This window comes from Anolis sagrei, chromosome 2, assembly GCF_037176765.1.
Source record: "Anolis sagrei isolate rAnoSag1 chromosome 2, rAnoSag1.mat, whole genome shotgun sequence".
Lineage (NCBI taxonomy): Eukaryota > Metazoa > Chordata > Lepidosauria > Squamata > Dactyloidae > Anolis > Anolis sagrei.
The window spans coordinates 277,990,072-278,134,250 of record NC_090022.1 but is presented as its reverse complement, the minus strand read 5'-3'; the positions used below and the strand labels follow the sequence as shown (position 1 = coordinate 278,134,250).

The following is a 144,179-nucleotide window of genomic DNA, read 5'->3' as shown; positions in this document are numbered from 1 at the left end:
TATTTTATTTATTTCGGGTACTTTTACCCTGCCCTTCTCAACCCCCGAGGGGGAACTCAGGGTGGCTTACAAAAAGGCACAATTCGATGCCTATACAAATTACACATAATGTACAAAACCATAGTTAAAACAATTATCACAGTTAAAACAATCAAAACAATCAGTATATAACACATCATATAAAACTATTCTCATGCTCAGCATTTCGTCTTTCAGAGAGTACTGTGGACTCAAACACTGGAGGATCTAGACCAAACTTGGCGCGAATACTCCATATACTCAAACATGAACACAGATGGAGTGTGGGGGAAATAGACCTTGACATTTGGGAGTTGTAGTTACTGGGATTTATAGTTCACCTACAATCAAAGAGCATTTTGAACCCCACCAATTATCAAATTGGACCAAACTTCCCAAACAGAACCCCCATGACCAACATGGGGTCTTTGGCAACCCTCTGATACCCCCTCGTGCCCCCCCCCCCAGAAATGCTAATTTAAGGCCATTCAGTCCAACACCCTTCACCAGGGCAAGAAAACGTAATCAAAGCCTTCCTGACAAAGAGCCATCCAGCCACAGCTATAGGTAGATAGATATGATTCACATACACACACAGATGTAGTATCATAGATTTGAAAGGGACCCCTAAAGAAGGACAATTATATGTTGCATGTTCCAGAGTAGGCAAACCAGACACTCTCCACATCAACACTGACAAAGAAACAACAAGACATGCTGTTTACTCACAAGCATAAAGAAATTACATATATTAGAAACCAACACTTTCTCATTACTTTATTCTCCAATCACTAGACTGGGCCACAGCAACATGTGACAGGGGATGGCTAGTTTTATATAAGAGGCACATTTTATTTCACCGTTGTGTATAATGAGACTTGAACACTCATAGTTTTTGGTATCCATGGGGATGTAAGTCCTAGAACCATATTCCAATGGATACTAAGGGCCCACTCTATTGCTTGGCATTCACTGAATCTAACTGAATAATTATGAAGAAATTCATACATCTAAATATAAAATAAATTTAATTATTTAGGTTTTCTCCATACTCACATATGGATTTCATGCATGTTAAATTCGCGATCTTCCAAGATGCACAACATATTTATTTATTTATTTATGTACCGTATTTCTATCCTATCCTATCCTATCTCTCCCCCTTGGCACAATTCGATGCCACATCAAACACAAACATAATGGTTATAAATACATTAAACATTAAATCATTAAGCATAAAACAATCACATATAAAATACAATTAAAACAATTTAAAACAGCTATAAAAAACAACCTCGTAGTCCGTAATCAGAGTCCATGAGCCATTCCAGTTACAGTCACATTGATTCCCAGCTGTCTATTGCATTGTTCCTAGTCTCTGAATGCCTGGTTCCAAAGCCAAGATTTTGCTTGTTTTCTACATGCCAAGGAGGCTGACTTCACATCACTAGGAAGGGAGTTCCACAGTTGAGGGGCCTCTACTGAGAAGGTCCTGTCTCTTGTCCCCACCAGTCTCACCTGCGAAGGAGGTGGGACTCAGAACAGGGCCTCCCTAGAAGATCTTAATGTCTGTCCTGGTTCATAGGGGAAAATCTAGTCAGACAAAGCTGGGCTGGAACCCTTCAGGGCTTTATAGGCTAAAGCCAGCACTTTGAATTGTGCTCAGACGCAAATTAGCAGCCAGTGGAGCTGATATAACAGGAGGGTTGTGTGCTCCCTGTATACCGCTCCAGTTAGCAATCTGGCTGCTGCCCATTGGACTACTTGAAGCTTTCGAACAGTCTTCAAAGGCAACCCCACATAGAGTGTGTTACAGTAGTCTATACGAGATGTAACAAGAGTGTGGACTGCACACTGATTTTCCATAAATCTACTTCCACTCCTGACTTTGACTAAATGTATCCTTTTTACTACTATCTAGCATTTCTCTCTAACGTAAAATAAAATAAACATAAATAAAATACAAAACAACAAAAAATTACATCACAACAAAATACATAAAGTAACAAGATAAAATAAAAAGTGCAAAATAACATAATAAAAGTTGAACACAGTGGGTGGGCCGAATGCACAAAATAAAACGATAAAACCCTGGAGGGGATAGGAGTAGAAAAAGTGTATTTGTAAGGGAAAAACCCAAGAAGGAGGAACATTGGGATTAGGCCTCCATTAAGGACAGGGGAAAGTGCATCATGAAGATGGCACTGTAGATGGAACAGACAGAAATGGGTTATATGGTCACTCTCCAAAGGCACATCAGAAGAGCCAAGTTTTTAGATCTTTCTTAAAGGCTACTAGGGTGGGGGCTTGCATAATCTCACCAGGTAGCGAGTTCCAAAGCCTGGGGGCCACAGTGGAAAAGGCTCTCTCCCTCATTTCCACAAATCGATGGCATTGTATGCTGTAGAACCCTAATACTGTCTGCTCCAAATGGCAACCATGGCTCTTCAGGATCTCAAGCAAATAAGGGTCTTTTTCATTGCTGAACATCTTGATTAGAGATGTTAAGAACTGGACCTGAGGCCTTCTGCAATGATGCTGCTCTACCACCGAACTATCAAACAACAGGGAGCATTTATTTCTATCATGGCCTGAATGAGGACTTTCTTTGGCCAACTGGCAGTTCAATCATGGTGTTTGATGAGTAATGTCAAATGGGTTTCTTATAGTTTTATTCCAAAAATTGTTTTTACTAATGCAAAATGTGACTGTGAAATTAACCCAGTTGAAAAACCCAGCTTTCTAGAATTTTTGGTACAAAACATCCCAGATCTAGCCCACAAAACATCCTGGATTCAGCCTGTAAGCATCATAAGCCCCAGAGAAAGTTTCAGATGGGGATATTGCAGTGGGAGGGCAACTCAGGGTTCTTGCCACCTCTAAATATAGTTCAAGGAGTGGGTTTTGGGGCACAGTGTCCAGATTAAAGGATAATGTTGGCAGAAGATCAAATATCTAGCTTTGCTCTGTGCCCCCATTTTGATTGAAGTAGAACTGAATATGTTGTTTCTGTTTGCCTATTAAAGTCTTGAAATCTGGCAGATTGATCTGGCAGGAGTGGCAGTGCCATTATAAATCTGTTCTGAAATTTTAATCTAAACTTTCAAGGAGCTTTCCAAGATACTTATCCTATTTTGTGGATAGAATTCAGTACTTTGGACAGCTCTCTTAAAGTTGATAAGGAAATATGGGGCTGGTTCATTGTTCCACTAGTATGAAAGCCACTTGTCCTCATTGTCTGATATCCTAACAGATGTTTTGTCTACATGTGTTTTCTTAACATGAGTCTGCAAATTTGAAGCACTTTCTCTCAAGAAGTTCACGGACGTTTTTTTAAAGAAGAAACAAAAAGTGATGTGGTATGTGAAAGCATCAAGGACTCTTGGCTTAAGCGTTATGCATGTTCCAATGTATACACAGAAGGAATGGCAGGACTCCCCCTTTCCATCCCCAACCAATCCAATCCATTCCAATCCAATGTTCTGTTTCTATATAGTCAATGTTACTAAATGTGCTCAAGCGGTTGCTATTTTATAATTGCAGCCAGTGTGGCAAAAAACCAGCAACAGTCATTTTTTTCATAGGTCTAGTTCAGGAAACGGAGAGAGAATGGGGTTCTACAGATGAAATAAATTAAGCAGAGAAGAATGTACCAAAGATCTATAATCTTTGTGGACAGATGAGAATGTTCACGTTGACTCCTGATTAAAAATGAACATTTGCTACACAGTGTCCCTCTGAAATGTAGGAGGATGCTGGGTTCCAAAACTGGATGAATTCTAGACCTCCACAAGATGTCATTTAGTACAGAACACTGACTTTCGAACTGCTTCAAGATAAGCCTTATTAGTAGCAAGATGTGCAGCAAATGCTAAGTAGCGGGGAATCCATTCCTGAGTGAAAGAATCTCACATATAGTTATGTGAAACCATTGGTTAACATTTGTCACAAATTTTAATCCTCCACAGTGTTTGTCAGAATAACATTTCATTGCTGAATCTACATAATATAATGTTGACTGCAATATACATTTGAAAGTTGCATATTTGGCACAACCAAATACAGTGATGACATCTGTCCTTGTGCTTTGTTACTCTGCTGCTGAATATGCATGCCCAGTGTGGAATACATCTCACTATGTTAAAACAGTGGATATGGCTCTTAATTGGACATTCTGCATCATTACAGGATGCCTGTGCCGGACGCTGCTGAAGAAAGTATACTATTTAGCCAGTATTGCACCAGCTGATATTTATTTATTTATTTATTTATTTACTTACAGTATTTATATTCTGTAAGTAATATACCCTGAGTCACCATGCAGGGGACTCAGGGCGGATTACAGTGCACATATACATGGCAAACATTCAGTGCCATAGACACACAACATATATAGATAAACATAGAGGCAATTTAAGCTTAATGAGGATATGTTCAAACTCTGGCCACCGGGGGAGCTGTCGCTTCATGGTCCTCTTGTGGCACTGAGTACTTGATGGAGTACTTCCTCATTCTTTCACCTGCTACTGGAGATTTTTATGACATCGTAAATTAGTGAAATTAGTGTGTTACTGTTAATGTTTGCTGTTTATTTTCTGTTATATGAGTTTTGTTTTATTGTTATGTATTACTGTTGTTATTGTTTTTTACTGATGTACTGTGGGCTCGGCCTCATGTAAGCCACACTGAGTCCCTTGGGAAATGGTAGCGGGGTATAAATAAAGTTTATTATTATTATTATTATTATTATTATTATTATTAATTAGCCTCCATGCATAAGTGGTACCCAAATTTCCTACTTCACAGCTGCAACTGTCTTTTGAGCTGCAAAGGTCGACAGCAAGTTAGACAAATGGTCAGGAGCTTACTTCGACCTGGGCTGACTTCGAATTCATGATCTTTTGGTCAGTGTGATTTAATGCAGCTGACTCCTAGTCAACTGCACCACAACCTAATCCTATCTTTTGGGAAATAGCAGCCAATAATGAAAAGACCAGTGCACTGACATCTCCAGCCCATTCTCTGTTTGGATATTAGCCAGCAAGCCAATGCCTTAAATCAAGAAATAGCTTCCTAAGATCCACAGAAAGACTTGCAGGAACACCTCAGCAAGGGAGAGTCCAAAACTGGCAGGTTAAAACTCGGTGGCTGAAACTCGGTGGCCTAAAACTCAGTGGCTGATACCGAATGAGAAACTCCCCCCTAGGCATGCAGAAGACTGGGTGACTTGGAAGGCACTGAATAGACCACGCTCTGGTACCACGAGATGCAGAGCTAACCTTAAGAAATGGGGCTACAAAGTGGAGTCCACGACATGCAAGTGTGGAGAAGAGCAAACCACAGACCACTTACTACAATGCAGCCTGAGCCTTGCCATATGTTCAATGGAGGGCCTTCTAACAGCCACACCAGAGGCACATGAAGTGGCCAGCTACTGGTCAAAGGAAATTTAAAACAATGCCAAGCTTTTAATTTTGTTTATAGTTTTTAAATGTATTACAACTGTATTCTCAATTTGCTTCTGACACAATAAATAAATAATCTGAAAGTTTTTTAATTGTCTGTCTTTATGTCACTTGTTATGTACATTTTCAAAACAAAGACAAGTTATCCAGGACATCAAAAGGATGCCTTGTGTATGATTTTTTAAAAAATGTACATGGCAAGTGACATTAAAACAGACAATTAACTGTCTTTTGGGTATAAAATGACTTTAAAAAAATTAATTTCTTTGTCAGCAACTTTGGTGACTTTGGTGACTTTTTTAAAACTTGAAATGCATACTGAAATATGTAAAATATGTATGTCAGCATAACATGCATACCTGTTTTATTATAAAAGGTGTATAAAGCACATATAAAATGCCCATGTAGCATGGTTTTAAACAACATTCCCCATGGCTTAATGCAGAACATGCTGTAAAACATCTCACTTATGTTGGGAATATTTTATTGTCCTCACTCCCCATTGCTAGATGTTCTCAACATGGAAACATTCAGTGCAATGATGCCACAAGATGGAGCCATATTCAGTGTGAGTCCCGATGAAGCCTGCTGAAAAGAAAAGGAAATACAGAAGTGGTGGCTAGGAAGTCTCATTCATTTCAGGGGATCTATTGGTTATAACCATATGTCTTTGAAGAATCAGTCATCTATTTTAGAAAATCATTGAATCAACACACAATGAAGGGAATGCACTAACCCTGATCTTTGCAGTCTTTCATTCTGTACTACATCTAGAACAACGACTTCTCTACATGTGGGCATACTCTATCCACATGATCAAACTTTAACTATTTGTTAAAGTTTGATCATGTGTTGTGCATCTACACTGTAGAATTAATGCGGCTGAACACTAGTTGAACTGTCATGGCTCAATGCTGCAGAATCATAGGGATTGTAGTTATTATTATTATTATTATTATTATTATTATTATTATTACTTTATTTGTACCCCGCTAGCATCTCCCGCAGGACTCGATGCGGCTTACACAGGCCGAAGTCCCAAAACACAATACAACAAAACACAGTATAACAAAACAATACCTAAAGCAAATTAAAAACAGTTAAGCAGCAAAACAACAGCAATAACAATACGTCAAGACACTTTAAAACTGGGCCGGCCAGAGTAGTGGGTACAAGATTTAAAGTGCTGAAATGGAAGGAGGAATGTAGGATTATAAAGTAAGTGCAGTGTGCGGTGTGCAGTGATCTTAGTTCTACTAAAGTGCTTCTAGGACTTGGTATTGGGGTTCCTAATCTGAGAAAGCACATCGAAACAGCCAGGTTTTCAAATTCTTTCTGAAGACTGCCAATGTAGGGGCCTGTCTAAGATCTTTTGGGAGGGCGTTCCAAAGTTGGGGGGTGAAGCATTAGCACTTTTTGGCATTGAAGGCTACAGATCTTGGTTCCAACCACACTATAGGTTGAAATTAAGTTGACACCACTTTAACTGCTCTGGGTCAGTGCTATGGAATTATGCAAGCCTTATAACCAAGGTGAAAGAAGAAATTACAAAAGCTGGATTGCAGTTAAACATAAAAAACCAAGATTATGGCAACCAGATTGACTGATAACTGGCAAATAGAGGGAGAAAATGCAGAGGCAGTGACAGATTTTGTATTTCTAGGTGCAAAAAAAAAATACCAATCACGATAAAATAGTGAAGAGTAGAGACATCACACTGGCAATGAAGGTCCACACAGTTAAAGCAGTGGTATTCCCCATAGTAACCTATGGATGTGAGAGATGGACCATAAAGAAGAGCGAAGGAAGATAGCTGCGCGAAGGAAGATAGATGCTTTTGAACTGTGGTGCTGAAGGAAAATTCTGAGAGTGCCTTGGACTGCAAGAAGATCCAACCAGTCCATACTTCAGGAAATAATGCCTGACTGCTCACTGGAGGGAAGGATATTAGAAGCAAAGATGAAGTACTTTGGCTACATAATGAGAAGACAGGAAAGCTTGAAGAAGACAATGATGCTAAAAATGGAAGGAAGAGGGGCCGACCAAGAACAAGATGGATGGGGGAAACAGTCAAAGCCTGAATGATTAAATGGGCGGAAAATCTGAGAAAAACAATAACCCTTTCAGAATAGGAATCAATTTGGAACAAAAAATTAAAATACACATATGCCATGGATCTGAAGGAGAATTGGCTAATGATGTCCACCACATGTTCCATATGTGGTGGACATGCAAAGAAGCAAATAATAATAATAATATGGGAGAAGATATATGCAGCATGCCAACATATTTTTAAGATTAAATTTCCCATGAAACCAGAATTTTATCTATTAGGCATAACTGATTTGGATTTACCACTAGATTCTAATGAAGACATTTTGTTTACATATTTGACTACAGCTGCCAGAATTAGCTATGCAAAACACTGGAAGCAAAAAAGAAATACCAGATATAGATGAATGGTTACAGAAAGTGAGAGATCAAAGATATGGACAAATTAACCTTTTTATTAGAAAAATTCAGGAAATCCGATTAAGTACACAAACTGGTCCAAGATAGAAGAATATGAAAAAATGGGAAATTAAAAGAAATATCCAAAGACATTACTTTTTAATGAAGAAACAAGGAGAGCCAATTTATCTCATTTAAATGTTATGAACGTTCATCCTCAATATAGAACATTTATGTAGAGACAAAGGTAAAGCTGCAAACGGCTAGATGGAAGTCACCAGACATTTTTAATTTTTTTATATAATTTTTGCATAAACTTTTTTTCTCTCATTTTATTTCTCTATAGGTTTCCTACTATCCTATCATTTTATTGTTCTCCCATTTTACTTGTACAAGAAAAATACCCCCCTTCCCTCTTTTTTTTTGTTTTTTTGTTTTTTTTTTTGCTCACCCCTTGGTTTTCCTTTTACCCTTAATAAAATATATATACAAAAAAGAGCAAGATGGATGGATGGTATCCTTGAAGTGACTGGCTTGACCTTGAAGGAGCTGTGGGTGGCAACGGACGTGGGCTGGTTCATGAGGTCACAAAGAGTCGAAAGCGACTGAACAGAAAAACAACAACAATGAGTTTCACAAGGTCTTCAGAGTTATCTGTTGAAGTGTGCTGGTGCTTCACCAACCTAAACTCCTAGGATCTCACAGCACTGAGCCATGGCAGTCAAGTGGTGCCAAACTGCATTAATTCTGCAATGAAGATGCACCCATGGAGAATGTCTTATTATAGTGCAAAGTGGATATACACTACACCTTTATAGCATGATACTTTGCCTTTAACCGTTATGACAACAGACTACACAATTCTGGGACTTACAGCTTGCGTGTGTGCATGTTTGGAATTCTCAGAAAGAAAGCTCTAGTTTTTCATCAAACTACAAATCTCAGAATCTCATAGAATGTTGCCAAAGCACTTCAAGTAGAAACATTGCTATAATTGTGGAGTATGAAAGGCAAAATCTCTGCAGTGGACATTTAATATTCTTCATATAAAGTCTTCTTGGTCCTGTTTGCTTAGATATGCTGTCCTGGGGCCTTTCAAAAACAGGAATAAAGAATCTAATATTATGTGGTACTGGAACTGCATTCAGATTGACCCTTTGCAAAAACCTGTATGGCTTTTGGAGCACCTGAGCTAATGGTACTGCAGCCTCATCACACTAGAGCATGGGTCAACTTTAAATCCAGTTTCTGCCATTGCAGAATTCTGGAGTTTGTAGTTTAGTGAGACTCAAGACCTGCCTGGGCTGAGCAGTTTAAAAGCCCCTCCCATACACTACAAGCCCCAGAATTTTGCAGGAGGCAGAAACTGGATTTCAAGTGGACCCATGCTCTAGCGTAATGGTCACAACAAAGAGCAGGCCCGTAGCCAGGATTTCGATTCGGGGGGGGGGGGGCTGAGTTTTTTTCAGGGGGAGGGGTTCGGGAGGGCTGAGTTTTGGGGGGGGGGCTGAGTGAAAGAGGGTCTACCCTAGCAAACATTTTGTATTGTTACCCCAATACCCCCGTGCATATGGGATATATTGAATATGGTGATCAGATCATGATATGAATAAACATAACAGTTTAAATAATGCACCAGTAAGACCTTTTCACGAACCACCATGAGAATTTGGGGGGGGGCTGAAGCCCCTCAAGCCCCCCCCCCTGGCTCCATACCTGACAAAGAGGGTAGGTACTTCATGCTATTGGCATTGTCTAGTATCAGTGGGACCAGGAGTGCGAACTGAAGTTTCATTTACTTGTATCAGACAAAGTATAACCACTTTAGGCATTTCCTTAGTCCTCCAGCTCAACTCTTATGCTCAGCATCTGGGAAAACATACTGTAATGTCAGGTTGGAGGACTTATGAACTGCCTAGAGAGGATATATTCTGTCAGATGAAGGCAAATGAAACTATGAGAACCAGTCTTGTGGAAAAGGGAGTCATGCTGAGAGGCCACCTTTGTAGGCATCACTAGGTCCTCCAGCATGACTCTATAGTTTTTGTTCAATAGAATTTGCTAACTGTGGTAAGTCTGGGAACATATCCCTCAGCGATATGGAGGCCATGCTGTAATTGCTTATTTATCTCTTCTTCTGCTATAAAAACGTTTAAAACACATTTACAATACTGAGTATCTCCCTTATATGAAGTGATAACATTGTTAATTAAACCCATTTGAATTCTAGGTTGTAACATTACACAATGTTGGAAAGTCAAAGGGGAGTGCATTTTTTGGCCAAGCACTATATACTATTATGGATGCATCATATTGTAATGAAATAACTTGCATGATTCCATTTGATGCCAGAAAGCACTTAGAGCAATCAGCGATTTTTCAAACTGCAATAGAAAAGTACATCAAATTGCATAATATGGAATGCTTAAAAATCAATAGCAATGGCAATGGCAGTAAACATGAATACTTCCAGATAATAACCCCACCTAACTGAAGCCCCATCTATACTTCCTTATAATAGAGTTTGAAACTAAATTATGAGTATGTGGTCACTGTAGACTCATATAATGCACTGTAGATGGGGCCAGACACAAGAAAGCTTTTAACAAGAAGGATAACCTTGTCTGTCAGTGGAAATGTATCAACAAGGTAGCTGGTGAATCGTCATCAGAAAACAGATCTTGGAAAATTACTTTTTAAAACAAATGAATGTAATAGTTATCTGTCACTATATGAGTCTGCACTGACCATATAATTCAGTTTCAAAATGCATTATATGGCAGTGTAGGATAGAGGTCTGGGGTTTTACTTACTTAACAGAAAATTTGATACTAGAAGCAGGAAACCACGAGAATATGGATAGATTCTTACACTAGAAAATGAAGATAAGTTCAACATGCTTCAGCACAGCTTTTCTTCAAAACTGCATGCACAAGTAAAACAATCTGGTAAGAAATGTCTTGTGAAAGTAAATGTAAGTATGGCTCAAAGTTATACAATCCTGGAAAATGGATTTTGATGAAGCACCAGCACTCTTTTGCAGAAAAGGCTAAGGCCTGTTTAAACCACAACTCTCATGATTCCATGGCATTGAGACATGGCAGTCCATGTGGGGTCAAGCTGAATTAATTCTACAGTAAAGATGCACCCAGAGAGGCAGCTGCCTCTCCACATTTCTCTCTTTTGCAGTTCCTGTACGCACAATAAGAGATTCTGGAGGCAGCGGCTATTTTACCTTGTCTGTATAGGCAGGGACATATGACCACATGAGATCATAGCACCATAGAATAATAGAGTTGGAAGAGACTACATGGGCCAACCAGCCCAACCTCCCTCTCATGCAGAAAAAGCAAAATCAAAGCACTCCCAGCAGATGGCCACTTAGCCTCTGTTTAAAAGTGAAGAAGAAAGGGACTTCCACCACACTCCAAGGCAGAGAGTTCCACTGCTGGACAGCTCTTACAGTCAGGAAGTTCTTCCTAATGTTCAGGTGGAAACTCCTTTTCTTCACTTTGAACCCATTGCTTCTAGGCATAGTTTCAAGGGCAGCAGAAAACAAGTCTGTTCTCTCTCTTCCTTAGACATCCTTTCACATATTTATACATGGCTATCATGACTCCTCTCAACCTTCTCTTCTGCAGGGTAAATATACCCAGTTTTTTAAAGACACTCCTCATAGGGCATGTGAACATCCTGCGGCTCCTCCATGATGACATGATGGCAACAGTCTTGGACAGCAATGGCTCCCAAAGTGACCCATTTAAGGTGGAATCGGGTGTCAAACAGGGATGTGTTATTGCCCCAACTTTATTCTCCATCTTCATCGCCATGATACTTCACCTTGTTGATGGGAAGCTTCCCACCGGAGTGGAAATCATCTATCGGACAGACGGCAAGCTATTTAACCTCAGCAGACTGAAAGCCAAAACCAAGGTCACAACAACATCTGTTATAGAACTCCAGTATGCTGATGACAATGTCGTCTGTGCGCATTCAGAAGAAGATCTACAAGCCACTCTCAACACCTTTGCAGAAGCATACACAAAGCTTGGCCTGTCACTGAACATCGAGAAAACCAAAGTGCTGTTCCAGCAGTCACCAGCCATCCCCTCTCCAATGCCAGAGATACAGCTTAATGGTGTAACATTAGAAAATGTCGACCATTTCCGCTACCTTGGCAGCCACCTCTCCACCAAAGTCAACATCGACGCCGAAATACAACACCGCCTGAGCTCTGCAAGTGCAGCATTTTCCCGAATGAAGCAGAGAGTGTTTGAGGACCGGGACATCCGTAGGGATACTAAGGTGCTTGTCTATAAAGCTATTGTCCTCCCAACCCTGCTATATGCCTGTGAGACATGGACTGTCTACAGACGTCACATGCAGCTCCTGGAACGATTCCATCAGCGCTGCCTCCGGAAAATCCTGCAAATCTCCTGGGAAGACAACCGGACAAACGTCAGCGTGCTGGAGGAAGCAAAGACCACCAGCATTGAAGCGATGGTCCTCCAACATCAACTCCGCTGGACAGGCCACGTTGTCCGGATGCCTGACCACCGTCTCCCAAAGCAGTTGCTCTACTCCGAACTCAAGAAAGGAAAACGGAATGTTGGTGGGCAGGAAAAGAGATTTAAAGATGGGCTCAAAGCCAACCTTAAAAACTCTGGCATAGACACTGAGAACTGGGAGGCCCTGGCCCTTGAGCGCTCCAGCTGGAGGTCAGCTGTGACCAGCAGTGCTGCAGAATTCGAGGAGGCACGAGTGGAGGGTGAAAGAGAGAAACGTGCCAGGAGGAAGGCGCGTCAAGCCAACCCCGACCGGGACCGCCTTCCACCTGGAAACCAATGCCCTCACTGCGGAAGAAGATGCAGAGCAAGAATAGGGCTCCACAGCCACATGCGGACCCACAAGGAAACCCATGATGGAAGACCATCTTACTCGTCCAACGAGGGATCGCCTAAGTAAGTAAGTAAGGTCTCCAGACCTTTGATCATTTTAGTCACTCTCCTCTGGACACCTTCCAGCTCATCAATATCTCTTTTGAATTGTGGTGCCCAGAATTAGACACAGTATTTCAGGTGAGGTCAAACCAAAGCAGAGTACAAAGGCACAATGACCTCCCTTGATTTAGACCAGTGTTTCTCAACCTAGGGGTTGGGATCCCTGGAAGGGTTGTGGGGGGGGGGTGTCAGATGGGGTCACCAAAACCATCAGAAAACACAGTATTTTCTGTTGGTCATGGGGGTTCTGTGTGGGAAGTTTGGCCCAATTCTATTGTTGGTGGGGTTAAGAATGGTCTTTGATTGTAGCTGAACTATAAATCCTAGCAACTACAACTCCCAAACATCAAAGTCTATTTGCCCACAAACTCCACCAGTGTTCACATTTGGCCATATTGAGTAGTTGTGCTAGAACCCATTGGCTTTTTAGCTACTGCATCATACTGTTGGCTCATATTCAACTTGTTGTCCATGAAGACTGCAAGATCTTTCTCACATGGTCCTGTATTTCATTTCATTTTTTTTTGCCTAAGTGTAGTATCTTACATTTGTCCTTGTTGAGTTTCATTTTCTAGTTTTGGCCCAGCTCTCTAATCTGTGAAGTATTCTAATCATTTTGAATTTTGATCCTGTCCTCTGGCATTTTAGCTATCCCTCCAAGTCATTTGCAAACTTGATAAGCATGCCCTCTAAACCTTCATTAAATCATTAATAAAGATGTTGAAGAGTCCTGGACCCAGGATCAAACCGCATGGCACACCACTCGTCACTTCTTTCCAGGATGAAGAGGAATAATTGGTGATCACCCTTTTGGTTCGGTCGCTTAACCAATACAGATCCACCTAACTGTAGTTTTACCTAGCCCACATTTGACTAGTTTGTTTGCAAGAAGGTCATGGAGGACCTTGTTGAAGGCCTTACTGAAATCGAGATATGCTGCATCCACAGCATTCCTTGCATTTACCAAGCTTGTAACTCCATTAAAAAAAGACATAAGATTAGTCTGACATGTCTTGTTTTTGAGAAATCCATATTGACTTTTACGGATCACAGCATTCCTTTGTATTGTCTTGATTTACTGTACGCTGTCTTTTTTGTTGCTGTTCACCGCCCCGAGTCGCCCTCGGGCTGAGAGGGGCGGTCAATAAATGCAATAAATAAATAAATAAATAAATAATAATAATTGCAGACTGCCTCCTGAATGATCTATTCCAGAATCTTCCCTGGTATTGATGTCAGGCTGACTGGACGGTAATTGTCTGGGTCCTCTTTTTTCCCCTTCTTGAAGATAGGGACAACATTTGCCCTCCTCCAGCTGGGACTTTTCTCCAAGAATTCTCAAAGATTATTGCTGGTGATTCTGCTAGAATAAAATCCCATTTTTCCAGTTTATCAGTTGCTGCATTTTTTTTAATGCAGACATGAAGCTCTCTGTTTTTTTTAGCCCTTCTTTGCCAGCCTCCCAATGTTGATGCTGCTGAAACACTCCCAGCTTTGCATACAAGAAGGAAAAGGGTGGCTGAGAGGGCATAAAAAGTCTTTGTGAAAAGGAGTGCCTTTTCCTGTAGAAGTATTGCAAAATTTGACACTATTTAAGTACTGTGGTTAAATGCTAGGGATTCTTGAGAGCCGTAGTTTTACAAGGTCTTTATCCTTCTCTGATACAGAGTACTAATGCCACCAACTCACAATTCCCATAATTCCATGGCATTGGGGAAATGGCAGTTAAAGTGTTGTTAAACTGTACTAAATCTATAGTATAGATGCATACTCCATCAAAATCTTTGTTAACTGAGGTATGCCCATACTCCTTCTGCCTTTCCATCTATTGCTGATCCTGGGATCACCTTCCTTTTCATTTTTTAATGTAAAAACTGCTGATATTTGAACAACGGAAATTTATCTGACAGTGCAAGATTTCCAGTGAAAGGGTGGGATGAGAGGAAACGGAAACACTGCACTTTGTCTGACATTCTAGTAAACTTTAAGTGCTGAGGAAATGTGATGCAATAGCTGCACCATGAAAACATAACTTCAAATGGTTTTGTGGGTGTCAAATATTTATTGGATTACTGTATATACTCGCGTATAAGCCTAGTTTTTCATCCTCTTTTTTAGGCTGAAAAAGCTCACCTTGGCTTATACTTGAGTCAAGATTATTCATTATTTGTTGTCTGTTATTAGTATTATTTTATTACATTTATTATTTTACTCTATGTATTATCAATACTACATTTATTTTTTCTATTTATTATTGTTATTATTACATTTATTGTTTTACTCTATTATTGTTTTTATTACATTTATTATTTTACTCATTTTTTATTATTGGTATTATTACATTTATTATTTTACTCTTATTATTGGTATTATTAATTTTACATTATTTTACTCTATTATTACTGTCATTATTTACATTTTTATTATAGAATCATAGAGTTGGAAGAGACCTCTTGGACCATACAGTCCAACCCCCTGCCAAGAAGCAGGAAAATCACATTCAATGCACCCCTGACAGATGGCCATCCAGCCTCTGTATAAAAGCCTCCAAAGAAGGAGCCTCCACCACACTCTGGGGGAGAGAGTTCCACTGCTGAACAGCTTTCACAGTCATTTTACTTTGTTACATTTATTATTTGACTCTATTATTATTGAAAGAATACATAAGCACATTTACATTGAAGAAGATTAGAATAATGGTTTAATCAGAGTTGGGCAGTCTTATCTTAAATTACAGTTTTATGTAACTATTCAAAAACTTTCAACCTACTGATGCCGCAATTAATGCAATTTTATTAGTATCTATTGTTATTTTGAAATTTACCAGTAGCTGCTGCATTTCTCAACCTCAGCTTATACTCATTTCAATACATTTTCCTAGTTTTTTATGGAAAAATTAGGTATCTTGGCTTATATTTGGGTGGGCTTATACTCAAGTATATATGGTACATTGGTTTTATGCAACATATGGTTTGGAAGCATCCCAGAGAAATCACTTTAAAATATACATTTCTTTAAAAGAGCTAATTTTCTTGGAAACTATTCAATAGAGCTATCACCTACATGGGGGCCCAAGGCACCAACAAAAATATTCTTCTTCATATCTCCAAAGTGTATTATTGTGGTTACAAAGGAAACTTACTTCCAGGAAGGCATAGGATTATGCTCTTAGATTTCCATCACACTTGAAATCTGAGTGCTGATTAAAGTCCACAATGAAGCTAAAGTAGTAAGGGCCACTTTACAGCTTGAGAGGTAAAGGGAGCTTGCATTAAAGTGTTTTAGAAATAGGAAACAACATGGAAGAAACTACAAGTGGATTGTCGTAAGTAAGAACTGAATGTATTTCTGCTTGGAAATTGTGACAATTGTCAACAGTGCATTTTATATGATCTCAGTACTCCAAAACAGTGCATAAAGAAACCTGAAGCATCCATTTCTGTTTGCAAAGTGCAGATAGGTTGATTAGCCAAAGGAAGGAAGCTTTTACATGTTGTTTGCTGTTTTCTCCCAGAAACTCTCCCATGCAATTAGTGCAATTATATTTCCTTATCTGGAAATCCAAAATATTTCAAAATCTAAAATTGTCATCATGGGTGTCTCATTAGCTGCAAGAAACCTGCTGACTGGAAGGTTGGTAGTTCGAAGCCGTGAGTTGGGATGAGCTTCCAACTGTCAGCCCTAGCTCCTGCCTACCTAGCAGTTTGAAAGCATGCAATGCAAGTTGATCAACAGGTATCACCACGGCGGGAAGGTAAAAGGGTTCTGCATGCAGATATACTTACTTAGGCGATCCCTCGTTGGACGAGTAAGATGGTCTTCCATTATGGATTTCCTTGTGGGTCCGTATGTGGCTGTGGAGCCCTATTCTTGCTCTGCATCTTCTTCCGCAGTGAGGGCATTGGTTTCCAGGTGGAAGGTGGTCCCCGTCGGGGTTGGCTTGACGCACCTTCCTCCTGGCACGTTTCACTCTTTCACCCTCCACTCGTGCCTCCTCAAATTCTGCAGCACTGCTGGTCACAGCTGACCTCCAGCTGGAGCGCTCAAGGGCCAGGGCTTCCCAGTTCTCAGTGTCTATGCTGGAGTTTTTAAGGTTGGCTTTGAGCCCATCTTTAAATCTCTTTTCCTGTCCACCAACGTTCCGTTTTCCGTTCTTAAGTTCGGAGTACAGCAACTGCTTTGGGAGACGGTGGTCAGGCATCCGGACAACGTGGCCGGCCCAGCGGAGTTGATGTTGGAGGACCATCGCTTCAATGCTGGTGGTCTTTGCTTCTTCCAGCACACTGACGTTTGTCCGCTTGTCTTCCCAGGAGATTTGCAGGATTTTCCGGAGGCAGCGCTGATGGAAACGTCCCAGGAGCTGCATGTGACGTCTGTAGACAGTCCACGTCTCACAGGCATATAGCAGGGTTGGGAGGACAATAGCTTTATAAACAAGCACCTGGGTATCCCTACAGATGTCCCGGTCCTCAAACACTCTCTGCTTCATTCTGGAAAATGCTGCACTTGCAGAGCTCAGGCGGTGTTGTATTTCGGCGTCGATGTTGACTTTGGTGGAGAGGTGGCTGCCAAGGTAGCGGAAATGATCAACATTTTTTAATGTTACACCATTAAGCTGTATCACTGGCATTGGAGAGGGGTTGGCTGGTGCCTGCTGGAACAGCACCTTGGTTTTCTCAATGTTCAATGACAGGCCGAGCTTCTCGTATGCTTCTGCAAAGGTGTTTAGAGTGGCTTGTAGATCTTCTTCTGAATGCGCACAGACGACATTGTCATCAGCATACTGGAGTTCTATAACAGATGTTGTTGTAACCTTGGTTTTGGCTTTCAGTCTGCTGAGGTTGAATAGCTTGCCATCTGTCCGATAGATGATTTCCACTCCGGTGGGAAGCTTCCCATCAACAAGGTGAAGTATCATAGCGATGAAGATGGATAATAGAGTTGGGGCAATAACACATCCCTGTTTGACACCGGATTCCACTTTAAATGGGTCACTTTGGGAGCCACTGCTGTCCAAGACTGTTGCCATCATGTCATCATGGAGGAGCCGCAGGATGTTCACAAATTTGCTTGGGCACCCGATTTTTTGGAGGATGGTCCAGAGAGCGCTGCGATTCACTGTGTCGAATGCCTTTGCAAGGTCGATGAATGCCATGTACAGAGGTTGGTTTTGTTCCCTGCATTTTTCTTGGAGCTGTCGTGCAGTGAAGATCATGTCCACGGTTCCTCTGGAGGGGCGGAAGCCGTTCTGGGATTCTGGGAGGGTGTCTTCTGAGAGGGGCAGAAGGCGGTTTGCAAGGATTCTTGCGAGGATTTTCCCAGCAGAGGTTAGAAGGGAGATACCTCGATAGTTTCCGCAGTCTGTTCTTTCCCCTTTTTTGAAGAGGGTGATGATGGTGGCATCCTTGAAGTCTGCTGGGATTTTCTCGGTCACCCACACTTTTTCTATGAGCTGGTGGAGTTGGTGTGTCAGCTCAGGTCCTCCCTCTTTAAAGATTTCAGCAGGGATCCCATCTGGTCCACTGGCTTTGTTATTCTTCTGTTGGCTGATGGCATTGCTGACTTCTTCCAAACTGGGCAGTGCTGCAAGCTCATCCCTGGTTTGTTGTTGTGGGATTTGTGAGAGGACCTCTTCGGCCACATTGGAGCTGCGGTTCAGGAGGCTTTGGTAGTGTTCTTTCCAACGTAGTGCAATTGAGTTTTGGTCCTTCAGGAGTTTGGTTCCATCTGATGAGCGTAGAGGCTGTATGCCATGGTTTCTTGGTCCGTAGATGACCTTTGTGGCTTTGAAAAATCCCTGAGCATTATGGGTATCTGCCAGGTGTTGGATTTCTTCGGCCTTCTTTGTCCACCAGGTGTTCTTGAGCTCTCTTGTCCTTCTTTGGACCTCAGCTTTTGCACTGGCATAGATCTTTTTCTTAGCAGCACAGTTGATGTCTCTCTGCCATGCTTGGAAGGCTTTCCTTTTCTTGTCAATTAGCTGTTGGATCTCGATGTCATTTTCATCAAACCAGTCTTGATGTTTCTTGGCTTGGTATCCAATAGTTTCTTCGCAGGCTTGGATGATGGAGGTCTTCAGTTTGTTCCAATGTTCCTCAACATTTTCGGGGTGTACTGTGGGTAGATGGTTCTTGAGTGCTGTTTGGAGATGGGCTCGTCTGGAGGGCTCCTGAAGGGCTTGGGTGTTCATTTTGCGCCTTGTCTTCCTTCCTTGGAGTCTGCGCTTGGGAGCGATCTTGATAGCCATCGAGGATCGAATTAGCCTGTGGTCAGTCCAGCAGTCGTCAGCACCTGTCATGGCTCTTGTGAGGAGCACGTCACGGCGGTCTCTGGCGCGTGTGATTACATAGTCTAAGAGGTGCCAATGCTTTGACCGGGGGTGCTTCCATGATGTCTTGAACTTGTTTTTCTGGCGGAAGAGCGTGTTGGTAATGACAAGGTTGTGCTCCGCACATTTGGTGAGAAGCAGGATGCCATTTGAGTTGCTGTTTCCAACCCCGTCTTTTCCAATGGTCCCTGGCCACAGGTCGAAGTCTCGCCCGACTCTTGCATTAAAGTCCCCCAGGAGGATGATTTTGTCCTCCTTAGGTATCCCCGATAGGACGGTGTCCAGCTGACAGTAGAATTTCTCCTTGATGTCTTCATCAGCATCTAGTGTTGGTGCATAGGCACTTATGATGGTTGCCCGTTGGTTTTTGGCAAGATCGATTCGGAAGGTTGAGAGTCGTTCGTTGATGCCAGTGGGTGCTTCGGGCAGATGTTTCATCAGATCATTTCTGATGGCGAAGCCAACTCCGTGCATTCTTTGGTCTTTTTCGGGCAGTCCCTTCCAGAAGAAGGTGTAGCCTCCTTTTTCTTCCTTCAGCTGTCCCTCTCCTGCTCTCCGGGTCTCCTGAAGGGCTGCTATGTCGATGTTGAAGCGTCCCAGCTCCCTTGCAATGATGGCAGTTCTGCGTTCGGGGCGTTCACTGCCACTGTTGTCCATCAGAGTCCGTACGTTCCACGTACCGAAGTTCATTTTTCTTTTTTGGCCGCAGGGTGGTGACCCCACTGGACGCTGCAGTCCAGTCAGGGATAAGTGAGGCAGACTATGTTTAGGGCACCTTTTCTAGCCCCCTCCCCGTGTGGGGTGAGCAGAGTGGGTCCTAAAAAGGGCTGCTCAGTCGTGGATACAGCTGCCGAACTACTCAACTGCCTCGGACCTTGAGGTAGAACGACTGAGTCCGTACCCACCGCCCATGTGCCAGTCTGTGACTAGGGGTTTCCAGATTTCACAGTCCTGCCCCCGTCGCCACTCGCTGATCGCCATGGGACTTTGGTTGGTTTGTTTTTATTTTCTTTGGAAGACGCCTGTGAGTGGGTTTTTTTAATGTGTGGAGGTCAGTGCACAACTGATCAACACACAGACTTCACAGAGTGAGGTTCCACTGGTGATGTAGTTTAACACAATGACCGTGGCTTCTCAGTCTGTTGCAGCCTTCTTCCGCCTTCGCAGCCGTTGTAACATGTGCCATGTTATCCTCCGCCTGCTCCGCCGTTGAGGTCTTTGGGTCTTCGGACTGTGCTTGGTCTGGAACCTCCCCCGCAGCCACTCCTGGGAGTGCACGACTCCAGTTGTTGTGCCTACAGGTTCATCGGAACGTGCAAGCCCCCTCACCACGACAAGGTGACAGTCCATCGAGGGGGATGCAGATATGCAGACATGCCAGCAACACAGTTGGAGAGGTTTATGGACAAAAGGCTCCTTAGCATGGAAAATGGAATAAAGGCACCTCCCCATGTCCAAAGTTGAGCATTGCTTCCAGACACCGGAGATGGAAAAAGGGGGAGGCATTTACCTCTGTCTGTGTTGTATGCCATAGTTCACTGTTGTGGAAAAAGACATTTAATTTTTGCCTCATATGTATTGTAATCTGTGCAGAGTCCCTCCAGGGAGATAAAGCAGAATATAAATAAAGTGTATTATTATTTTTGTCTGAGATAGTGACACCTTTGCTTTCAGATAGATCAGTGAAGGCAAACTTTGTTTCATGCCCACAATTATTCCAAGTATTCAGTTCTTGTGGGTTTTTTCGGGCTATATGGCCATGTTCTAGAGGCATTTCTCCTGACGTTTCGCCTGCATCTATGGCAAGCATCCTCAGAGGGTGAGGTCTGCTGGAGCTGGGAAAAGAGGGGTTTATATATCTGTAGAATGACCAGGGTGAGACAAAAGGCTTTTGTAAGTGGGCTAGGTGTGAATCTTTTCAATTGACCACCTTGATTAGCATACAATGGGCTGACTGTGCCTGGAGCAAACTCTTCTTGAAAGGTGATTAGATGTCCCTGCCTGTTTTTCTCTCTGCTGTTTTAATTTTAGAATTTTTTAATACTGGTAGCCAGACTTTGTTCATTTTCATGGTTTCTTCCTTTCTGTTGAAATTGTCCACATGTTTGTGGATTTCAATGGCTTCTCTGTGTAGTCTGACATGGTGGTTGTGAGAGTGGTCCAGCATTTTTGTGTTCTCAAATAAAATGCTGTGTCCAAGTTGGTTCATCAGGTGCTCTGCTATGGCTGATTTCTCTGGTTGGAGTAGTCTGCAGTGCCTTTCATGTTCCTGGATTCTTGTTTGGGCGCTGCGTTTGGTGGTCCCTATGTAGACTTGTCCACAGCTGCATGGTACACGGTAGACTCCTGCAGAGGTGAGAGGATCCCTCTTGTCCTTTGCTGAACGTAGCATTTGTTGGATTTTCTTGGTGGGTTTGTAGATTGTTTGTATGTTGTGTTTCCTCATCAGCTTCCCTATGCGGTCAGTGGTTCCCTTGATGTATGGCAGGAACACTTTTCCTCTGGGTGGATCTTCATCTTTACTCTCGTGGCTTGTTCTTGGTCTTGCAGCTCTTCTGATGTCTGAGGTGGAGTATCCATTGGCCTGGAGAGCCCAGTTGAGGTGGTTCAGTTCATCTTGGAGGAGGTGGGGTTCACAGATTCTTTTTGCACGGTCTGCCAAGGCTTTAATGGTGCTTCTTTTTTGACTTGGGTGATGGTTGGAGTTTTTATGTTCCTCGCAGCCAAAAGGACTTTCAAAACACCACAGGCTCACCGGATCTATGACCGCCTGAAGAACTGAGTGATTCCACAAGAACTGAGTGATTCCAGCCATGAAAGCCTTCGACAATACATTCCAAGTATTGTATAACATTACCTTTCGACTATGTGTATAAGGTATACTGTATATGAAACAAAATAGTTCTTTTGTTTAGACTTGGGCCCACCTCCAAGATATCTCATTATGTACATACTGTATATGCAGATAGAGGTATTTTAAGATCCAAAAAATACGAAATCCAAAACACTTCTGGTTTCAAGTATTTTGAATCAGGGATATTCAACCTGTATAAAGTGAAACATTAATTTTGATTTTCGACTTGGGTCTCACCTCCAAGATTCCTCAATATATACATACTGTATATACATATAGTATTCTAAGATCCCCCAAAAAATCAGAATTCCAAAGCACTTTTGGCTTCAAATATTTTGCATAAAGTGTACTCAATGTGTGTGTGTGTGTGTAAAAGAAGTATGGCATACGAAATGTAAATATCTAGACTCAGCTGCCATCTCCAAGATATTTCATGACAAATGTGCAAATATTCCAAAATCTGGAAAAAAAACCCCAAAACATAAAACATTTTTGGTCCCAAGCATTTTGAATAAGGCATACTCAACCTGTATAAAATGATCTTCGGGCTATGTGTATAAGGTATACAGGATATGAATCATGAATTTAAGGTTTCGACCTGGATCCATCTTCAAGGTATCTCATTATGTTCATAATGTATATGCAGATACATAAAAAAGTATTACAAGATTTAAAAAGAATGGTTCAACATGTATAACATTATCTTCAAGCTATGCAAATCATAACAACAATAACAATCATAATCATATTTCACAAGAATTGTCAAAGGCTTTTATGGCTGGAATCACTGGGTTGTTTTGAGTTTCCCCGGCTGTATGGCCAAGTTCCAGAAGCATGTTCTCCAAAGATCCACCCAAGGAAAAGTGCTTTTTCCATACATCAAGGGAACCACTGACCGCATAAGGAAGCTGATGAAGAAACACAACCTACAAACTATCTACAGACCCACTAAGAAAATCCAACAAATGCTACGTTCAGCAAAGGACAAAAGGGATCCTCTCAACTCTGCAGGAGTCTACCATATACATGCAGCTGTGGACAAGTCTACATAGGGACCACCAAACGCAGTGCCAACCAGAACATGAACCAAGGAACAGGAAAGGCACTGCAGACTAATTAAACCTGAGAAGTCAGCCATAGCAGAGCACCTGATGAACCAACCTGGACACAGCATTTTATTTGAGAACACAGAAATGCTGGACCACTCCCACAACCACCATGTCAGACTACACAGAGAAGCCACTGAAATCCACAAGCATGTGGACAATTTCAACAGAAAGGAGGAAACCTATGAAAATGAACAAAATCTGTCTACCAGTATTAAAAAAACAGTAAATGAAGAACACCACTCAAAAACAGGGGAAATCCAGACAAGAAACAATAAAGGCCAGCTAATCCCATCCCAACAAAGGATTCTCCCAGGCAGTAAGAAGCCAGACCTTGAAACTGCTAGGCCATTAAATGCTAATCAAGGTGGCCAATTGAAACATTCACCCCTACCTCAAACGGAATGTCCACCCTGGACATTCCACAGCTATATAAACCCCCTTTTCCTAGTTTGCAACAGACCTCTCACCCTCTGAGGATGCCTGCCATAGATGCAGGTGAAACATCAGGAGAGAATGCTTCTGGAACATGGCCATACAGCCCGGAAAACTCACAACAACCCATATGATTATAATCAACCCTAGGATCATTTCACCTGATGTTGTTTATTTTATTGTTTATGATTTGATTTGTTTGTTATGTTATGCTGGCATTGAATTTTGCCAATTTTTTGTTGTAAACCGTCCCCTCGGGGAGATAAGGTGGTATAGAAATAAAGCTTATTATTATTATTATTATTATTATTATTATATTATCATTTCATACAAGTTGAACCAGAAGTGTTTGGAATTTTTATATCTTTTTTTCTGTCCTCATTGAGACCCATAACTTTGAAAACAATGCAATTTGAACCTACAAAATATAAATATTGATCTGGGAGATAGGGCAGGATAAAAATAAAGTATTATTGTTATTATACAAGTGATAAATTAGGCAAGTTAAAATCCCATAAAGCAAACAGTACAGACTGTTCATATGATGTTCACATGACCATACGGCACCCCATGTCTCTCTCCCCCAACCCCCCTGAAATAAATATAAGGTATCAGGCATACTATATATGGCATAAGAATTCTGTATTTAGTTAGACTTGGGTTCCACCCCCCAAGTTATTTCCTGACCTATGTGAAAATATCTCAAAATCTGGGAAGGAAAAATCCTACCCGTGTATTTTGGACAAAGGAGGGGCTGTTTTTCCTTAGAAAAGTCCTTGGAGGTTTGGGAGCAGAGCCATTTCCCGACAATTGTGGAGTCGGAGGGGAATTCCTCTGCATTCCACAGAAAACTTTTTCTTTGGGAGCAAATCCTGCTTTGCCTTTGGATGCATCTACACTGTAAAACAGGCATGGGCAACTTTGGCCCTCCGGGTGTTCTGGACTTCGACTCCCACAATTCCTAACAGCCTCAGGCCCTTTCCCCTCTCAGCCACTTAAGCTAGGAATTGTGGGAGTTGAAGTCCAAAACACCTGGAGGGCCAAAGCTTGCCCATGCCTGCTGTAGAATGAATGAAGTTTGAGCCCACTTTAACTGTCATGACTCAATGCTATGCAGTCCTGAGGAATGGAGTCCGGTGAGGCAGGAGCCCTTGAGCAAAGAAAGCTAAAGCATTGACAGTAAACGTGGTATCAAACTGCATTCATTCCACCATGTAGATGCAGGCTAGGTACTTCCTGGCTTCCCCAGAACTCCAGCTCAGGTTTCCTCGGCAAACAGGGAGGCCACACACCAAAGCATTGGTGACATATTTCCATGGCACTTAAGCAGATAGAATGAATGCCATTTGACACTACTTGAACTGCTGGGGCTTTGATTTGGCTATGGAATCATGAGAGTTGTAGTTTTAGAAAGTCTCAGACAAAAAGCAGTGGAGCTGTAACAGACTGCAAATCCTGTTGAGCCATGACAGTTCAAGTGGTATCCAACTGACCTAATTCTACCATGTAGATGCATCTCTGGAGTAATGGTGTCACTATCTACCCAGCTGTCACTATTTCACAAGGACCTTGTAAAACAACAAATCCTAGGATTCCATAACAGTGAGCTCTAGCAACCAAAGTGGTGTCAAATTTCATTAACCCAAGACTTTGGAAGCACCAAGGGTTTCTTTCATTACCCATCATCATCATGGTTGTTCATGAACCTTAGGGCAGTGTTTCTCAACCTTCCTCATGCCATGAACCCTTAATACATCCTCATGTTGTGGTGACCCCCCCCCCCCAACCATAAAATTATTTTTGTTGCTACTTCACAACTGTAATTTTGCTACTGTTATTAATCGTAATGTAAATATTTGATATGCAGGATCAAATTCACTGAACCAAAGTTGGCACAAATCCCCAATACGCCCAAATGTGAATGCTGGTTGGGTTGCAGGGCATTGATTTGATCATTTGGGAGTTGCTGGGATTTATAGTTCACATACAATCAAAGAGCATTCTGAACTCCACCAATGATGGAATTGAACCAAACTTGAACACAGAACTCCCATGAGCAACAGCAAATACTGGAAGGATTTGGTGGGCATTGACCTTGAGTTTTGGAGTTGTAGTTCACTTACTTCCAGAGAGCACTGTGACTCAAACAGTGATGGATATGGACCAACCTTGGCACAAATACCTGATACATCCACATTTGAATGGGGTTGGGGGGAGGTGGATTTTGTCATTTGGAAGTTGTAGATGCTGGGATTTATTGTAACCTATAATGAAAGAGCATTCTGAACTCCACTAATGATGGAATTGAACCAATCTTGGCACACAGAACCCCCATGACCAACCGAAAATGTTGGAAGGGTTTGGTGGGCAACACCTTGAGAGATGTTGTTCACCTACCTCCAAAGAGCACTGTGGACTCAAACAATGATGGATATGAACCAAACTTGGCAAAAATACTCAATATGCCCAAATGTGGTAGACTTTGGGGGAAAATAAAACGTGAAATTTGGGAATTGTAGTTGCTGGAATTTATAGTTCAGCTACAATTAAAGAGCACTCTGAACCCCAACAACGAATGAATTGGGTAAAACTTCCCACACAGAACCCCCATGACCAATAGGAAATACTGTGTTTTCTGATGGTCTTTGGTGACTCCTGACACCTCCTCGCGACTCCCCTGAAGGTCCTGACTCCTAGATTGATAAACCCTGCCTTAGGGTTATGAAAATTTGAGCTGTCAGTTTTCTGAGTGCTCTCCTTCTCTGGAAGTGCCTCTACATCAGGCATGGGCCAACTTGGGCCCTCCAGGTATTTTGGACTTCAACTCCCACCATTCCTAACAGCCTCAAGCCCCTTCCTTTTCCTTCTCAGCTGCTTAAGCAGGTGTTAATGTCTAAAACTCCCAGTTCAACTGGTGGAAGTTGAAGTCCAAAGCACCTGGAGGGCCCAAGTTGGGCCATATTTATTTATTGTATCAGGAGTGAATCAGTAGCTGGTCACTTGGAGTGCCTCTGGTGTTGCTATAAGAAGGTCCTCCATTGTGCATGTGGCAGGGCTCGGGGTACATTGTAATAGGTGTTCTGTGGTATGCTCTTCTCCACACTCGCATGTCGTGGACTCCACTTCATGGCCCCATTTCTTAAGATTGGCTCTGCATCTTGTAATGCTAGGCAAAGTCAGTTCAGCGCCTTCCAAGTTGCCCAGTCTTCTGTGTACCCAGGAGGGAGTCCCTCATTTGGTATCAGCTGTGGATTGAGGTGCTGGGTTTTAGCCTGCCACTTTTGGACTCTTGCTTGCTGAGGTATTCCTATGAGTATCTCTGAAGATCTTAGAAAACTATTTATTGATTTAAGGTGTTGGCATGCTGGCTGATATCCAAACGGGGTAGACCCATGCCTGATCTACATTGTAGAATGAAAACAGTTTGGCACCACCTTAGCTGCTTTGTCTCAATGCTCCGGGAGTTATTGTTTGGTGAGGCACCAGAACCCTTTGGCAGAGAAGACTAAACATTGTAGACTTTTTTTTTCCTTAGGTGTTCCCTCGTCTGAGTAGGTTTGTCCTCCAAGATTGGTGTATTGGCAGTGGGTACATAGGTGACTGTGGAGCCCTATTCTTGATATGTATGTTCTCCCGCAGTGAGGGCATTGGTTTCCAGGTGGAAGGCGGTCCTGGTCGGGGTTGGCTTGATGCGCCTTCCTCTTGGCACCAGGTCTGTAGCTGGGGGTGGGGGGTTAGGGGTTCAACCCCCCCCCCCCGAAATTTTTCAGGTAAAAAAAAACCTGGTTTACGCATGCATTTTAACTGGTTAACCAAATCCCCATGCTAAGTCTATGAGATGCAAAAATTAAGAGTCCCTCCAGAATTGCAAGCACTATCTCAAGCAAATATTGACAATTTATTCACACTGTCATTACTTGCAGCAATAGCCGATGTAGCGAAGCAACCAAGTTGGGTGGGGGGTGTTGAATGCTCACATTAAGGAGGCCAGACTTGGTGGAGGTGGTTGACAGGGGTGGAGCTGCAGGATATTGAAGGCTGCTCTGCCCCCTGCTGTGCTCTTTGCTTCAGCATGACCCTAACCCCTCCAAAATTTTCAACCTCCCCCCGGAAATTTTCAACACCCCCCCCCCCCCCAATTTTCAACCCTCCCCGAAATTTTTTTTTCTGGCTACTGCCCTGCTTAGCACATTTCTCTCTTTCGCCCTCCATTCATGCCTCTTCAAATTCTACAGCACTGCTGACCACAGCTGACCTCCAGCTGGAGCGCTCAAGGGCCAGGGCTTCCCAGTTTGCAGACTCCAAGGAAGAAAGACAAGGTGTAAAACACCCAAGCCCTTCAGGAGCCCTCCAAATGAGCTATAGACTAATACTCTCATGATTCCATAGCCTTGAGCCTTGGCAGTTAAAGCAGGGTCAAGCTGAACCGATTATAGCGTGTAGATGGGCCCTGGGTCTCTTCCCTTCCCCGACCGAGGAAAGTGGGAGGAGATCCAATGAGGCCGTGGAGTAAGCCGGAGAGGGCTGAATCTATCTCCCGGTTCAAGCCAGGCTCTCTCTCCTGGCAGCCGGGACTTGTCCCAGGCGCCTCTTTTCTCCCCTCTCCAGAAAAAGAAACCCAGGCTCTTTCAGGAGACAGAGTCCCAGGGAGACGTAAGTACGGATCCAGGTCCAAGGAATGTAGTTTGACGCCACTTTCCCTGCCATGGTTCAAGGCTATGGGATCGTAGCAATTCTGCTTTGGTGAGGTAGCAACACACTTAGGCGGAGAAGGCTTAGAAAACGACACCTCCCAGGAGCTCATCGTCTTCACTCCTGGCAGTGAAAGTGATGTCAAACTGCATTAACCCTACGATGTAGATGCACTCTTCTTTTTACTCTTTGTTTCCTTCGCTTCTCCTCCGCTAGACCTGTGTGTAAACCACTCCAGGTGACACCCTTAAAGGGGTGACACCAAAATGACCACCTCTGCAATGTTTGTGCTCTGTTTCAGCTGAAATGTGTTATTGTTATTCCTGTACAGGCTGTCAACAAGTTAGGGACAAAATAGGTTCTATAGTAGTGTTTCTCAACCTTCCTAATGCTGCGATCCCTTAATACAGTTCCTCATGTTGTGGTGACCCCCAACCATACAATTATTTGCATTGCAACTTCATAACTGCAATTTTGCAACTGTTATGAATCGTCATGTAAATATCTGATGTGCAGGATGTATTTTCATTTACTGGACCAAATTTGGCACAATACCCAATATGCCCAAATTTGAATACTGGTTGGGTTGGGAGGTGGATTGATTTTGTCATTTGGGAGTTGTAGTTGCTGGGATTTGTAGTTCACCTACAATCAAAGGGCATTCTGAACTCCACCAATGATGGAATTGAACCAAACATGGCACACGGAACTCCCATGACCAACAGAAAATACTGGAAGGGTTTGGTGGGCATTGACCTTGAGTTTTGGAGTTGTAGTTCACCTACCTCCAGAGAGCACTGTGGACTCAAACTATGATGGATATGGACCAAACGTGGCACAGATAATCAGATAAACCAAATGTGAACACTGGTGGGGTTTGGGGAAAATAGGCCTTGACATTTTGGAGTTGTAGTTGCTGGGATGTATAGTTCGACAACCAAAGAGCATTCTGAATCTCACCAACAACAGAATTTAGCCAAACTTCCCACACAGAACCCCCATGACCAACATAAAATACTATGTTTTCTGATGGTCTTTTGCAACCCCTCTGACACTCCCTTGCTGCCCACTACTTTTGGAACTCCCTTCCTAAGGAGTTAAAGATTACCTCCTCCCTCCCTGGCTTCAAGAAACAGCTGAATTCAAATGTTTGCTCACTGGCTTATGAGAAGGAGGTGGAGGATTAGTTAGTAATGCTACCATTATACCTCTGATTAATAGCTACCATCTGTATCCGTGCCCTGTTTGCCCCACAGCTCAATAGATATCTTGAGCAATGATCAATCAACGTATTTGCCTCCAAGGAACTGGGAAATGGATGCTTCTGTTCGATGTTTAGTCTTATGTCTCATATAACAGATTGTGTTTCTTATTTAAATTTAGTTATTAAGGCATAATTTGTTTTTATATGTTGGGTTGCCAAATTTCATTAGTATGGATGTATTTTTTGTTGTGTTTGGGCACTGGATATTTGCCTTTTATGTTTGGAATCTTCCCTGAGTCCCTACTGGGAGATAGGGTAGAACATAAATAAAGAGGATTACTATTACTATTACTATTATTATTATTAATCTGAATTTGTATGTAAATTTAAACAGGTACATTTTTAAGTGTAACCCACAGCTTATGGGTACCAAGTGTGGTCCAGATCTGTTACTGGTGGGCTTCAGATGCAGTGAACTACGATTTACACTGTGGTTCTCTGGATGCAGAGTGAACTTCAATTCCCATCCTGTTGAATCAGCCCCCCCCCCCCAACCCCTCCTGTATTTTCTGTTGGTGGTGGTGGAGGAGGGTGTGTGTCTGTGAGCCAAGTGTGGTCCAGATCCGTCATTGGTGGAGTTCAGATGCAGTGAACTATGATTTAACTGTGGTGGGTCAGTTCTACCAAACCCCTCCAGTCCAGCTCCATTGTTGGTGGGGTCCAGAGTACTCTCTTAATGCAGAGTGAACTACAACTCCCACCTTAGTGGGCCATTCTCTGTCAAACCTCTGTCATTGGAGGGGGGAGGTCTGCGTGCAAAGTTTGGTCCAAATCCATCGTCACTGGGGTTCAGAGGGCTCTCTGGAAGTAGGAGACAATAGGAAATTGGCCACAAACATTTTGAATAGCTTGATGTGGGTGGACTACAACTCCCATCATGCCAAGTTAACCCCCCCTCCAAAAAAACCACCTCCAACGTTTTCTGTTGGTCACGGGAGGGGGTGTCTGTGTGCCAGGTGTGGTCCAGATCTGTCATCAGTGGAGTGCAGAGGGCTCCCTGGATGCAGGGTGAACTACAACTCCCACCCTGATGGATCAGTTCCTCCAAACCCTCCAATATGTTTAGTTAATCATGGGGATACTGTGTGCCAAGTGTGGTCCAGATCTGTCATTGGTCAAGGTCACAGTGTTTTCTGAAAGTGGAAGCTAATAAGAAGGAAATCAGCCACAAACATTCAAAATTACAGCTATAAAGATACAAGGATCTGAAGTTAAAATATTCGAGTTTTGGAGGGGAGGGGTGGACAACTGGGAGGCTCAATTGTGCATCCTCCCTGTCAGATTTGCAAACTTCCCAGAGCATCTGGGGAGCAGCTATTAGAACTGACACTGGACAACATAGACATAGGTGTCATGCAAAAAGCAATTTCATACACAAACAATATTGAAGTGTTCCAAAGAGATCTGTCGGTCTCCTCTCACTCCATTTTCCAGGTTTAAGATGGGAAAGCCATAATTTTATGTCCCAAGGCTTATGACTTCAAATTAAAGTTTAAACCTTTGGAGGGGTATGTATTATGTCCACATTTGATAAGATCATTGGTGGGTAACTTTACATTAGGTTGCATTAACTCTTCCCTAAGTTGTTTTCCACCTCAGCCCCAAATTGTGACAGTCCTTATAAGGAAATCATTAATGTCCTTTACCGGAATGGGGATAAGAGCATTTCTGGGGAATGATTCAATTGCGGGAAGAGAAAAAATGTAACTGAAAGGGTTAAATAAACTTTGCAAATAAATCTATACACTCACAGATTCAGTTCCCTAAGATAAATTACACAGTGGATTTGTATCCTGGTTTCCAGAATGATCGCCCACTACACTATGCTGGCAATTCAAGAGGATGCCAGAGTGTAAATTTGATGTTTAATCCCAATTAGAATAGATCCAATGAATCATAGGAACTTTTATAAGGGTTAACTTACCATATACCCATTAAAGTCCTCATTAGTTATAACAAAGTACAAGGTTTAGGTCCAGCTTTCAACATCAGCTGTAGATAGCATTGAACTAAATCAGTGTTTCTCAACCTGAGGGTTAGGACCCCTGAGAGGTGGATCACGAGGGGGGTGTCCGAGGGGTTGCCAAAGACCATCAGGAAACACGGTATTTTCCATTGGTCATGGAGGTTATTTGTGAGAAGTTTGTCCCAATTCTATCATTGGTGGGGTTCAGAATGCTCTTTGATTGTGGGTGAACTATAAATCCCAGTAACTACAATTCCCAAATGTCAAGGTCTATTTCCTCCCAAACTCCATCAGTGTTCACATTTGGGCATACTGAGTATCCATGCCAAGTTTGTTCCAGATTCACCTTTGTTTGAGGCCACAGTGCTCTCTGGATGTAGATGAACTATAAATCCAAAACTCAAGGTCAATGCCCACCAAATCTTTCCAGTATTTTCTATTGGTCATGGGGGTTCTCTGTGCCAAATTTGGTTCAATTCCATAGTTGATGGAGTTGAGAATAACTTAATATATCTATAAATCCCAGAGTTCAGAATGCTCTTTCATTATAGGTTACAATAAATCCCAGCAACTACAACTTCCAAATGACAAAATCAATCCCCACCCCACCCATCCCAACCTAACCAGTATTCCAATTTGGGCGTATTGTGTATTTGTCCCAAATTTCATCCAGTGAATGAAAATACATCCTGCATATCAGATATTTACATTACGATTCAGAACAGTAGCAAAATGACACTTGTGAAGTAGCAACGAAAATAATGTTATGGTTTGGGGTCACCACATCATGAGGAACTGTATTAATGGGTCGTGGCATGAGGAAGGTTGAGAAACACTGAACTAAATGGTCCAATGGTCCAACTGGGTATAAGGCAACTTCCTATGTTATATTCCCTAGGTGAAGGGGAGTGCAAAACAACATTAATGAAAACACTCATTAGTGAAACCTTCCATTTTCTTTCTCTGCATCTGGTTTCCTTCATTGGCACACATCCGACTATTTACTGATTCTTTGACCCCGTTTTCCTGGCATTGGGTCTCCTATCATCATAGCATGAACTATTTGTGAGATCAGCAACAACCAATAAAAACAACATTTTTCCTGGCTGGATTGGAGGATGGTGAAAGGAAAGGAAATAAAACAGAGAAAAGGCAAAAAGCAGGAAATAAAAAAGCTGGCTTTCACAGGGTAACAAAAGAAATAGTAAGGAAGAGCATTTGAGGAAGTTCAGAAGACTGCTGAAAAAAACCACAGAGAATTGGTATGTTGTTCTTTTGTTTAGTTGGAAGTTTTTCTTATAAACAGTTCTCTTTTTTGCTTGTTTTTAAATCTTGGAGAATTCAATTTAATTTGATATAAATTTAGTTGTCATTCTGGAGATTTTCCTTGGGGAAATAGTATATACGCTCTAAAATAAAACGAAAATAATTTATTGTGAACAGTGATGTATCTATTTGTCTGCAGGAGGGATTGGTGCTGATCAGATCAGAGGTTTAGGTGACTGAGGAGGATGTCAACTCTTCTATACAGCTTTTTGAACTGAGGTTAATGAAGAATTACCTGTATCGTTTTCCCCTTTGAAGCTTTGGAGCAGTGTACTTTTAATGAAAATTGCAGTGTTAGAAATTAGCTTTTCTGCACTATTTCCTCCCATATTTCCCAGCCAGGGTGACTAGTAGGTGACACTGTATTGTCTGGTGGGTCCAACAAATTGTATTCCAAAAGTAATTATTTCAGGGATCCTTTGAAAGGAATTATATACTAATTTCACTTATGCTCTTTTCCTGAACAAAGCTGAAATTGCCCTCCAATGTTTTGAATTTTTAAGTGATTAGTAAATTTAATAAGGACCCCCTCTGGTGCAGTGGGTTAAATCGCTGAGCTGTTGAACTTGCTAACTGAAAGGTTGCAGGTTCGAATCAGGGGAGCACGGTGAGCTCCCGCTGTTAGCCCCAGCTTCTGCCAACCTAGCAGTTTGAAAACTTGCAAATGTGAGTAGATCAATTGGTACCACTCCAGTGGGAAGGTAATGGGGCTCTGTGCATTCATGCTGGCCACATGACCTTGGAAATGTCTACGGCCAACGATGGCTCTTCGGCTTAGAAACTGAGATGAGCACCAACCCCCAGAGCCGGACATGACTTAATGTCAGAGGAAAACCTTTACCTTAATCCTAAATTGATTACAGAGTAGCCTGCACTGTATCAGTTTTGGTTCTTGGGCTATCCACAAGCCCAAGAAGCAAAAATACATAATACATGAATATATAAATTTGGTGAATGTATGTATTCACCAAATTTTCTGAAATACCTCTATTTTTCTAATCCTTGCTTTCCAGCCCCCCTTTCTGTTTGTATATCTTTCTCAAAAAGCAGACTAATTTGGAGAAATTCAGCAGTGCACACGTTTCCTAGTATGGCGATAAAAATGACAAGAGAAAATCCATCCACTTTGTTTTGATTTTATCGTGCTTCCATTAAAGCAGGAAGGCATCAAGCCTGTTTGCCTGTAAGAAATGTGAGATTTCAAGGAATGGACTGGATCTCATGGAGAGACAGTTTCCTTGGCACATGGAATTCCCATGCTATGGGTGGTTCTTCTAACCTGAAGCAGAGAAAGGAAGACCGGGGCTCCTGTTGCACTGCCAGATTATTTAATCTCCGATTATTTGATTTGAACTGGATTATATGGCAGTGTAGCCTTGCCTCTGTTTATGTACTGTCTATCTTGTTAATTGTATAATGGCACTGAATGTTTGCCATGTTTGTATTCTGTAATCTCCTCTGAGTCCACTTGGGGAGACAGCACAGAATAATAATAATAATAATAATAATATTTATTTTATTTATTTATTTGGTATGCTTGTATACCGCTAATATCTCAGCCTATGCGGCGACTCATTGCGGTTTACAACATGTTAAAATATACAATGTTAAAATATACAATTCACTTAAGCATATAAAATTAAAATTAAGAATACATACAAAAAAACATACGCAGCATTGGGCCACCAATACAGATCGGGACATCTCATAGTTAAAATCGTCATCCAATTCGTTGTCTTGATTGCTAATCCATGGTCAGATAAAACATCACGACGAAGGTCAATTGAAGACTTGCTCAAACATCCAGGTTTTTAGTTTTTTCCTAAATGCCATTAGCGAAGTGGCTGACCTTAATTCAGTAGGGAGGGCATTCCAAAGCCGGGGGGCCACCACAGAAAAGGCCCTATCTCTCGTTCCCACGAGCCGCACCTGTGAAGCAGGTGGGATAGAGAGAAGGGCTTCTCCTGAAGATCTAAGGGTCCTGGTGGGCTGATAGGCCGAGATACGTTCGGATAGGTATGTAGGGCCAGAACCGTTTAGGGCTTTAAAGGTCAAAACCAGCACTTTGAATTGGGCTCGGTAGCTAATCGGTAGCCAGTGAAGCTGGTACAGCAGAGGAGTTGTGTGCTCCCTGCGCCCAGCCCCTGTTAATACCATGGCTGCCGCCCGTTGGACTAGTTGGAGCTTCCGGGCCGTCTTCAAAGGCAACCCCACGTAGAGAGCGTTGCAGTAATCAAGACGGGATGTAACCAGAGCGTGGACTACCGTGGCCAAGTCAGACTTCCCAAGGTACGGTCGCAGTTGGCGCACGAGTCTTAACTGTGCGAATGCTCCCCTGGTCACCGCCGAAACCTGGGGCTCCAGGTTCAGCGATGAGTCCAGGATCACACCCAAACTGCGAACCTGTGTCTTCAGGGGGAGTGCGACCCCGTCTAACACAGGCTGTAACCCTATACCCTGTTCGGCCTTGCGACTGACCAGGAGCACCTCTGTCTTGTCTGGATTCAATTTCAATTTGTTCGCCCCCATCCAGACCGTCACAGCGGCTAAGCACCGGTTCAGGACTTCGACAGCCTCCTTAGTAGCAGGTGGAAAGGAGTGACAGAGTTGGACATCATCTGCGTACAGATGACACCGCACCCCGAAACTCCGGATGATCTCACCCAGCGGCTTCATGTAGATGTTAAACAACATGGGGGACAGTATTGAACCCTGAGGAACCCCACAAGACAAAGGTTGTGGGGTAGAGCAGGAGTCCCCCAGTGACACCTTCTGAGACCGACCCTCGAGGAATGACCGGAGCCACTGCAGAGCAGTACCTCCGAGACCCATTCCCGCGAGGCGTCCCAGAAGGATACCGTGGTCGACGGTATCGAAGGCCGCTGAGAGGTCGAGTAGCACCAACAGGGACACACTCCCCCTGTCGAGCTCCCGACGGAGATCATCCACTAAGGCGACCAAGGCTGTCTCGGTACCATGTCCCGGCCTAAAGCCAGACTGTGCCGGATCTAGATAATCCGTGTCTACCAAGAATGCCTGGAGTTGTGAGGCCACCACACGTTCCATGACTTTGCCCAAAAAGGGAAGATTGGAAACAGGCCGATAGTTTACCAATTGAGTGGGGTCCAGTGATGGCTTCTTCAACAGCTGTTTTATCACAGCTTGCTTTAAGCTGGCTGGAAAAATGCCTTCCCGAAGGGAGGCATTAACCACCACCTTAACCCACTCGGCCAATCCCCCTCTGGCCTCCTTTAGAAGCCAGGATGGGCAGGGGTCTAGGATGCATGTGGTAGCTCTCATTCCTCCAAGCACCTTGTCCACATCCTCAGTTTGAACCAATTGAAATGAATCCATCAAAATCGGACAAGCAGATGCTCGTGTTACATCCTCAGAGACTGCCGTTAATGCGGCGTCCAGTCCAGAGCGGATCAAAGCGACTTTGTCTGCGAAGAACCGAGCAAAAGCTTCACAGCGAGCAGCCGAGTCATCAGGGCACCCATCCTGAGTGGTGGGTTTCAAAAGGCCTCTGACAACTCGGAACAGTTCAGCCGGACGGTTCTTTGCAGACGCAATAGTGGCCGCGAAGAAAGTTTTCTTAGCGGCTCTTATTGCCGCGGCATATGACCTTAAAAAGGCCACAAACCGTGTTCGGTTTGACTCGCTCGGATCCGAACGCCACACGCTCTCTAGTTCCCTCTTCTTTCGCTTCAACACCGCCAGCTCCTCAGTAAACCAAGGGGCCGGTTTAGATCGGCTACTTGAGAGGGGACGTTCTGGAGCGATCGTGTCTATTGCCCTGGTCATCTCCCCATTCCAGAGAGCGACCAGGGTATCAACAGGATCACCAACCGCGGTGGCGGGAAAATCCCCAAGAGCCGTCAGGAATCCTTCCGGATCCATAAGCCTCCTGGGGCGGACCAATTTAATAGGTCCTCCACCTCTGCGGAGGTTAGGGGGCGCAGTAAGTCTAAAGCTGACCAGGAAGTGGTCGGTCCATGGCAACGGAGAGATGGATAACTCCTCGACACCGCCACCTTCCTCCCATCCCTGACAGAAAACCAAGTCCAATGTATGTCCAGCACTGTGGGTGGGGCCAGATACTTGTTGGGACAGACCCATGGTCGCCATGGTAGACATGAAGTCCTGAGCCGCTCCCGTTAGGGCAGCCTCAGCATGGACATTGAAGTCCCCCAGCACAAGCAGCCGCTGGGACTCCAATGCCAGGTCCGAGACTACCCCCGCTAGCTCAGGTAGGGAGACTGTAGTGCAGCGAGGTGGACGGTACACTAACAGAATCCCTAATCTGTCCCGGTCACCCACCCTCAGGTGGACGCATTCAAAATTTGTTGACTGCGGGATGGGGGTCCTGGTCAGAGGAATAGAATCTCTATAGACAACTGCAACCCCGCCTCCCCGCCCTCCGGATCTCGGTTGATGCTGCACAGAGAACCCGGGTGGACAAAGCTGGGTCAGATTTACACCTCCAGCTTCGTCCAGCCAGGTCTCCGTGATGCACGCCAGATCTGCCCGCTCATCCAAGATTAAATCCTGGATGACAGTTGTTTTGCCGTTGACAGATAATAATAATAATAATAATAATGACTGACATAAAAACACAGTATGACACAGCAAATGAGATATATATGCTGGATTTTATATCACAAATTCACAAGTCAAACACATCCAAAGCGTTTAGGACTGTGTGATGTATTTTTGAATGATGCACACAGATCCAAGTAAAGTGGCCTTTTGCAGTTGACAGATCATGATTTTGTTAATGTTTATTGTTTCCAAATGCCAACTGAGATATTTTGGCATGGCACCCAGCGTGCCTATTACCACTGGGACCACCTGTACTGGTTTATGCCAGAGCTGTCTTCTTCTTCTTCTTCTTCTTCTTCTCCTTCTCCTTCTCCTTCTCCTTCTCCTTCTCCTTCTCCTTCTCCTTCTCCTTCTCCTTCTCCTTCTCCTTCTCCTTCTCCTTCTCCTTCTTCTTCTTCTTCTTATTCTTATTCTTATTATTATTATTCTCATCACATAGCCCAGTTCAAAGCAGATAATCTGGGATCAGATGCTGGATTATATGGCAGTGTAGATCCATCCTGGGAAAGATCTGTCCCTGCAAAGGCAAAAGAGATGGTTGTAGGCTGAATTGACCAAAGTGCTGGCTCCATATGATGCAGTTCTTTTGGCTATATTTCACAAGAGACCATCTCCCAACATTTTAAAACAAAGCATGTGAAATTGTAGAAAAAGTGGTGACTGAAACATAGGCTACCTAACCTTTATCTTTATTGATGTTTTGCCAATGCAGAATCCATGGTTAAAATATCTCTGATAAATGCTCATCCTTGCTTGGTTTAAAAACTCTAATGAAGGAGAATCCATCCGCTTCTGGAGTATTCCATCCCAAAAGTGTCTATCAGAAAAAGAGCTATGTCACTCCTCTGATAGCAACATCTCAGAATCATAGGGTTGGAAGAGACCTTGTGGGTCATCCAGTCCAACCCCCTGCCTGGAAGCAGGAAAATACCATTCAAAGCACCCCTGACAGATGGCCATCCAGCTTCTGTTTAAAAGCCTCCAAAGAAGGAGCCTCCACTACACTCTGAGGTGGAGAGTTCCCTCTATTAAACAGCTCTCACAATTAGGAAGTTCTTCCTAATGTTCAGGTGAAATCTCCTTTCCTGTAGTTTGAAGCCATTGTTCCACGTCCTAGTCTCCAGGGCAGCAGAAAACAAGCTTGCTCCCTCCTCCCTGTGGCTTCCCATCACATATTTATACATGGCCATCATCATTTCTCCTCTTAACCTTCTCTTCTGCAAGGCAAACATGACTAGCTCTTGAAGCTTCTCCTTATAGGGCTTCTTCTCCAGACCCTTGATCATTTTAGTCACCCTCCTCTGGAACATTCTGGTTTGTCAACATCTCCCTTTAATTGCGGAGCCCAGAATTGGGCACTGCAATTTAATTTTAAAACAATTCTAAAACAAGTTGTGAAACTGATCCATGAATCGCCCATGAATCATCCTTCATGGTTTTTGTTTTAATTTTAGTCTTGTTGTTTATTTAATATGAAATGTAAACCTTGCAGATTTCCCAGAATCCTTATGTTGCTTTAAATCAAGGAGGAACATTATACAGCCCTGCAGATGTTGTTGGATTGTGGCTCCCAGCAGCCCTGCCCATCATGAACAATACCGAGGAGCTCTGGGACTCGCAGACAAACAACACTTGGGCAACTGCATGATTTCAATCTATGATTAAGATCATTCATATCAGCAATAAAAATGTACAGAAATGTAGAAAAACATTAAGAATAACCTTTTTGCAAAAATAAAAGCGGAGTTTTGATAAGTGTTGGTCATCCTAACCTCAGCATCCTGGGACCTGTTTTCCAGAAACTAATTTTCCAAGTTCTGAAGGAAATGAGGATCAATTCAAAAAGCTTTTGGAGCTGTAAAGGATTAACAGATTTTCCAGAATAGGTCTTAAATCTCTTGACCTTAAAAGAAGACATGCTGCTAGGAGGGCTGGACATTAGCTCTCAAGCTATTACCTATGTCATAGATTTCCTGATACTGGATGTCACACTAGGACATTTTTGCACTGTCCTTTGAGAAAGAGTGACAAGCAGAAAGTGGAATGGAGAGCGAGGGTTAGAACAACAAAAGTATTTCAGAAAATCTGGAAATAAATTAAGAGCCAAAATAGATATGATGCCTGTGACTCTGCAACAAACTTCCCAATAATTATAAATACAGACACACACACACAATTTCAGAGCAGCTGGGCAAACTTCAGTATTGTTCAGGGAAGTGGCATAAGGGAAAAGGATATTTAATTCCCTTCCAATAACTGCTGAAATATTTACTCTGGAGGTCACAAAATTGCTCACACAAAAGTTCCTTCACTTGCTTACATTAAAGTCACTTTCAAAACTTTATAATACCCGGAGTCCCCCAGGCAACAGGACCAGCAGCATTATAGGCTGGAAGATTTTGAAGAATGGTAGTTCAAAAAAGCAAGGATGCACAGAGAAGAATTAATCATCCTCAGCCATAGTTGGCATAAAATAAAAAATGAATGTATGCAAAAGAACTGTGATAAGGAAAAAGTATCTGAACATTTTTCCTTTACTTTGGGATTTGGGAGAGAGAAGAGAATGTTTAATTTCAGACATGGTTATTCAGGAACGGTCCAGTATCTCTTGTACTTCACAGTTCTTCCCATCACACCATCAGTTTTTAACAGCTGCTTCTCATTTTGTTGTTGAAAAAGTTGCAAGGTTTCTATGGTGGTATTTTGCCACAGGCAAGATATTCTTTGGATTTGGAAACAATAAACACATTGTGGATAAAATGGTTAACAGATATGTCAGCTAACAGGCAGAATGTACTCGTGATGGGCCAATCTTGAATCTAAAGCAAATCCTACATACAGCATCTGTACTCTTGCTCTTGGGAACCTCAGGAAAGAAGAACCAAGGTCCCTTCTACACTGCCATATGAAATTATGAAAGCTTTGAACCGGATTATATGAGTCTACAATGCCATATAATGGGCTGCAGTGGTACGGCGTGTTAAACCGCTAAGCTCCAGAACTTGCTGACCGGAAGATCGGTAGATCGAATTCGTGGAACAAGGTGAGCTCCTGTTGCTAACCCCAGCATCTGCCAACCTAGTAGTATGAAAACATGCAAATGTGAGCAGATCAATAGGTACCGTTTTGGCAGGAAGGTAACGGCTCTCCATGTAGTCATGCCGGCCAGATGATCTTGGAGGCGTTTACAGACAACGCCAGCTCTTTGGTGTTGTTTGTACAAATGGAGATGAGATCCATTCCCCAGAGTGGACTAGACTTAATGTCAAGGAAAACATTTTCATTTACCATTACTCTGCCATATAATTGAGTTCATAGCAGATAATCTGGATTTTATATGGCAGTGTCAGCCCTCTTCTGCACTGTCCTTATATCCTAGGATATGATCTCAGGTTATCTATCTAATTGGATTACATGAGTCTCCCCTGCCATATATTCTGCGATAAATCAATAATCTGGTATGAGATCCTAGGCAATAAGGACCGTGTAGAAGAGCCCTAGATCCAGCCTAAACGTAACCAAGACCAACAGCATGGAACACAGTGGGTATGTCTGCAATCTAGAATTAATGCAGTTTGACACCATTTTAACTGTGATGGGTCAATGCTACGGAATCATAGGAATTCTACAACTGAGGTCTTTATAATGCTTGTCACTGCCTCTATCCACAAAGACTCATGCTTGAATTAAGAACCAGTTAGTCTTACAGATGTGGGCATATTTCTCATTTTTCTACCCTGACCCCTTCCTGTTATTCATCCAGTGATTATAAATCATTTTATAATATTTGATAAAATATTTTAAAATTTTGGCACAGTGGATTAAACCCTTGTGCCGACAGGACTGAAGACCGAGGTTCGAATCTGGGGAGAGTGCGGATGAGCTCCCTCTGTCAGCTCCAGCTCCCTATGCAGGTACATGAGAGAAGCCTCCCACAAGGATGATAAAACATCAAAACATCCAGGCATCCCCCGGGCAACGTCCTTGCAAATGGCCAATTCTCTCACACCAGAAGCAACTTGCAGTTTCTCAAGTCACTCCTGACACACACACACACACACACACACACACACACACACACAAATATCTTTTATCCTTGGCCATTAGGATCTTATTAGAGACATCTGTTTTGTCCAGGTAGCAATGTCCTGCTTCCGAGGTCATCTACAAGATTAATGCTAAACATAAGCAGAGGCCAAAGTTACATAGAGTTGATGTTATGTACAACTGCCACAATTGTCCAAGAAGGGCAGTGTGCACGTATCATGCTAATTCTCTTCATACGAAGTTCTTCTAATCATTTCCACTAGATTGAATTTCTTGAGTAATTTCTGGCATTCTCTGATACATCCCATTGTGACTTCATAAAATTAGCATGAAGCATAATCCTTAGCAGATGTCTCAGAATCGTTTTGTTAATTTGAATTGCTGTACATGTGCATCAAGAAGTTTCAAGGATGTAAATCCATTGCATTTTGGATGTTGCTAAAATATAGCTGCATTATTTCTCCAGTGTAGTATACTGGAGTATATAGTATACAATATTTTGTTGCATACTATTATTCCTGACTAACATGGATATGCTTTTGAATCCCACTGTCATGAGATGATTGTCTGTAGTTCAGGAGAGGCAAATATTTATTTCAAGGTGGCCTAGATTGGACTTCTTTAGCAGGATTTTCTAACTTTACACAAACTCTGTTTGGATGCCAGTCTGAAATCAGGAGAGAGCTCGTTTTTTTTTTTTTTTTACAGATTTTCAGCTCTTGTTGAACACCAAGGTAGCAAAGAACACCTGCTGAAATTGCCTCTTATAAACAACCATTAAAGATGCAAGAGGCATTTCTGGTATTTGGCAATCCTAGGCCAAGGGGCTCTATGCAAGGAATAGACAACATGGTATTCTCCATATGTTCTGGAATATACCATCTCTGAACACCAGTCAGCATGAACAGATTTCAGGATGATGGAAATTGCAGTCCCAAGCATCAGTTTGTCAACTTAGTAGTACACAGAACATGCTACTCCTGTTTTTAAAGCCCATTATTGGCCTCGGCTTCATCAGCACCCGTGCCTTGATTTCATTGCAACACAGTGTTGTAAATCTCTATAATGAAATAGCTGGCAAGGAAATTGCTTAATAATTAAAAACAAACATTTATCTCTTCTGTAGAGATGTCAAACAAATGCAGAAATGCTATAAAGAACAGCTTGGAAATAGTATTTCTAAATACCATGTTCATCTTCCTCCTAACTGCTCAAGATGTTGAACATTTGTACATTTATTCTGCTTTCTCTTTTGCACACTATCTTATTAGCAGACATTGTAATTAGGCTAAAATTCTTTATTAGATGAATTACACATTATAAATTAAACCATTATTCTGTGTGTGCATCTATGTGCCTTCAAGTCACCTATCAAGTTATGGAAGCCCATGAATTTTATAGGGTTTTCTTAGGCAAGGCATACTGATGTGCCTTTTACATGGCAATATAAAATCCAGTTGGCTGCTTTGAACTGGATTACCTGGCAGTGTAGACTCATATAATCCAGTTCAAATCAGATAATGTAGATTGTCTGCTTTGATAATCTGGATTATATGCCAGTGTAGAAGGGGCCTCAGAGACTGTTTTAACAGTTCCTTCCTCTAAAATATAGCTTACAGGAACTGGAAACTCCAACCAAGCTTCCAAGATCAGATTTATTTATTTATCGTGTCAGCAACAGACCAAAGAGTTACATTGCATTTTTTAAACAAACAGACAAACAAACAAAACACAACGTTTGCAAGCTTGGTAGTTGATTAAATGTCCTTTGACCTGTAGCTGGCCACTTGGAGTGTTTCTGGTGTTGCCGCAAGGAGGTCCTCCATTGTGCATGTGGCAGGGCTCAGGTTGCATTGGAGCAGGTGGTTTGTAGTTTGCTCTTCTCCAAACTCACGTGTAGTGGATTCCAAGATCAGATAAAATCTGATGACCTTAGGGTATTTAAAAAATAAAATAACTTTTTAATTGATAAATCAAACCATACAATTCACAATTTTGGACACAAGGTGGCAGGAAAGGTATATCAAATGCATATACAATGATTGCACTAAGGCTGAAAAATCCACTAATTTGAAGATTGCTGTGAAGTTATTGAATCATAGAATCAAAGAGTTGGAAGAGACCTCATGGGCCATCCAGTCCAACCCCCTGCCAAGAAGCAGGAATATTGCATTCAAATCACCCCTGACTGCATTAATTACAATGGAGTTTTTCCTGGGACCAGTAGTTAAGGCTATTTTTCTTTCTTTCTAATTATTACTGTTGCTCTTTTATCATTAACAAACAATGATATTAAGATTTGTTGGTATTTTAAAACACAATCTCTTGCAAAAAATATGTATAAATGAATAAATTTATATTAGGCTTTGCATTCATGTATGCTTTGCAGAATGGCTTCCAAGCATCGCAACATTAAAAAACATGCAATCTGGAGCATTTTAACTTGCCACATGAAAATGAATGATCACTGCCCAACAATCTGCAAATCCCAGCTATACTGTGTGTCTTTACCTTAAGGTATTTTGAAAAGGGGTATTTCAAGAACAAATAATGATAAAAATAGAATGTAGGTGACAAATGTCATTTGAAGGCTAGTTTTGTAAGTCATTTGTTATTCACTCTTTCTTGATTTACCTGATTCAGGCCCCTTCTACACTATCATATAATACGGATGATCAAAGCAGATAATCCACATTATCTGCTTTAAACTGAATTATATGAGTCTATACTGGCATATGTTCTTTATCTAAAAAAATTAAAATGATAGGAGAAAGCCGGTGCCATTTTTGGAATCAGCAGGTCAAATATATCCAGAAACAGGTCTAACATCTGAGGCACCTAAATGTGTGTTGTCCAGTTATATATTCCCTTGTTCTGAGATGTCAGCTATTGTCAAAATGGAGTTCATTTGGCCAGTTACAACAGACCATTTGAATCCAGAATTCATATTTTACATCAACACTGCAGGGAAAAATTCCTTTTCTTTCCATTTTATTTTCTTGTTAGCTCCCAGAGGAGAACATTTACCTATTTAGATCTGCCTTTCTTCCTACAGCTATATGAAAATGACTGCAATTGCTGCAGTTATTTGATAATGTAGCTAAAGCGCAGTGCAGAAATGTATTATCCTCTTGTATGTTTCTTTCAGGTAAAGAAATGGGATATTTGGTGTCTCTAGCAGCAATTTTAAATATACTGTTCTGTTTTGCCATGCCTCAGAGTGAAGGTAAAGAACTGAATATTTATTTTCCTTATTTGAAAATACTGCATATAAAAAGAATTAACAATTTCTAGTGTAAGGAAAAGATGCTTAGGACACATTTCAGTTAGCTAAGAGCTATTCATTCATTGTGTAAATGGAGCCCCCGGTGGCGCAGTGGGTTAAACCCCTGTGCCAGCAGGACTGAAGACCGACAGGTCACAGGTTTGAATCCGGGGAGAGGCGGATGAGCTCCCTCTATCAGCTCCAGCTTCTCATGTGGGGACATGAGAGAAGCCTCCCACAAAGATGATAAAACATCAAAAAATCAGCCAGGCGTCCCCTGGGCAGCGTCCTTGCAGACGGCCAATTCTGTCACACCAGAAGCGACTTGCAATTTCTCAGGTCGCTCCTGACACAAAAAAATAATAATAATAATTGTGTAAACCACTCATCTTATACTTTGGCCTAGTATGTTGTTCCGTCTATTATCTTTTAATTGCACAGCCTGTAATTTGATAGTGTTAGGACAGTATAGACACATGTGTTTTCTTTAGCCTTGGGAGACTGTAATAGCAGAACAATAAGGAAAAATATACCAGCATGCTACCATTCTCTTACATATTTTAAACTGATCAGTTATTACGCATTTGTGTGGGACAGATCATGATGAATAGGAAATTTTGGAAACTTGTTATCCTGAAAGATAATATTTTCAATAGGCTTGTGCTTTGAGGGTAAACGTTGCCTGGTTTCATGTCTCGGCTATTGTAGAGGGCCCTGATCAATTTTTGAGAGCCTTCTGAAAATGGGAGAGTTGTTTTTGGTTCGGGCCTCTCCAATTCAGACCATTATGGGGGAGGAGGTGGCTTCTGATCCACTGGCTCCCTTTCCCAGCATTCTTCTTACCTGGCACTTGCTGTTTCTCCTCTAGAGTAAGAGGCGCTGAGCTGCAGGCTTGCTCAGGGCCTGCCTGCATGCCCCACCACTCATGCCCCTCGACCCTCTCCAAGAGAATGTGACAGGGTGCAGGTCCGGAGCATGCCTGCAACTGAGCTCTGGTCCTGCCTGTATGCCACACCAGTTGCTACACAAACCCCGTCACACTCTCTGAGAGTGCGTGTGTGATGGGGCTTGCAGGCAGGCTTGGAGCACACTTGAGCAGATTTCTGTGTGAAAGAAATGGTAGGAACAGTAGGAATGTATTTTGTTCACATGTCTAATTTCCAAGCTCTTAACAATAAGCAGAAATAAAACTCAGAGAATTAATGAATCCGTGCTCCTTCTGTTGGCATATGTTTTCCCTGGGAATTGTAGGAAATTGTAGTCCAAACAGTTACTTTCATCAACTCTGAATTAGAGATTTTGTCATGATGAAATAGCAGACAGAGAAGGGCTAAGAGTGAAGCTGGGGATAGAGGATTAATAGTATCTCTTCCCCTGCCCCAAAGTTAATGTAATTGTAATGTGTAATCTGCCCCTCTAAACTATGTGGAGGGACAGACTATACATGAACCTATTACTATCCGCTCATATGAAAAAGAAAGCTTATGGGACTATTTCTAGGTAATGCTAGCATGCAAACCTGTTCTACAGAGTTGAAAATATTAAAACGAATCTGATTGTGAGTTTGGCTGGAGATGTTTTGTTTTGTTTTTCAATTTCCCTTCTTTTCTCCCACAGATAATAAAATATTTCAACCTGTAAAACTTAATGTTTCCATGAACCGTACTCTTCAGCAACTGTTACTAGAATTGAATGTCAATGATGATGTGGAAGCATATAACTCTGAAGTAAAAATGGATTATAACATCCAGATTTATAGCAGCAACGAGACTAATATTGTTGTCGATGTAAGTATCTTTCCACAAAAACAAGAATCTTCACATGTGTAAGTTCCTTACAAAAGCCTTCTTTGGAGGCTTTTAAGCAGAGGCTGGATGGCCATCTGTCGAGGGTGCTTCGAATGCAATTTTCCTGCTTCTTGGCAGGGGGTTGGACTGGATGGCCCACAAGGTCTCTTCCAACTCTACAATTCTATTATTCTAAGTTCCCAGAATGAGGTAAAGCATAGTTTTATTCTGAGTTCCCGGCTTCATCTATAGTGTTACATGTGTTTCTGAACCTGCAATAGACAAAGCAAAATAACAGAGTGAAGACCCCAAGAGGGTTGAAAGCTGGCATACGAAGTGCTGCTTGAGAACCAACCTGCTTAGTTGGAATATGTAGTAATTCACTTACTTTCCTAAGCACATGGCATTTATTTTGTCATAACACTCATAATCCCAATGTATTTTTAATCTTTGTTTTTGAGGCTTTGATGTTTCTAATTGGAATAATGTCTAAATTCAGATTTGCTAGAATGGTTGGTATTTACCAGAGTTTCGAATTTAAACCATGGTTGGAATCAGATTTTTAAATTTTAAAATACCAGCATGACCAGTGACCATGTAACTTTTTGAAACAGCTCCCAGGGTGATTCAGAAGTGCTTCTCTGTTTTCAATTCTGTCATTCACAGCTGTCTGTAGAGGTAGGACAACCGTTGCAAGCAGTTAGAGTCATGTCATTTTCAGTAGCTAGGGTTTAACCTACTCCCCTTCCCACCCTTGTCTCTCTTGTCTTTGGATGTGAAAGAGGAGGGGGCTTTGACTTGATTCCTAGTGCCTAAACAGTAACAGAGGGAGTGCCAGGTGAGCTTTCTCACTAGTCATTCTAATGCTTCCGTGTAGCACAAATGGCACACACGTCACCCTATAAGAATGACTTGAGCCACTTTGGCCTTGTGAACCAAAAAGGATGAATAGAATTAGAGTAGGTAAAACTAGATGTGTGGTAGGAGACTTTATCATGATTGTGAAATGGTTTAATTCCAAGCTGTGGTCCACATGTGACACCTGACTAGATTCTTGCAAACAGTATATGCTTATGGAAAAATCCATGCCCATCCGCATAATTCTGTAGTCAACATCTACTATGAAATTGTTCTGAATCTCTTCAGGGTACGTTATCTTTTGCTCATTTTATAGGAGTGAAGCTATAAAGACATATGGATTATGTTACGTCATTATTCCTGTCTTCCTTTCCAGTTGCTTACTCTTTGTTTTGTATACTTAGAAGAATTACACAACAATAATCAATAAAACAAACCACCCTCTGAAACTGACTTGGCGTTCAGCTGTACCCTTGGAGTGTATGCCTCATGGAGTAAGAATACGGAGTAGAGTAGCTCCTTCTGAAACTTGGAGTGATTGGAGTGCTTGGGAAATAAAGGATGGTAAATCGACTTTTCTAATAATAGGTTGTTCACCCTTCTGTTGTTTATTTTGGGAAGAACAATTCTACATCTGGATTAATGATTATCACAGTTATGCTAATGCATAATACTGGAAGTAGTGCTACCTTACATTGAATGAAGTCATTGTTCAAGTGGCTCTCCACAGTCTTTCTGATTAAAGCCAAATTACTGCAAACAGAAACAGAATCCTAAAGACCCTGGCCCACAGTTAAATACAATCGGCGCTGACAAGATTACCACCTGCCAGCTGCAAAAGGCCACCCTACTGATCAGTCCCTGTTGTTGTTATTATTATTTAGCAGTCCCAGGAAAATTCTTTACATTTTTAATTTTTAAAGAATTTTCTTCGTGCAAGTACTGTGCCTACACATTATTTCCTCACTGAGTCAATGGCATCTGAGTGTATGTTTTGCACACCAGGAAAATGACTAAGAATTCCACTTACACCTTCCAGAACAGCATCTCTGGAGGCTTGACCAGAATGTACAGGGTTAGTCAAAATGCATAGGCCAATAAGCCATTCAATTGAATGGCTTATTGGCCTATGCATTTTAACTAACCCTGTATGTTAGCAGGTATACACAGACATTGTAACGGTATTGTGTGTTTATATCTCAGTAAAGGCATGATGGATTCAAGTGAATTTCTTTCTCCCTCAAGATATGTCACTAATAGGAAGTTGACATAAGTTCTTTGTGGAATTTAGTAGGCAATGCAGGAAAACTGAATATTTTCCTTGATGTCTTTATTTAGGCATGGATTCCCTGGATGATGGTAGGAGTTACATCTTTCCACCAGAAAAAGTCATTGAAAAAGGTTCCAGTATCACTTTTTGCTGCATTGCAAAGAATAACGAGTTTTTAATTGGATATGTATTTAATAGAAAGCCCCATCTTAAATCAAAACAAAGAAGAATAACATTTACGGAAACGAATGTTCCACTTTCATTGTTTGGTGGCATAAATGTGTTTTGTGATTTCTTTCAGTCGAGTGACAGTCGAGGAACTCTTCTCTATGTGACGAGTAAGTAGAGTGTGTTTTCTATTACTGTTGAGCAGTAAGCAATGGTTTGGGATGGATAATCTGTCCATTTTACTTTTTTCTCCGATTTTAAAAAATCTCATATTTTTTATGTCTCGAAAAGACGATTTGCAAACTTGACAATTTCTCAGAAAGCAAATCAAAGTGAAATTTCCCACTCCTTTTCCCTCCACACTAGTCAAACTCAAATGTACAACTGTGTAACTACTTGAAAGATGTGAAGCATCTCATGAAAAAAGAGAGAGAGAGAGAGAGAGAGAGAGAGATGGCAATTCTAATTCATCATCACAAATATGGTTGAAGTAAAATCTTAACTCAAAGTTCTGGACCAAATTGGCAAATCAGTCAATTTGGGGGTTTTTTTTTTGTCTGTTTCCATTTTTAAATCTGAAGTTCTGTTCATTCTGAATATGTGCAAGTGTTCATTAGGAAACAAGGTGAAATGGCATTCCGACTCATTCCTTCTACTGACCCTTCAGATGCTATAGCTCTCATTAGCCTCAGGCTAATGGGAATTATAACCTAGCATCTGACAGGTCATACATTGTTCACTCTTCTGTTGTTTATTTTGGGAAGAACAATTCTACATTTGGATTAATAATTATGACAGTTATGCTAATGCATAATATTGGAAGAGTAGTTCATATGCAGTGCCTAAAGACCTTGGCCCTCAGTTAAATACAATTGGCGCTGACAAAATTACCACTGTCAGCAGCAAAAGGCCACCCTACTTGGATCTGCACACATTATTCGCAGATACATCACACAGTCCTAGACACTTGGGAAGTGTCCCACATGTGACCCAATACAGCAGCCAGCAGAGTGATCTTGTTTGCAGCGTACCAATCTTGTTGTGTTTCTAACAACAACAACAACAACAACAATTTGAGTGCAATTTTCCTGCTTCTCGTAGGGGGTTGCAACCCCCTAGGCCCACAAGGTCTCTTTCAATGCTATGCTTCTATAAATAATAAAACGTTATTTGTAGACACCCCCCCCCCAATCTCCCCAAAGGGACTCAGGATGGTTTCCAACATGTATGGCAAACATTCAATGCCAAAACTGGAAAAACATACAAACAAATTACATCAAGACAGACCACATTAAGACAAATATAAAGGTTTGTTTCTCTTCCTCTTTAATAGAAAGATATCCCATTCTTTTTGCATCCCAAATTGGGGAGATGCTTAATCCCCAGGATTATCTTTAATGTAATAGCCCCACAATTTCAGAAGTCTCTCTCATAGGAGATGCATTTATAATATGTCTTAGTTAGCTTGCAACCTCAAATGAAGACGGTTTTGCTCAGTGGGACTTTTTATTAACTGTGACAAAAATGTTAAGATTTCTGTGATTTATTTATTTGTCTTATCATCCTTTAAAAAACATTCAATTCTCACTCTCCCCCCCCCCCCCCCCTCAATCCCCAACTATTATTTGATTTTATCTGCTGTGGGCAAAGTGAAACAAAGGGCTACTACCCCAACTCAACTGTTCAAACTGTTTGTTTCACAAATTGACTTTTTCTTCTGCCTTCTGCATTTTACATTAGCCATTTTAAAGATTTTATTTATTTATTTATTTACTGTACTTGTATACCGCTGTTTCTCAGCCTAGCTGGCGACTCAACGCGGTTTACAACAAAATACCAAATACAATAGTATTTTTCCTTGAGATTCTCTGTGGTGTGATGGCTAGAGTGTTGAATTTGAACTGGTGAGACCCAATGGAATACACTGGATCATCTTTAGCATCTCCTTCTGCCTAGATAGAGTGTGTGCTACCTCTCCTATGCAGGCACAATGCATACAATAGATTGGTGACACCAAATGTGCATGATTACTGTTTGCTGACAGGTTTTCTGATGGAGTTCTGTTCATGTTCTATTTAACAGTAGTACAACTTTTACTTGTTTGGAAAGTGGCTGTATGGATAAATTCAAAGAATGAAACATTGTAATCTAGACTTGTTTTAACAGGCAAGCCTGATAAACCCAAAGATTTTGACTGTGAAACAGAAGACATGACAAAGTTAAAGTGTACGTGGGACCCAGGTCGAACAGATAATTATATTAACCTTCATCAGAATAAATGTGCAACTAATTTCACTGTGTCTGATGTGTAAGTAAGCTTGGAATAGTTTATATCTCACACATGCTTCAGGTCATGATGAGGAATTAACAGTATATTTGCCAACGTTGTGGGATAGCTTTAAAGGCAGTACTCAAGAAAGTTGAAAATTGTAGGAGAGTGATCATATCAATTAATTATTCAAGGGACATCAGTGGAGAAAATTCCTCTCATTATCTTGAGATCTACAGGACAGATGTCATGTTGGCTTTCCTCAAAAGCGTCCCAAAACACTTGAGGTCTGAGACAAAGAATAAGAAGTACCGGCACACCTCCCTCATATGTAAAGGATGACTGAAGCCCTAAAGGGCTGAGAATGGCGGTTAATAAATGCATCAAATAAATAAGCCTCATCTACACTGTCATTATAATGCAGATTGAGCTGGATTACATAGTCAGTATAGACCAGTGTTCCTCAACCTGAGGGCCGAGACCCCTGGGGAGGTCATGAGGGGCTGTCACAGGGGTCACCAAAAACCATCAGAAAGCACAGTATTTTCTGTTGGTTATGTGGGTTCTGTGTGGGAAGATTGGTCCAATTCTATTGTTTGATGGGGTTCAGAATGCTCTTTGATTGTAGGTGAACTATAAATCCCAGTAGCTACAGCTCCCAAATGTTAAGTCTATTTTCTACAAATTCCACAAGTGTTCAGATGTGGGCATATTGAGTATTTGTGCCAAGTTTGGTCCAGATCCATCATTGTTTGAATTCTCAGTACTCTCTGGATGTAGGTGAACTACAACTCCAAAACTCAAGGTCAATGTCCACAAACACTTCCAGTATTTTCTGTTGGTCATGAGAGTTCTGTGTGCCAAGTTTGGTTCAATTCCATCATTGGTGGAGTTCAGAATGCTCTTTGATTGTAGGTGAACTATATATCCCAGCAACTACAACTCCCAAATGACAAAATCTATCCCCCCACCAACCCCACCTGTATTCAAATTTGGGTGTATCAGGTATTTGTGCCAAATTTGGTTCATATCTTGCATATCAGATATTGCATTACAATTCCTAACAGTAGCAAAATTACAGTTATTTATTTATTTATTTATTTATTTGCTTTATTTCTATACCGCATTTTTCAGCCCGAACAGGCGACTTATGAAGTAGCAACGAAAATAATTGTATGGTTGGTGATCATCACAACATGAGAAACTGTATTAGGGGGTTGCGACATTAGGAAGGTTGAGAACCACTGGTGCTGACTCATATAATACAGTTTAACTGGAACTAGATTATTTGAGTCTACATTGCCATATAATCCAATTCAGTGCAGTCAATCTGCTTTCTGAAACTGCATTATATGGCAGTGAAGATCCAGCCTGAGATGTGCAATTGAAGATGCCTTCAACATTGGCATTGGGTTTAGGATCTTCCATATCTAACACTGACAGGACAATTTAGGTGTGCAAGATGAGTTGTGTGACACCCAGTTATCTTCAAAAACAGAAGAATGTGTTCAAGAGGGACAGCTTTGGAGCTACCACCACTATTCTATTGTATCTTCTACAGTATTATTCAATGGCAGGGCTTGCCCTGAAAGTGTGATAATTTATAAATTGGGAAATCCATTTTCCTTGCTTCCTCCTCCTCTGTGTTTGTTTCACTAGGATTTCACACAATATATTTGTTAACAGCCAAGGTAATAATAATTTACAGAAATAATAAAAGATTATATTGAGTATATTTACAGTTATAGGAGACCACCAGTGAATACCAGATGCATAGGAAATTCTATGAACTCTATGGGGTTGTTGAGGTATAACTTGAAAACACATACAGACAATGGATACCAATGATGGGTTATCCTAGGAAACAACTGTTACTCTAGTGTTTAACTCTGAAGTTAAGAGTGCAGCATGACTCACCCAACTTGTTCATACATCATTTTTCAACCTATGCAAATGTCACATTGTCCAGTCCTGAGCACACTTGATATTAACCATTCCTATTTTTTCCAAAGTTTCAAAACAATCCTTGAACCCTGGTTAAGGAGGAACCTGGATAGTGTTCCCCATGATTTGCAATAGTGTAGATGAAAAGATGGTGTGGAAAGGAAGGTGGTGGTGGTGGTGGGGATAAGAGCAGGCTTGAAATATACATTTCAGAAACTTGCTTCTGTTTTTCACTCTTGCTTAGTTTTCATATCTTCTCATGCCCTATTTCATACTAGAACTTTTTTCTTCCATTTCTCTCATCTTTTCTTTGAAGGTCAAATGGCCAAACATACTGCAGATGCGATGGAAATTGCAAACTCTGTGGATTCAACATTTCTAGTGAGCAAATGAATTACAGTTTAAGATTGACAGTTCAAAATTGTGTTGGACAGGAACACACCGATACTGTGGTTGATGTAGCCCAAAGGCGTAAGTTTTCTGTATATATTTTTCATCTTTACACCAGCAGTTCCTAACCTTTGTTCCTCTAGATGTTTTGGCCAACTATCAGGAATTCTGGGAGCCGAAGTCCAAAACATCTGGGAGATCATAGGTTGAGAACTACTGCTTTTCACAATGCTCATTGGCCTTTTCATGATCAACAAAATTGACCATGATGAAAATGTAGAGGATACATCAAATTGCAGCCATATCTGTTGTATTCTGTGAAGACAATTCTATAGTGAAGAAAACTTCCCTTTTCATTTAATTTCCAGTTGTGAACAGTGATGATATGTATTTCTATCATAAAACCAGCAGAGTCCAGAAGTAATTAATTAAAAAGGGGACTTGCACACATGGAAGTCATTAATTCTCTTCCCCAAAAAATTGGGATCAAGAAGCAATGTCCCAAAAGGGGACTTGTGCATATGAAAGTCAATAGCTCTGCTACCCAGAAGTGAGGAATCACAAGTATCTACAAAGGTTTTTGTAGATAGACACATTTTAGTGGGCACCTAAATGAAGTCATTGGTAGTACCAGTGAAGCCTTCAAAGTGAATGCGCTCAATCACCAGAATGCCACAGAAGAGAAGGTCCTTCCCTGGGCCCCCACATTAGCTGGAATGGGAAGTTTGTGTATGTATGTGGGTGTCAGTGAAATGCTTATATTGCATTTGAAGTAAATGTTTCAATCCGTTTTTGCTGCAAAAGCAATCCTGATCATAGCTGATACCTGCACTTCTAAGTTCAGGGCTGAACCCAAAGTACCCCTCAACTGCAAACCTGAGTTTTCATGTAGTGTGTGACTCCCATCCAACACAGGCTGAATCCTTATTCCCAAATCTGTCTTTTGACTGACCAGCAGCACCTCTATCTTGGATTAAGCTTTAATTTGTTTACCCTCATACTTTAAAGTCAAACGCCGGTATAGCACAGGAACAACTTTCTTGAAATTAGGTGGAAAGGAGTAGTAGAGTTGGGTGTCATCTGCATATTGGTGAACCCCAAACCCAAATCTCCACATGATCTCTTCTAGCAGTTCCATGTAGATGGTAAATAGCACATCTACATGGGACTGAACCCTGAGGAACTGTACAAGCCAAGGAGTAAAACAGGAGTCCCCAGCACCACCTTCTTAGAAAGCCCCTCTTTAACCTTTTCCTAAAAAACTAGAAGGGATGAGGCCTGCCTGATGTCACTGGGGAGGGAGTTCCACAGTTGAGGGGCCACCACTGAGAAGGCTCTGTCTCTTGTCCCAACCAATTGTGCTTGTGAAGAGTGTGGGACCAAGAGCAGAGTCTCCCCAGATGATCTTAAAGTTCTAGTAGGCTCATACAAGGAGATACATTCAGACAGGTAAGTTGGGCATTATAGGCCAAGACCAGCACTTTAAATTTGGCTCGGTAGCAAATCGGCTGCCAGTGGAGCTGATGCAACAGGGAAGTTGTATGCTCCATGTACCTAGGTTCTATTAGGTTCCTAACCATCTGAAACAGCTCTGCTGATCGGTTCTGTGCCAAAGCAATAATATTGCTGTAAAATGCTTTTTTTGCTGCTTTTATCATCCTACCATGGTTCTTCAGATAGCCTGTTTCCTGTTTCCAGTTGGAATTGCTTTGAGTTTTCTGCCAATGTCCGCCTAGTCTCTGTCACATGTGTTTCATTGCTGCCAGCTCCTTTGTAAACCAGGAGGCTCCACTTTGTGAGAAGGGACCCTGGTCATTTCCCCATTGCAGATATCAACCAGGGCTTCAAAAGGATTACCTGCCCAGGTAGCAGGAAACTCCCTAAGACCCATCAGGAATCCATCCAAATCCATGAGCTCCCTGAGTGGACCATCTTAATGGGCCCCCCACCTCTTCTGAGGCTTTAAGTCTCAGCAAACCTAAATGTGATCAAGTAGTGATCTGTCTGCGACGAGAGCACAACTTATTTCGCTTACTGATCCTTTTTAAAAAATGACTCGGTGCTCCCTGGAAATCTACCTTTTTTTAGAATTAGAAGAACGGTATAAGGAAATTTGGAATATAGCGATTAATGATAAGCTAACTTGCAATATTAAAATTAAAAGCGGAATATGTAAACAAACAGACTTTTGTAAAATATTGGGAAATTTTATTGAGTATGTGTTTAATGAGGGAAAGGGGTATAAGCCAGCAAGAGAAACAATGATATTTTGGAATGGTGAAACAACTTGAGTTGGTTGGTTCTGGTGAAGAGGGCACAAACTAAGGGGAAGGGGAAGAGGGAGGGGGGAAAGGAAATCTACCTTCTTTAAGTGAACAAACACAAAGATGCAATGAAAAGTTTGCATTCTTTTATGTATATTTGTACCTACATCATACAACATGGCACAGAAATATGTTGTAAATAAGGCATAAAGCAAAGAACCCTGGTGAGCAGAGCTGCCTCATCCAACCAGGTCTCTGTAGTACTGGCCAGGTCAACATGTTCATCCAGGATCCAGTCCTGAATGGGAGCTGTTTTCACCATTTACCAATCTAGGAGTGAGCAGCAGCATTTTCATTCCACGGCGATTATTAACAAGGCTATCCAGATTATTTTGGGATGGGATACAGTTTTGGGGTGACCAGCCCCCAACCATCTCCCTCTAGATCTGGAATGGCTGCTTCCTGCGGACCATGGCCCACCTTCTGTTGACATTTCCCTTCCCGATAAGTAGTCTATTATTTACTATGGATAATAGCAAAATGTGTGTATGAATGTGAGGTATTCTACCTACAAAGGGGTATGAAGACAGGCCCTTGTCCTCATGGTAGCCCTAAAAATGTTGCCCCCTTGGGTGGCAAACCTGCTCCCACTGTCCTCTGCATTTTATCAGGCATCTGGCTCACTTCACAGCTGGAGAAGGCCCACAGCTTCTGCTGAGTTAGAGTGGTGATAGGACTGGGTCTGCAAGGAGGATGGAATGATATAATTTGCCTCCATAGTTCAACAGATAGAGACTCCCTTCCAGGCAGAGCTGCACTTTCAGGATTTTTTCCCCTTTTTTAAAAAAACCAGTTCACCTTGCACCTCCTGATCAGCTCTCTGTCAGTTATCAAAATGCTACCACCATCCAGTTACTCTGGGATATGAGACCTACAAGGGATCCACTTTGGCTTCTGTGTCAAGTTAATGTAATGAATGACTTTCATCCTGAAGCAAAAGAAGAAGAGGTGAGTAGCATATATAATTAGTACAAAGACGTGTGCATTTTCCTTGCTTCTTTTTCAGATTCATAAAAAGAGCTCATAAAAGCTGCCAAAAATATTCCCCCCCCCCCAAAAAAAACCCCAAACAAACTATTGTCGTATATCTCTGGGATGTGCAGCTTTGATTGATGTATGAGCTCCAATATTAGTCCCCAGTACCCTAATATGCCTGGTTTTACTAGAAATACTGGGAGGTGTCCCAAATTGCCATTTTAAAAGCAAAAGTAGAACCCAGAAGTGACTAGATGTCCAATTTTGGTTTTGATTGATGTGCTTTATGAAAAAAAATCATTGCTTCTGAAAGTATCCATATCCAGAAATGGAACAAACCATTTAGAGAGTGATGTGGGGAAGGGTTGTTCTTGTGCACACATTTATCTTTATTTTACTTATTACCATCCTCTATCAAATGATCTCAGGGTGGTATACAATTAAATAAAAAGGTAACACAGTGTAAAACGGACAATAATTTAAACACATTAGAAGTATATGTAAACAATATGACCAATCAGTTTTCCTATAGCTGGATGCAAAACAATGGCATTATTCACAGCAGCATTTGGATCCCTTAAAGTCACCCTGAATGCTTGTTGCTGTGCATCTAGTGAAGAAAAATTAGAAGTCTGAAAATAAGTTTGTGAAAAAACATTTTGTTATTTATGCAGAAATACATTTCAGGATAGCATTTAACAGCTTCATTATGGGTCACAATTTAGAACTTATGCATTAGAGAAATGGTTTGGTTTTTTACTACTACTACTACTACTACTACTACTACTATATTATCTGATATAATAATATTGTGCCAGTATTATTAGTATATTATCTTCATTTAAAAAAAATAGAAATGGTAAGCAACAAAAGTCCACCCATTGCTTAATAATAGTTTCATTTATGTTTTGCAGCATAACATTACAGTATGGTTCAGTACAGGTTCACATCCTCTCATTAACCTGTATGGGTTGCAGTCTTATACAAATTATACTTTAAAAGTACGCTGTGCTGCTGCTGCTCATCTCTTCTGGAAATGGAGTGAATGGAGTAAAACTATAACCATCCAAACAAATGAATCTGGTGAGAAAGCTGTACTGCCGGAAATACGTTTGCATTTCTTAGTCTTACAGTCCTCTTCTGTTGGGTACTGTCTGCTTCTATGTAGTCTAAGGGTGCATCTATACTGTCAAATTAATGCAGTTTGACACCACTTTAACTGCCATGCCTTAGTAATATGGAATCCTGGGAGACTGTAATTTAGTGAGACCCAAGCACTGTTTTGCAGAGAAAGATATTGAACTTGTGAAACTACATCGATTCAACAGTGAAGGTGTAACCTAAGAATGGTGAATCTGTGGCCCATCAGAGCTCAGAAACATGATTAGGATTCTCTCTCTAAGAGCCATTCTTTCTTGTGCTTTATATATATCAGTTCTCCACTCTTATCTTCCAGTGACAATTCAAAATATTGGGCACATTAAAAGCTAGATGCACAGGTGAGAATTATTACAACCTGGCTGTCATTATTTATCATTAGTTATGGGGTCACCACTTTTAAAGATATGCTGAAATAATAAAGTTGAACCTCATCACATTGAGGTCAAAATTGCAGGCAATAGCAGGGAGATTTCCATGGATTATAGCAAATCTGGTGGGTGGAACTCTACACCCCATATTTTCTGCATCACCCCAAATTTCATCCCACAGGGGGAAGTGCTGAGCCCGGCTTCCCCCCGTTCTTCTCAACGAGAACATGGAAAATCCCCCATGTTCCTGCTGCTGCCTCTTACGACAGTTTCATCTCACATCAGGGACAGAGCCCTGCCAGAAGTAGATCTATGTTGTCTGATGCAATCTGGTGGGCTCCATCTCCAGAGTGAGGTGAAAATCTTGTAGGACAGGCAGTTTCACCTGTATGATGAAGTCCATAGTCTCTGTCAACTGTTCTGTGCTATTCTGCTTCTAACTTGGCTTTACAAAATGGTTGGATTGAGTGCTGTCAGGCCAATAACCTGGGATTGAACCCTTGTTTAGTAGGAAAGGTCAGGGAAAATGATGGGTTATGATCATAGTGGTGGTAGAACCTTCAGTTCCCTCTGCTATTCTTGAGGCTACCGTTTCTTACCCCCAAAATGTTGAATTTCTTGGGGTTTAAGATCTGAGTAAGCATGCATAGGATTCTAAAGGGAAGAAACTATTCCAATGAATTCTGTCCAATCTCTAATGTCAGTAATATAGAATCAAGTCATAATATAAATGATAATTTGTGATGGGTTAATGTCCCTCAACTCATCTTAATTTTAAGTTCTTTGCAGCACCATCCTCAAATCCATCTAATTCATTTCTACTTGCAGTTATACCCGGAGGTCTGCAAAGTCAGTGGTTCCCAAATTTTGATCATTCATATGCTTTTGATTCGATTGCTAAGGCTCCCAGACACCTTGGCTGATGGTCAGGTCTTTCAGGGGCTGAAATTTAATACACACTGAGAACCATTGCATAAGAACCACTGTGGTGAATGTCACCGTAGCCTTTCATAGTTGCCCACCTGATAGTTTTGATGAGAGCAGCCTTATCCCCATGATATTTTTTTCTTATATTGTTCATTTTTCAGCTCCATCAGGGAAACTAGATATTTGGAGTGATATTAGCCCATGTTTGGAGGAATGTAACGTAACTGTATTCTGGAAGGTAAGTCTGGTTGTCCAATCAATGCTGGGAGAGGAATTACATTAAAAAAATAACAGTCCCAAAAGTGCAAAGGTAATTTTTGCCAGTGATGGGAGTTTTAAGTAGTGCACATTACAAATTGCATATTCAGTTATGTTTGTGTGAAAGACCAATGAAGTTGAAAGTAAATAATTGAGTTGTTTCAACTAGAACATTCGAATATTTTTCCTAAAACGTTGACATCTTAGATAATTTTGAACTCTAGTTTACATGTTCAAATGCAATATCTGTTTGTTTTTCTGTGGTGGAGGTACTATGTAATGCACCTGATTGAAGAGATGACAGGGTACTATTGCCAAAAGTTTAATTCATTTGCCCATTATTACTGCAATGAAAAAGGAGGGGAACAGAAGTTCTGCAGCCCTGGAACCTGACAAAATGATCTTTGAACGCAGTACAGGTTTAAGAGTCTGAAAGCCATTGTACAAGAAAGTCCTTCTCAATGATGGCTTTCTAGTCTCTTACCAACTGGCATCTTTGACTGTTCTAGGATAAAAATGTAAATAAAGCTGGGTTCTTCTTATGACAAGGGAATAACGTTCAGATTTTTAAAATTACAACTCACCTCACAAGCAACTTTATCAAGAACTAGTAAAACCCACTTTGTACCATTAAACTATAGACTTGAGTTTGAAAAGTTTTGTTCTCCTCCTTGTAGACCTCGACAGACTTTCGAGCTAATGGAAACATCAAAACATATGACATATGTTGGAAAAATGTAGAAGAACCTAATGTACACTGTCAGTGTCATTCAACTGAATTAAATAATTACACAATTTCCCTTGGTAGCCAATCTTACAAAATCAGTGTCTCAGCAAGAAACTCTGCGAATGCATCAATTCCCTCTATGATTATCATCTCAACAACTGGAAATAATGGTTTGTACATGTAGACATATTGCTTCAAAGAACTGTTTTACCCTGAAATAATGTTCAGTTAGCCTATTTTGAGGAGTATTTTAAAATTGCTTGTGCACCCAAATCTCTTTATTCATTAACTTTCAATTGCTTCACCTGCATGACTGTATAGCTATATAAATATTATACCCATGTTTACATTTTTCTGATTCACTGGAAATGTTTAGTTTCAAGCTTAGTATGTCACTTCATTTGATGCACAGAAAATGATAAAGTGTATAGTAAAATATTCCCTGCCCCTTCCCTGTGCATATGGGTATAATTTTCCCCCAGGATGAACCAGACAGAGTCTGGAAGTATCTTATTTTTATACTCTGGCTCTCAGAATCTCCTATCCAGTACGGGTGCTGATCATTTTAGCTGACAGACTAGATGCAGGAAGTTGTAGTCCAAAAAACTTCCTTTCCCATGGTCTGCAATAAATGAACTATTTTACACATTTAAACATGGATATATAAAAGGTTTTATGATTGTCTTATTCATTATTTGATCCAACTGAAATATTTGTGTTTGGAACATTGTTTTTATTTTTCATGTTCTTATATGCACTTCACTTTATGCCTTTGGTTGTGATCCAAGAAGCCGGTTTACTTCTGTGTCTGGAGGAGGGAGTCTACCCTTTCTTTCTCGTTTCCCTTCCACAAAGACAATAATATTCAAAGGTTCATGGGTACGGCGGTATCTCCCACATCTACAAATTGGCTATGGATGTTTATCTAGCCTTCATGTACCAGGGTTACAATCTTTGCTCTTGGTGTAATATACTATGGCATTTTAAAATGGCTTGCATTGTCATTACTTCACTTCATGTCACTTTATTTCTTAATTAGTCGCTCTCCACCAAGGTGCTCCAAGCGACTTACAATCTAAAATAGCATTTACACAATATAAAAACATTCAACATAAAAACATTCAACAGTGACTATTTGGCAAATTAGATCTGATTACTTAAATGCACAACCAAACAGCCAAGTCTTGAGTGCCTTTACAAAAGGTCGCAACTCTGACATTGCTCTAATGTATGGAGGCAATGAGTTCCACAGAATTGGAGCACAGGTCAAAAAAGCTCTACGCCTTGTAGCTTCCAGGTGTACCTCCCTAGGGTACGTATAGGAGATTTTCCTGGGTGGATCGAGGTGACCACTGATGGAGAAAAGGAATTACCAAGGATTGCATATGTCACCAACAAGATTCTCTGCTCAAGAATAAAATAATGCCTCTTTTGCATTTTTCTTTACTTTGCCAGTGTTTATTCCAGTCATGGGGTGAAGGTTAGAGCAGTAGTACCATGGTTAAACGTAGTTTTTCTGTCATATTAGTTTCATTCCCATTTTTATCACTTATTTTTGGAGACCAACAAAATCCAACTGCTATCTCCATAATAATGTAAAAATAGTAATCAACCTCTGATCTCTTAGATATAACTTTTCACAATGATCTAAATGTTGCCATGCTCCTTCATTCTTTTATATTAAAAGATTTGAATTATTCTGAAGAAAGCACAGCCAACAATACAGAAAATGGCATTTATCTTTCTTGGAAGACTCAGGATACATATGATGGCTATGTGATTGACTGGTGTGTGGTTGATCCATTGTCCCAAACATGTGATTTTCAGTGGAAAAGATTTAGGAAGAATGTCTCTAGTACTCTCATTACATCTGGTAAGTAGAATGCAGCTTCATTGTTGTATTAATAAGACGCAATTGTTGTAATGGTAATTTATCTAACACAGTGGTTCTTAACCTGTGGGTTATTGCCTTCACCTCCTAGTAATCCTAACAGCTGGTAAGATGGCTGGGATTTTGGGGAGTTGTAGGCCAAAACACCTGGGGATCCACAGGTTGAGAACTACTGATCTAACACAACATCTATGTGGGTATAGTGAAGGCACATCATATTCCTGATGCATTCCTCCATAGCTGGCTGGTCCATGCCTCTCCTCTGTCCTGATGGAAACGTCTCTCCATGGACTTCCTTTCTGTTCCTTGCGTGTGGGTGCTCTGCTGTTTTTGCTCTAGGATACATAACTGTACATTTTCTGTCTGTGTGCATGTACAATCCAGCCCCTATATCCATGGGGGAATGCATTCTGGGACCTCACAGAGATATGAAAAACTGTGTGTAATAACAATTTTTATTAAATGAATGGATTTCAGCAGGCACATACCATAGGATACCTCTTTACTTACTTACTTACTATATTTATATCCCGCTATTCTCACTCAGAAAGGGGACTCAGAGCAGCTTACATAGTTTGACACAATTCGATGCCACAATTCAACAATATACAAACAATACAATATATAAACAATAAAACAAATACATATAATTAAACTTTAAAACATAGTACCTAGTCCTGCCATCATCCTTTACGTTGCTACATTATGCCAGATCCATATTACTCCACCCAACTGCCTGATTGCATAACCGAATTGGCACCTTTTTTCTAAAGACCAAGAGGGAGGGGGCCAGTCTGATCTCACTGGGGAGGGAGTTCCACAGCTGAGGGGCCACCACTGAGAAGACCTTGTCTCTCATCCCCACCAATCATGCCTTTTGACTGAGGTGGGATCGAGAGCAGGGGCTCCCCAGAAGATCTTAACACTGTAGCAGGTTCATCGAGAGAGATACATTCGGATAGGTAAGTTGACCCGGAAAGTTCAGGGCTTTATAGGAGAAAGCCAGAACTTTGAATTGTGCCCAGTAGGCTGGCAGCCAGTGGGGCTGATGTGAGAGGGGGGTTGTATGCTCCCTGTACATCACTCTGTTGGCAGTACTGAAATTAGTCTGTGTTTTACAATCAATGGCATCTAAGAATAAAAGAAATATGGTACTAACGAGAACAGCATTTGAATGAGATGCATGGATATGTTTTCTTTCTGAACAAAACTGACTGTGTATTTATGTGTGAACCAGGGTTGCCAGACACCCCAAATTTGAAGGGACAGTCCTGTATTTGAAAAAAAAATGGCCTGCATCCTGTTAGATTCTTTCCTAGGATGTCAGTTACCCCGTATTTCTGTTGCACCGCAGAAATGGACATTTTAGCAGAAATGGGCCAGAGAGGAGCTTGGGGCAGGGGGTGGGCCCTCTCTTCCTTGAGTGTTACTGTGAATGTGTCCCTTATTTTCATCTTCGACACCTGGCAACCCTGGTGTGAACACACACATACACACACTGCTGAGTGAACAGAAATGTCAAACACAATTTCACAGAGATTTTACACCCTTAAAAGTACACACACCTTTGGTATTCCCTAACTAATTTTCATTCCCATTCATTGCAATAATTCATAATTACCTGTTTCAACAAAGTAGTTTATTTTATGTAGTAAGCACATTCAGATTTTATGCTTACCTGTGTATTTCCTTTTTCTACTTTTCAAAAATGTTTAGATGACTTCAGTCCTGGTGTGAAATATACATTTAGGATATATGGGATGGAAGGAGATAGAAGTTACCTTCTAGAAAAAAAGGTTAAATATCTTAAAGAACAAGGTAAGTCGGTTAAATGGTGGAACTCTATGTGTTGAATCACTCTCTGTATTGTAAGGTCTGTGGATTGGTTCTGCATTTAGTTTACTCATAATTTTATCTCATAATTTTCTTTGCATGAATAAAGCAAATTTTGTTGGAAACTGCAACAGTCTACAAGCCTTCTATATTAGTTATATGTATATAATTGACATTGAGATTGTATGTATATTTTGATGTGCAGTTTTTCCTTAACTCTGTTGTTTGAGACTGTGGGAGGGACTGCAGACCATGTGATCAGCTCTGGAACTGTTCAGACTGAGACTCCATTTTAGACATCATTTGCATCAGAAGCAGTACAGTTTAGAAGTCAGCAGTGTTAATATGCTGCAGTATGTACTCAGTCTGCATTGAGTCAATGTTCAGTAATGTATTAGACTGAAGAGAGTGTTTAAACTTATTGTAGTGATAGGAAATTATTTTGTTCCAGAGTTCTCCAGATAAGTCAATGAGCCTTCTCACTCAGGTCCAATTCCAATTTTCCTGGACTGGAAATGGTCATGTTCATTTCTCAAAATGCTGTTTTTCAAGAACAATAAATGGAAATCTGACTGTAGTGTCAAGGCTGAACATTAGCTGTTCAGGAAGCATGTAACAATTTTATCAACATCCTTCTTTCCAGAGCCAGCTCATGACCCTCTCTTTAGTATATCTGCAATTACTTCAGATACGCTAACAATACATTGGGGATCTTATCCTGAAAATTCCCTGCCTGGTTTTATCAGAGGTTACAATGTGTATGTGAAAATGGAACATGGGAACTGCAGCACATTAAAGGAATTTGAACAACTTCCAGGTAAGACATCCACGATATCCAGAATAATGTACCGTGTAGACCCGAATATAAGCTGAGGCACCTAATTTCACCACAAAAAACTGGGAAAATGTATTGACTCGAGTATAAGCCAAGGGTGGAAAATGCAGCAGCTACTGGTAAATTTCAAAATATAAATAGATACCAATAACATTACATTAATTGAAGCACCAGTCGGTTACATGCTTCTGAATATTTACATGAAACTGTAATTTAAGATAAGACTGTCCAACTCTGATTATTCTAACCTTCTTCAATGTAAATATGCTTACATATCCTTCCAATAATAATGGAGTAAAATAATAAATGTAATAATAACAATAGAGTAAAATAGTAAATATAATAATAATAGAGTAAAGTAATAAATGTAATAAAAATAAGAGTGAAATAATGTAAATGTAATAAAAATAATAGAGTAAAATAATGTAAATGTAATAATAATAAAGAGAGTAAAATAATACATGCAATAAAACAGCAGCAGCAGCAACAACAACAAAGTAAATAACCTTGACTCATTTATAAGCTGGGGGGGGGGGGGTTCAGCCTAAAAAAGGGGCCTAAAACCCCAGTTTATACTCAAGTTTATACAGTGTATATCTTTAAGTGGCACATAAAATCCAGATGTTCTAAAAACAGGAGATGCTGTGGTCATAAGTGAGAAAGAGCTCTCATGCTTTCAGCATCTTTGGATAGGGCAGAGGCCTTTCTCCTATTGCATTTTTCAAAATGCCCACATTCCATTAAATCCCATTCAGTATTCTTCAACTATATCCCAGTCTACCTTTTATTTATTTATTTATTTATTTATTAATGCACTTGTATACCGCTAATATCTCAGCCTAAATCGGCGACTCATTGCGGTTTACAACATTTTAAAAAAAAAAATTCAGTTAAAAGCATAAAACACATATACAGTACAAATTATTGGGCCACCAATAACAATCCTATGCATCTCATAACTGGAATCGTAATCCAAAATTCATCGTCCGTGTATAACCAATCCTTAGTCATCACAATTCGTTACAACGGATTAACCGAATGCTTGTTTAAACATCCATGTCTTCAATCTTTTCCGAAACACCATCAGCGAAGGGGCTGATCGTACCTCTATGGGGAGGGTGTTCCAAAGCCGGGGGGCCACCACAGAAAAGGCCCTATCTCTCGTCCCCGCCAGCCGAGCTTGAGAAGCAGGCGGGATCGAGAGCAGGGTCTCCCCGGAAGATCTCAAACTCCTGTACCTTTTGTACCTTTTGCCTGTCCCTGGATTAGTCTAGCATTTCACATCCTTGGTTGAGAGCAGTTTTTACATATATGGTTTATACTGGAATGCTATGGAAGACAGGTATGCCATGTAGTTAAAAAGTTAATGCTCAAGAATTAATTATATTGTTATAAACCTGGAGACTAAATCTGGCCCCTTGAATTATTCCAATGATAATTTTCACCTTTTCCACTCCACTTGCAATACTACCATTCGGTGGCTGATAAAAATGAAGATACACAACCTTGAGCTGTTTGGAGTCAACATGGCATGCAAATAATAATAAATAAGGTATTACAGCCCTTGTTTGCTACCATATCATCTGTTTTTGAATACAGGTAATCCCATGGTATGCAGACATACAATTAAAGATCGGAATCAAAAGAATTACACTGTGAGAAACCTGGAGCCCAACACAGCTTACCTGATTGCAGTTCAAGCTTACAGTGTCAATCCTGGAAACAAAAGCCTGGAATTTCAATGAGTAACTACACAGTCTGAGAGTAAGTAAGCCACGAAACTGACATGTGTCTTAACTGAGATTTTTTGCAAGGATGTTGTTTGTTTTTACTTTATAAACAAGCCTTACCTTGTGAATTCTGGCAGTTTGAACATGCTGGCATGATTTTGGACATGCAGTTTGCCTTGGGTTTAAGAACTTTTACTTTATACTGAACCAGAATGGGTTAGGAGTTGATGAGAAATATATCTGTCTCTGCTGCAGATTATGCCAGATATATAACCACTTAATACAGTTTGAATACAGTAGTTTTTAAGTGAGACAAGCTGTGAATGTGTGCAGTGAAGCTTACTAAAGGATTTAGAAGAAGAGGAGGAAAGTCTGGGTAATATTTCAAAGTAGAGCCCCCAATGCACATCAGCACACCCAAGCAATCACCAAATCACATTGTGAAACCAATTAAGAGATGGGTGCTCTAGTGATCCTCTCATATGCACTGCAGTGAGGAGAAGTGAAAAATATTCCTCCACAGCCATGATACTGATGAAACTGGAAATGGAATGATGCCAATCTCTGCAGTGCATATGGACACCATCCAAGCTTCAATCCAGTTCTAGGGCTTCTCATCTACACAGCTCCATCATGAAATCACTTCCTCCTCTTCTGGTTTCACACCATCCTAAATGGTCAGTGTAGATGTGCCCTCTGTCAGCATATGGACCCTGTTTTACTTCAAATGCAGTACCAGCATTTATGTACTAATTGGTATGTTAGTGCTAGTATATTTATCTCGTAACTCCTCATCTAGAAAAGAGCCCAAAATAATCTCTTTCCTGATCTTTTTAGAATCATTTTAATATTTTATTTTCTGGCAAACATGTGCATTTTACAGAATAAAGTATTGCTACTTTATGAATAGGCATTCTTAGAAGTACAGAACAACAATTCACAAGTCTTATAGATTGTTTCTCTCTTGTCAGTTCCAGAGGCAGAATTCCTATTCTCTTTAAATATTATCTAGCTGTCTTTTAAGTACAGAAAACACACCTAAAACAATGGGGAAAAGCAGCCTTGTTTTTAATAATCTAAGTTAGGAGAGAATGTATCATTCATAACATTTTTAACAATCACAATAGGAGATTTGAATAATAGATATTGTTTCCCTTTGTAGGAAGTTGGGGCTTCCTTCGTTTTGTGCTACTTATAGCTGTACCCTTACTGCTTATAGCCTGTACGTGCTTCTGGAAGAGTGACTGGTAAGTTTGAGTAGTAAGCTTGCTTGGAGGTTCAATAAAAATAGACTTGGGGGTGCTATTTCTTCCCCATGTCTGGAGCAGTTTGAAAAAGTGCAAGTTTCTGCTGGTGTGAGAGAATTGGCTGTCTGCAAGGATGTTGCCCAGGGGATGCCCAGATGTTTTACCATCCTTTGGGAAGCTTCTCTCATGTCCCCACATGAGAAACTTGAGCTGACAGGCAGGAGCTCACCCCTCTCCCCAAATTTGAATAGCTGATCTTTCCATCAGCAGTCCAGTCCTGTTGGCACATGGGTTTAACCCATTGGGCCACCGGGGGTTCTGAGGGTACCATAATAAGCCTGTTTTATACATAATAAATGTCTTCACAACACAGCCAGATGCTTTTTCCACTCTCCAATAAAATAGCCAGGGGGAGGCTATTATAATGCACATATTCAAGAGTAAGGTTGACTTGTATATGTCAGCAACAAAATCTGGCCAGTGTGTTATTTGTGCTTTTCATTAAGTTGGGTACACAACGGGTACACTAAGTTGGGTACACATTGTGACTGGGTACCCAATGTAGAGACCCAGTCTGAAACATGTGACAAATAAGAACTTATATATGAGTATATACTCTTATATAAGTTTAGGGCAAGTTTTAGAGACAAAAGTGTGGATTTTGGTATGACTTATGGATAAGTTGAGGGTAATTCTGAAGAGAGGGGAAAGCATCAATTCCACCCTTGGCTGCAGACATGTCCCTTCCTAGACATTAAAAAAGACAGAAGCAGCACCACGGGAGAGAGAGGAGAGGAAGTCAGTGCTTCTTCTATGTTCTCCCAGAATGGACTAAGATTTTGGCGATTGCCACTCTACTCAAAGAAGGGAATGGTTCATTTTTTATTAGAGTAAAAACACAATATTTAGATTGACTCAAGACTAGGTCAAACCAGGTTTTTGAGGTTGAACTTTTGACTATTTATTTATCGTATCAGGAGCGAACCAAGGATACAGTTGTAATGTATTTTAAAAAAACAAACACAAAGTTTAGAAACTTGGCATTATATTAAATGTCCTTTGACCAGTAGCTGGTCACTTGGAGTGCCTCTGGTGTTGCTATAAGGTCCTCCATTGTGTATGTGGCAGGGCTCAGACTGCATTGTAATAGGTGGTCTGTGGTGTGTTCTTCTCCACACTCGCATGTCATGGACTCCACTTTGTAGCCCTATTTCTTAAGGTTGGCTCTGCATCTTGTGGTGCCAGAACGCAGTCTGTTCAGCGTCTTCCAAGTCTCCCAGTCTTCTGTGTGCCCATGAGGGAGTCTCTCATTTGGTATCAGATATGGATTGAGGTTCTGGGTTTTAGCCTGTCACTTTTGGATTCTTGCTTGCTGAGGTGTTCCTCCGCAAGTATCTCTGTAGATCTTAGAAAACTATTTCTTGATTTAAGGCATTGGAGTGCTGGCATGCTGGCTGGCTAAACAGGGGGTGGGCCGGAGATGTTATTGCCGTGGATCTTTCATTATTGGCTGCTACTTCCTGGTGGATGTTAGGTGGTACGATACCATCTAAACAGTGTAATTTCTCCAGTGGTGTAGGGAGCAGACATCCTGTGATAATACGTCATGTCTCATTAAGAACCACATCCACTGTTTTAACATGGTGAGATGTGTTCCACACTGGGCATGCGCACTCAGCAGCAGAGTAGCAAAGTGCAAGGGCAGATGTCTTCAAATTCTAGGCACACATATGTACATAGGGCAGTTCTTATTAGTACTGGATATTCTTCAGTGTTTGCGTTCCAAACCAAGAAAGCTACAGTTAAACTAAGATCTCCAACTGACTTCAGTTTCCTGTTTCATCTGAACTCAGAAGCTTTGGTTACCAGCTTCCAAACAAACCAGCATATTACACCATGTTTCAAAATTGGCTTTATATTGCACTTTGTTCCACAGCTAGTAAACTAAGTTTCCCAATTTAGAAAAAAAAGGTGAGTTCAGGTTAATTCTTAGAGCTTGGAAAAGTTTATTTCTTAATGGTAAACTTCCAGAATTCCTTCAGCCCTGGCTGTATGGATACTATAAATGTCCAAATGCCCTTGATTTTTTAATGAGTGTAAATTAGTCCTAGGAAAATTGTTTTGACCTTTCATCCCCTTCACTTCTTTATCAGTGAGATACTTTTTCATTACTGTTTCTTACTCTTGTTTTTCTAGTGTATGGAATCGCTTGATCCCTGAAATACCACGTCCTTATGTGTCTCCTTTTGAAAACGTAAGATAGTTCTTTGTGTCTTCTGCAACAATTTTAGCTGAATTAATATTGGTGGCAGTTTTCATAGCTCAAATAAATAGGAAAATCTATTTGTTACTTGTATTGTTGAAGGCTTTCGTGGCCGGAATCACTGGGTTGTTGTAGATTTTTCAGTCTATATAGCCATGTTCTAGAAGTATTATCTCCTGACATTTCCCCTTCATCTATGGCAGGCATCCTCAGAGGTTGTGACCTCACAACCTCTAAGGGTGCCTGCCATAGATGCAGGCAATTACATAGATCAGGAGAGAATGCTTCTAGAACATGGCCATATAGCCCAAAAAACCTACAACAATCTACTATTTGTGATTTCCACTGTGCTTTTCAAAATATGGGTTATCTTATGTTGGTAACAAAAAATATGGGTTTATCTTATGTTGGTAACAAAAAGCACAGAAGTAGCGCTTTAATAAATATTTCTTGAATATCAAAGCTCTTAATATTCATTTTGCAAAGTCAGTTTTTAATCCTGTTGCTTTCTGTATGTTCTACAGAAAAGTCCTATACTAACAGACAACAGTGAGGTCACTCCCAACAAACTACTTGTGACGAAGAAGCCTGGATCTGATAATGAACCTGATTTGGGAAAGACATTGGGACACAAGTTCTACCTGAATCCAAACTATTGCCCGAATCAACAAGAGCAAGATGTAACAAGCAAGAAACCCAACTCTTCTTTCACATCCTACCAGCCACTTCAAGACTTTTTTCCAAGCAAACTTGCCTGCTCTCCACTGGAAGAAGTTCAAAACAATTTCAGCTATATTTCTCAAAACAACATAACTTCCTTTGTGGTTCAGCAAAGTAACACAGCTTGTTTTGCTGAAAATTTGCAACAATCAAATTACAAAAACCAGTTTCCCATGGAATCTTCACCGAAGTCATTTGTATGTGATGAAAATATGCATTTTACAGCTGCATGATCCCAATCTTTCTGCAGTAATGGTTCTCGATAAATAGCAAAAGTTCAATGTGGCCAGGTAATCAGATTTTGAGTAGGGAGTGCTAAAAAAGAAATCATGATATATTGATTGGCAACTCTTTTTGGTAGTTAACAATTATTCTTCTGATATTCAAAGTGGAGATAACCCTGCATCATGATAGAATCTGCAAAAACACGAGGCCAAAAATAGAGGTTCTTCTTTCTTTTATAGCAGTGATCCACACGTGTTACCTTCTTAAGATTAAAACAAATCACCGAGAAGTAGCCATCTTAATCTATTGCAGCAAAAAGAACAAGGATTTCTGCAATATCTGAAACACTAACAAAAGTATTACGGCACAAAGTTTTGTGTCCCACAATGCATTAGATCACAAAAAGATTAAGAGAGATTCAAGGAATCCTTTAAACACTACTGTAAAAAGGAAAATAGTTTTCAGATTAGCATTGTGAAAACCCATTGTTGTCTGACATGGTTAAAGGCAGTGATAATATTGAGAGAGGAAAAGTTGTTAAAGGAAAGGGACATGATATGAGATTTGGCTGGCATGCATATTTACGATAAGACAAAGCTAAAATAAATGCAGCTTTTTACAAACCATTACATCAGGAGCAAGAATGGTGGTTTTGGATCTTTAATTTCTTAACTGCTTTTGAGGCAAGGAAGGAAGCTCCATTCACAGGCTGGATTGTGAAAAGGAGGCAATTGAAGCCAACAGATCAGTGAAGCTAAGGGAAGCTCCATCACTGGCTCCTAAGGAGGGAGGAAAGGGAGCATGTGGGTGCTCTTTCCCTTTGTCTGGGCCAGTGGAACAGGAGCTCTCGGAGCACATTCTCTCAGACTGGCCTTGAAACCCAAGTACTAACAGGAGCCTGGACTACTATTAGTACTCAGGCTTCAAGAGCCAGTCCAGAAATCTACTATCAAGAGCCGGTCTACTATTACTTAATGCCACAACACAGAATGTGGCATTGACTAATAGTATCAATTTAAGGATTCCCCACCTAACGAAAGAAATGCAAGTTTAAAAATCACATTAATTTTTAAATTAAGTTTAATTATGGTGTTTTGGTTTTATATCACAAAATAAAAAGCATATGCAAATATTAGTTCGGATGGAACAAATTAAGAATTTTGGCCTAAAAGCAAGGTGCTGGCTGCTGAACCAAATGCATTGCTTCCTGTCAGATCCCTAAAATCTCGAAAAAAAGCAAGAGTCATAGCCATCTTGAAACCAGGCAAAGATCGTAATGATACAAAAAGCTATAGACCAATCTCCTTGTTGTGCCATCTTTATAAAGTTTTGGAAAGACTTATTTTGCATAGAATTATGGAAAACATAGACCCGTATGATCCCATAGCTTCTAAGGATGCCTGCTACAGATGCGAGTGAAACGTCAGGAGAGAATGCTTCTGGAACATGGCCATACAGCCTGGAAAACTCACAGCAACCCTTTTAAAAACTTTGTGTTTTTAAATACATTATAAATATACCCTCAATTCGCTTCTGACACGATAAAAAGTATGATGATTAATAAATTTTAGTTATTGAAAAAACGATTTTATTTCTTTGTGTGTGGGTGGCGTAGAGAGGGGTTGATTCATCAGAATGGTCCACGATGTATCCCATTTTTGCCTCAGTGTCTGCAGTCTCTTAAAGGTTGGGAACCACCAGTCTAGTTCAAGGGTTAGTATTAGGTTACACTGCCACCTAATGATCACATAGAAAACAAAGTTTGGGAAGGCTTGGAAGGTTGAAAAGTGTATAAATGCTTTGAAAGAAGATTTTTTGACACAACAAGATAACTGTTTGAAGTTCATTTTATTAACAATGCATCCCTTTAATAAGATAATGCTCCAGGAGGCTTTTACTGTTCATAGACACAAACAATACACACTATACAAAAGGAAACAACAAAAAGAAAAAAAAACCCAAAACAAATTAAAAAACCAAACTAAAAATCAAGATGAGCAGAACCATTTGGGGACAAAGCCTCTTTAAAATTATACACAGCTCAATGAAATATTCATACAGAAAATATATAAATACTTTTTTTCTTTCTATGTTACAGGTATACAATATAAATCAGATTTCAATGTCCATTCAGTGACCTACAAACAATAGAACTTCCAAATATGTAGCAGCTCGTCAACTAATATATATATATACATATATAAAAAGAAATAATGACCACATGGAGCAGGGAAAACAAGTCTTGAACATTTTCATAATCTCTTCCCCTCCCCAGAATGACTAATTTACATCATCTCTAGTTTAACACACATTGCTTGGGTTATTGGTAGCCACTATTTGAAGTAGATTCCTTTCCCATCTCATAATTATGCTTGCAAAATTCTACCCCAACCAAAGTTCTTTGTATTTTGTGCTAAATCTAACCTATGCAGTGGGAAAATGGCAAGTTACACCTTTTTTGGCATAAATTACATTATTATTTCTTTCAAATTAAATAATGTCTATTTTACAAGGAAGTCAAGCAAAAAAGTGCAATTTTTGCATTCTGCGGCATTGCTATCCACCTAATTTTACAAAAATAGTCAAAAGAAAAAAAATAACACATTCTTTTATGGATCTTTTTTAACAAAGGTTAACAAAAATATGTAGTAAAATGGAAGTTTAAGAAGATAAATTTAAATTTAAATTCAGAACTGGGCTATTTCTATTTCTAGAAAAGCAAAGTGTGTAAAAAGGATTCTACCATGTTCCCATCATCACTAGCAGACCTCTAACCATAAAGTAATATTAAGGTACAGTAATTGAAAAAGGCAGAAAGACATACAATTGTTGTTTTGTTTTCTGAACGAGAGGACAAATAAGGGATAAGAGAGCAGGGAGAAACAACCTAGTGCTCACTGTAAGTTTTTGATTTCTGACTTACAGAACATCTGGGGCTGACTGTAGAGCAAAACATCTGGAGAGAACAAGGTGGATCCCAGTTCAGGACTTTTCCATCTCTGGTCCTCCAGATGTTGTTGGTTTTCACTCCTAAAAGTCCTAAATATTAGGTGGACCAAAGTCGGAGAACAATTATAGTAGATACGTCACTGCAAGTAATCTTTTTCAATCACAATATAAAAATGTTTAAGGCAAGACTCAAAAAAGTCAAGTTTTGCCAAATGGAAAGTGCCTTGCTTTGGTAGGCTCAAGCCCTCTGCAACTTATATACAATTCACCAGGATGACTTCAACACTGAAACAGCAAGTACTACAGAGTGAAATACTTCCAAGGATATTCTCATTTCAACCTTATGCGGTAAAAGCAGTAATCTCCAAATTGGCACCTGACAGATAAGTTAGATGACAACCATCATGTTCAAGCATGATGTCTAGGGTGATGGGAATGGTAGTACAAAACACCTATATGGCAGCAGTCTGGGGATAACTGCTTCATGACCGATGTTTTTTTCATATTTGAGAAAATAATTTGAATGCATTGAATCTTGAATTTATGGGACCGTAACAGTCAAGATCCCGTATCAGCCTGCTCCCCTTTCTGCAGTCAACCTCTTCCATAACAGAGGGTGTCCCAACATCTGATCAATGGCCAGGATAATGTCCAAATGCAGTTCTGCAGCAGATGGAAGATAAGACCTCATTCTCCCAGATCTTTAACTGGAGACCTGGAAGGATGGAAGTGTCTCTTTTATCATTGCAGCCAGATGTTACTTTCATGCCACTGCTCTCTTCCAGTCGCTAAGTGGCTGTGAAGGTGTGCTCTTATATGGAAAATATTGGCTTTATTGGGAAAGGGGTCCTTACTACATCACTTAATAATGGCCTGAAAGCCTGTATCGAAGAACAAATGGGAGGGTAGGCTTATTCCAGACAAGCTATATATACAGAGAGATAAAGGCATTCAATCATTTACTCCAATGTCCTTGTGCATGTGAATTCCGCTTCTGCCTCTTCCACTCCCAACTTTAAAAAGAAATAATGTATTTAGCATCAGGCCTTCTCAGTAGTAGTGGAAGAGATGAAAATTAAACATTGGGAGACACTGGAAAATCAGTGTATGGCAGACTAGGCATAATACTCACTTTCATTCATAATGTGCCTGATCAAAGTGAGAATTAAGTCCATTCAGACCACCAGAAACCCTTGAATTCACTTGCCAGTTTTCTACATACTAAAAATTAAGCAGATAGTATTAATTATGAGTATTTCCTTCTGTCTTTTTTAGGGCCATGTTATCTTTTGTTACAGATTATGACCTAGGCAGTGGTTCTCAACCTGTGGGTCCCCTGGTCTTTTGGCCTACAGCTTCCAGAAATTTCTGCCAGTTTGCCAGCTGTTAGGATTTCTGGGAGTTGAAAGCCAAAACATCTGGGGATCCACAGGTTGAGAACCACTGAGATAGAGGGTTGTGAACAGAATACATTCAAAGAATTGGTCTTTCCTGTCTCCCCCTTATTTTTGCACCTTCAAAAAGCCTGTACCTGAAGTGGGAGGACAGTTAGGAATGGTGTGGAGGGCTCAGGAAGGAGGAAGAAGTTAGTGGAAACAAACAGAAGGGTAAACCTAGAATCTGAGTCTATGGTCCTGAGAACTATAAAAACCATGGTTTATTTCCCCTCTAACAGCAAATAAAACCAAGTTATTGCTCTGCTGCTAGTATATACAAGGTGATGGAGATGGTGAATGTGAATTGTGGCTATGCCATAACATCTAGTTTATCACTAAAATTATTTTTTTACAGAAAACAGAACTCCTTTATTTTGGAATGCAATTGAGTAACTATCAAAAGGGAAACAATTTTAACTGTTTTTTCACATACAACCTTTTGGGACACCACTTAGACATTCAAAGATGTGGAGCAGCCCTCATTTAAGGCCCTAGATTCAAATAACCTCCATCCATAGTGTGAGTGTGCAAATGTGTATGTCTCATTCCACTATCCTCCACACAAACAAAGCATCTGTCCCAACATATCCTCAGGATTTAGTAGCATGTTGTAAGGAAGCCTGAAAAAACTTTGGTTCTTTGGGTGTTCTGGATTTCAACTCCCAAAAGCTCCAGCTAGAATCACCAAAGGTCGGGGATTATGAAACTTATGGCCCATAGCATCTGGGAGACCAAGGTTCCTTACCCTTCTTGAAGGGTTATTTTTGAAGTATCGAAGTCCTTTTTAAAAACCCAATGCATTTCTTAATGGGAGAGAGATGACACTACACAGGAATTTGTTCAGCATCTCCGATTTTCAATACAGATTGAATTCTCGACCCATCTGAGTGAAAGGAAAAAGTGACCCGGTCTGCATGCCCTTGTAATTCATTTGTGTGATGCAAGTGCAGATCTCTTCTAAGAAGTATCCTAGTTATTTCTAAGGAACCTTTTCCAGAGCTTCTGGCTCAGTGCTCAAGGAGAAACTTCAGTGCAGAAGCTTGTCATTCTTAGCCAAATGCAGCCCACCAGCCAAGTCCAAAAGCCAACCAAGTGCTCAATACACCTTCCTTTTGCTCTTTGTCCTGGCAGCACAAAAATGTAGGAAATCGTCACAAACCAGGCAGGGAAATTCTCAAGCCATAACAAAAGGCTGTTTAACTGCATTTGAGTTAATGATTTAAAATCCATGCAAGTCTGATCTATGGTAGAACTTTTCCAATGAGAAAAATCAATTCAAAATACACACCTTACTACTGTAAAACCTATCCATGTCATGTTCCAGGGTGCGTTCATTCACGTCCTATCAAGGAGATGGAAGTGAAAAACACTTTTGATATTACAGTAGAAGTGAGAAACTGCAACACTAGATGTTGTTGGGCTGCAATTCCAAACTCCTTTGCTTTTTTGAACTTTCTAATTTGCAGTTCAACAACATCTGTATGGCCCTAAGTCACCCTTTCCTGATGGTCATAGCTAGAAATCCATTGGGTATATCTTTTACTTTGCAGAATTCTTTGTGATATCACTCCTCAAATGGCTGGGGTCAGTCCATTTTGGATAGAAGTCAGAGTTCTTGATGTTTGAAAAAAGCAAAAACTTTAAATATATGGCATATGCACTGCTATCTGAATACATATACACTGATATGCAAGTTTCCTTTCTAGTGATCTGTAATAATTCCTAGCACCCTTTCTCTAAGAGTTGTAATCAGGAAGCTTAACTATTTGGAGACTTTTTTCTTGTTATGGATTTACATCTTTTTAAGAATGCACCTTGATTTAGTTCTTACTTCAAAGAAAGAAAATACAAAACAAAATGAAATATGAAGCCAATCAATTAATTCTACCTAGATGCCAATGTTATTCTAATTTAACTGAGGTAGTATTTGCAACTACTGTATTTCAGTTTTTAATGGGAATATGGCATTAGTCCTTTGGAGGGTGTACCACTATTTGGTCTATTGTGGCTGATATTTTGGTTTTGCAAAGGAACTGTACTAAAGGCTGAAAAATCTGTCTCCAAATACTGACAGATTATTATTATGCAACTCTACATGTTTAATGGGTTGGTATAAAAACAAATGAAGCTCCTTTCTCTCCCCTGCCCTCACCCCCAATCTCCAAGATTCACTTCAAAGAATATACAGACTACTGATTAGTGCTAGAAGCATCTTTTTTTCCATGGTCCTCCATAAATTACATGATAGTTAAGGGAATATCATTTGATGAAAGCAGTTCTGCCATTTGATACTACAGGAAGGGGTTCTTACTTGCAAACTGGAATCTCAATGGATTACCTTTAGTGCCAGCACAAAGACAAGCCTTTGCTCCTCAGCTGGGGGTGGGGGGGGGGGGGAGACAGACAGACAGACAGACAGACAGAGAGAGAGAGAGAGAGAGAGAGAGAGAGAGATAGATAGATAGATATGGTGGGGAGAAGACTGCCTCTAGGGCAGTGATTCTCAACCTGTGGGTCCCCAGATGTTTTAGCCTTCAAATCCCAGAAACTCTTACAGCTGGTAAACGGGTTGGGATTTCTGGGAGTTGCAGGCTGAAACACCCGAGGACCCACAGGCTGAGAACCACTGCTTTAGGGAATGTCATCTGGTGTTAATCCAAAATTTAATAAGTCAGGAAAGAAGTCATGAAAGTGTCTTTCCCCTCTATCTTGCTATTAAGGAAATGTTTCCCTGATTGTACAGTATCCATCACCTGGGGAAGCAGGAGAAATAATCACCTCCAAAGTACAGAAGAAGGTACCCCAGACCTCATTTCTAGAGTTTGGGATGGAAAACTGCCTGCATGGGTAGTTTCTTGAAAATACTAAAGTGGTTTATTTTCTTGTTGAAAGTACTCACAATAATTCCATTTGTATCTTCTCCAGACAGAGAGAAAGCAGTGGGTAAGCCCCCCAACACACTATGATGCAGTAAGAGGAGAGAAAACATGCAGCTACACAGCTTGGACAAGCTAGGAAGAACTTTATGGCGTAGTCATTTATCCTTCAATGTAGCAGGTGAAAGAGAGGAGTGATTAGGAGGGGGTGGGGGGGGGGTGGGGGAATGCCAGACACAACTGTTTGCCACTTCTTGGAGAAGGGAGAAGATAGGTGAAAAGCAGTAGACTACTTCTACTTTTCTCTCCCTGAGCTGTGCAGCAAAATAATTTTGCTTTTTTGTTTGGTATGGCAGTAAATGTAATAAGAGTGCTACATTTCAAAAGAAAAGAATGCAATTATATAGAACAGTACATGCCGCTAAGAACAAATTTATGCCACAAGAACATCTCATTAGCGCATTAATTAAGTTCAGATGAGGAATAAGCAAAACTGAGCAGTTTCCTCCTTGGCAAGCAAATCCTTATGCTGATTTTTGTTTTAAGGTTGAAGTGGGGGGGGGGGGTATGCGTGTGTGAAAGAGGATGAACAATCTCAAAACAGTCCAGCTGAATGATTTGAATATACAAAAAATTAGAAACAAATATAGTCCATCAAAGCCTAATTAAAGGAACTGGGCATATGTATGTACAGGTTTGTATATATCAGTTATCTGATATTGCCGAGGCTCAGTACAAGATGCTTTTGTTTCAAGTCCGTACTTATAAAAAATTATGTATTTCACTTTAAGGGGATGGGGAACTAATCTACACATTGTCACAATTATACAATCTGTGCAAATTATCCAAAAGTACTCTGGATTAAAGCAAAGTAGTGGCCGCTTCAACACTGTATGTATAAGGCTTTTCACTACAATTATTGGTATTATCCTGGAGTCCAGTAATAAGGAGAAAATTTAAAGCCATGGAATGTGGAATTTGTTTTCATCTTTCTTGATCAAAAGCAGCAACAGGCATATATTTCCTAGGTTTACTTGATAAAGTATGCACCCCTTAATCTGAAGCCATGCTTGTTAAAGGTTTACATTTAGACAACCAATTTATATACTGTATGAGCACTAACATAGAAACTCCACCAAAATGGCATGCATTACATTTACAGGGAAAATCTGATTCCAGGAGATGAATAAGTGATTTGTTCTCTTAAAATCAATGTAGTGAAATTCCTTAATTAGTTCAGTAAACACGTAATTACAATTAACTGCAACAGAGCTGGACAGGCTGCTAACAGCTAGAAGTTTTGCTATAAGTAATCATAACATAACTTTAAGACTATCCTCAGTTACTGAGGAGTCTCTCTCTGAGATCAGAAATCCCCCAAGTAGTGTTTCACAAAAATTAAGAAAAATACCATGGAAGGCCCATCATTAATGCCCTTATGCCCACGGTTAGAACATGCTCCACTGACAACAATGGTATACAACCTAAGACACCCTGACTCTGAGATCCAGGGTGAACAAGCAAGATATCACTTTTTTTGTCCAGAAGTCAACCATGTAAAACGTGCCCTTCCACACTGTCCTCTGCCATACATTGCATTTTAAAGTATGTGAAATGAAAACCTGTGCAAGTGTTTCATGCTTGGTTCTTCTTGCATATCTTCATAATTGTTACTTTATCATTTAGACGATTCCCCATGGGGCTGGCTCAGACAGCTAGGGAAACCATGTTCCACGGAGAGCAGGTTCTGTAGCTCAGACTCCAACTACATGTACCCAGGACTCCAGCAGCCATTTAGAAGGTGATGCTTCTCTCTGTTGCCCAATCCATCAATAGTTATCCAAGGCTACCAGCAACTTCATGTTTATCACACCGTGGAAAACAAGAGGTCAGGATTCTGTCGACAGGCTAACTGTCTGTTGATTTGCAGCCAAAACAGCTTCTGCTTCTTCATGCATCTAGAAGGAGAGAGCATTAGAAGCACTTCATAATAGGACAAGAGTCAGGGAAAGTCTGTCTTAGAGTTCGCTAGATTTTTCTTCTACGTACCTGTAAAAACTGTACATCTTGAAAAAGCTCCTGTATGAACCGCCGAGATGGTAATCGAAATGTACAGTGAGCCAACAAGTAAGACACTTCAGAGTAAAGGCATATGTCATCAAATGCTTGGGGGAACTTCTCTTTAATCCTAGTGTGAACAAATGAGAAAGCAACTTATTTAGCATATTTTAAGAAATATGGGAAGGGAAATAAAGAGGCATTTCAGATGCTAAGGTAAAAGTAAAGTTTTCCCTAACATTAAATCTAGTCGCATCCAACTCTGAGGGGTGGTGCTCATCTCTGTTTCTAAGACGAAGAGCCAGCATTGTCCATAGACACCTCCAATGGCGCTCCACGCAGTCATGTGGCCAGCATGACTGCATGGAATGCCATTACCTTCCCATAGAAGCGGTATCTATTGATCTACTCACATTTGCATGTTTTCAGACTGCTAGGTTGGCAGAAGCTGGGCCTAACAGTGAGAGCTCACCCTGCTCCCTGGATCTGAACCGCAAACCTTTCAGTCAGCAAGTTCAGCAGCTCAAGTTATTGAATGGGAAATAGCGGGCAGGTTTGCTAGCTAGGACTGTGGGGAATTGCAAGTCCAACAACATCTTGTAAGCCATATGATGCCCAACCTTCATTTACACCTTTAGGTATGAAAGGTTTAAAAAGAAGAGACTGTAACATATACCTGAAATCTATGGGGAAAACCCACCAGCAGATAAAAAATAGAACTGAAAGAAGAATAGAATTCAAATAAATAACTAAAAAATTTAAATGAAATCAGGTTTGATTTCATTTAAATTAAAATATGTGACTTCTTAGGGTGTGTGGGGCAATTTTACCATCTTTATATTCATTCCAGTTTGCTTCAGGCCCTTTTCAAAATAATTTTTTAAAAAATAATATTTTTATATAAAATACAATAAACAAGCATTTTAGATATATAAAACTACCAAAACAACACCACTAAATACTATCTACTACCATTAAACATCTATTTTAAAAACCTTGCAAACTTCCCACTCTCTAATAGTTGATGTCACTTATTAGTCTACTCTCTTTGAACAATAATGTGATCACACTTCTTCTGATAACACTCTACTAATTCATGAATACCATAGTTGATAAATCCCCTCCAACTGATGTTGTAAAAACGGCCTCTTCTGAGATCCCCAAAAATAGTTATGTGAACAAAAATCAGGGGCTGCAGTCAAACTGTGGTGTGTATGTAAATATATCTATATCTACACACACATACATGATTCCAGACCCACTTCTGATACATGAAGGCTATCTTATCTAGGAGTTCCCAAAAGCCATGACAAAAGACAGAAAGGTGTATAATAGAACTAAATTACTGAAACTATATTTAATAAATAAAAAATGCTATTGTTTTTTCTAGAAAACTACTGAGGAAATTAGGCAAAAGATGCAATGAGCACTGGCATAAACACCATCTCTTTAAGTAGCCTTCTGTCATATTCACAAAGTCCTCCAAACGTGATTATAATTTTGGATTAGTAAATGCAAAAATCCAAGATAGTCCCACTTTTTCAAACCATCCATAAAGTGAGGCCTGGCTTATAGGTTGGATGTTACTATGAATCTTTGAATAGTGTAACTGATAACATATTCATCTTGACAAGCAATTAAACAACTGAGAATCTGAATCCTCAATATCTCTTTTATTCCACAGTTTTACGGTAGATTGATCTGTTTGTAACCTAAGGCAGCTTCACTACACACTTCTCCACTGCCTCTTTCAATAAGGATCCTTGAGTATTAATGGAAGTGTTACTTACGTCAATAAACCTGTTTCATGGCCTTTGGTTCCCACCGAACTACTCAAATTGATCACTAATCGCAAGACTTCCTTTCTCAGTAGTATGCGGCAGACTGGAGTATCATCTGGTATTGACTTTACACCTTAGGAGACAGAAATTTAATGATAGATACATTTACTAAAGCGGCTACATCAGTATTAGCCGGCCAGAACTACAAAATCTGATATATTTACATCTCCCCCCCCCCCCCGCCCAAAAGGGTTGGCCAGACATTTCTTCTTCTCCTTGTCCTCCTGCATCTGTTAAAGATCAAAGGCTGAAAGAAAGAAGGGGAAGGAAAGAAAGAGTGAACAAAAGTGTGAAGTCTAATGACTGGCCTCTCCTAAACAAAGAAAAGAGTGTTTTGAATAAGGAGAGGAGCAGAAGGTGAAGATGGCCCACACAAGTACATATCATATTCTATACTTTGGCAAATGTAACATTGCAGTTCAAGCAAAATTCTTTTAAGGTCATAGTCTTCAAGTTATGGAAGTTGTTAGGGGAAGTGTACAATCAACAGTGACAGCAATATTTCCATATGAAATGTTCATAATCACAAGTACCTAACATTTTTTCATAATAATCAAGAGTATTAGAAGCAGAACAGGGCACACCTATGACAAAGTCACTCACCTAAGACAAGATCTGTACTCTTGGTGCTACTAGCTGATCCATGAGATACAGCATCGCTACATCCTGAAATTCCAGAAAACTTTGAGGAATGGGAAACCACATCCAAGTGATTATGCATGGTCTTTCCACACCAGTCAGAATAAGGAATGTCTGAAAATTCTGATAGATTTTGATACAAGACATATGGAATGGTTTACATACAAATAAAACAAAACAAAACTTAATTGCAACTGAAATTATGATTGTCAACACAAAAAAGATCCAAGGAAATGTGATCTACTCTTTCAATAAACACACACTGGCCTGTTAAGTAAAATTATTCTAATTGAACATGAGAGGACCCTACATTAGTGGCCAACCAGAAAGTGTTAACTTCCATCGGATTTATGGGATTCCCATGATCATTCTGCAACTGCAAATAGTTTTTAATGGTGATCTATGACTATGTATATTGTTGCAATTATTAAGACATGTGGTGCAGTTTATATTACAAACATTAGGGCTGGGCGGTTTCGTTTCGTTAATTCGTAATTCGTTAATAATTCGTTAATAATTCGTTAATTTTTTCAATTGCAAAACGATAACAAACCATTCTGGAGCAATTATTAAAAAAATGAATTTTCAAAAACGTTTTGTAAATGCTTCGTATTTCGATATTGTATTCATTTCGTTATTGTTTTGAGGTCGTTTCGTTATTATTTCCGCATGTCTGGGCCAGTTTTATGGTTTAATTAGTGAAAAAAAATTATAATATCACACCAACAGTCAACAACAGAGGGAGAGGGAAGCTTCAGAAGGTTCTGGAGGTTTTTTAGCGTATTTCGCGGTCGCGTCTGCCATTAACGAATCGATTCGTTATTGTTTCGGAAATTGATTCGTTAATTTTTTACCATTTACGAAATTTCGTAAATATCGAACTTTTTAAAAGGAAAATTTTGTAATTATTTTAAATATCGAAACAAAAAAAAACCCCAAATACAAATCGATTTTAGAAACAAATTTTTCCGTTGTTACCCAGACCTAACAAACATGAGTATTTAAAGATTTTAATCTAATTTAAGTGTAGGTTTCTTGCACTCTTGGCTATAAAACACACTGAATGAAACACTAAAAGCAAGAAATAGGTTGGAAATATTGCTGGGGTTAGGAAATTTATTAAATATTTGACTGAAGATGACCTAATGGTACTAACCTGTGCGACTATATGCAGAGTTCACTTTGTTGTTATGTTGATAGCCCAGAATGTGTGTGCAGACACAGTACAGACAATTGTCTTCAGTGTGCTCTTGAAGCCCGGTGTCTTCCATGTTTTCGAGGAACTGCGAGGCATCCGAACGGCTTGTGTTCATAATCTCTGTAAGACTGATCTGCTGACGAAGTATCTGGAAAGGACTCTTCACAGCCTCAGTAGAACTTCCTGACAAACCTGGTGAATATATTAAGTTTCAAGCAACAGGACATTAATGTAATAATGAATGGCAGTTTATTCATGTTCTCTACATGCAAACAGACACTTTTTTAAAATTGTTTTATGCCTAGATCATTAGTTATGACCTAAAAAGATAAGCTTGCAAATGAAAAAAAATTGATTGTGCAAATGTGCTGAAAACAATGAAGCAGGCAGAAGTAAGTCACATTCAATGAAGTTTGCACATGTCCATACGACCTCCCTCCTCTACCAAAAAAGAAACAATTCTGGGCCATTACTGTAGATTGTACAAATATGAAGAAACAATAACAAACTTTCAAAAAATATGTGGAAACATATCCACTACAGAATAGACTTATTAAACTTCCATATTTCATATTGCCTGTAAGATGGTTTTCCTTCTTTCTTTTTTTTGCACAAAATATAATAATGCATATAAAATCCAAATTAAACATTAAAAACAACATTAAGGGATATTATTTTCCAAAATGAAAATGGCTGTAAAACACAGCAATGATGGATATTAGCAATTTGGGCTATTACAATTTGGAAAAGAAAAAGTACCTCCAGCATCCTGGCCAAAGACTCGAGTGCTCCGTTCATCAAACGAAGGCATAGTTTTCTTCAGAAAATATGGAGTTTCTTTTACCTGGAGTATTTTAAAATGAAAAATTAAGATGTTTAGAACTATCTCAAGACCCTTTGTAATATTGCTAAATATTCTTCTAGATTTTTAAAAAATCCATACACATAATAAAAGTAAAAATATGTGTCTATGTGGTGGAGGTGTCCACTTACACAGACAGCCTCCTGCCTCCACAAGTGCTGAGAAACCTCCAAAGGCACTCGCTCAACTGACATGGCAGGTTATCGTGAGCACCATGAATATGTAGCCCAAACCCTGCCAATGTCCTCCCCAAAAAACCAAGGAATGCTTTCATTTGGGGAAAACTTCATCCTAGATTTCATGTGTTTCCTCCACCACAGGCAGGTATCCCAGGGTTCCTTGTGTGGAATTTACATGACCCCGCCCACTGCCTCTCCCTTAACTCTTCCCCCCCCCCCCCAATTCCTATAGCACACAGCAAACACAGAGGAACTGATCAGAAACTGAACAGACTGGAGGGGTTTGGGGGACTGATTTAACAGGATGGAAGTTGTAGTTCACACTGAATCAAGGCAGAGCGCTCTGACCCCCTTCAATAATGGACCTGGACAACATTTGGCACACAGAACCCCATGACCAGGTTTGGGAGAACTAACCTTGATTTATAGGAGTTGTAGTTCACCTACATCCAGACAGCGCTGTGAACACAGCCAATGACAGATCTGGACCAAACTTGCCACACAGACCCAATATGGCCAACTGTGCATACTGGTAGGGTTTGGACATGATTGTCCTGGGAAACTGGGAGTTGTAGTTCACCTTTATCCAGAGAGCAGTGAACCCAGCTGACTACAAATCTGGACCAAACTTTGCACACAGAACCAACCTAGGCAACTGTGATTACTGGCTGGGTTTGTGGGTGATTGCCCTGGGAATCAGAGAGTTTTAGTTCACCCTTATCTAGATATCACTGAATCCAAATGATATCGGATCTGGACCACACTTTGCACACAGACCCAACATGGCCAACTTTGAATAACAGAAGGGTTTGGGAAGGATTGACCCATGATTCTGGGAATTGTAGTTCACCTACATCCTTATGCATTTTCTATTGGGAGCATTCTTAAAAAACAAAGGGAATGTCTGGCTTTTTAGTAATAAATAGCATTATACGCAAACAAACTGATATTACCAAATTTCAAAAAACAAACAATGCCTTTCTCAAATAACCCAGGCATTGATGGGTCCTCAAGTTAGTGTTTAATAAATGTTGTCCTTGACCTAAGCAGATCTCCCAGATCTCCTGGCAAAAATTCTAAAAAAACATTCACATCTTATGGAAGCCTTCAGGATTGGCAAACTCACTTTTTACATCAATTGCAATCCCCACCATACCCTCCACACATGAAAAAAAAACTCTCTTTAAAAAATTTCGAACAGTATGAAAGCATGAAAGAAATGTGCAAACAGCTGCTTTTAAAAATCAGAACACAGTATTGCTACATCCTGAAATTCTGGGAAAATTGATAAAAGGTCCTAGGACAGAAAAATTAGCACCCAGATTCACGAAAATTGCTAAGCTCTATTATACACCAGGCAAACTACACCGTGATTCCTCTACGTAAACACTGTAAAGGAAATATGCCAAGAATTTTCTGACAAATGGAATAATGAATCTCATATGGCAAATTAAATGAACATGTAATTGTTGAAAGAAAAGCACTCTGAACAATACCTGAAATATTTCATTGATATCTACAGGAAGTGCAAGTCCAATGTAATCATCTGAACTACCATAGGTAGCATTTGACACCATGGAACGAACAGAAGAAGAGCGCTGCAGAGTATTTTGATTAATAGGACTTAATAAATCTTCTTTATCTAGAGATGATGCATAACTTAAAGCTCTTATGAACCTGTAGTGGCATAGAAGAAACATATGGAAAAAAAGATTTTAGAAAGCCACAGCCATGGCTCTATATTGATACACTATATAGTTGTAAAGATGGAGCACCTTGCTTTGCCATGGAATACCTGATGAAAAACAATTCAAAGAAATATTGCTTGAGGCAGACATTGGGCAACTGTAGTCCTGCAAGGGATGCTGGACAACAATTCATATTCACACTGAACATTAGACATGTTGGGTGATGCTGATGGGAGCTTGAATTCAACAACATAGGAAAGACCAGTTTCCCCTCTTCTGGTTCAGAGTTGCAGATGATGCTATGTGCGGATTTTCCAATAAAACAAGTTATATCCAGAAATTGTCTCAATTTGCAAGAGAAAATTTACACTTGAGCTCATCTATATTTTCTAGCTCCCTGGTGTATCTGGACAAGATGCTCACTTAAAAAAATTCATGGACTGTTTCAACTATTTTTAACTATTTTGAACATACAAAAAAATTGGAACACCTGATTATTTGAATGTATTGGACTAATATTGAAAAAAAGCTGGTTCTTACTATGTTTAACTAACATTTTAGGTTAGATTTCACTTTTAGTTTACTGAACAAGACTCCCTTTAATTGAAGCTGCATTGCTCAATCTTATAATAATAGCAGTTTACTAGTTGGCAACCAGAGGAAAAAAATATTCATTTCTGAGTATAGATTTGTAAAGTACTGACTTGAAATTCTAATCTAAATGAGTACCTTGGTTCAAGGCAAAATTTTATGTCTTTTTATTCAATTTAAATGTCTTGTTGAGGAGATTAAAATTTAAAAGAATATTATATAAGCAACATCTATAGGAATCTAACCAATAAGAACAGCAATGTGATACCATAAGATATCCAAATCCATCAGACGGTTCCGGCCCTGCCTATCTGTCTGAATGTATCTCTCCTTACGAACCATCGAGAAATTAAAGATCTTCTGAGGCCCTGCTCTCGGTCCTGCCATCTTCACAGGTTCAGCTGGCAGGGGCGAGAGGCAGGGCCTTCTCAGCGATGGCCCCTCGGCAGGGGATTCCTCTCCCCAGGGACATTAGATCGGCCCTCACCCTCTTAACGTTTTGTAAAAGAGTCAAAACCTGGCTATTTAGGCAGGTTTTCCCAAATGCAGTGTAGCAGATAAACTCTGATCTCGGAATGGCTGGACAATGCAACTGGATAATAATTTTGTAATGAAATGCGGAGGATTTATTGTTTTATGATGTTTTTATTGGTATTATCATGTAGTGAATTTTTATCTGTGTTTAAATGTTTTAGCTATTTTTTATATTGTTATGGGCATCAAATTGTGACGTTCTGTAAACCGCCATGAGTCGCCCTCGGGCTGAGAATGGCGGTATAGAAATATAGTATATAAATAAATAAGTTAATAATTATCCTAACAATTCATATGAGAACAGTTTCAATGACGAACACTTTCATAAATAGTGTTACCATATTATTACAGTTCAACAATATCCACAGTAAAAAAGAGCTAGGGCAGTGCCTTTCAAGCTATCCCACAAGAGAGATCATCGGGTTTTTTTCTAGTGTTCCAGGAATCTGTGCCCTGTTTGTGCTCTATTAATACAATGTGTTTCTTTTTTGACTAGAAAAAAAGTGTCATAGACTGACAGATGATGGTTCAGGGATCAGCAGCTGTCTGCAGACCACCAGCGTGCTAGATAACTTATTGGGTTTTGTTTGATTTACCTGTAATGGAGCTATGAATTCTCATGTCACTTTTGAAATACAATAATTGAGAAAGAGGTGAAATTTCAGTGTACTGATTGCCAGAAACTCTAATGATGATATGTTATGTTCCGCACCAACTTTCCCATTAGCCACTGTGAGGCACTTCTAGTGGAGGGGCATAAGGGACACAAAATCCTGCTATAGCAATTACAAATCCATCTATGAATGACAATTGGAACACCTGAGAGTGGAGAATATGTTTCTGTGTTGAGGTATTTGCAAATACCAGGTGACTGAAGAGAATACTTGAAGTGGGTTGCTGTGAGTTTTCCAGATTGTATGGTCATGTTCCAGAAGCATTCTCTCCTGACTTTTCACCCACATCTAATACCTTTCATGTTCCTTGATTTGTTTTGGAATCCAACAAATTCTACGTTCAGCCAAGGACAAGAGGGATCCTCCCACCTCTGTAGGAGTCTACCGTATACCATGCAGCTGTGGACAACTCTACATAGATCACCAGACAGAGCAACGCTCAAACATGAATCAAGAAACATGAAAGGCATTGCAGACTAATTCAACCAGAGAAGTCAGCCATAGCAAAACACCTGATGAACCAACCTGGACACAGAATATTATTTGAGACCACTCTAACAACTACCATGTCAGACTACACTGTGAAGCCATTGAAATCCACAAGTATGTGGTCAATTTCAACAGAAAGGAGGAAACCATGAAAATGAATAAAATCTGGCTACCAGTATTAAAAAACTCTAAAATCAGGACAGTAAGTAAAGAACACCACTCAACATATGGGGGAATTCCAAACAAGAAACAAACAGGGCCAGCTAATCAGCTCCAAACAAAGGATCTCCCAGGCAGGCAGCAACCAGGCCTTGAAGCTGCAAGGCTATTCAATGCTAATCAAGGTGATCAATTGCAACATTCACACTAGCCTCAAACAGACAAGAGTTCTTTCTCCCACCCTGGACATTCCAGTTATATAAGCCTCACCTGCCTAGTTTCCAATAGACCTTACAACCTCTGAGGATGTTTGCCATAGATGTGGGCGAAACATCAAGAGAGAACCCTTTTGAAACATGGCCAGACAGCCCGGAAAACTCACAGCAACCCAGTGATTCTGGCCATGAGTGCCTTCGACAACACAATACTAAAAGTGTTTTAAACATTACATATTTAAACTGTAATGTGGAAGGTGGTCTTCAAGTCTAAATTACGAGAACATAAGGAGTATGTTTTTAAAGAACCCTGTCCAAATTTGAGAATCATGGCCAACAAAATAATAACAGTTACAGTGAAACAGTCTTAGGCATGTGAATCTTCTATGAAGAACACTCTAACTGTAAAGCTTCTTTGCATTGTATCCAAAATTTCTGGTTCATATTTCATTCCTGTTAACGGAACCTATCTTATCTATATTTTTAAGAAAAGTCAAAGAAATACACATTTACCTGTTTTGTGTTAATCGGGAATCTAGACTGCCAGACTTCATTGTGATAGTGTCCGTGAAAAGCACATCCTTTGCTGGAGAAGCTAGGGCTTCTGAATGTGACAAAGAAGGGTGCATCCTCTGTTGCTGCAAGCGTTTTAGCGTTGCATATCCAAAGGCGTCTCGAGAACTGGTATAACTAAAGTTATAGTCAGCCAGACTTTTTATTGTAGCTAGTGAAGGAGCTTTTAGTGACTGTGCTCTCCGAGGAAGAGTGTGTGAGGACCCTGGTGGCACCAGGGAAACAGAATTTGACTTTGAGAGTGGGAGGTGATTAGGCTGGGGAGTCGAATACTGAATAGTTTTAACAGTCTTGGTACTCACCACAGTACTTAAACTCCCACAGTCTGTGTCTATATTTGTAGTGTCCACTCCCATAGTTTCCCTTGAGGGGCTTGAACTCATTGAACTTATGCCACTTGTAGTGGTATCTGTATTAAAACTCAAACTACGACTTTTGAAGTTTGTTTGTGTAGAAACATCCCCCATTAGCCTTTCTCGGCTGGTGTTTTCCCGGTGTTTTTCATGGCCAAAGTTATTTGGAAGTTTTAGGTCATTCTCACCAAGGCTTGGGGTGCTTGCTGCATCTTCATTTTGCCTGCTCCCAACAAATGATGTTTCCAGCTTGAAAGTTTGTATTTTAGGCACCCTGAATATTGGCGTGAAATCATCCCCCCGTGTAAAATCCATACTGCTAGAAGGCTCAGTTACTGTGCGATTTCGCCTCAAACCCATTTTGCTCTCTGAAGAAGAAAGCTTGCCACTTTTAGGAATACTGCTGCTTCTGTGCTTTTTATTAGGCAAAGTAAGAGAATTTAAAAATCTATTCTTTGCAAGCCTGCCGGAAGAGAAAAAAGGGAAGGGACTGCGATCTTTATCCTTCAAAGATCCAGCTTGGTCATAGAGATTCTGCTCTCCATCTTCTGAGATATCTAGGAAAAATGTGCTAGTAGAGGTGCTGCCAATCCTGTCATCTTCCATAATGAACATGCCTGAAAATAAAAGAATGCACTGCTAAAACAGTTTCAATCCATGAAAGTTTGAATAACGAATGTTATATAAGGTCTGTATCAGGCTTAGCCATGCTTGGAGCAAACCCACTGAAACCCATCAGCACATAACATATAATGAACTTTATCCCCTTGATTTTAGTTATTCCTCTCTAAGTATGTCTATGTATGGATCCTACCCACCATTTTTAATGTAATTTTAAATACTGGAAAGTATTAAGTCTTTTACAGTTGTTATAATTATTTATTTATTTATTTTTTATTTTATTTGGTACACTTGTATACCGCTAATATCTCAGCCTGTGCGGCGACTCATTGCGGTTTACAACATATTTAAAACTACAATATTCCAATTTAATATAAAAATTACACTATAAAATACATACATATACATACATAGTATTGGGCCACCAATACAGACCAGAACATCTCATAATTAAAGTCACAATCCAATTCGTCGTCCGAGATTGCTAATCCATGATCAAACATAATTATCCTTTTATATATCCAATTATATTTCTGTGAAATATAAACATATTGTGGAATAATTCATTTTTTAAAGAAAAAAAATAACATACCCTGACTTCACTTCTACTACTTCAATACTGATTAGCTATGAGAGGAACAAACCAGATCTTCATGTACTGTTCTATGTTCCCCACATTTAATAGGCATTTCAGGCCCAAACTAGGAAAGACACAACTCAGCAACAGTGTGTTTCTTTTTTGTTTTGTTTTGTTTTTTTGAAGTAAGCTGCAAATACAGTGGCCCCAGTATCATCTGAGACATGGGTATTGATTAAGAATCACACTCAACCACACACCACAGTTTATGTCTGGCTGAAACCCCATTCCTGGATGAAGATGCAAGACCAAACAGTAGAACCTGAAATTGGTATGGGCTGCTACTGTAATCAAAATGTAATATGGTAAAGAAAATTCAGCAAATTCAGATTTCTGATTGGATGGGACTTATTTTTATTAGTTTGAATTAAATGCTGATTTCCTTTTTGGACTATATCACTCCTGCTTTTACAAATAGTTAAAAAGAAAGAGAAACTGGTAGCGTATTTGATGCCTGAATATAGAATTATGGATTCTATACCCAAATCAATCGGAATTCATAGGCCAGTTTTAAACTAGGAATTGTTCTTGGATTGCAAATATTGGTTGCTTTCAGGCCAACACCAGAACGAACAAGAGGAACACAGTGCAACTAAATTTGATAAATTGCACAAGTGTGCAGCTTACTCACATTTACTTTCAGAGTTGGAATTCATAGCTTAATGTGAAAAGTAAACACAGTAACTGCCTCCTTCACAAAGCTCATGCCTATGTATATTTTGGGGGGAAATAAATAACATTATTAACTATATTGACACAACTACACATGCTTACTTGATGGTGCAGATTCACTTTCACTGTTGTGCCTTGACCCAGTTGATTCAGAGTTTAAGCTAAGTGTGCTGGGGATGGAGGAGAGCTCATTGCAGAGTTGTTCCATGTCATCAGGGACTACTGGCCATGGCTGTCTTCGACTGTGTCTCACCGCATCCCAATTATGATGTTTCAGAATGTCACAACCTTGTTTCGTTTTGGCTATTAAGCCGAGCACGTAGACACATGTCCTATATTTACAAAACAAGAATATAACAAATTCTTATTTTAGGGTCAAGAGGCAACAAGCCATGACTAAGAGACAGAATATATTTTCCTGCTTTTTTGCCACAAAGAATTTTGATCAAATCAGCCTGGAAGTGTTGGCTATAATGGCATCAATCCAACATGCAGTTAGGCATACTTCTATGGACTAAACATCCCAACCTTTTTGACTGGAATTCAGGATCACAGTTTCATAAAGCTTGTAACTCTGAGGACCTAGATCATATTAGAGTTCAGTGCTCAGTGTAATGTTTTCTTTGTTTTGAATTGAAAGAGCAGAATTCAGGGGAACGTATTGTTTAAAACTGAGATGTTGTGATGCACTATGTGAGGAATCACTGTGTAACTGACAAAAAACATCCTGGATGTTTGCTGTACAATGAAACTTTATTGTTTTTATTTTCTACTTTTCTTTCTAGATATATTGATGTGATAATTAAGAAGACTGTTCACACTGAACCTAACAAGCAAAACATTCACTTGTCCAGTAGTAACCCTGAGCCCCAAATATCAGATCCAGGGAGCAATTTTAAAGCTAAAAGAGCAAGACAAGTGATGGGATTCCAAGGGTTGGAGCTGCAACCTAGACAAGAGATTTATAAGTTGCTTACCTGTAACTGTAGTTTCTTTTTGTATTTTTGGTTCAGCAATTTATTGTCTATTTTACTGTGTCTCAAAGAATGGAGGTACAACTGTTAGTATATGCTATACCCAAAAGGTAGTGAATGTGCCAAGCTCATTAATAGAGAAAGCCAGAATGCAACAGTTTTTTAAGGCAGAAATTTAAAAAACCCTGTTATTTCTAGGCATTTTATGAGTCACTTTTCTCTCTCCAAAAATCATACATCATTTGTGAAGCATAGAAGCACAAACTGAGGAGCAAATCAGGCTTTGTGATACGAAGTGAAAGAAAGGGGAGGAACAGTCCCCCTTCCCCAGCACTCCAATACATACTTGACAAGAAAAGTTTCAATTATCATGTTATACCTACCCTCTAACAGACAGAACCTCACACTGCTGGGCAAGCGCCATTATATCTGGAATCACATTTTCCTCTTGAAGCAAATTCAGACCCCAATTTGAAGAACCAATATTTCCCTGAAATGTAAATATTAGTTGTGATCATACCTGAAGCAATAAACTGGAGAAACAGTACAATATGGAAATTACTAATCATTCTGATTTTCCCACAGTTTGCATAAAAGTTACATAATCATACCTATTGTGGAGTCTGATATGGGTATATTGCCTTAAAACAATAGTTCTTTGGGACAATATGCCCATTTGTCCTACTTTCCCATGAATACAGCATGCTGGGCACCACAACTCAAGAAAGGTACTAACAAACTAGAATATATCCAGAAGAGAGCAAAGATGATGTTAAAAAATCAGGCAACCAAGCCCAATCAGGAATGCTTAAGAAATGGTGTTTAGCTTTAGGAGGTAAGATTAAGAAGTGATCTGATAGCCATCTTTTTATGTATTTGAAAGGATGTTGAGTAGAAGACACAGCAAATTTGTTTTCTGCTGCTCCAGAGATTAGTAGATGAATCAACTGATCCACATTAAAGGCAAAGAGAATCTATCAAAACATCAATAAGAACATCTTCACTGTAAATAGCTGCTCGACAGTGGAATAAATTATCTAATAGAGTGGTGCACTCTCCTTCTTCAAAGTCCTAAACAGAGGTTGGATGAGCAGCTGTCAGAATGCTCTATAGGAGGGTATTGGACTAGATAACGTCTGTGATCCCTTTCAATTTTATGATTTCATTAATTTTACATTTCATTACCATATTTTAATTTGAATTACAGAATTACATTTTTATCAACACACTAATTATCATCTATCAAATTAGGTTTAAAAGGTTGGCATCAAAATATTCCTTACTGTGTTAGAAAAGTGGTTTTGCCTATGGAAAGGGAACCTTTGGCTGCAACCTACAAGGAGTCAGAAAATATGTCTATATACACAAACTTTTATTCATTCCTGAGGCACATTTACATGGGTGACAAAATCAGGGGCTGGTCCAAAGCAATTCTGGGATTCTACTTTAGTGTTCATATAACTCTGTTCCCAAATCATGTCAGCAGCAGAAGCAGAGTCTTTACTCTTCAGTGAGATCAAACGCAGGTTGAACCTGACTTTGTCTGTCATACATAGCCATAGCGGTGGCCTCAGAGCTGCAGAGAGCTTGGGACCATTGTTCAGCACCCTTGCTAATGTAAGGAAATCTATACAACTCAAGAGAGGGGAGGGGTGGGCAATAAATCCTGGATACCATACTCTTAATAAACAAAATTAGTAAACAACCCAAGACCTTAATATGCTTGGAAAGGACTCTTCCCTGACCCATCAACACTAAGGGTACATTTGAATGAGAAAATCTTATAATTTCTGCTCCCAAATTTGGAACCCTCTAACAAATGAGACCACACATTTATAATTTTTCCTACTGTTGGTAGGCAAAAATGTTCTCATTCAGACAGGCTTATAATTTTAAATGATGAATAATATTATTTTTACTGAAATGTTTTTACTGATTCCTTTCACATTTTAAATTTTACATAAAGCCAGTCTCTAGTTACAAACCTCTGACTTACATACGACTCCTAGTTACAAACAGGGGCGAGACAACAGGAAGGGAAGGAATATTTCATATGAATATAGATTATGGGGGGAGTAAAGTGCACCCCTCCAAGGTTATTTTTTCAACCTTCACCCTCTTTTTCCTGGACCATAAATGTTCTAGGAAAATACAGGAGCTATTTTCCTAAAAAACTCCAGAATCTATACATCACCTCCTTAACTAGAGTGCACCCTCTGCAATTCATAGCATAGAATCATAGAGTTGGAAGAGACCTCATCCAGTCCAACCCCTACCAAGAAGCAGGCAAATTGCATTCAAAACACTCCTGATTGATGGCCATCCAGCCTCTGTTTAAAAGCCTCCAAAGAAGGAACCTTCACCACACTCTGGGGCAAAGAGTTCCACTGCTGAACAGCTGTCACAGTTAGGAAGTTCTTCCTAATGTTCAGGTGGAATCTCCTTTCCTATTGTTTAACATAGATGCGTAATTCTTTTCAAGACAAGAACTAGATTTCTGCCCAATTCTGGTTTTGTTTGTTGCGGACTGCAGGCATGATATTTTCAGAAGTCAAAGTACCCCCTGGGATAGAAATCTATCCAACAGAACTACTGATGCATAGTCTGATACAGATACAGAAAAGAATAACAATGCAAGGTAGAATTTTTTTAAAACTAACCAATGCCCAGAGAGCTGCTTTCAGTTGCTTAATCCCTTCCCATTTATCCAGCATTGGAGAACGAACAGTGTAACTCAGGTCAGGAACAATGCTCTAAAGAATAAAGAGAACAATCACAAAGCAATTTCACTATGTCAGGCCTAATTTTTGTTTGTTTATTTATTTTTGAATTCCCTTTCCAGCTCTTGCTAAGTGTTCAAAGCAAAATACAAAAAGGTTATGGCCTTAGTAACATTAACTAAATTGAAGCAATATATTTAATGATACTAATAATTTGATTGAGTACTAGCACAAATAACAACATAATTACTGATAAAGCCATTTCTTATATGAAGACGTATCCAGACTCGCTCATTGCCCCATGAAGTATGGCAGCCCCACAATCTCGTGAGTTTAGCTCATATGTTACAGTGGCAGAAGCATGGAAAATGGAAACCAACCAATTGTTTGATTCCCACCTTGACAACAATGTAGTGATCAGTAGGAGTCAGTATGTGTTTGTTAAACTAATATTTTATCTTTTTTTCCCGAGCAAGTCACTAATGTAGCACATGGATGTATATACCATCAAAGGGATCATTATAGTTGGAAAACCATGACCAAACAGTACTTATGGATGGCTGTGCTACAAGTTGAAAGGAAGTCTCAAGTGCAGCACCTCAATATTATTATCTTAGATGATGGGGTAGAAGGAATCCTTATGCAATTTGCAAATGATACAAAAACTGGGAGAGGTAAATAGGAACAGAATTCAAAAGGATCTTAATAAATTAGAATACTGGGCTGAAATGAGTAAAATGAAATCCAACAAAGACAAATGCACAATTCTACATTTAGGCCACAAAAATGGGCTGCATAGGTATACATTAGGAGATACTTGGCCTAACTAGCAAAAGCAAACAAACTACTTCATAAAATAACACATGTTATGCAACTCTGAACCAGAAATATCCAAATATACGCTAAAACAGTTGAAAGAAGGTTGCAATGGATATGTTACCTTATTTTGAATCAGCTACATTTAAGTTTCCTCACCTGAGCTTCCAACAAATGGCAGCCTGTTTTGTGGTGTACCAGTTGGCCATAAAGGTGAACTGGCAGATAAACATGTGGCCGCTGCAATCTAGAAAAAAAGAATGGTCCATTTGCATCGAAACAAAGTCATTCCATTCTATGTTGCTACTGCTTTGTCAAAACAATCAAGATTCTCTTTTACTTTGCTCACCTTTGGTTGCTACGCCGAACATAATTATCGCCATCAACAGGTTTCCGGTAAGTGGTCAGTGCTTCATTAAGTTGCTCTTCTATCAAGTCAACATATTTTAAGTTGTACTCCTAAGATGATAATAGAATACAGATCATATTGGAAAAGTATTTTTTTTCTAGAAAATACTTACAAATATAGGTTACACTATGCTAGAAAATATAATAATATCTATGATAAACCAAGTGGGAACATTTCCACAATGAAATTGCTGTTCATTTTAAAGTGCTTTTCATAACAATGCAAATAGTTAAAATGCCTCTTGCCATGGGCTATACTTTCAAAACTATACAAACAATTGATTAAAGTATAACAGGCAAGTAAACTGATACCCTGCAACATTTACAACAATAGATAGCAATAGATGTTATGCTAGGGATGCAAATCTCAACTTGCTGTTTCTTCATATAAGAATAACTAATTTTATCAAAGTTTTGCATGCTACACAAGAGTACCAAGTGAGCTGCAAAATTAGCTATTTTCAACCATTATTTGCTGCTAGACTTGTGTGGAGATTGTGACTCCACAGACAAGATGTTCATCTGAAAAACTTTTCTACTGGTTTTGAATGAAGGAGTACCCATTAAGAAGACCACCAGTCACAATGGCTCAGGGCAGGAGAGTGAAGATGATCTGAAAATCGTGAGGGTGAATGAAAAAGGAAGGGCTTAACTTGGGAGATCATGACATGAAGAGGTTGAATATCCATATGATGGGGAAAAAGAAAGGGGTCAAGCAAAGGAGAAACAAAATGGTGGCAATAGAAAAAGGACCTGAGAAGAATTACATATTTTAACCAGCTGAATGGAGCAGGGAAATGTAGCAAGAAGGAGGGTGTGGATGGGAGTACAATGGGTTATTTTCTCCCTCCAAAATAACCAGAAACAAAACTTGAGTTGTTACAGGCCATTGTGCCAAATTTAGAGAATTTTTACCAGGATTTTCTCCTGTTGTTATCCCTGGGACCTGAAAATGCTCAACTTGATCTCGATTGCACTTATTTTTTGGTGCTTGAGGAGTGGCTTCAGCAAAAGAAAACCTCAGCAAAACAAGAAGTGACACATTTCAAACTATACGTCTCACAGACTGCATTTTTTAAAAAGTACCTTCTGCCACTTCTCCATTTGTTTTGTCACGTAGCCTCGCTCATTTAGATAGGAAAACCCTTTTGGAATGGAAAGAAATCTGAAAAAATATACCATAACACACAATTTATAAATGTTTTGATTGATTATGAAAATGCATATTAATTGACTTGTTATATTAAAGATTTACTACCTTAAAAGGAGAAGCAAGCCCTTGTCTCCAAGGTGTGATAGTGCTGGTTTCATCTGAATGAGAGCATGAAGGTTTGCCTAACAGAGAATACAGAAGTGATATTTTAACAATATATCAAAAGTTAAGTTACGGATATACTGAACTCTCTCACCAATCACTAAGGAATTACACGTTGGCTTATTTCCTTATATGAAGCAATTTGAATATATATAAACTATGGACATTAAACTGCATGTCTGAAATACTTTTATGTCTTAGAAATTATATATCTTAGATGCTCTAATTGTGAGAGGCAGACCTGAGAAATTTAAGATATATGAGTAATTCAGATTTAACAAAGATTCTTCATGACTTTCACTCTATCTGCAATTACATCTGGGGCATGCTCCTACAGATTATTATTTACTGCTATATAAGCAATATCAATTTTTATGTTACCAAGCAAAGTAAATTTAGTGTAGAAAAATCTGATGTATCTATCTCTTAATATATATGTGCACAAAACCACAGAAGAATTCTAGAAAAGTGTGCAAAGGATTCCTACCTTGTCTTCACATGCTTCATCGAGGATATCAAGTGCTTCTGAAGAAATTGCCTTATTTTTGTCATGAAGCTGAGTGACCAATAATTCAATTCCCCAGTTACTGAAGAACTCTACATTGGCCCTCAGAAGAACTCGGAGGTGTTTGGTAGCATACAACCTACAGTTCTATAAAGGAGAAAAAAAACTGGTTAGTAGAAAAGCAGTTGATGAAATATGGCAAAGAAAAGCATATTTTCCAAACTTGCAATTAGATAACATGCTTCAAAATGCGGCTATATTTCCATGAGCATAATTAAGGAAGCTCTGGTGTTGTTGCCACATAAAGTGGCAAAAACCTTTGAGATTAGGCCTATAAATCCCAAATCCTGTCAGAATGGATGAGAAATTTAGAAGTAGACAGCTCATATATATTGTGTTTTTTTATCGCAACAGAAATCTGAAATTCCCAAAGCACCAATTCTCTATACCAAGAACTGTGTGAATATAACTACAAACTGAACCTGCTTTCTGTAAAACTAGGGGACTTAATGTTTATCTCTCTCTTTCCCCACTCTCTCTTTCCCCAAGATTCATATATGTACATTCAACATCTTAATAACCCCCAGAAATAAAACAAGTTGACAGAATGTAACTGCTTCAAAGTCATCAATGATCTGATTGTCAATTTTTATGATTGAAGTCCAACAGTCTACCATGATGCTATCTACAAAAAAAATTAACAATGCCACCTAAATATATAGAAAGCTGGCCATCACTTACATCTGTTGAAGCAGTTAGAATTTTAGAAAGGATGACTCTTGCTAATCCATCCCTGCTGTAGTCCAAACTAGAAACTGTCAGTTTGAGCAAGTGGTCTTGATTCTTCAAGGAGCAAAGATTAAGGAGACTGAAAAACAGTTAAGTATGGGTAAAACAAATGTAAATTATCTATAAATGAGATGGAAAGTAATGTCCCAATTATGTTGATTAGGAATGTTTGTTGCTCACAGGGTGCCCCCAATTTTTAATAAAAAATGTTTTTCCCTCACATATTCCCAAATGCCTACTAGGTGTTAAGAGGCATCTTTGCAATGTCATGGGAGATCCCTGGGAATTTTTTAAGACCCCCCCCCCCCCCTCCGCCCCAATAGAAACTGGACTGGAAGTAAATCCCAGGTCACTTACTATTGGGGGAAAAACCTTCTCCGGAAACTAAATACCAGAAAGAAAATTTGCTTTTTACAGTCTAAAGAACGCATAAAGTTGGCATTTGATGACAAAATATATATGTTGGGATTGAGTTAATGGGGTGGGGAGGGTGGGGGCGTTCAGCTCCTAAATCCCAAAAAGTTTCCATGATACAGATGCATATGAGATACCCAACTGACTTTTAAATATCTCACCATCTTCTCTCCATCTGACACTTCTTAGTATTAATTTTTAGATTGTAAGTTCAATCAGAGACACTCGATTTTTGCCTTGCTGTAGCCATATGCCTTCAAATTGCTTCTTACTTATGATGGCTCTCTATTATGGGGGTTTCCTGGCATTATTTTTCCAAAGGGGTTTGTGTTTGAACTCTCTGAGGCTGAGGGGGAATTACACCACATTGGCTTTCTATATTATATTAAAATGTTACATAATTTCAGGTCCAACAATTATTATGAAGCTAAAGAGGACAAAGTTAGTAACACATTTGAACATGAAGGTGACTTTCTTTCCCTGGTAAAATCTTTGCACTATGTCTATTCTCTCAATTAAATAAACATTATAAATGTGCAGCACTCACTTTGGAAATATTATGAATACATATATTTTTAAATGGGTTGTCACCTTCACAAAACAAAATGTTTGGAATCTAGCACATTTTTAAGTTATGTATAGAAAATGATTTAAGTACAGTTTGGGAGTGCTGTAATTTAATGTTGTGCTTTGGGCTCAGAATTGTTACTACTAAAAGCATCAACTAACAAACTAGCAATAATTTAAAGTACAGTGAGAGAATGATTAATTTTCCAAACCACAAGTTATGTCAAAATATTTTGTATCTAAAGCGAATGCTTACCACTGAAACACGTTACACTTTTCAAGCATTTTCACTCCATGGGGATGACAGGAAAGCGTACCAAAAAACAAAAAGTAGTGCTGACTAAGGGTGTTAAGTAGCCCATTGTTCTGGAGACTGCGTTCTGGTTTCATTCCAGATGAAGAATTAAGCCATTGTACAATATCTTTCACTAAGTCTTCAAGATAGCTATGACCATCCTGCTTAAAATGAAAGAACAAAAGTGTCAGTTCCTTTTGAGGGGGAGGTTCACTGAAAACTATTTACATCATTCTTACCATAAAGACAAATATTGACAAGAACAATACAAAATACGATGAACACAGGAAAAAAACTTTTATTGAGAAGACTCTGAAATGTACAGAGACTTGAAAAACAGTGAGAGTCTTTTTTAAAAAGTAAGCTCTAAAGATTGTTTTAGAATTCCTTCATGAGAAATGTGAGTGGAAGGTCAGATGCAATACCGCCCTCAGATGATCTTGACATAAGCTGAAAGTTATTCCTGTAAGGATTATGGCAGCCACAACAGTAAACAAACTCCAGGCAGGCGGTGTTTTCTCAGAGGCAACAGTGGCAGTTGACAAGTGAAGCAGTTCAAGAGCAGGTTCCTACAAAAGTGCACTTACATCCTCTGGTACCTTCCTCTCCCATCAGCTTCTGAGTTTTGTCCAACAAAGGAGCTAGAATGAGCAATTCTGACTCACTGCCCTTTGCGTGACAAGAGAAAGATGCAAAGGTTTAGCATGTAGAAAGTTTAGATAAGTCTATATCTACCTTTTGTTGCACCTGCCTTCCTTCCTTCTTTCCTTCCTGTCTTCCTTCCTGAGGGGCAAAAGTGCATGTTGATTGACCTGTGGATAACCCCCACCCCAAATCTTGAATAAAACCAGGCCAACGAATCAATTTTGCAGGCAAGACTGTGTACAGAAGTAGCCTGGCTTCTTGGCTCAGCAGTCTGCAGCCAGAAATAGCACAATGCTTAACAGTCAATTCAGTATTGTCTCTTAAAAAGGATATTTTGCAGCATGCAAGAGATGAACTGGTAGGCTAAAGCAAATGTTAAGAGTTATAACCAACATTTTCTTTGCTCTGTGTGTTCAAATAGTAAACCTAAACATTTGACTGAAATCATCTAGTTATTTTGAACTGTTATGTCAGCTCCACTGGCTGTCAGTTTGCTACCAAACTTTAGCCAATAATAATAATAATAATAACGATGACGACGACTCTTGCACAAGCCAGTAAAGGTGGTCCCAGTGGTGATCGGCACACTGGGTGCAGTGCCTAAAGACCTTGGCCTGCACTTAAACACAATCGGCACTGACAAGATTACCATCTGCCAGCTGCAGAATGCCACCTTACTGGGATATGCACGCATCATTTGCCGATACAACACACAATTCTAGACACTTGGGAAGGGTCCGATATGTGATCCAATTCAACAGCCAGTAGAGTGATCTTCTCTGCTGTGGACTCATCTTGTTGTGTTTCAAATAATAATAATAATAATCACCATCATCTTTATTTATATTCCGCTCTATCTCCCCAAAGGGACTCAGGGCGGAGCCCTAAATGGTTCTGGCCCAGCTTACCTGTCCAAACGGATCTCCCTCTATAAACTATGATGGAGGTTAAGATCTTCCAGAGAGGCCCTGCTCTCGATCCCACCTCCTTCACAGGTGCAGCTGGTGGAGACGAGAGACAGGGCCTTCTCAATAGTGGCCCCTCCACTGTGGAACTCCTTCCCCAGTGAAATTAGATCAGCACCCTCCCTCTTGGCCTTCAGAAAGAGAGCAAAGACAAGCTGTGGGACCAAGCCTTTGGTCAGTGAGCAGTGCAAGAATCTAATAGGGAATATGTGCAATTGACAATCGGAATGGCTTCAGATTATGATTTTGGATTATGTGATTTTAATGTTTATGCTAAGATGTTTTGATTCTATGTTTTAATGTCAAAATTATATTTATGCTTTATGTTTTAATATGGTTAATGTTTTTAAATTAAAGTTATACATTATTGTCTAGATATTATGCTTTGGCTTTAACATGTATGTACAGCATTGAATTTTGCCTTTATTATGTAGGAAACTGCTTTGCTTCCACCCTGGGGGTGAGAAAAACTGTATATAAATGCAGTAAATAAATAAATAATAAATAAACAACTATAATTCAGTTCACACAACTCTCTTGGCCTTCTTAGCCAATTTACTGCACAAACATGTTCTAACCTTTTCCAAACTGGGAGCAGCAATGAGATCTCTTTACTCATAAAACTGAAAGAGGCCGACTGATCTTAGAATGTGATGTCAGCTATTGATTCACTGGCTAGATTAAAGCTAGTTCCATTGGAAAAGCTGGAGTAACAGGACACCACTTTAATGTGATTTTTAGTTACTTCTTTGGGTGCAAGGTTAAGGAAAGGTTTCAAACTATCTGAAGAACTCAAACAAATCACATCCTTTTACATTTTATTAATGTGTTTTAATATTTGGCAGCAGTACTCCTGAACCTGGCCCCCTTCAAATGCATTAGATAACAGCCCAGACAATGTGTCAATTTGTGATGGTACTTGAGAGTACTAGGAGCACTGAGGGGCACCAAGTTGGAAAATGATTTCTTTAGCCTCCAACCAATGTATTTCCTAGACTTTGTCTATCATAGCCTTTGAATAAACAATATGGATTATAAAATTTATTCCTATACTAAGATTTGGTCAAGCAAATTAGAATATCTTGGTCTGAATCTTTAAAATTAATTCCCCCCATTGTACTTTACTTAAGATGTAGTAAACATGGTGTAACAAAAGAATGAGAACATTTTAAAATTCCCTCCTCCCACGATGTTCAATTATAAGGAGGCGCTCTTTGTTAGTTATGGCTGAACTAAACTAATCTTACCTCTTCGGACTCAAGAAGGAACTCAGCAAACTGGCAGCCCACAACTGTGAGTTGTTTGGATTTTGCATAATCCAGATCCAGGTTGGCATACAATTTGCTGCTGGGCTTATAGAAATATATCAGCCGTCGTACAAATCTAGTATCAAGCAGAAGAATAAAGTTTAAAACAAAAAGTTTCACACAAAAGTTTAGCATGTTTTCTTTGCAAGACAGTCAACACATTTTACTCATTTCAAGTGTTATACCACACTAACATTAATCCACATTCACTTTGGAAGGGGAATTTTAGTCCTTCGTAGTCACATTCTGTTGCCAAATCCATACAAAACCAGTGAAGGGATACTATCATAATATTATCAGGAAAGTTGTAAATAATTTCCTCAAATTTTAGTCACTTGCCACATACCCATTTTCTCTTTTAACAAAAAAAAAAAACCAGTCATTTTTTTTTAAATTCCTAGCAAATGTACTAAGTCTTCGCTACCAGGTTACTTTTCCATTCTGATAACATAAAATATTGAGAGGGGAGAATATCCTATGACATTTTTTGGTAAACCAAGTTGTTGCAAAGTAAAAGAAACATGCTCTTGTTGTCAACAAGTTATTCCCATTGAGATTGAACTGAAATACAGTTCCATCTCACCAGAGAAATATCTAGATATGTGGCATTAGCACAGACTGAATTTCTGGATTATTATTTTTTTTTTTGTCGTGTCAGGAGCGACTTGAGAAACTGCAAGTCATTTCTGGTGTGAGAGAATTGGCCGTCTGCAAGGATGTTGCCCAGGGGACGCCCGGATGATTTGATGTTTTTATCATCCTTGTGGGAGGCTTCTCTCATGTCCCCGCAAGGGGAGCTGGAGCTGACAGAGGGAGCTCATCCACCTCTCCCCGGATTCGAACCTGCAACCTGTCGGTCTTCAGTCCTGCCGGCACAGGGGTTTAACCCACTGCACCATCTATATATTCTGGATGAAACCAATATATTCAAAGAAATCTTTTTTGACATTAGTCCACCTTTAGTTTGAAATCAGAATGAATACTAGAAGCTATGGATGAGCCACTACTAAAATATTTCAACTGTTATTTTACCTTCACAATTCAGCTGTCAGTTCAGACTTACTGAAAACATCCTCACCATTAAAGTCTTGTCTGTTGCTTTGCTGATCTGAACCATGTTCAATACTATAAGTCTGATGGCTCACCATTTGGGAATAGTTGCAGTAATTTACCACCACAGACTGAAAATTGAGTCTGAATTGATGTTTTTATATGTGAATGTGTTTTATTTTGTTGCATTTTATATTGTGTTCACTTTTATGTTTTAGGCACCTTGTGCCGTCTGTAAGATATCTCAAGTCCCTTTGGGGAGATGGTGGTGGGATATAAGAATAAAGCTGTTATTATTGTTGTTGTTGTTTCAACTGTTTAATCAGAGACAATCATTTTGCCTCAGTCTACACTTGTTATAAAAAACAAATTTACTGCCCATAATATCTCAAAATCAATTAGTATAATGCTTCCAAGGAATTAAATTTAAAAACTATCAGAGAACAGGGCAGAAAACACAACACACTCTGCAACATGGTATTACAGCATAGACACATTTCCATAGCAAACGCACATGTTCAAATGGAGCTGTTACTAGCAAATAATGTTATCTTTACAATTCCATTATGTATGAACTGACTATTCAAGATGTAATGAAATATTTTCTGAATTTGTGATTTCACAATGTAGGAACAGGTTTTGTTCAAGAACTATTAAGTTCTTTTCAGAATCTGGGTATTTCTCCATAAAGTTAATTGCATACCTGTGCAATTGTTCATCTTTGTTAGCCTTTAGACTGATGTTTGGCCACTAGAAAACAGAAGATAGAGAGGACTGTAAGTATGGTAAACCAAATCTGTCTCGATGTATTTCTTGAACGTTAATCAAGACATCTCTGCTTACCTTAAGTATGGTCCCTATAAGATTCCAGTTCCACTCAAGATTCTCTTTGTGATGAAGAACTTGGCTATCTCTTAGATTTGTTAACAATGCCTCCTCTGTGTCCTTTAATCACAAAAGAGAAGAGTAAAATGGAAATTTGCTACACCATTACATTCACATTAATAGGCAATTTATAATTTCACAGAGAATTTTTGACTCCTGCCTCAAATACTTACAGAAGAGGGATAAGTTATGCTATATAATGTGATTATGGATTGCTCCACTGTTTGAATAACCACCACTGAACTCTCCAGTTTTGACTCTCTCTCACACACATCTAAACTACTACAAAGTGCTTCCTAGTGATACAAATATACATATAATAAAACATTTTTTTAAAAAAACACACAGAAAGTCTTAAATCTGAGAATCCTACCTTTAGAATAAAGATATCTTTTTGCACACGATATTGATCTCTTCGTTGATGTGTTGACATGGCTTTCTGAACAATGTGATCTAGATGAAGGCTATAAGGTTTAGGTCCTCGTTTCTTCATTTCATGGAAGCGTTTTAAAGAATTCAGTGCTGCACTGGCTCGTCTGCCAGAAGAAAATATTTATATGATCAAAAAGCATCACGTGATAAGACTCCTGTTGCATTGTTTACATTTGTAAGGTTCTGAAATACATGGCCATTTATATTTTTCCTGGGGTCATACTAAAGAAGGTTAGGCTTTGAGGCAGAACTGGGCAACTTTAATCAGGACACAGATCAAAAAACATAACTCACTCAAATTTGGTAATGTAGTGATATATTTAAAATGAAAAAGGGAAGGAGGGTTGTGGAAGGGTTGTTTGCCCCTATCACAGTGGATTCCAGCAGCAGGGTGAAATATGGAGCTCACAAATATTTGGAGGCTACAGTCTAACACTCAAGAGTATTAAACACTAATCCAAGTATTTCCAATGTTCCAGGGATGAATAGCTGGCAGAAACAAGTGAGTAGGGATGAATGGGGTGGAAGTATTTACATTCCACCATATTTTTTTGATAGTACAATGATACCTGGAGCATGACATAGGGTATTTTAAAAAATATGTCTAGGATAGGCAATGGGGAATCTGCTACACCACAAAGCTTTTATCATTGTTCATAACGTGTCTGATAGAGAGAAAAGCATAGAGTGAAAAATTTAGTACTTAATTTGAAGAGAAGCATTAAGTATACAACTCAATAAATTAGCATAAAATATCTCACTCATTTAAAGAAGGTACAAATGCTACTGAAAATAAAGAAATCAAAAGCTCTGAGTCATTGTTACTGGTATAATCACTCAGAGCATGAACAGTAGCCAATAAAATCTGTGAATGTTGTAAAACACAAGATGCCTGCTTCATGAACATTTTGAATTTATGTAATGAGACAAAACAGAAATACTAAAGCACTTCCAAAACAAATTTGTTTCCACATTTTGAAAATAGATGAAACTTCAAAACAAAACAAAAACCAAGAAGATGAAGCATGTTTTGTTTTTAAACAAATACAATCTGTTCTAATGAAAAACTATTTGTGCAACAGAGATTTTCAACCTAAAATCATATTATAGAAAACAAAATCCCGTTGACTGCAACTGCTCTCTCTTCACCAACAGGAGATTTTTTGAAATAGCAAACATATTCATCAACAGAACAAGAAGAGGGCCATGTTTAGTGTTCCCCACAGCCCCATGCTCAACCAGGACCAAAACCTACTCCAGTGCACTGAGGAACACTTTGAGAGGTCCAACATGTATCAGGGGTGGGAGATTTAATGAGCAATAGCTGTTTTGAATCTTCTTTGTGGAGAAAAAAGTGGGATATAAAAAAGATGAAGACGATGATGATGATGATGATTATTATTATAGAAACTGCATATTTCTACTGATGAAATCCCTCTTGCATCCCTCTTTTCTTTTTCTCTACTCTTCCTCCAGTTCATACAATTTTACAGAAAGAGCCTTTTACATATGATATTCTTTAAAAATCTTTGTACAGTGCTTATCAGAGTCAGGAATCTTTCTAGAACACTGCAAGCAGTGCTTGAAGCGAGTCGTTGACATAGCGAGGAAGTTCTGATGCAAGCCTTGCAGCGGAAAAACAGGAACTGCGGAGCGTATGCGCCTTTTATGCCCTGCCGGGGACTGGGCGGGGTTACCGCCAAAACTTGGAAATTTTAAACTTGGGAAGTTTCTGTTGGGGCCTGCGCAGGCGCAGTCACTCCACATGTGTGCACTCACAGAGACCACGAAGAAAAATATATGTTTACAGTTTTCACTAAAATTTGTACTTACAGTCTCTTTTCCTTTCCAATGTCAAAAGATGCTGCCATGTTCATTAAAGTTGGTAAGCAATGTAAGTGGTGGCTGTGACAATGAGGCAGAATGGTGTTTGCCTGGAAAAGAGATAAAGCTTCACAGACTTTGAAAAATGTTCATGTCCCCGCTACCCCATAACAGTATACATTTAAGACCACTGAAGACAATAAATATACTTTTCACACATACAATAGCTCATAGAAACTTTGAGTGATAATAATTTCAAACAAAGTGACTGGAAAGATTTTTTTTTATTTGATTAACCCTTAGACAACATTTTTAACTATTCATTTCCCAAAGCAATTAACTAACTAAATTAAAAGGGCCAACAAGCAATTTGTGTGGCTTATTCTACAGCTAGTCAATTCTAAGAGTAAAAAAATAATATCCTGCAGGGATTTATTTACTGTATTTATATACCGCCTTTCTCAGCCTATCGGCGACTCAATGATTAATACAGGAGACACTTATAGTATGATACCTGACTTATTCTTTTGAAGCATACTTCAAGAACCATTCAGACAGCACAAGCAAGTTCTCAAGTCAAGAATAAATCCACTGTGAACTAAATTTCCACAGTGGAGGAAAGACTACAGAGAACAGGGCAGCAGAAAAACATCCTCAAACCACACAACTGATCCCTTACAAAGAACTATGTGGGAATAGGGAATTTTGGGTAATCATATATGCATATCATCGCCACCATAATGCTCCGATCCTATCTGATCTCAAAAGCTACAAAGGGATAGGCTTGGTTAATATTTAGGACAGGAAATCACCAAGGAGAAGCAGCGGTTTCTGGAAAGAATCCTTTCATTAGTTGTCTTGAATCCCATCCAAACAAACAAATAAATCCTGGCTGACATTCGGGAGAGCTACTACATGGACCAATAATATAACTCTCACACACCACCTTTGTATGTTTTCCCTTCAAAACAGCTCTCTTGTTTCCCATGCTTGGGAATAAAGTCCATCCCTAGCACATTTGAGGCAAATAATAAGTAACAAAATCGTAGTCTTACCATATGCAGAAGTTCTCCCAGCAAGATGGTTGCCCGGACAGACACAGGATCATCACTACTTGTGATCACTTCTACGAGACCCTGGAGCAATTAAAAAGTGAAATGACATTATAACCATCTCTGTGTGTGTGTAGACACACAAGCACATACTTCAATAATGTAGGATAAAGTGTTCAACATTTCAAGTTAAACCCAGACTTACTTCTAACAATCCATTTCTAATGAAAGCAGAGAGAACCAGTGCCAAGTAATTATCCATGAGGTCAGGCCTAAATCAAAATGAAAAAAAACAACACAGCAAAATCAGCTCAAGCTGTACCTCTCTTTTGCATTATTAAAGTAAGTCAAAGATGGCATTCTTCTATAGCAGGTATGGACAAACTTCGGCCCTTTTACCGGCTGTTAGGAATTGTGGGAGATGAAGTCCAAAACACCTGGAGGGCTGAAGTTTCCCCATGCCTATTCTATAGGAAATAAAGAAATACCTGGATCTGGCTCGGTGAGGTAATATAACTTTAGCTTCTGCAGCTACAAAGCCATCAGAGAGTCTCCAACTATCTTGAAACCGGCTTGGATCTGCAACAAGAAAGTATTGAAGTGAAAATACTAAGTTTAAATGCAAAACAGCAACAGTCAGTATCTTTATCCCTTGTCACCATTCATCTGATTTCATTTTTTACTATTCATTTGCATCTACCTGTCTCTTTCTTCTCCTGTTGCAGTGTGTTACACAAAGCATATACACACTTACTAATTGGAATTGATCAAAAAGATGTCTGAACCTTTCCACATTTACAAAACAATATTACTGTAAAACTGGCTCCTCAATAATTATTTGGGGCAGAATATATTGAGGAAATGCACCATATGTGATGTGCTTTTTTCTCACACACTTTTAGAGGAATTCTATGTCTGATAATGTCAGTTTCATCCTATGATTCTATTTCTGAACAATGAACCAGTTTAAAACCTAACTTTCAATTATAAATTAGGTCCTTATACTTCTGTCATGCCAGAAGGAAAATAAGCACACACTATATTCGGAGTTACATGAAATGAAAGGAACCAGGGGATCTTTTGATACAGACATCTTTCCAAAAAGATAATGGGGCTTCAGTCAGTCTAGCCAAAGCAAAACAAAATCTTAGAGCTGATCTCTCACTTAATTTCATCTTGTTTCACTATTGTATGCCATCTTATTTTTTTTGAGTTCTAGGACTGCAATCAACACTGCATGTGTACAAGGAACCATTTTGGGGGCTCATGGGTGGGAATGCTCATTAGTCCTATACCATGTTCTCATTTATACAGAACAGCAGCTGCTTTTTTACGTCACTGTTGCATATATAAATGATAAAATGCTTCCCTCAACGACTATTATTTAATTAAAATAGCTGGAATCTCCAAATAATCAAATAATAAAATGGTTTCTTCTATATTTAAAACTTTAGAATGCAATCTATATATGATCCTCTGTGGAGTTCAGGGATAGATTTCTACTTCCAGATTTAGTTATTTGCAAACATGTACAATATCTTGCCACTTTATGTGGTTAGAGATTGCAAGGGACATCAATGTTCTTTAATTTTGCCTTACATTCAGCTTAGTTTGATTTTACTTTTGTCAGAGGAAGAACGGTCTGAGAAACTCTCAGTAAGAGTGTTTTGGTTTCAAGGGTTTTGAATTAATGCTCACAAAAGATGGAATTAAATTCTTTTAGAAGTGTACTAATGCACTTGAGGAAAAAATCTGCAAGTATTTTATAATTTTAGCATGTGAAAAAGTTGTGCCAAGTATAATCAGTACACATAAATGAATGAATTTACTGCTGAATTTAACAAGAATTTGAGTATAAACATAGTAAGCTATAAAAATAGCAAGCTATAAACATTCATTGTCCATGGGCACTATGGAATGCTAAACCTTTAAAGTTTTTTAAACCAACCTTCAAGATCACATCAAGAAAAAGCTTCTAGTTTTTGCAATTCTACATCTGATACTTACGCTGAAGTCAAATTTTATCTGCAGATCCAGAAATATGAATATAGGTCTGGATATACTGTATCACCAATGCATTGTACTAAGAATACTAACCTACACTGAGAAGTGCTTCTATAAATTCTTCAGTCACAATAGGAAGAGGAAGTCGAAAAATATCATACAGAACTTCAAGCAGTCCTCTCTAAAGACAAAAGGGGTAAAAATACCAAAATCAGCAGAAATCTAAACATCTGTATTGAGAATATGGTTTCAAAATGTTAAAACAAACTAAAACACTCTAAAAAAATGGACAAACCTCTATAATTGCTTATGTTTCCTCTTAATCTTCAAATCCACATTTTTAAAAAAGGATAAGAGGGAGAAAACATTTACAACAATTAAAATGTTTAGGGAATGTAATAAAGCTGATTTTAAGGAAATTCTGCTATCACCCAGAGATATACAGGTTTAGTGCCATTGTGCAAAGGATTGTAACTAAGCTCACTTCTTTACCAATAGAGATCCTTGGCTGAAGATGCCACTGTGGACAATACACAAGGGCTAGCAAGTTATAGGTTTCCATCACAACTAACATACTTAAGATTGAAAGGGAACACTGGATTTTCCAATTCCCTTCATTGCCCTATGTATTCAACAGATGCATGTGAAAGAGACACATGATTTGAAACTAAACTCTATGGCATGTGACAGTAGTAAATGTCATGTAGGCAAGCATCATGGTTACATTACAGGGCATATCTAAAGTTTTTAAATCCTGGAAGCAGATGAAAGGCCCTCTCTCCATGCCAAATACCACTACTCAGGATTCAGAGGGAGAGGAAGAAGCAGGCACATCTCTGTTATGTCTAGGCAGTAGCAGATAAAAGAATCTCCCTCCATCCCAACTACCACAGTCCAAGGGAGAAAAGAATCAGCAGTCTCTGGCTAGTCCTGCATATAAATATCAAAATTTTATTCAAAACAATCAACTCCCAAAACCTGGGTCCATCATGGGAAAAGCTAGATGAACCACCAACTGCTCTAGTGTCTCAACCTCAGGCTTTTTTGAATGCCTCACAAGAACCGAATCTCGTAAGGTCTATGCACAGTCTGACATCCTTTCACAAACACGTAATGTAGATGCCTTCCCCCCTCCCCCAAATTCATACATTTTTCTCCAATAGTATCAGAAGAATTGAGTATAATCAAGCCCAAGAATTCAACCCATAGAAATAAAACACATACCCGTATTTCCATGTTAGGTATACAAAACACCCCAATTAGAGATTGGATCCCAGAATTCCCAGGCTTGCATAAACTAATGATACCTAAAATCAAAATTAAATACAAAGTTACACAACAGCATATTGAGAAATCTACTTCTGCAAGTATCCCATTGACAATGTATCAGTCTCCACAAATATATTATTTAATGGAAAACTTCTGCAACATATGGTTGGATATTTTCAAAAACTCGTACAAATTAGACTAGCAGTGACACTGTCACAAATTCCCAGTATTTGGTATCCAAAGGAACTCCATCTCTGCATACAGAACTTCTATCATGGCTAACAGCTGTTAAGAGGTTTCTGGTTCTACTCTAGCCTTTTTTTTCAAATCTGTCTTAGGTGGTAGCACTCAACTACTTGTGCTTCAGGTCCCATCAATCATTCTGTTAAAAAACAGCCTGGGCCCCACCATGATAGAAACAAAAAGTCTATTTTTTCCAATGACACTGTACTGTTTACAGTAATTCCCATTTAAGTTTAAAGATGGGGGAAAACTGAAGGGTGCTGTTGGGAGAGCATTGGTTTGGGTGCTGGACAAGAATCCTGGAGGCCAGTGTTTGAATGCTTGCTCAGCTATGGAAATACATTGAGTGATCTTGGGTTAGGCACACTCTTTCAGTTTTCAGCCTCTTTCCAAGAAAACGCCATGATAGGTTTTCAATAAATGGGAAACAAACAAATGGTGCTGAGGGGTAAACAAAAGAAGACAACTCCTGTTGTGCCCAGGATCCAAGCATGACAAGTGAGGGTAAAAAGAGGGATATACTTTACAGAGATGAGATAGAATGTCTCAAGTTGCAAAGTAATTGCAATGGAAAGGTTCTTGAGGTTAAATCTAGATTTATGGGAGGTCTTAATTCAACTTCATTCATAGCTATGTATCAATTGTTCAATTTTTTGTGGAGACAAATTAAAGAATCAGCTGAACAATAAACTGCTGATCTTCTCCTAAAGAGGCAAACATGTTGGGGCAGTCAGGCTATGAACTGTACTTTGGAAGACAGAGCAAGAGAGATTTTCCCCTACATGTAATAATCTCTATCACAAACTATTGCTGCCAGAGTTTTCTCTGCATATGCAGGAAGAGCTGATAGGAGGATAAAGAATCACAGCAGTAAAAAGGAAAATAAGGCTGAAGGGCTCTGACTACATAATGTTTGAAGCTGTGCTTATCACATTAAAAGAATTTAAAAAACAGGGCAGTATCCTTATGCACACTCAAAAGAATATCATCATTCTATTTAATAACTTGTGCTAAAGTTTTTAAAAAAGTCTTACCTGCCCATGAGCGAAATGCTGCCACAATTCCCATTTTGCTAGCTGAAAGCCGTGCTTCTCGGTCTTCTCTGTTTGAAAAATGAGATGGTGAAATATCTTCTCTTTTCCACAGCAGAATGACATTTTAAATCTTAGTGAAACTTGACTAACTGTGACTGTACTTACTTGAGCTGTCCTTCTGCAGTGTCTGGATTATGCCTGTAGTGAAAGTCTGTGTATGGAGCTAAAATCCGCTGCAATAAAAAAGTAAAAAAAGTTTTAAAAGTATTCATTTTTATTCCTATCCACCTGAAAAACATTTGAAAATATTATTGTCTTTCTGCATATCTGCCTGTCTGCCCTCTTCAACTGTTAAGAAAGCTGACACAAAATACAACTAATCTAGGGTTTACTTACTTAATTAAAATACATAATATCAAGCACAAAAAAAGTCTGAATAAAAATTATTCTAGCCTGCATTATAGATAACTGACTGGGAGAGACAGGGGTGAGGAGGGATGGAGGTAATCTTGCTCAGCTCTGCCTGCCAAATTTTGAAGCAGTGTTATCATGATTACATCCCCCTGACCTGGCATCCCATCCCATAGCCTGCAGGATTTTAGTGTATTTAAAAGTGGACCTGTTGTCAACAATGGACTAGATGAGGGCAAACAAACTGAAACTTAATCCTAGTCAGTCAGAAGGCTGTTTGAAGAATAGGGTTCATCCTGTGCTGGATGGGATAATAATTTCCCTGAAGGCACAGGTTCTCGGTTTGTCTATATTTCTGGACTCAATGTTGAACCTGGAGGCCCGTCTATTTGTAGTGGCTGGAGCTCCTCGGCACATTTTAAAAATGTGCACCAACTGTACATTTCCTTGTGATGTCAGATTTGGTCATGGTGGTACATGTCTTAGTTACATCCCATTTGGATTATTGTAACATGCTAGAGATGCTTTTGAAAAGTATGTAGAAACTGTTGCCACATTGTTAACTACAGCTGGCTACAGGAAGTATACAATTCCCTTATTGCAACAATTGCACTGGTTGCCACTTTGTTTTAGGATACAATTTAAAGTGCTGGTTATGACCTATATGACTCAGGTCTGGTTCCAACTTATTTCGTAGATCCTATCTCCCTGTCTGGACTTTGAGATCCTTAGGAGAGGTCCTTCTCTCAGTTCCACCAGCATCACAAGTCCAGCTGCTGGGGACTCACGAGATGGCTGGGCCTGGACTCTGGAACTCCCTGCCCAGGGAAGTCAGAATGGCCCCTTCCCTGCTGTCCCTTTGGAAACGGGCTAAGACCTTTTTATTCAGTCAGGGTTTTAAAACAGAATATTGGGCATTGAATCGCTGCTGACTGTAAGCTGCCCTGAGTCCCCCTCCAGGGGTTGAGAAGGGTGGGATGCAAATATTTGAAATAAATAAAAATAAATAATTTATTATGAATGAGCCAAAGGGTGCTGTATGGTGTTTCAATTGTTTTAACAGTTTTTACTTATTCATTTTAATATGATTTCAATGGAGTAGTTTTAATAACTGTAAGTTAAATTTTATTTTAACATTCATACTTTTTAGGTAATTTTATTCTTTTTAAGGTTGTCAACTGCTTTATTTATTTATTTATTTACCATATTTATACCCTGCCCTTCTCAACTCTGAAGAGGACTAAAGGCAGCTTTACACACAGGCAACTATTAAATACCTTAAAACATACATAATTTTAACCTGCTCTAACCTATAGATGTATTGATTAGGTACTGGTAAATAACATTAAATACATGATATTTCACAGGATGCAAATGCATAAAACTCTCTTCTTGATTTGAAATAAGCTAATGTAAACATAATATGAATAGAGAAAATGAGGTTCTTACCTCTAATTCTACATCTGCTCGTACATACTGTCGAGTCTTTGGATGATTGAGAAGATGTAAAACTGTAGTTATGAGGGCCTCATTTATACGGCTTAACTGACAATCAATCACATTTTTCAAAATGGTACTTAATCCACCACGAAGCGCAACTACTTCTGGATTCTGAATTGCTGAAAGAGAATGATCCAGTTAAGTTGTAATATCACCACCCACATATCTAGGACTAAGATCTACTATATTTATGTGGTACATTTCATAAAATTGTCGAAGGCTTTCATGGCTGGAATCACTGGGTTGTTGTAGGTTTTTCGGGCTATGCGGCCATGTTCTAGAACCATTCTCTCCTGACGTTTCGCCTGCATCTATGGCAAGCATCCTCAGAGGTTGTTTAAAATGTTAGTTTAAAAACTTCCATTTAGTATTGAAACATATTGTATGCTTATTTCCCAGAGACTGCGAAAGACGTTTTATAACTCCACTATCTTTCTACAGTTATATAGTCATTTCACAATATAGATAACGTGTACACAAACACACACACACACACACACACACACAGAAATATCCAATAGATTCTTTTCATATACTTGGTTCAACATACTGAACCAACAAATGGACACTTTTACATGAATACTCTTTAGCCTAAATAGTTGAATTTTTTTTAAAAAAATGCAGCCATATGATTATCTCAGGTTAGTCATGCAGTTTTCAGTAGGATCTACTTCCATGTAACTGAATATAGGGCTACAACTGAATTCAGCCAAGCTTACGTTACGACATTTTTAGCCACTATATGGTTCCATAATTTCCATGTATATTTGGGTGTAATTACCCTGATTATTTCATATAAACTACATTGATTTGGCACATATTGCTGAGCAACATTTAAAGTGGCCTGCTGTGAATGATGAACAACCTAGGTCAGGAATCATATCCATGCTACAAAACTTCCTTGTTTAGAGACTAAATCGCCTTTCATAAAATTATTTTAAGTCATTTTAAAAAAAATCTTGATTAATAGCTTCTAGCTCTGGAATTATTTTTGTTCTTATTTTAGATTTTTTAAAGCAATGGCTTCGATTTATCTACTTATTGAAAGTCACTCATAGGACCGTTACACAAGATGACTTCTGAACTCAAAACAGAATAATCTATTATTTCTGTTCATGCATTCATTCACTAGTTTAGTATTAGTATATTTTTCTCCCACTTCACAGAATATCCATTGTTCTATGCCATGCAATCACATTTTAGTATTATATTATTCTGTACACTGCTAAAGAATCAGCTTGTTGTGTGCCAGCACTCAGTGCTTACCTATAATTTTTTCAAAATTCTTACCCAATTCACAGATAATAGCAATACATGCTCGAACCATCCTGTCCCTCTCCTGAAGGCCATCATTTCCAACAGCTATCAAAGAATTGGTAACGGAAGTAGGAAATATTGAAGCATTCACAGTGATCATCTGGAAAGAAAGGAGGACGGGTTTCCAGTCTGTTATAAAAAATTCCTGTCTGTAATAAAAATCCATGTTGTACACTGAACAGCTCCATCATGCTCAAACCCTACTCCAGATGACAGACCCTCCCTGCATCCCAGCTGCCAATCATGTGATCTCTCTTTTTCTTTTGTGTCATGTCTTAATTGGATTGCAAGTCTGAGAACAATGACCTGTTTTGTTGTTCTTTTACCTATAAGTGCCACATATAGTGCCATGGTACTAAACAAAGACCATAACAGCAACAGCATATAATAAGACTATGAACAACCTTATTGATTTTGTTATTTATATTAAAATTCTTCTTCCCTCCATCCTTGACACTTTTGGCTCAATTCTCTTCTACATGTAAATGCTTAAATTTTATTTCCCCAGCTGTACATACATAGACTTATATTTAATCTACCAAAGTGATAAACTCATAGTAAGAGAAAGAGCAATTCCAATAGCATATGGGTCAATTTCTGAACTTGTTCAATTATAAAATGAAACTGCTACATTTATCTCTACATTCAATTTCCATATTTATAACCCTGCTTGTAATGTGTCAACCAGGCTTCACACTATTACCAGTCACTTTGTGTGTTAAAACAAAATAAACTACTACAATGTCTAATGCAATCTACATATAATTTGGAAACTAGTAAAAAGAGTTTATTTACATACTTTCCTGACTAATCGAAGTGCCTGTGTTCTTTCTACTTCATTACTCTGCTGTATATCAATGCACCTAAAAATAAAAATATGGATTACAGATATTACAGTATTTTCTTACAGCTAGGATTCATATGGCAAAATATACATAATCAACATTTCCCCTTCTCACAAGAGCAGCTGGAAAAAAAATCTCCATTAAGCAAGTGGTTTCCCTGACGGAAGAAAGTAGAATGCAGTCAAGCAATAGTTGTTTTAGAGGTTGCAATGGAAATATGCAAGATCTAGAAATGATTGGTGCAAAATTGTCTTAATAACACTTTTCATAATAGCCTTTCCTTTCAGGGTTTCAGTTCTCAACTTAGTATTTAGATATAATTATTGCATGCAACCTCCTCGATCTATAATCAACTTTTTTTCTTTTTAATACAACCAGGATATACAATCAGTATTACAAGTAAATATCCCTGAACACTCACATATGCATGAGCTGGGTCCAAGTACAGAGAGGGTAGCATGAGGGTCTAAATATCCAGGGTGAAGGGTAGCCCAGGCCACAACCCAAACCATGAGACTGGCCAAAACTTGTTATTCTCTGTGGCGTCTCTACTGTGTATTTTTTGATACCACAAGAAATCAGGCGGATATTTCCATGTAACAGGATCTTCTTTGTAGCAACACCTTTTGTGCTTGCATCAGCCAGAAAAAATGGCCTTTCATGTTTGAAACTTGTTTTTAAGTTGTATTTTAAGACTAGCTGTCCCCTGCCACACGTTGCTGTGGCCGCCCAGTCTGACCTGGAAAATAGTGTTGGTTTCTAATATATGTAATTTCTTTATGCTTGTGGGTATACAGTATTTCTTGTCAGTGTTGATATAGAGATTGTTTGGTTTGCCTACTCTGGGACATGCAACACATCACTGTCCTTCTTTAGAGATCCCTTTGAAATCTATGATACTATATCTGGCATGTGTGTGTGTGTGTGTATGAATCATATCTATTTATCTATATCTATGGCTGGATGGCTCATTCTCAGGAGGGCTTTGAATATGTTTTCTTCTCCTGGTGAAGGGAGTTGGACTGGATGGCCTTAAGGCAGCATTTCTCAACCTGGGGGTTGGGACCCTCTGGGGGGGTTGCAAGGGGGTGTCAGAAGGGTCGCCGAAGACCACCAGAAAACACAGTATTTTTGTTGGTCATGGGGGTTCTGTATGAAAAGTTTGGTCCAATTCTCTTATTGGTGGGGTTCAGAATGCTCTTTGATTGTAAGTGAACTATACATCCTAGCAAATACAACTCCCAAATGTCAAGGTCTATTTTCCTCAAACTCCACCAGTGTTCGCACTTGAGCATGTTGAGTATTCATGACAACTTTGATCCAGATCCATCACTGTTTGAGTCCACAGTGCTCACTGGGTGTAGGTGAACTACAACTCCCAAACTCAAGGTTAATGCCCACCAAGCCCTTCTAGTGTTTTCTGTTGGTCATGGAAGTCCTGTGTGCCATGTTTGGTTCAATTCCATCATTGGTGGAGCTCAGAATGCTCTTTGATTGTAGGTTAAATATAAATCCCAGCAAGTACAACTCCCAAATGAGTTAGTAGGGGTCTTGTGGGCAAATTTGGCGGGAGTTCGTCCAGTGGTTTTTGAGTTATGTTAATCCCACAAACAAACATTACATTTTTATTTATATAGATGGTTTTCACACTGCTTTAAAGGTGTTACATAAGTATTTTAATGTTTTCTGTTGGTTTTATTTGTTAATTGTATCCTTCGCCCTTGTGGGCTGGGAGGCAATATGTAAATATTAGGCCTGTTTGATCAAGAAAAAATTTGTTTCTAAAATCGATTTGTAATTGGGGTGTTTTCTTGTTTCAATATTTAAAATATTTACAAAACTTTCCAAAAAAAATGTTTTGTTATTTACGAAATTTCGTAAATATTTACAAAACATTTTGTAAGTGTGAATGTTGCAGTAATGGTCACCTTGATTAGCATTGAATGGCTTTCATTTCTCCCACCCTGGACATTCCATAGATAAACTCCATTTGCCTAGTTTCCAACAGACCTCTGAGGATGCCTGCCATAGATGTGGGCAAAATGTCAGGAGAGAATGCTTCTGGAACATGGTCATACACTCATACAGCCCTGAAAACTCACAGCAAAAGAGCCTGGATGGATGCAGCCTTCAATTTGTGGCAATCAGATGGTATTGGTCTCATCTCAGGCGGGCCACGGAGGCAGAGCCGGCGCTGCAGGAATCCCCTCCCCGGCTCCTACGCTCCGGCTCCGGCTCCTGCGCCCTCCTCCTCCTCCTCCTCCTCCCAGCTGTGTTGCAGCCAGGAAGTGCCAGGAGGAGGAGGAGGAGGAGGAGGGCGCAGGAGCCGGAGCCGATTGGATGGCGCGCGGAGGCCGGTTGTAAGGGTGAGCGCGCGCGCGCGCCATCCAATTGGCTCCGGCTCCTGCGCCCTCCTCCTCCTCCTCCTCCTCCTGGCACTTCCTGGCTGCAACACAGCTGGGAGGAGGAGGAGGGCGCAGGAGCCGGAGCCGATTGGATGGCGCGCGGAGGCCGTTTGTAAGGGTGAGCGCGCGCGCGCGCCATCCAATCGGCTCCGGCTCCTGCGCCCTCCTCCTCCTCCTCCTCCTCCCAGCTGTGTTGCAGGAAGTGCCAGGAGGAGGAGGAGGGCGCAGGAGCCGGAGCCGATTGGATGGCGCGCGGAGGCCGGTTGTAAGGGTGAGCGCGCGCGGGCCGGGCGCCCAACAGGCAGGGGCGGTGCTTGGCTCACTGGGTGTGCGCTCGCGCCGCCCCGCCCTTCCCATTTACAAAACGGGCGAAAGCTCGTAAATACTGTGGGAGTTGCCGTTTCGATATTTAAAAACCCTTCCGGGTTTGAAAATATGTTTTGTTATCGTACCGTAAATGCAAAAATTAACGAATGTTTTACGAATTACGAAATTAACGAACGAAACCGCACAGGCCTAGTAAATATTTTAAATAAAATACTGCAGTAAAAGGGGGAAACAGGTTACATTGTAGATCCAGTTTGATGACATTTGTGGAATCTCTCCCTCTGAATACCCTCTTATATATGTATCAATTTCATGTTACAGCTGAACAAGCAGCACTATAAACAATGGCTGCCGACCAGTCCTTTTTCTAGAATTAAGAAAGTATGCTTCAGCAGTTAAATTAACCCTTATACATTGAGATTTTTCTCACTTTGTATCACAGACTCTCTCAGGTACTACCAGGTGCAGAGTTTCTGAGCCTGAATCATGGCAGAAAATGCTCAGAATGGATTATGGTGTAGTTTCTGAAATGCAGAAAATGTGATTTGAAAATAAAACGTTTCTTTCATGAGTCACAAACTGTTTGTAATGAATAATTTAAAAGTATGTGTTGGAGTGGGAATGATGTTATTAATTTATACTAGCTCTCTAAGAGATGCTTGGACCCTTCTCAAGCCTGATACAAATGGTATTATGAAAAAATGCAGTTCCAATATCTGCTTTTATTACCTTGCTATCAAGTAATCCACTTTCAATTTTAATACTTTCTGCAGAATACTGGAGTCTCGGATAAGATATCGAAGGGCTCGTAGACCTGCCGCTCTCACCTCTTTTGCTTCATTTAGTAAAGCTAACCGCAAACTGAAATGCACATAATGAGAAAGTCATTCAGGCTCCAAATACTTAAGCACCTCTCTTTTGCTAAAACAAACACACACATACCATTTATAGGACTGGCCAGAGCTTATGCTTAAATACATGGCTAGTCATGTTTAGTTTGACCTTTTAGCACCAGTAAGTATAAAAATAATACAAAGCATAACGTACAGGCAAAGTAAACTTATGAGCAAACTAAACATAGCAAAAAGCAAGTTGGAGGCGAACAGAAAAAGATACAACAACCTCTTACTCTTTATTGACAATATTAATGATAAAACATTAGGCTACCGCTATCATAAGAGGGGAAGAAATAAATTATCTGCCCTGTGCTCCTTTTAAAGCAGTGGTTCTCAACCTGGGGGTCGGGACCCCTGCGGGGGTCACGAGGGGGGTGTCAGAGGGGTCGCCAAAGACCATGTATTTTCTGTTGGTCATGGGGGTTCTGTGTGGGATGTTTGGGCTGATTCTATCATTGGTGGGATTCAGAATGCTCTTTGATTGTAGGTGAACTATAAATTCGAGCAACTACAACTCCCAAATGTCAAAGTCTATTTTCCCCAAACACCACCAGTGTTCACATTTGGGCATATTGAGTATTCGTGCCAAGTTTGGTCCAGATCCATCATTGTTTGAGTCCACAGTGCTCTTTGGATGTAGGTGAACTACAACTCCCAAACTCAAGGTCAATGCCCACCAAACCCTTCCAGTATTTTCTGTTGGTCATGGGAGTTCCGTGTGCTAAGTTTGGTTCAATTCCATCATTAGTGGAGTTCAGAATGCTCTTTGATTGTAGATGAACTATAAATCCCAGCAATTACAACTCCCAATTGACTAAATTCACATGTAATTGGTTTGCTTCTCCTGCTCAACCCCACTAGTATTCAAATTTGCGTGTATTGGGTATTTGTGCCAAATTTGGTCCAGTGAATGGAAATACATCCTGCATATTGGATATTTACATGGCAATTCATAACAGTAGCAAAATTGCAGTTGTGAAGCAACAGCAAAAATAATGTTATGGTTGGGGGTCACCACAACACGAGGAACTGTGTTAAGGGGTCGCGGCATTAGGAAGGTTGAGAACCACTGTTTTAAAGTGTTAAGCAACTGTGGAATACAAAAAAATTAAACAGCTTCACATGTAATTGGTTTGCTTCAAAACCAGCTATAATCCCCCAGTGATGCCAAAAAGTCAACCAACAATCCAGAGAACATTAAACAACACTTGCCATCTCAGTCTCTGATGTCAGTATTTGGAGTGAACAGTGGTGGAATGTGTGTGGCCCAATACTTCCTGTTTTGAGGCTTCTTTAGATACAAAATAAAATCCAGTACTAAAGAGCTTAAACTTCTCAAAGGCTCAGCTGGATGGTACTACTTGTACAAACAGAGACCAATTGTTCACCACTTTCAGGGTTACAAAAGATATTTCCCACTGAACACACTGCTTAGTAACAGGTTTTTGATTACATTTATAGCTATTTCAGGAAACTACCCTATTTGCCTAAGGTCCTCTGGCTCTTATAGGAAATAATACTGGTGGCACAGATTTATTGCATTTCTTTTTGAGACAATCAGAGACAGATAATACCACTATGAAGAGCAATCAAATTACTGAAGTCATCTGCTAATGTAATGACTAACACCAAAAAATAACTTTGGAAGCCATGTTTCCACTCTCTGTACAGATCTGCATCTTATTCTTAAAACAAACTGCATTTTAAACTATTAATGGTCATGAGCTACAAACACATTAGATTCGGTCAAGGAAGCCATGGCCCTGAGTTCACAAGACCTGAGCAGGACTTTGGATAACAGGGCAAATTACAGATCTCTCATTCATAGGATTGCCATATGTTGATTAAATGATAAAAGGAAAAAAGGAAAAATATTCTGCTAATCACCCTTAGTAAAGAAGCATTAATTGCTGTGAACTTTTACTAAACATAACTTTCTATCTGCTACTATAACAAAAATAATCATTTTTATATTTGGACCTATAAAGAATGAATGTGTTGCATACTTCTAGGCAAAAAAATTGAACTGTGGTATTTTTTTTTTAGTTATTGCATGAATTTCACAGTACACATTGTCTGGTCTCTCTCTAACACATCCACAAACACACATAATACTAAAATGTTCAAAACATTTTTTTAAAACCCCAGTGATCTTTGAAATAAAGTACTCTCGAGATCTTGAGCCAAGTTTCTAAAAACCAACCATACTCTATCAGAAATAATAGCTGCAGTAAACTAAGCACCTCTTATTGGTTCACATCTATTTGAGTCCTTATGTCTATCTATCCATCTTCGAAAACACTGTTTAAGGTACATGTTAATTTGGACAGCAGTTTTAAATGCATAGTTCAAATACTCCTAAAAAACAAATAGCAACTTACCATATGATGATATCGTCATAAGTAAAACCTAGCTTTTCTTCATTATGACCAGCATTACAAAGAAGCTGCAAGTAAGAAACATATTTTAAGTTCTTTGACACATTCCGTTCATAATTTTCCATCCTCCTCAGATTTCTCCATTAACTAATCTGAGCTATATTCAAAGTTAACAGCAAAAGGGAATTGACCAAGTTGCTATTATTCTCATCCCATGTTAATCAATATATTCTTAAACATCCTTACAAGAATAAGCTAGCTACTTGTTATAGGAATGAAAATTTTGTTTGAAATGATCCCTATTATTTTTGATATAGAAGCCATGGTAGTTCAGAAGCCATAGGATGCCGTCCAAGAGTTCCAAAACACATTTTTGAAACTCCACCCCCTTCCACCAATGAGCATAAATATGGTCACACTCATACATGGGTGTGTGTGCGCGCGCTAGCCCATTTAAAAGAAGCATGATTATTTATGATAGATTCTAGAAAACTGAAAAAAAGACACAAGGTTACATGCCTTTATGAGTACTTTCACTAAAAAAGTATTCAACTAATAAAAAATGATTTTGGTAGTGGGATATAGGATAGCAGTATTGCTACCAGAACAGTAAGAAACCAATGTATAAATCGATACTTACTTACCACCAATAAATCTATGTGGAGGTAAAAAGTTATTTTCTGTCATATTTCAGTGCTTTCGATGCACATGACATCCTTTTTATGAGTTCCTAGCAGAAACGGTTTTAGCATCAGGCAATACAATTGTAAAAACTACCTACTACAGAGATCGCTGTGCGCGAACACCACTTTTCTGAGATTTTCATACACTTGAACTGTATAAAAAGCCATCCCAAAATTTCCTAGATTTCATAGTCTTCTTCACTGTTCATGGAATGTTATTGTTAACTGGTTATGGAAGCTAATACTAAAAAGAATGTCAAGAATTCTAATTGGAGGCTTTAGGAATAAAACATACAAATTTAATGGAATTCATTCATGTGATTTCTAAACACTACACACAGAAACAAAATTCTTCCTCAAGTCTTTATTTTCTTTTTGAACTCCACAATGAAACCAAGGCCTCAGTGGGCATTGTAATACATTCACAGAATTCCTAGTATCTAGCAAAGTTTGGGTGCTGCTCTTTGAATGCTTCAGAGTTTCTATGTGTAGAAAGAGTTTTTAAAATTGGTGTTCTTGTTCTGGTACTTAGGTTTAACACATATGACTCCTTGATGTCATTTTTGTCTGACTGGCACAAACAGTGATTTCCTTCTGGTGCCAAGTCAAAGCACGACTTTTCATCACTTTGAAATGCACAAGCAAATAGACTTAAATTGTTGTGGTTTTTACAGTTCTTGCTATTGTCTTTTAATCTTGTTTAAAATACATATACTTAAATGCTTTAAACTGTGAACATTGTACACTGTCCCCAGATAGGAATATTTTATTAATACTATAATTAACAGAATAAAATAAAAAGCACACAATTGTATAATCACTTTTAATACTGTAAATATATTGTGTTATGGAACATGATGTTTAAAATCCCTAACAGAAGTAAGTATTCTTTATTATAAGGTCACAATTCCTTCCCATATGAACACTTATATAAAATGCATACACTATCAACCAAAACCTAAACTTTATCTATTTTTCTTGGTTGTTGATTGAGATACCAGTTTAAAAATTATTGAATGTAAGGCATACTAGTTTAGAAAAATATGAAACTTTAACTTTAATAAATTATACTATCTGAAGAATTTGTGGTTTTGACAAGATTTTGTGGTTATGATACTGCGAAATTAACCGATCCCGGGTAGTTGAGTTATTTCAAGTATCAATATATTTTAATTCTGATAATTTTCTATTTTGAGTTAGAACATTTTCATAGTCACTTCCAGTCATGACTGGATAATACTATAAAGTTGAGTCACAGCAAATCATGTCTCCATGCCTTAAATGGCAACTTAAATTAGAATGATAAGAGCTTGACAACAGCAGAGCAATGAAAGAAACAAAATATCACCTTTCCTTCTAATAGCATATTTGCTGACCTCTTATCAACAATTGGTGCAATTAAAATGGTCACCCAGAAACAAACTAGAGCCCCCCCCCCCAAAAAAGACTGTCCAAGCAGGCAGAAATGTTAGCTGCTCAACCACACAGGTATAATTTAGTTTGTCAAGCACACTACACATACCATAACATCTTTAAATAAAAAGCCATTATTTCCCATAAGCTGATAAAAAGGGACTTCAGATACCAAGGAAAGTTAGGGAAACCATTACTTTCTTGCCAATGTTTAGCTTGCCGGCTGCATTTGTGAAAGTGGAGTGAAAATCTGCTCTCTACAGTACGCTATTCAAATTGGAGACTGAATCATCCCATGTCATCATCACTTTCCCTTCAAGAATTACTCAGAGGAAAAGGCTAAACCTGCTACTCCAGGAATCCTTGTGGGGATAAAAAGTATAACTTTTTACAGGATTTTCACTTTTTTCAGGAAGTGCAGGCAGGCAAGGGACAAAATCTTTCCTTGATACCTTATTGTCTAAATTTCACTAACACTAGTCAACTCGCTGAGTTTCCTAAGACCCGTCGCAAACTAGCCTCTTGCGGGAGCAAACCTTGCCAGCACGTCCCTGACGTCATGAGACTCCGCCTCTCGCCCCGCCCCTTTCTCAGCCTCTTTCTCTGTGCCGGAGTGGTTTTTCCTTTGCTAGGGCAGCATTGCCAGCGTACTCTCATTGTTGGCAGAATTCAACAACGAGAGTACGCTGGCAATGCTGCCCTAGCAAAGGAAAAACCACTCTGGCACGGAGAAAGGGGCGGAGAAAGGGGTGGGGTGAGAGGCGCAGTCTCATGACGTCAGGGACGTGCTAGCAAGGTTTGCTCCCGCAGGAGGCTAGTTTGCGGCGGCTCTAAGTCCTTTTTAACCAAACGTGCATGACATCCTCTCACATCCTATTTAAAGATAGAAGCAAGAAAACATGGGGTTTCTCCCAGAAGTAGAGAAGGGCACTACTGTGGACTTAGGAGGTAATTTTCTGCTTCTTGGACCCTTTCTCAACTGTTCAGTTCCAACTTAGCTTTAATCCCTCCATAAATGGCAAATGTATATTAATTAGAAATAATAAATTTAGTCTAGTAAAAAGGCGGTACAAAGCATTTCATCTTCACCATGTCAATCATCAGGCTACTAACACTAATAAAACATAAAATATATTAATCTGAAAAATTTCTAAATAAGGTAACTTTCTAAAACGTCCTATAAATATAAATATGCAACAAACTAAGCATTTGGCATTGTAAGATTTTACCTTGAAGTCAGAGTCAATATATTTCTACCGACTCCAACTCCGAACAAAATTGCTTCTGACTCTGACTCCAACTCCACAGACCTGACAGGGAATGATCAATAAACTACAAGACAGCTTCCTTAGTTATACATGTGTATACATGAAAAGGGTTTTTGGCTGAATTATGTACTCTGGTATTAAAAAGGCTTAAAACCAGCTACTAGCATGCTGGTAGTGGTTAGAATGTACAGCAGTAGCTTGTGTGAGATGACTCACGGTATTAGTTGCTTAGAAAAGGTTTAAGAGTGTAGTGAGGACATTTTTAAAGGCACACAATCGCCTGCTAAAAGAGAGACCACAATTCTAGTTTTTTATTTAACTTTCTGGTTGTCAGCAGTCAACTATGCTTGTTACTTGATCTGGTGAATTCATGTCAAGTGAGACACAACTGTGTGACTCTCACATGTTTGGGAGATCACATCACCAGTTCCTCCTGTCTTTCCCTTGAATAGAAGGTTTAGTTTTCAGTATATACTTCAGACAATTTACATCACATGAGAGCACTGAGGGGTAGTGGCTTGCTTTCAGTAAAACTGTCTGAGGATAAAGCATCACAATGTCTTTTTTTAAATAAAAAATTCAACATAATACTTGATTTCCCAAAACGTAGTTAATAGCATTCTACATCAATAAAACACACATACCCTTTCTGAATACATACACTGCATTTTACAGTTTTGATGACAATGTACGTATGCAAGGAAAATATAATTACAAATGCATGTCTTACATTGGTCAGTGAAATGAAACTGTGGTCCCTTCCACACCGCCCCTATATCCCATGATCTGATCCCAGATTATCTCCTTATCTCAAATTATCTGAAGGAGAGACTCATATAATCCAGTTTAAATCAGGTAAACTGGGATCAGATCCTGGGATAGAGTAATGTAGAAGAGGGCTGCATCTTCCTGATATCTGTACAAGTAGTGACAAAGCATAGGTTTAAACATAATCACAGAACTGTAGATTGAAAGTTATTCCAAGGGGTTTGATATATAATCCACCTTCTTGTAGTTAAAGCATCCCTTTTGTTACTTTTTACAGCATCATAAATAGCCAAACCATAGGTTTCTTAAATACATGTTGAGCATACCTTATCTAGAATTCTGAAATCTGAAATACTTCAAAATTTAAAACTGTCCACATGAATAGCTGAGAGAGTGATACCTTTGCTTACTTGGACATGTAAGATGTATGTGACGAAAGACCTTTCCCCCTCCCAGATGAATGCTATTTGCTCAAAGTTATTTTACAGCATTCATTCTTATTAAATCTTGTTCCTGTTATTGTACTATAAGGCTTGTGAATGACCAAACAAATCCATAACCAAATGTAAAACCTTCATCATGCATCGATCATTGACTGCTTTTGATAACTTTGTTATCAACGTTTGTACCATTGCCCCAAAGTTAAAACATATACTGCACATTTTATCAGTTAGCAAAATACTTACCTTAGTAAAATTATTCAAGTGGCCCAGTTTTCTCATATTTGAAACCCCTTGCAATTTGGCCACATTCTGGAGAATCTCTCTCAGATTATCAGAGGGGTCTGCAAGAGAAATATGGTATTGGTATTTATTTATTTACAGCTTTTATATTCCGCCCTTCTCACCTCGCAGGGGACTCAGGGCGGATTGCAGTGTACACATATATGGCAAACATTCAATGCCAATTTTGACATACAAACATATACAGACATACACAGAGGCTATTTAACTTTTTCTGGCCGCCAAGGCAGCTGTCGCTTTCATCATCCAACTGCTACGCTGATGAATCTCTTCCGCATTCCCCACATGCTTCCCCACTGGAATGCTTTGCTGGAGTCTTCTTTATGGCCTCATAAATCAGTTAATTTAGCCTCCCCACACTTTAATGTGGTACCTAATTTTCCTACTTGACAGATGCAACTGTCTTTCAGGTTGCAAAGGTCGACAACAGGCTACACACAATTGGTTGGAAACCCACTCCAACCCGGGCTGGCTTCGAACTCATGATCTTTTGGTCAGAGTGATCTTAATGCAGCTGACACTCAGCCAGCTGCGCCACAATCCCGGTGGTAGACACAAGTTAGGTAAGAGTATCCAGACTATCCCCTCCAAGGAAATATTATCTTCTTCTAGTGACTATTACAAAAATTACATTATATTTTTTAGGTCAATTGTCAATGGTCTGCTCATAGGTCAATGTTTAAAGATGAAGTGAGTGGGGAAGAATAAATTACCACAATACCTCGCTCAAAAAAAGCAATATATTCTCCAAGAAATGTATTGATCCTTGCTCAAACAGCAATACACATAGACCAAGTATTCAGTGTAAAACAACAATAAAATACTAACCAAGAGTCATACCATAGATTCCTCTGAAATTGAAGATTAAGAAAAAATAGTAGTTCAAAACATCTACTATGTTTACAGACGTACTACACTACATTAACAAAGCACAAACTAGTGATGGTTGCCCAGGAACCTCAAATTAGGGGGAAAACACCCAATTTGATGCACATTAATATTTCTGGGCCACACCCACTAATCCTTATTTGAAGACAGACATGAGTCCAGATGTATTACAAGTGGGAATTTACTACCACTGAAATGTAAGCAAATTCTAAGAGCCAGCATGGTATAGCATCTGAGTGCTAGATTAGTATTCTGGGAGAATGAGTACAAATATCTGCTTACTCGCAGAAATCCACTGGTTGACCTTGGACAAGTCATAGGGCATATCAATATTGTAGAATTAATATAGTTTGACATCATTTTAGCTGCCATGGCTCAAAATTATGCAATCCTGGGATTTGTAGTTTGCGAGGTACCAGCACTCTTTGGTAGAAATGGGTAAAACATTTGTAAAACTACAACTCGCATAGTATTGAGCCATGTTAAACTGCATTCATTCTACAGCATAGATACACCCATACTTGTCCAGTATCAGAATAAAGCAATGGCAAACTTTCTCCAAATATATCTTGCCAAGGAAAACCTGTGATAGGTGTCTGCCTGAGTCAGAAAAAAACTTGACGGCACACAACAACAAATTATGGACAAAAATGGTTTAGGTTTTATTTCTGAAACACAATTAAGATGACAAAGGAAACAGGCACTGATATCTTGCTTTCACCTTATTGAAAATTTCTACTTTTCTGCAAAATCGACACATGAACAAAGAAAGGATAAGGAAAACCAAATATAACAGTCATGTCAGAAACTCTGCTCCCTGACATGAACATTGTTTTCTTCCCTCTGAGTAATAAAATACTTATTGACATAGCCTTTAAAAACTCATAGAGAGATAGATAGATAGATAGATAGATAGATAGATAGATAGATAGTATACTATAGAATATGGAATACATATATCAAAGTTTGGCATACCCCGGTAAAGCTTTTGAACTGATTGGAGGTTTGTCTGGCCAGCATGGAGCAATGAAGATTCTGATTTTAAATATTAAAAAAGATAATTTAAGTCCTGTAATATAATCCTCACACATACAGCCATACACACAAACCATCTATGCTGTATGAAACCATGAGAGGAAAAAAAGTTTCAGAAAAAATATGATATGCATAGTGTGTCCATTATGGAAACAGGCACCTGAATTTTAAGCAGGATTTCAAACTAAATGTGCTTTTATTTAAAAATTACTATGTGGTCAGATAAACAATTTACTTCATGTGTAATATAGGTTTACTGGTATCTATTCTGATTCTACTGGTAAAAGAAGTCCCGGCAATAAATTTTAAAATTATAAATATAAGCTAGGAAGCAGGTCACAAGTAGCTACCTCCCTTCTTGGAACCAGCATATGCTGCTCTTGGATGTGCAAAGATACCACCTCATCCAAAAAAATAAAAACATTCAAATTGCTTGCTATGATTCACTGCACAAATGGCTGACTCAGTTGGGTACTGAGTCCTTGCTTTCTTTTCAACACTGTCTCAAAATGTTCCATCATTTAGGTGTTTTTAGATTTCAGTTTTTAGAAAATGTATTCATACATTTTTGCATACACTGACTGAGAAGTTTTAATGTCCTGTATCTGGAACGTTATCATAACGTTTCAATACTGTACTTCACTTTCCTAGTGTTTTATAAACTGCTCAGGGAGCCGTCACCTTAACTCTTCATCCATGAAAGGCTATCAATACTTTGAATATATTATTTTAAAGATTTTTTTAAAGATGTGAATTCATTAAAGGCATGGGTTAGTTCTGAAACTATGGCTGTACCAAAGGAAGTATCTGAGAAACACCTAACCTACTTTATCATATGCATACTCAACTCATCCAAGTCTTCTTTTAACAAAATAATTACTTCATCATTCCCAAACAAGGTGCTGTTTGTTGAAGAAGGTAACATTCCTTCCCAACTTCAAGAATTCATACAATGGGTACAGTATTTTGTAGACATCCAAAAAAAAAGTGCTGACTCATGTATAAGTTGACCTAATACGTGAAGTTGGGGCAGGTTTTGGAATTAAAATTATGAATTTTGAAATGACCTGTGGATTTGACAAGGGCCATTGTGTGGAGGGGAAAGCACCGATGCCACTTTGGGGGGCAAGGTGCCCCTGGCCACCACTACCAATTCCACATGCATATCTTTAAATTGAACAGAAGCAGCATTATGGCTGCTTCTGTTGCGAACTAATAGCTGAAGTCAATTTTTCATGGAACTTTATGAATTCCATTTGGTACACTCAGACTAGATGTTTGTGGCTCTTGACAACATACATGAGTAAATGCTTTCAGAATGAATCTTCTAGTAATACAGACACATAAAGTATGTACAGTCATTTTGTGTGTGGGGGGGGGGGGTGTTATCAGAATGTTGACCATGCCTAATTTGGAATTTCTTTTTCGGCTATTCAGTTTGGCAAGGAAACTCTTCAATGAGTGACCAGGACCAGCAAGTTATTAAAAAAGGAATACGTAACGTGCATTACAATAGGAAATCAGAACTCATTTGAAATCCTAACAGAGGTATTTTCTATGCTCTAAAATGCACCCTGTTCCATTTTCCAAGCTTCCAACATCAAAATGGAGCTGCAGTGACTTCACACATCACACGTATATCACCAATTTTGTTGTACTTCTTTTTATTGTTTAACGAATAAGCAATATCTCAAAAACATTACATTTTTTCCAAAAATACACCCCAAGCTGTTCAAATGGTGACTAGGTTTCTTGAGACAGCATCTACAGTGGCTACGAATCCTCCTGCTAAGCCAGGTAGCAACACATGCAGTAAGCAAAACTGCCACAGGTATTTATGGCATGTAAAGGAGGTCTGAATTCATAAGCCAAAAAGCAAAAGAGAAATTAATAGCAAAAAATTAGCAAAATGTTTTAAACTTGTTTTGTGAGAAAGCAAACATGCCAAAACAAAATTCATGTGATCAAACTGTCACACATTGTAATGTTTTTCTTAACAAAATGGAAGAAATAGAAAGGAAAATACTTTTATTTCCAATGGATATCTAATCCACTGACTGTGAAAACACTTTCCAAATACGTAACTATATTGAAAAGGAAATTCATAAATTTTAAAATGGGAATGTTTATTAAAAGCTATTTTACAATGTACGTCCTTATTTATTTATTTATTTATTTACAACATTTATATGCCACCCTTCTCACCCCGAAGGTGAGAACTATATTGTACTATACCATTATATTGTAATATTATTAGTAATATTACATGCAATATAAAATATATAATTATAATATCATATTATTAGTATTATGTTATATTACATTATAATATTACAAATATTATATGTATATACAATATATTATATTATTAGAATAGCACAGGAGACAAGTGAAATCCAAAAAAATTCCAAAGGTTGTTTTCATGGGTTGCTGAGATAGTGATACATTGTTCAATGTACACAAACTTTGTTTCATGTACAAAAATGATAAAAAATATGGTACATAAAATTACCGTCAGACTATGCCTATAAGGTGCAAATGAAACATAACTGAATGTTCTGTTTAGATAGGTCCCATCTGTAAGATCTCTCATTAGTTAGATTAGGTTTTCCCCTGACATTAAGTCCAGTCGTGTCCGACTCTGGGGGTTGGTGCTCATCTCCATTTCTAAGCTGAAGAGCCGGTGTTGTCCATAGACACCCCCAAGGTCATATGGCCGGTATTCTCATTATGTATATGCAAATACAATACAATCACCTAATCCAGTTTCATTTACCCATACTCCAAGACGTATCATCCCCCTCCACACCAAGAATAGTTAAAATACAGAGTTCACAATTATCTAGTGTCCTGTAAATAACAGGGATCACACTACACTCCCAACATGTCATCTAAAACACTTGTAGTATCAAACATTTCAGATAAAGGATATTCAACCTGTACCAATATTTGTGAATAAGCACATTTTAAATGATTGCAAAAACAACTGAAAAATATGGGTTTTCAGTAACAATCTAGGATTACAATCCAAAATCCTTGGTGATAAAGTCTACTGCAGAATGCTGTCTCCTGTGAGAGAGAAAAGATAGATATCTGTTTGCATGCAAAGATATGAAACAAGATTACCTGCAAGCCTACATATGCTTACCAGAACAATACAATATTGATTTCTGAATAACTCTATAACAATTATGTATAACTTTTAGAAAACAACATGTGGCTATTTCTTAACCAAAGTAGTATTTCTCAATGAGAAGATGGATAAAAAACATCTATGTAATTGTTAAATATTGTTGAGAACAGAACCTAGGCATGTCAAGAACACAGGTATCTATTTGAGCTTGTTTCTTAAGATAATCTTTATGGCATAGTGGCTGCATTCAACCATGTTCATTCACACTCCAAACTGATTCACATAACTAGTTTGGAACAACCACATAAACGAATTTCCCGGTGCAGACACTACAAATCAGGAAACACAAAAGGAGGAAGAAGCGAGCACAGATGGTTCATTCTTTATCCCCTTAAACCACACAGTGAGAAGTGACTATCAAAGAAACAGCCATAGGACCCCATCTCTCATTTTCTATATCTACTGACCGGTATAGAGAGTACTCAGTAGTAAGTCAGAAAGATGCCAGGATGACTCTTGTTCAAATCTTTGCTCAGCTATAATTCTACCCTCTCAGAGGCCCTATCTACATTGTCCTATAATGCATGTTGAAACTGCATTACATGGACACTGTAGACTGCACCGAACTACATTATATGAGTGAAACTGCATTGTATGACTGCATTATATGGCTATGTAGATGGTGCCAGTTTAATTTACCTCAAAATACTGGTATGTGGGTAAAACAGGCCATTCAGGTGTATACATCTTTGAACTCCTTGTAAAGATAGGACACAAATGTGAATATAAACCTTGTGAAGGCCAACGTTTGACATCAGTGTAAACTGGTTTGACTAATGTAAAACAGTTATTCCCTAATAGTGAGCTGCCAGCCATTCAGTTTGGTGAGCTGTTAATCTCAGCAGAAAGCAATAAAAGTGCAAGGAAAGAGGACATTTCGATATTGTGAGGTATTGTCATACAGTCACATAAGTAGAGCAAATATATCTTCCCTAACAAATTAGTATAAAAGCCAGTGGTTTCAAAACTGAGACTATTTTTAGTATCATGTGTTTTAATTTTAATTTTTAAATGTTTAGATTTGTCAGGTATATTCTTTTAAACAGCTTTCATGTAAACAAGAAAAAAGAGGTCCTTGATGAATAAAGAATTTTTACGATCCCATTGCCTACAGATGGGATGCATTTCCCAATCTAGCAAACTAAGGTAACATGGAAACTGGTTTTGAATAAAAAAGACTTTTAAAAAACCCTGAATCTCCTTATGAGAATGATCAGAAAAAATGCATAAAATAGATGAATGTCTCCAATAACAAAAAATCCTGAGATTTTGGCAAGCATTGTCAAAAGTATATTTTATCTAATTATTCATATGAACAGTACTGTCAAACTATATTTTGGTAAAACAAAAATAAATTATACTGTTAGTTTCTACTACTTTCTACATTGGATTCTATATTCTAATATCAAAGCAGTATGGATGCCAATTTCCCTTGACCACTCCCATGTCACTTCAATGAATTTTGATAAAAGAGCCATATATACACAGGGAAGCCCACATGATACCTTCCCACAAGAAGGTGATCAGTACATGCATGCACAATACCTCCCCAGCAGGAATTATTAGCCTGATAGCAATATCACACTCTGTTATCCTCCACATGTCTGTTATATGTTGCCTTATGGAGACCCAATGAATTGTATAGGGTTTTCTTAGACAACAAAAACTCAAAGGTGATTTTGTTAGTTCCTTCCTCTGAAATATAGCTTAGTTTGTTTCTTTACCCCAAAGAAGCTATCCTGAACCTAAATCAGTGCCTGTCATCAGTAATGGGCTGGTGAGGGCAAACAAACTGAAACTTAATTCAGACAAGACAGACAGGTACTCCTGGTCAGTTGGAAGGCAAATCAAGGAATAGGGATCCAGCCTGTGCTGAATGGGGTTACTCTCCCCGAAGACGCAGGTCCACAGTTGGGGGTCCTCTTGGACTCATCAATGAACCTGGAAGCCCAAATGCCAGTGGTGGCCAGGAGGGCCTTTGCACAATTAAAATTTGTGCGCCAACTGTGCCCGTTCCATGAGAAGCCAGATCTGGCCATGGTGGTACCTGCCTTAGTTACATCCCGTCTGGAATACCGTAAAACACTACACGGGACTGCCTCTGAAGAGTAGTCCAAAGAGCTGCAGCCAGGTTGCTAACTGGGGCTAGCTACAGAGACCGGAACCCCCCCCCCCCCGGTTACAGCAGCTCCATTGGCTGCCAGTCTGTTTCTGGGCACAATTCAAAGACCTGGTTATGACCTTTAAAGTCCTAGACGGTCCAGGGTATTTGGCTGACTGCATCATCTTGCATGAACCTGCCTGGGCCCTGAGATCTTCAGGAGAGGTCCTTCTCTCAGTCCCATCTCAAGTTTGGTTGGTGGGAATGAGACTCAGTGGACGCCCCTCAACTCTGGAACTCCCTTCCCAGGGAAGCCAGAATGGGCCCCTCCCTGCTGTCCTTCCGGTGGCAGGCTAAAATCTTTTTATTCAGACAGGCTTTTAAAGATGAAGGTTTTAAAGAACAAATCAGGGGGTGCTCCGGTTTTTAACTTTGAATATGTTTTAATGGACTTGAACTGTGGTTTCCTAATACTGTTTATATTTAATTCTGTTTTAATTCTGTTTGCATATTTGTATATTTTAAATTGTATGCTAATGCTTTTATGTCAAGCTGCAGGAGAGATAAAGTGGGGCGCATATATATTAACAATATGGGAGGAAGAAAATTTCAGCAGTAAAACTTTTCTGAATGTCACCCATTTACACATATCTGTTAGCATCAACGTGCAGTGTTTACAGTGGACTCTGAAGAAAATGCTTTTGCTGTACACCACAAAAAGGGAAATCAGTCTGTTTCACAACCCTTTCAAATGCTATTTGATTTTCATTAAATGTTTGGTTTTTAAACCTGTTCTATATATTATATATCTGGGGTCATGTAAACCTTTTGCAGGTGGAAAAGGGTTGTGGGTAAAAAGGGTTTAAGAAGCCCTGGTCTACAGCACCTGGTATTTAGTAATGGTCTGCTATCCAGATACTAATTAGAACTCTATTTAGCTTCCAAAATCCGATGGGATCTGATGCCTTTAGAGTATTCATATTATTTCGACTATTACTTCCATGTCGCTATATTGTTTTTATAAGAAAATCAGTATGGCAAAATATCAGTATCTTAAGTGTCAGAAGTGCAAAGGATCTATGAACTATAGCTTGCAGCACTCTTGAGCCTATTAAATTTGTAGCCAAAGGGTGAATATTTAACATATTTACAAATCATAGTTAAATTGCCAATGGATTGCTCAGCTAAAAACAAATAAACAACAGAACAAAACAAAAATGTGGCCTCTGCCACTGGGTACAACATTCAGAGCTACTGTAAGGTTTAAAGTTCTTTCCTCCCATCCCTGAACATTTTCCAAAAGAGAAGTAGCAGGGGCATTGCTTCTCCTCTTCTTTCAAAAAAAGAACATGTCACTTCTACTGTCTGTTTTACTGGAAATGCTTAGCTGTAAACAGCACACACTGACCTTTGCTGTAAATATGTGTATTATTTTAATCTACTGTAAACAACCTTGGGGAATATTCAATCACAAGGCAATAAAATAAAGCTTTTGAAAAATACATAGAGCTGAACAGTGACATATCTTTCACACTGTGTACTACTGATAACTAGTTACGTTTACATAGCTCATCAACAGTTAACATGCTTCACAGAAGAATGTATATGCCTGCAAATGTACCACAAAGCAAAATTCTACATCAAGAAGATGACATCCAAAGGTCTTTCAAAAATGCCACTATGAATGAAACTCCAAACATCACCATGTCTTGAGGACTAAATCCGGTCATATTTGAAGTCAGCTTGCCTACAGGGACAAGCATGCTTCATTTTAACTGTAACTATAAACATGCTCAGGCAGTGACACAGTATTTCCAAGAAGACCATTGACAACACAGATTCAATCCGAAGGAGAAAAAAGGATACCTCTGGAAAGACCTGGGGATGGCATATTGATAACTGCATTAGCCCGGAAACATTAAAAAGCTCAAATATTTGTAACAGTCCTATTAGCATTCAGTGGTAAACAATGAACCTGCAGCAAGGTAAACTATGCAAAATGAGTTTAGGGGAGAGAAAACCTGAGAATAAATCAGCAGCTGCCTTTTGTTTTCATGGTCCTGCTCTCCCTTTCCCCAATTATCAAAACTGCCCTGGAAAAACAGTTCACCAGACAGAGATCCTCCCTCTTGGGATTTAGACATCTTTCTTCTATAACACAACAAAAACACTCCAACACCATACATTATTTGTTTAGACTGCTTGTTTTTCACTATTTCACCTGCCTTCCATTTCTTCATATTTGCCCACCATAAATGCCACATTATTTCATGATAAAAGGGAAAAATGTTCTCTCCAAATTTTGGCCAAGTGATAAAATGGGCGTTGAAAAAGATAGGGGACGGGATGAAAAATAAATGTGTCCCCCCCCCCCCCCAGCCAATCATTTTATGAAACGAAACTAACCCAGCAAAAGCAGGACTCCTGCAATGGGGCAGAAATGCACCAAACTGGCCAGTTCTTCACATGTTTTCTCTTGCTGAACCCAACTGTGCTCAAGAGCAAAGACCTATTCATATCCATTGACATAGGAGGAGGAGTCGGGGTTCTCCATGAGATTTAATCCCAGATAAATGTGCAAATAATTTCTGATGTAGATGTAAAGTCCCTAGCAGCCATTTCGGGAAGAAAGCAAGGACAGTGGGCCCTCATTATCGGTTAAAGTGCTCCTTACCGATACTGAAACCAGTTTATCCTCAAATCACATTATGGCCCCTTCCACACAGCCATATTGTTCAGAATATCATGGCAGAAAATCCCACAATATCTGCTTTGAACAGGGTTATCTGAGTCCACACTGCCATTCCAGTTCAGAGCAGAAAATGTGGGATTTTATTCAGCTGTGTAGATGGGGCCAGAATAAAGTGGTGTAATGAAATGTCCCTGATCCAAAATGGCAATTTCTAAATTTGGGGATTTGGGGGGGGGGGGGGGGGGGTATTTTCAAATCATGGGTGCTGAAATCTGCGGATGCCGAATCTGTAAATAATAATAATAATAACAACAAGGCTCTATTTATATCCCGTCCCCTCTTCCCTTGGGTTGAGTTACAATATGAAAAAACAGTATACATAGTTATCAATCACACTTACAACCCAAAAGGTAAAATCAAAGCAAACAAATCAAAAGGACAAATCACAATAGGGAAAATAATCTCAATAAAACATATTATTATGGCTCATAACATCACCCATAGAAGTATAAAACATTAAAAGTTAAAGATAAGGTTTTCCCCTGACATGAAGTCCAGTCGTGTCTGACTCTGGGCTGTGGTGCTCATCTCCATTTCTAAGCCAAAGAGCTGGCATTGTCCGTAGACATTTCCAAGATCATGTGGCTGGCATGACTGTATGGAGCACCGTTACCTTCCTGCCGGAGCGGTACTTATTAATCTACTCACATTTTCGAACTGCTAGGTCGGCAGAAGCTAGGGCTGACAGCGGAAGCTCATGCCGCTCCCCGGATTCGAACATGTGACCTTTCGGTCAACAAGCTGAGCAGCTCAGCGCTTTAACCCACTGCGCCACCGGGGGCTCCGTATGAAACATTAACACAATTAAAATACATAGTACTGCTAAAGCATTCTAGAATCTGCTCTAATTGGTAAAAGCAATAAAACCCAATCAAAACTGATTCTGTTAGAACAGGCATGGACAAACTCCGGCCCTCCAGGTGTTTTAAACCCCAGCTCCCACAATTCCTAACATCCACTAGGCTGTTAGGAATTGTGGGAGTCGGAATCCAAAACACCTGGAGGGCCGGAGTTTGCCAATGCCTGTGTTAGAACCTCCATTCTTAGTTCATAATTAACCATTTTCAAAAACTTGATTCCGAAGCCATTTTTTCAACTGCTTCCTAAAGATCATTAATGTGGGGGTCAGTCTAATCTCCTTGTGGAGGGTGTTCCAGAGGCAGGGAACCACCACTGAGAAGGCCCTCTCCCTAGTACCCACTTTGAGGAAGGAAGGTGGTATCGAGAGGAGGGCCTCCCTAGCAGGCTGACTATAGGTGCAATCTTTCCATCCCATAATCCTTCCCTACTTCATATTGCAGAGGGAGATAGAGAAACCACTGACAGCAAGATGCATACTGGTTCAGGAGTACTGTAGTAAAATGGTGTTCCTTATATAAAAGGGCAAAATCATGGTTTGCTTTTGTTTTTTTTTCTGAAGAATATTTTTAAGGCTTGGAGAAGAATCTGTGGGAACGGAGGGGGTGACTGTAGGGGGCAACTAAAACTTGTGCACCAGCTGTGCCCATACCTTGAGAAGCCAGACTTGGCCAAGGTTGTCCACTCTCTTGTTACATCTCAATTAGATTGCTGCAACACACTCTACATGTGGTTGCCTTTGAAGACTGTTCAGAAACTTCAAGTAGTCCAACGGGCAGCAGACAGACTGCTCACCAGAGTGGCACACAGGAAACACATAACCCCCTGCTGTGTCAGCTCCACTGGTTACCAATCTGCTACCAAACAATTCAAAGTGCTGGCTTTAGCCTATAAAACACTAAACAGTTCTGACCCAGTTTACCTGTTTGAACGTATCTCCCCCTATGAGCCAGCTAGGAGGTTAAGATCGTCTGGGGAGGCCTTGCTCTCAGTCCTGCATCCCCTTTCAGGATTGGTGGGGATAAGAGACAGGGCCTTCTCAGTGGTGGCCACTCGACTATCCCTAATGAAATCAGACCAACCCCCTTCTCCTGACCTTCAGGAAAAATCTAAAGACCTGGATGTGGGATCAAGTGTTCAGTTAGTAATCCACTAGAGAATATGGAATAGTACAATGACACTTAGGAATGGTTTCTAACTGGAGTGGCGTACAAGGAGCATACAACACCCTTGCTACTTCAGCTCCACTGGCTGTCAGTCTACTACCGAGCACAATTCAAACTGCTGGCTTTAGCCTATAAAGCCCTAAATGGTTTTGGCCCAGCTTACCTGTCTGAATGTATCTCCCCCATGTACCAACCTAGATACTAAGATCGTCTGGGGAAGCCCTGCTCGTTCCCATCTTCTTCACAGGTGCGGCTGACAAAGACGAGGGACAGGGCCTTCTCGGTGGTGGCCCCTTAGCTATGAAACTCCCTCCCCAGGTGGGCCCGCTCTCTCCTATTCTATGGTTATGGTGAAGGGGCATATGGTGAAGCGTTTGGAGAGTAGCACTGGGCTGTATGCAGCCACGAAGTGAATGGCAATGTGATTGGAACGGCTCCTGGATTATGATTTTTGGTTATGAATGTTAGTGTTTCATGATTTTCATGACAGAATTGGGCCAAACTTCCCACACTGAACCCCCATGACCAACATAAAATACTTAAGGCCATCCAGTCCAACTCCCTTCACCAGGGCAAGAAAATGTAATCAGAGCCCTCCTGACAAAGATAGATATGATTCACACACACACAGATATAATATAGATTTGAAAGGATCCCAAGAAGGACAATTATATGTTGCATGTTTCAGAGTAGGCAAACTAGACAATCTCCACATCAACACTGACATAGAAACAAGAAGAAATACTGTTTACCCATAAGCATAAAGGAATCACATATATTACTAGCTGTCCCCTGCCATGCGTTGCTGTGGCCCAGTCTGTTCATCTGGAAAATAAAGGGAATGAGAAAGTACTGGTTTCTAATATATGTAATGTCTTGATGCTTGAGGGTAAACAATATTTCTTGTTGTTTCTTTGTCAGTGTTGATGTGGAGAGTGTCTGGTTTGTTTACTCTGGAACATGCAACATATCATTGTCCTTCTTTAAGGGTCCCTTTCAAATCTATGATACTATATATCTGTGTGTGTGAATCATATCTATCCATCTATCTAACTATATCTATGGCTGGATGGCTCTTTGTCAGGAGGACTTTGTTTACGTTTTCCTGCCCTGATGAAGGGAGTTGGATTGGATGGCCTTAAGTAATTTCTGTTGGTCATGGGGGTTCTGTGTGGGAAGTTTGCCCCGATTCTGTCGTTCGTGGGGTTCAGAATGCCCTTTGATTGTAGGTGAACTGTGAATCCCAGTGTCTACAACTCCCAAATGTCAAGGTCTATTTTCCCCAAACTCCATCTGTGTTCATATTTGGGCGTATTGAGTGCTTGTGCCAAGTTTGGTCCAGATCCATCATTGTTTAAGTCCACAGTACTCTCTGGATGTAGGTGAACTACAACTCCCAAACTCAAGGCCAATGCCCACCAAACCCTTCCAGTATTTTCTGTTAGTCAAGGGAGTTCTGTGTGTCAAGTTTAGTTCAATTCCATCGTTGATGGAGTTGAACTATAAATCCCAGCAACTACAACTCCCAAATGACAAAATTATAATTTTTCAAGTGATGGTCACTCCTTGTGTTGTGAGACATTTTGTTGCCAAATTTGGTGTGATTTCGTTCATTGATTCATTTGTTTTTAAGGAACTCATTATGCACAGAGCATTTATAGATAGATAGATAGATAGACCATTACTTTATTTTCCAGATCACCAGACTGGGCCACATTTCAGCTGTCATGTCCAGCACTTTTAACTTATTCATTACATTTGGCCTGGCGCTAGTTTTAAATGTGTCATGATCTATTGTTTTTGATGTTTTACTGTTATTGCTTTAATGTTTATTGGTTTGTTTTATGAGTTTTATTGTTGTATTAGTTATGCTATTATTTTATTGAGGGCCTTGGCCTTTGTAAGCTGCACCGAGTCCTTCGGGAGATGTTAGGTAAAGGTAAAGGTTGTCCCCTGACATTAAGTCCAGTCATGTCCAACTCTGGGGTGTGGTGCTCATCTCCATTTCTAAGCCGAAGAGCCAGCGTTGTCCATAGACACCTCCAAGGTCATGTGGCCGGCATGACTGCATGGAGCGCCGTTACCTTCCCGCCGGAGCGGTACCTATTGATCTACTCACATTTGCATGTTTTCGAACTGCTAGGTTAGCAGAAGCTAGGGCTGGCAGCGGAAGCTCATGCCGCTCCCTGGAATTGAACCTGTGACCTTTTGGTCAACAAGCTCAGCAGCTCAGTGCTTTAACCCACTGCGCCACTGGGGGGGAGGGGCGCTAACATCAGGAGATGTTAGCAGGGTACAAATAAAGTTAATAATAATAATAATAATAATAAGGACAATTATATGTTGCAAGTTTCAGAGTAGGCAAACTAGACAATCTCCACATCAACACTGACATAGAAACAAGAAGAAATACTGTTTACCCATAAGCATAAAGGAATTACATATATTATAAACCATTACTTTATTTTCCAGATCACCAGACTGGGCCACAGCAACGCGTGGCAGGGGACGGCTAGTGTGGCATTGAATTATTGCCATTTGGGAAGCCGCTCTGAGTGGGGTAAATAAATAAACCATTCTATCTCTTGCGGAGAAGGAGGGGGTAGCGGCTGCCCGAAAGATGCACCTCGAGCCCTCCTTGAGCCTGGGAAGGCTTCCAGGCAGGCCTCGCCCTCCTTTCTCCCTCCCTCCCATGCCTGCATCTCCGGCTTCCCATTCACTCCCATTCTGAAGACACACGCCTAGAGAGACGCAACCCCCTCCCCGCTCTCCTTTCCCCAATTACCTCGGGTGAGATCGAGGGGGACGTTCTCCTCGCCGCTGTCGTTCCGGCCTGTGTGGGGAACAGGGAGGGGAAAACGAGATCTGGGTTAGAGAGAGATGGGGAAAAGGAAGAGGGGCCGCGGACCCGACGGGAAAGGAAGAGAAGGGAGAAGCCGCCGCCGCCGCCGCCTTCTTTGTCCTTGCCTCCTCCCTCTCTTTCTCTCCCCTTCCCGGCTTCGGCCAAGCTCACCTCGGATGCGGAGGTGCCTCAGCGACCGGGCGCGGAGGTTCACCGCCATGTTGACGGGCGCCGCACTCACAACACCGGAAACCTCGCCCACTCTCGCGAGAGCTGGGGAAGGGAAAGGTTTTGGCTTGCCTGGTTACTCGAGAGAGAGAGGAAGGAAGGCTGCCTGGTGTGCGCGCGCTCCCTCCCTCTCTCGCGCCTCCTCCCCCTCCCTCCGCCTTGTGCGCGCGCTTGCTTCACTTCAAGCAGCCCAATCCCAGATGGGAAAAAAAAGGAGCCAATGATTGACAGGAAGGCAATGTCCCGCCCCCCTCCCTGCTGTTGAGCATCTGCATGTTTACAGCCTTTTGAGATTGAGGCTTCTCTATCAAATCCACGTCCATCCCTTGCAGATAGATAAAATAAATGGGTTGTTGTAGGTTTTTTCGGGCTGTATGGCCATGTTCTAGAGGCATTCTCTCCTGATGTTTCGCCTG

The 144,179-nt window shown here is 39.7% G+C and overlaps 2 protein-coding genes across 6 annotated transcripts; one reads left to right on the top strand and one right to left on the bottom strand.

Moving 5' to 3' along the window:
* The first annotated feature begins 32,485 nt into the window (after positions 1-32,485).
* On the top strand, positions 32,486-72,544 carry OSMR (oncostatin M receptor). The gene is given in 18 exon segments (XM_060761413.2): positions 32,486-32,841; positions 44,703-44,780; positions 46,437-46,606; positions 47,869-48,028; positions 48,803-49,072; positions 51,069-51,210; positions 53,432-53,586; positions 56,623-56,777; positions 57,719-57,887; positions 59,422-59,498; positions 60,196-60,415; positions 61,933-62,118; positions 63,853-63,954; positions 64,613-64,786; positions 66,404-66,568; positions 67,697-67,781; positions 69,978-70,035; positions 70,569-72,544. Coding segments are annotated over 17 exon segments (2,820 nt in total). The 5' UTR covers positions 32,486-32,841; positions 44,703-44,710; the 3' UTR covers positions 71,031-72,544.
* Positions 72,545-72,818: 274 nt separating this feature from the next.
* RICTOR (RPTOR independent companion of MTOR complex 2) lies at positions 72,819-143,851 on the bottom strand. 5 transcript variants are annotated; one of them, XM_067464627.1, is made up of 39 exons: positions 143,707-143,851; positions 143,479-143,526; positions 128,644-128,741; positions 123,829-123,893; positions 121,281-121,412; positions 117,774-117,837; positions 116,948-117,074; positions 115,607-115,776; positions 113,912-113,979; positions 113,747-113,814; positions 112,425-112,507; positions 111,294-111,381; positions 109,685-109,775; positions 109,402-109,468; positions 109,200-109,280; positions 108,154-108,254; positions 106,262-106,424; positions 105,847-105,948; positions 105,707-105,753; positions 103,894-104,029; positions 101,772-101,819; positions 100,998-101,200; positions 99,713-99,839; positions 98,954-99,118; positions 98,410-98,486; positions 98,238-98,316; positions 97,093-97,202; positions 96,903-96,990; positions 95,868-95,960; positions 93,591-93,697; positions 92,336-92,565; positions 89,891-90,920; positions 86,524-86,704; positions 84,746-84,830; positions 83,945-84,178; positions 82,753-82,911; positions 82,099-82,222; positions 80,300-80,438; positions 72,819-80,208 (listed from the first exon to the last, which is right to left on the bottom strand). In XM_067464627.1, the coding sequence occupies exons 1-39, from the start codon at positions 143,753-143,755 to the stop codon at positions 80,140-80,142; spliced, it is 5,196 nt and encodes a 1,731-aa protein (XP_067320728.1). In that variant the 5' UTR covers positions 143,756-143,851; the 3' UTR covers positions 72,819-80,139. The 5 variants fall into 5 exon arrangements, with proteins under 5 accessions (XP_067320728.1, XP_067320729.1, XP_067320731.1 ...); XM_067464628.1 differs by having other exon boundaries at positions 100,998-101,197; XM_067464630.1 differs by lacking the exon at positions 82,753-82,911.
* Positions 143,852-144,179: the final 328 nt, after the last annotated feature.

What these genes read in the sequence shown, in the direction of transcription:
- RICTOR (XM_067464627.1), bottom strand. Translation starts at nt 143,755, where the DNA reads ATGGCGGTGAACCTCCGCGCCCGGTCGCTGAGGCACCTCCGCATCCGA. An exon ending in AGAAGCACTTCTCAGTGTAG is followed by an intron (nt 109,776 to 111,293) that starts GTTAGTATTCTT and finishes TTCTTGTTGCAG; the next exon opens with ATCCAAGCCGGTTTCAAGAT. An exon ending in GAGGTTCTGTCTGTTAGAGG is followed by an intron (nt 92,566 to 93,590) that starts GTAGGTATAACA and finishes TTGTAAATATAG; the next exon opens with GACATGTGTCTACGTGCTCG.